Source organism: Bacillus rossius, chromosome 7, assembly GCF_032445375.1.
Source record: "Bacillus rossius redtenbacheri isolate Brsri chromosome 7, Brsri_v3, whole genome shotgun sequence".
Classification (NCBI taxonomy): Eukaryota; Metazoa; Arthropoda; class Insecta; order Phasmatodea; family Bacillidae; genus Bacillus; species Bacillus rossius.
The window spans coordinates 28,722,885-28,867,063 of record NC_086335.1 but is presented as its reverse complement, the minus strand read 5'-3'; the positions used below and the strand labels follow the sequence as shown (position 1 = coordinate 28,867,063).

The 144,179-nt window shown below is 38.7% G+C and overlaps 2 protein-coding genes across 6 annotated transcripts; one reads left to right on the top strand and one right to left on the bottom strand.

The window, feature by feature from the left end:
* The first annotated feature begins 36,159 nt into the window (after positions 1-36,159).
* LOC134533769 (receptor-binding cancer antigen expressed on SiSo cells) lies at positions 36,160-65,939 on the top strand. Of its 3 annotated transcripts, XM_063371413.1 has the most exons (4): positions 36,160-36,622; positions 46,685-46,846; positions 53,070-53,195; positions 56,365-65,939. In XM_063371413.1, the coding sequence occupies exons 1-4, from the start codon at positions 36,449-36,451 to the stop codon at positions 56,560-56,562; spliced, it is 660 nt and encodes a 219-aa protein (XP_063227483.1). In that variant the 5' UTR covers positions 36,160-36,448; the 3' UTR covers positions 56,563-65,939. The 3 variants fall into 2 exon arrangements, 1 of the variants encoding a protein (XP_063227483.1); XR_010075390.1 differs by lacking the exons at positions 36,160-36,622; positions 53,070-53,195; positions 56,365-65,939 and adding an exon at positions 36,644-44,910 and having other exon boundaries at positions 46,685-46,771.
* A 3,129-nt stretch (positions 65,940-69,068) lies between these two features.
* LOC134533771 (platelet-activating factor acetylhydrolase-like) lies at positions 69,069-101,446 on the bottom strand. 3 transcript variants are annotated; one of them, XM_063371416.1, is made up of 10 exons: positions 100,129-101,446; positions 89,001-89,105; positions 88,434-88,535; positions 82,595-82,760; positions 77,263-77,389; positions 76,344-76,454; positions 73,743-73,834; positions 73,470-73,646; positions 72,862-73,001; positions 69,069-69,424 (listed from the first exon to the last, which is right to left on the bottom strand). In XM_063371416.1, exons 1-10 carry the CDS (start codon positions 100,130-100,132, stop codon positions 69,345-69,347), a joined length of 1,104 nt encoding a protein of 367 aa, XP_063227486.1. In that variant the 5' UTR covers positions 100,133-101,446; the 3' UTR covers positions 69,069-69,344. The 3 variants fall into 3 exon arrangements, with proteins under 3 accessions (XP_063227486.1, XP_063227484.1, XP_063227485.1); XM_063371414.1 differs by lacking the exon at positions 100,129-101,446 and adding an exon at positions 91,951-92,023; XM_063371415.1 differs by lacking the exon at positions 100,129-101,446 and adding an exon at positions 91,786-91,966.
* Between the last annotated feature and the right edge of the window lie 42,733 nt (positions 101,447-144,179).

Genomic DNA, 144,179 nt, shown 5'->3' with positions numbered 1-144,179 from the left:
CATATATATCGTCACCTAGTATGACGTCACGTCCACCATCTTGAAATTTGGACGCCATCTTGAAAATCTTTATTTATTATCCGAATTTAATGAAAAAAATTCCAAAATTCATCAAAAAATTAACGTATTTAAATTCTGTTTGATTATATCGATGTACGTCCTTGGTTCGATTCCCGGCGAGAGTAAACGGTCGAACCTTCCTCCATGAAAGCTACCTAGACTGATCTAACACCAACAATACCAAGGTATATATCGTCAACTGGTATGACATCATGTCCGCCATCTTGTCTCCGTCCGCTGGAGACCACCATCTTGTTTTCGTCTGCTAGAGTGTGCCGATACCATGTAGTATAATTATCTGGTCACCATACTTTTGTCCTCAACTGTTGACATTGAACATTGACCTTGACCTTAAACCTTGACCTTGAACTTTGACCTTGACCTTGAACTTTGACCTTGACCTTGAAATTTGACCTTGACCTTGAAATTTGACCTTGACCCTGAAATTTGACCTTGACCTTGAAATTTGACTTTGTCCTTGAAATTTGACTTTGTCATTGAAATTTGACTTTGTCCTTGAAATTTGACTTTGTCCTTGAAATTTGACTTTGTCCTTGTCAACCCTCATGGATCCGACATTTTATGTTCAGTACATGCTACCAGGAGCTACCACCTGCTGGAGTACGCCATCTTGTGTGTGTGAACTTGTATTATAGAGTACATTTCCATCTGGATAATTTTATTCTAACCCGCTACAGTGCAGTAATCAGTTATTATGGAGGTGCCCCCCACCATCTTGAAATTCGGCCGCCATCTTGAAATCATATAATAATGTAGCTAAAAAAGCGGGAAAAAATCCAAAATTCATTAAATAAATTTGTAATCCATATAATGATTGATTGGGTCGACTAAGGTCCTTGGTTCGATCCCTGGCCGATACAAAACAACTTTAATTTAAAAAAACTAAAAAGTGTTATGTTTGAGATAGTAAAAACACCACAAATTATTTTAATAAAATTTTATTACATAAATTCAATACACTACTACAAGTACAAAAAAACACTGACAGATTACCAAAGCCTTTTGGATTCCACGATTCAAACAGTCTTCTTATTGTACTGACTAAGCCTTTTACATGACTTTAAATGTCTATCCGATCCGTTCATCACCACAGCCAGAGACGGACTGAAGTTCATATCACTTATATAGTCTCATTAGCCCGGCACAACACATGAGTCAAATCAATAACCATGTTCATTATACGTCTCGGAGCATTTTTTATAATGACGATGTAAACTATCGAGACGTGAAATTAGTTTATTGCACTTATTGCACTGAAATTGTATTCTTTTAACATTATTAGAACAACCGCTTCTTTCATGTCTGCGAGCATTTGAGGTGATAGTAAATGATGCACCACAGTATTTGCACTGATGCGAAGTACGCTCTTCATTAATTGAAGTATTCAATGCTGATGAAACTTCAGCTTATGGTGGAACAGCACATATCGAAGTCTCCTCCAGTGTTGTCAGAGGCGTTGCCAACAGGATCTCCTCCAACATCGTCGGCGCCGACGTCATGGTTCCCGTAGTCGATGGTACATCCTCCATCGAGTACGACGTTAAAGTCGGTAAAGATGCCATCGAAGTCTCAAGAACAGCCAATTACACGTCTTATGCACCAGAAGAAGAAACAGACTAGGTGATCCGTACACCGTCGACGGCAGTAACAAACTGAGCGCCCTGCTGTCTAGGACTCGTTTATATACATTAACCGGTTTGAATAATACTCTAGTCAAATCAAGAACAATTTACTAAAATACTAGAGTCAAAACAACATTAAAAAAATAGAAGCACCATCAACAAAAAAGGAAGCACATTTGGAAGCACCTTCAAAAAAGGAAGCAAATTTGGAAGCACCGTCATCGAAAAGGCAGCATATTTGGAAGCACCGACTACGAAAAGGCAGCACATTTGGAAGCACCGACTACGAAAAGGCAGCACATTTGGAAGCACCGACTACGAAAAGGCAGCACATTTGGCAGCACCGACAACGAAAAGGCAGCACATTTGGAAGCACCGAATACGAAAAGGCAGCACATTTGTCAGCACCGACAACGAAAAGGCAGCACATTTGGAAGCACCGACAACGAAAAGGCAGCACATTTGGAAGCACCGACTACGAAAAGGCGGCACATTTGACAGCACCGACAACGAAAAGGCAGCACATTTGGAAGCACCGACAACGAAAAGGCAGCACATTTGGAAGCACCGACTATGAAAAGGCAGCACATTTGGAAGCACCGACTACGAAAAGGCAGCACATTTGGAAGCACCGAATACGAAAAGGCAGCACATTTGTCAGCACCAACAACGAAAAGGCAGCACATTTGGAAACACTGACAACGAAAAGGCAGCACATTTGGAAGCACCGACAACGAAAAAGCAGCACATTTGGAAGCACCGACAACGAAAAGGCAGCACATTTGGAAGCACCGACAACGAAAAGGCAGCACATTTGGAAGCACCGACTACGAAAAGGCAGCACATTTGACAGCACCGACAACGAAAAGGCAGCACATTTGGAAGCACCGACAACGAAAAGGCAGCACATTTGGAAGCACCGACTATGAAAAGGCAGCACATTTGGAAGCACCGACTACGAAAAGGCAGCACATTTGGAAGCACCGACAACGAAAAGGCAGCACATTTGGAAGCACTGACAACGAAAAGGCAGCACATTTGGCAGCACCGACAACGAAAAGGCAGCACATTTGGAAGCTCCATCAACAAAAAAAGAAGGCAAAAAGGAAGCACAAGTTACGAGATCTAAGTCTTAGTTAGAAATCAGAATACAAGAAATAAAAACATTAAATTCTTATAATTTAAATTATTTATTTTATTGCTTTACATTATACAAATGCAAGTAAAACAAGCCATTATTGTATGTAGCCAGCATTCCTCAGTTCCTTGAGTATGAAGGATATTTCTTTGATTCACGAATAGTTTCCTGCACAAAGCGAACCATGTAGAAGTCTTAGCCGGTCAAACAATATGTTTGGATCTTTCCATGATGTGTAATCAATCTCTTCTACCACCATCTATCTTGCACCTTTATAAATATTATGATCTCTGGTGTCTTCCGTTTTACCACCAACCTCAGGGTAACTTTCATGTTTGAGACGGTGATCATCACAAGCTTGATCAGATTTATTTAATATATCACGTCGTTTCCACCGTTTCGGTCTCCGGACACCGCCACATTCTTCGATCTTGACAGCTTTAGGTGCTTCATCATAGTCTATGTCTTTGTCAACAGCCTCAGAGTCACTGTAACAATCACCGTAGAAGGAATCGTTTTCACCCAATTTACCGTAATAATTCGATGTTGATGATGTTGAAGTGTCTTCATCGTCTTCATGCTTCCTTTTTAGGAGTCCATCATTTTTACAAAGTAGGAAAGATCTACTTGAATTCGGCTTGAATATATTCTCACTTTTCACGTTGAGGATTCTTCCATTGTCTTCATTCTTCCGTAAATCATCAACCTCCTTCAATTTAAGTTCTTTGTCAAGATCGGAAGAGCCAAGAAAATTATTGTCGTAATGCATATCACTCTTCCTTAGGATGGTAGATTCATCGTTGTCCTCTAGCTTGTACGCAGGCTTGGCGCTAAAAGTTCTGCCATGTCTTTTTAGGCTCTCTCTCCGCGTAAACGACTTGCTACATCGAACACAACTTATCATATTGCGCAGTGGATTTTTAACACAGTCATTCTTCTCGTGTTGTCTTTTATTCTTTCGCAAGATAAACTCTTTACTGCAAAACTTACACCTATGTTCTTTCGATACAGCGTCAGATCCTAAATCAGAATTCATATTAGTTACTGAGACTAATGCCAGATACAAATTGAGTGTTTTAAATTAGATCCAATACTTAAATAGAAATTTTTTCATATTTCATCAGCGAGAATTAATATATCTCATGCAAAAGTACTTTATGCATGTAGTTCTGCTTTTCAACAACAGATGTCGCCACATGTTGCTTGCAGGTAAATAATATTTAGTTCTTTTATGCGGGATGCGGGATGCTCACTAACGATCGCAAAAGAAGGATGGCTTCGCTAGACTCCAAGGAAAAGGAAGTTCGTCTTGAATGTTGGTGCTCCACAGATGTCTCATGGCATAATATTAATTTGACTGTGTAATTATATGTGTTAATTCCACCTTATAAAAATATTGCAAGTTTTGATTTAGTAGCAGAAATTATCGAATTAAATGTAACTCCAAATAAAATGACATGTCTCATTAGACAAAAAAAAATCCATGCAGAGAGCGGTTTCTCAGAATAGTCAGAAACACTTGAAGAAACCACAGGAATGATTGCAAGAACACGGAAAAACCCATCAAAATATTGACAAGAATAATCAGGAGCACACGGAGAAAACCATCAAAATATTGACAAGAATATTCAGGAACACTCGGAGAAATCCATCAGATGTCTAGTTAGGTATAATCAGAAGCACCCGGAGAAAACTACCATAATATTGTCAAGAATAATCAGGAACACTCGGTTAAATCCATCAGATGTCTAGTTAGGTATAATCAGAAGCACCCGGAGAAAACCACCTTAATATTGTCAAGAATAATCAGGAGCACATGGAGAAAACCATCAAAATATTGACAAGAATAATCAGGAGCACCCGGAGAAAACCACCATAATATTGACAAGAATATTCAGGAACACTCGGAGAAATCCATCAGATGTCTAGTTAGGTATAATCAGAAGCACCCGGAGAAAACCACCATAATATTGTCAAGAATAATCAGGAGCACACGGAGAAAACCACCATAATATTGACAAGAATAATCAGGAACACACGGAGAAAAACACCATAATATTAACAATAATAATCGGAAGCACACGGAGAAAACCACTATAATATCGACATGAATAATCGGAAGCACACAGAGAAAACCACCACAAGTTTTCTTTGATATCATAAAAATACAGAAAAAAAAATATTTAAAAATAAAAATAAATTAATAAAAAATTTTAAATGACAAAAAAAAATTAAAAAAATAAATATAATTCTGGCTTGTACTAGAACTATATCTTTGCTCAACAATGAGAAGTTCACAAGCTAGCAGAATCTGTTTATTTTTTTAATTTTTTTTGTCATTTAAAATTTTTTATTAATTTATTTTTATTTTTAAATATTTTTTTCCTGTATTTTTATGATATCAAAGAAAACTTGTGGTGGTTTTCTCTGTGTGCTTCCGATTATTCTTGTCGATATTATGGTGGTTTTCTCCGTGTGCTTCCGATTATTATTGTTAATATTATGGTGGTTTTCTCCGTGTGTTCCTGATTATTCTTGTCAATATTATGGTGGTTTTCTCCGTGTGCTCCTGATTATTCTTGACAATATTATGGTGGTTTTCTCCGGGTGCTTCTGATTATACCTAACTAGACATCTGATGGATTTCTCCGAGTGTTCCTGAATATTCTTGTCAATATTTTGATGGTTTTCTCCGTGTGCTCCTGATTATTCTTGTCAATATTTTGATGGTTTTCTCCGTGTGCTCCTGATTATTCTTGTCAATATTTTGATGGGTTTTTCCGTGTTCTTGCAATCATTCCTGTGGTTTCTTCAAGTGTTTCTGACTATTCTGAGAAACCGCTCTCTGCATGGATTTTTTTTTGTCTAATGAGACATGTCATTTTATTTGGAGTTACATTTAATTCGATAATTTCTGCTACTAAATCAAAACTTGCAATATTTTTATAAGGTGGAATTAACACATATAATTACACAGTCAAATTAATATTATGCCATGAGACATCTGTGGAGCACCAACATTCAAGACGAACTTCCTTTTCCTTGGAGTCTAGCGAAGCCATCCTTCTTTTGCGATCGTTAGTGAGCATCCCACATCCCGCATAAAAGAACTAAATATTATTTACCTGCAAGCAACATGTGGCGACGTCTGTTGTTGAAAAGAAGAACTACATGCATAAAGTACTTTTGCATGAGATATATTAATTCTCGCTGATGAAATATGAAAAAATTTCTATTTAAGTATTGGATCTAATTTAAAACACTCAATTGGTATCTGGCATTAGTCTCCGTAACTAATATGAATTCTGATTTAGGATCTGACGCTGTATCGAAAGAACATAGGTGTAAGTTTTGCAGTAAAGAGTTTATCTTGAGAAAGAATAAAAGACAACACGAGAAGAATGACTGTGTTAAAAATCCACTGCGCAATATGATAAGTTGTGTTCGATGTAGCAAGTCGTTTACGCGGAGAGAGAGCCTAAAAAGACATGGCAGAACTTGTAGCGCCAAGCCTGCGTACAAGCTAGAGGACAACGAAGAATCTACCATCCTAAGGAAGAGTGATCTGCATTACGACAATAATTTTCTTGGCTCTTCCGATCTCGACAAAGAACTTAAATTGAAGGAGGTTGATGATTTACGGAAGAATCAAGACAATGGAAGAATCCTCAACGTGAAAAGTGAGAATATATTCAAGCCGAATTCAAGTAGATCTTTCCTACTTTGTAAAAATGATGGACTCCTAAAAAGGAAGCATGAAGACGATGAAGACACTTCAACATCATCAACATCGAATTATTACGGTAAATTGGGTGAAGACGATTCCTTCTACGGTGATTGTTACAGTGACTCTGAGGCTGTTGACAAAGACATAGACTATGATGAAGCACCTAAAGCTGTCAAGATCGAAGAATGTGGCGGTGTCCTGAGACCGAAACGGTGGAAACGACGTGATATATTAAATAAATCTGATCAAGCTTGTGATGATCACCGTCTCAAACATGAAAGTTACCCTGAGGTTGGTGGTAAAACGGAAGACACCAGAGATCATAATATTTATAAAGGTGCAAGGAAGATGGTGGTAGAAGAGATTGATTACACATCATGGAAAGATCCAAACATATTGTTTGACCGGCTAAGACTTCTACATGGTTCGCTTTGTGCAGGAAAATATTCGTGCATCAAAGAAATATCCTTCATACTCAAGGAACTGAGGAATGCTGGCTACATACAATAATGGCTTGTTTTACTTGCATTTGTATAATGTAAAGCAATAAAATAAATAATTTAAATTATAAGAATTTAATGTTTTTATTTCTTGTATTCTGATTTCTAACTAAGACTTAGATCTCGTAACTTGTGCTTCCTTTTTGCCTTTTTTTTTGTTGATGGAGCTTCCAAATGTGCTGCCTTTTCGTTGTCGGTGCTGCCAAATGTGCTGCCTTTTCGTTGTCAGTGCTTCCAAATGTGCTGCCTTTTCGTTGTCGGTGCTTCCAAATGTGCTGCCTTTTCGTAGTCGGTGCTTCCAAATGTGCTGCCTTTTCATAGTCGGTGCTTCCAAATGTGCTGCCTTTTCGTTGTCGGTGCTTCCAAATGTGCTGCCTTTTCGTTGTCGGTGCTGTCAAATGTGCTGCCTTTTCGTAGTCGGTGCTTCCAAATGTGCTGCCTTTTCGTTGTCGGTGCTTCCAAATGTGCTGCCTTTTCGTTGTCGGTGCTTCCAAATGTGCTGCCTTTTCGTTGTCGGTGCTGACAAATGTGCTGCCTTTTCGTATTCGGTGCTTCCAAATGTGCTGCCTTTTTGTAGTCGGTGCTTCCAAATGTGCTGCCTTTTCATAGTCGGTGCTTCCAAATGTGCTGCCTTTTCGTTGTCGGTGCTGTCAAATGTGCCGCCTTTTCGTAGTCGGTGCTTCCAAATGTGCTGCCTTTTCGTTGTCGGTGCTTCCAAATGTGCTGCCTTTTCGTTGTCGGTGCTGACAAATGTGCTGCCTTTTCGTATTCGGTGCTTCCAAATGTGCTGCCTTTTCGTTGTCGGTGCTGCCAAATGTGCTGCCTTTTCGTAGTCGGTGCTTCCAAATGTGCTGCCTTTTCGTAGTCGGTGCTTCCAAATGTGCTGCCTTTTCGTAGTCGGTGCTTCCAAATGTGCTGCCTTTTCATAGTCGGTGCTTCCAAATGTGCTGCCTTTTCGTTGTCGGTGCTGTCAAATGTGCCGCCTTTTCGTAGTCGGTGCTTCCAAATGTGCTGCCTTTTCGTTGTCGGTGCTTCCAAATGTGCTGCCTTTTCGTTGTCGGTGCTTCCAAATGTGCTGCCTTTTCATAGTCGGTGCTTCCAAATGTGCTGCCTTTTCGTAGTTGGTGCTTCCAAATATGCTGCCTTTTCTATGACGGTGCTTCCAAATGTGCTTCCTTTTTTGAAGGTGCTTCCAAATGTGCTTCCTTTTTTGTTGATGGTGCTTCTATTTTTTTAATGTTGTTTTGACTCTAGTATTTTAGTAAATTGTTCTTGATTTGACTAGAGTATTATTCAAACCGGTTAATGTATATAAACGAGTCCTAGACAGCAGGGCGCTCAGTTTGTTACTGCCGTCGACGGTGTACGGATCACCTAGTCTGTTTCTTCTTCTGGTGCATAAGACGTGTAATTGGCTGTTCTTGAGACTTCGATGGCATCTTTACCGACTTTAACGTCGTACTCGATGGAGGATGTACCATCGACTACGGGAACCATGACGTCGGCGCCGACGATGTTGGAGGAGATCCTGTTGGCAACGCCTCTGACAACACTGGAGGAGACTTCGATATGTGCTGTTCCACCATAAGCTGAAGTTTCATCAGCATTGAATACTTCAATTAATGAAGAGCGTACTTCGCATCAGTGCAAATACTGTGGTGCATCATTTACTATCACCTCAAATGCTCGCAGACATGAAAGAAGCGGTTGTTCTAATAATGTTCAAAGAATACAATTTCAGTGCAATAAGTGCAATAAACTAATTTCACGTCTCGATAGCTTACATCGTCATTATAAAAAATGCTCCGAGACGTATAATGAACATGGTTATTGATTTGACTCATGTGTTGTGCCGGGCTAATGAGACTATATAAGTGATATGAACTTCAGTCCGTCTCTGGCTGTGGTGATGAACGGATCGGATAGACATTTAAAGTCATGTAAAAGGCTTAGTCAGTACAATAGGAAGACTGTTTGAATCGTGGAATCCAAAAGGCTTTGGTAATCTGTCAGTGTTTTTTTGTACTTGTAGTAGTGTATTGAATTTATGTAATAAAATTTTATTAAAATAATTTGTGGTGTTTTTACTATCTCAAACATAACACTTTTTAGTTTTTTTTAATTAAAGTTGTTTTGTATCGGCCAGGGATCGAACCAAGGACCTTAGTCGACCCAATCAATCATTATATGGATTACAAATTTATTTAATGAATTTTGGATTTTTTCCCGCTTTTTTAGCTACATTATTACATGATTTCAAGATGGCGGCCGAATTTCAAGATGGTGGGGGGCACCTCCATAATAACTGATTACTGCACTGTAGCGGGTTAGAATAAAATTATCCAGATGGAAATGTACTCTATAATACAAGTACACACACACAAGATGGCGTACTCCAGCAGGTGGTAGCTCCTGGTAGCATGTACTGAACATAAAATGTCGGATCCATGAGGGTTGACAAGGACAAAGTCAAATTTCAAGGACAAAGTCAAATTTCAAGGACAAAGTCAAATTTCAATGACAAAGTCAAATTTCAAGGACAAAGTCAAATTTCAAGGTCAAGGTCAAATTTCAGGGTCAAGGTCAAATTTCAAGGTCAAGGTCAAATTTCAAGGTCAAGGTCAAAGTTCAAGGTCAAGGTCAAAGTTCAAGGTCAAGGTTTAAGGTCAAGGTCAATGTTCAATGTCAACAGTTGAGGACAAAAGTATGGTGACCAGATAATTATACTACATGGTATCGGCACACTCTAGCAGACGAAAACAAGATGGTGGTCTCCAGCGGACGGAGACAAGATGGCGGACATGATGTCATACCAGTTGACGATATATACCTTGGTATTGTTGGTGTTAGATCAGTCTAGGTAGCTTTCATGGAGGAAGGTTCGACCGTTTACTCTCGCCGGGAATCGAACCAAGGACGTACATCGATATAATCAAACAGAATTTAAATACGTTAATTTTTTGATGAATTTTGGAATTTTTTTCATTAAATTCGGATAATAAATAAAGATTTTCAAGATGGCGTCCAAATTTCAAGATGGTGGACGTGACGTCATACTAGGTGACGATATATATGCTTTGAAAAAAGTGGTGGGAGTCAGTCTGCCTGCAACCACCATTGAGGAAGGAGCCTGTCGCCATTTTTAATTTTTTTTGCATTCGTCGGGTTCGAACCGAGGACTCCGAACTCCTTGTCGTAAAAGTATATTTTTTATAATTATTTTATTAAAATTTTATTATTTGAATTTTTTTATAAGTTTTAAAAAAAATTTCATTAAAATCGGATAATAAATAAAAAAGTTAAAGATGGCAGCCGTAACGGAAATTGCAACGGTGACGTCATCATCTAATATGGCGGAAAACACATCACCGGAATTTTCGAGAACACAATGACGTCATCCAAAATGGCGGATCCAAGATGGCGGATCCAAAATGGCCGTCGGGGTCAAGGTCAAGGTCAAAGGTCAAGGTCACGACCATCCAAGATGGCCGCCGTGACGTCACAATCCAATATGGCGGACCGACAATCCCACTCCTCAATCCTCAGCCTGAAGCCTGCGCCAGTTCCGGCCAAACTATACTACTGTTATATTAAGATGGCATCCTAGAAAATTTATAGTAAGGAAGGTAACCACTATCAGACAAATTCTACCAAAAATGAACATACCTATTTATGTATGTATATATATTATATAGGCCTATGTGGAAAAAACCTATTGTAAATACAATAAAAACATTTTTTTTTCCATTTAGACTACATCGGAACCTTTCGGTCCGGACACCCCCAGTCTCCCCTCCACTTTTAATTGAACATTTCCTTTTAATTACGAGACGCGGCTCCTCCGCGGTCACTTCGCGTCGCGATTGCAGACGGACTGTTTGAGATTATCGGCTGATCAACGAAACGCACTACGAGACTTCCACCCGACCGCAATCGACAATATAGTCGATTAGACAAGGGATGCGATCCCTGTAAATTTCTTTAAGTAATTTAGTCCGTCTGTACAGTAATCAACATAATATTATTTTCTTTTAAATAATTTATTTTTGAAATAATGGTAACGTCCGCGCCTGCCGCGTATTCGCGAGCTCCAGATCCGGATTGGCGACGCATCAGAAACTAGAAGCCAACTTCCCTGTCTGACAGGGTCCAAGAGCCGGACGCCGAATTGGCATTTTCACCACCCTTCCTCAACAACAAACAGGCGCCCTGGCATGATGTTCACTACTGATCTCCGGGAAGCGAAGCACCGACCTCCGGTGCTACCGTATTTATAAACCTTTCTTTTTTTAACTTTCTTTAAATTACGACGTTCTAAGAAGTTAATCATATAAACATCTGCTTTGGACTTTGAGAATATAAACTGGGATGTTTAGAACATAGACTATTTGTATTTTTTTATTGGTTTATGTATTTTAATGAAACCTTTTTACAATCTTATTTAGGACCGGCCCATATATTTTAATATATCTGGGAGCTATTTAATTATGTAATTGAAATTGTATGTTAATACCTTTTATATCTGTTATAAATTTCCCTTAAATAAATTTGGCGTAATTATATTCAGACAGAATCCCACATTGTTTCTGTTAATTTCTCATATCCTTGTGAAACCTAAAGATCCCCAGCTCAAAACACTCCCATTCGTTTCCTAATTTTCCTATCATCGTCCTATCCTTAACAGAATAACACAGATTGGAAGAAGTTAAATAGCAAACATGTATACAAGTTATAGTTAAAATAATCTCTTCGTTATGTAATAAACATATTTGAATTAATGAGTGCAAATAAAAGTAAATTTATCAATTCAATTGTAGAATTCATTTCACTCCTTTGTATCCATACAAAATACTGATAATTCAATAAAATTATTCAATTTTATTCATAAAAGTATGCAATCATTTCATCAATGTTTTGTTATAACGTTGTCACGTTAAACTATCGTCCGTAAACCGACTTTACAGACAACCAATTTCAAGGTATTACAAGCACCCAATCCTCAGTTTACCCTATATATATATATATATATATATATATATATATATATATATATATATAAAGGTTCACGTTTCATAGAACATTGGCGCTAGGACTTATCTTGAAAACAAACAAAAAATTATGTAAATATTAAATAAAACTTTTTCCTTTAAACTCCTTTGGATTGCATAAGGCCTTAGTTGTCTCTGAGGTCTGCGTGTATGATTAGGCAATCCTAGTACACTACAAATGGTGGATAAAATAAAAACGAATGCGCCATCAAGGCAAGGCTATTACCAAATACGATTTCCAGATTGTTAGAACATTTATTATTAAACTACATCACTACAATATAGAAGGATTTCATTCTTATGCACAACAATGTAGGAATACAAAAAAAAATCAATAAAATTCTGTAACCCAATAAAGGAAACCCATGATAATTCAAATATTTTTTTCTTTCCTGCAGATTTTTTCCATGAATAAACAAACAAGTCTTCTTGGGAACGCACGATACATATTTCACATTTTACTTACATAGAGCATAAAATCTGCAGATGAGTCTGATAATGTCTGCATATCTAAATAATTTAACAATTTTACTACACAGTAAAATAATAATGATAATATTAATAAAATAAATAAATTCTGAGTATTTACACTCTTCGCAATAGTCATTCATAAAATATTCTTTACTTAATTAACTTGCTTTATCACTTATATACTAAACAGAAAACTTGTATCCATCTAAATTTTTAATTCTCTGGTGACTAACAAATAAACTAATTTTATCAAATATGGAGTTCTATCATCTACAACTTATTACGCTGAAAAAATTCTCACAAGTTTTATCATTACTAATAAGGGAGCACACTATTTACACACATCTCCAGCAAACTTTGGAATGTAATACATGCAAAATTTGCCTTAAACTTATCATTACATTCAGACTATATTGCTCAATATATTAGGATTAAATAATATTTTATAATTCATATAATAATAGTTTTTAGTCTCTCAGTTAATTATCATATGGATACATTGTCATGTCTAAAAAATGCACCTTTTTAATAATCCGAATGACGATTGGTATCTATTAATAGTAAGGTTACCACATTGCAAGGCTAAACTTTTCTTACATTACAACTGACTTTACATTACGTGTGATACATTTTTTAATATATTTAGAAGAGTTTTCTTTGAGTTTCATTTTTTTTTTTGGTTTTGCCGCCTTTGTTTATTTTGTTGGGTGTATATAGGCTATACCTATAACAGGAAATAAATAAATATAAAAATAATTTATAGTAATGTTGCGTTATCTATATCATCTCAGACTACCGAAAGGGAAAAAAAGAAAGTTTGATACCAATATTCCCTCTAAAGATTAATTGAATTAAATTTTTGAAAGTGAAACAGTTTTAGGTGCGGAAGAGAATAAACTAAAGCAATATTTTTATTTCTACTGGGACAAATACACCTCAATGAGCTTATACACTGGTGTCAAATTATTAAAACAATTTGAAAGTTTTTTATGTAAGTTAGGAATAAATTTTCGATAAAATAATGTCAGAAATACTGGCTGTCACAAAAGTATCATATAGGCTATGCCTAATTAATTGGATTCAAAAATTGTTAATAATTAGTTATGAATACCTCAATGCAAATGCAACAAAATATGAAAATTTTCCATTTATGGCGGTCATATTTTCTTTCGAGTTTTTAAATGAACTTATTTTTTTTCGTGCATTTAAATTTTATACTACATCTTGTGTCATTTTCATCAGTTCATAAACTTATCGGTTGGTTGGCTGTAGTACTTACTCCAAATATGTCGTATCAGTGTCATTTCCTTCAGTTCCACATAGCTACTTTCCGCAATGAAATTTTGTCAAAAATAGGTGTATGATATTTCAAAAGTTGAAACGGGGGTACGCAGTACCAAAACTGACGAGCCCCCATTTTATAACTATCTTAACTGAAAGGAAAATAGGCAAACAGATATTTATGCTACACTTTCTCGAAAAGCTAACGTTTACACGACAAATATAAGTAAAGACTCGTACATTCTGGGGTTATCGACTTTTCAAATATGCACAAGAATTACTGTGTTTAGCGCAGAAATCTCAAAAAAACTATCTTCTAAGTTAATACGACTAAAATCGTGAATGAAACTGATACGAACCGCGTAGGCCTAACAATAAGTTAATTATACTATAATTTGAGTAGATGAATGCCAATTTAAGATACCTATACCTAATCAAATTAAAGCTATGATACTCGTGTACCAAGTTTTGAAGTAATTATTACTAAAGATCTGGTTTAAAATAGGCATAAATAGCCTCTATTTTATGTATTTTACACTAATTATCATAAAACTTTTATTTTCAGAGCAGAATTATAGCTTGAGAGAAAAGATTTTTGTCCACCCCTTTTTTACCCTTTCGCGTTAAGAGAATGGCTTGTACCAACAAAAGATTAGTTTCAATATGGCAAAACAAATGTTTTATTTTGAAAATCGTAAGCCAAGCCCGCAGAGTTGTCGAGTTTCGTTTGTATGAAAAGTTAACAATTGTGACTTATGCAGTATGCAATTATTATTATTACAATGGGAATCGTATGCAACAGAGTATGCAATTAAGGTTGTTTCGTGCTTAGCTGAAAACGACAATGAAATGAGTTTCTGAAGTAAAAAAAAAAACGTAATTTCACTCCACGTACGTTTCACTATACATGCTAGCCGATTTCATTGCAATGGTAAAATTATAAGCATTGAAAGGTAGCATGGTGGTGAACTCATTAAACTAAATAGGCATAGTTAATGTACATAATGTATTAACGTGATTTCATGGAATTATGACACAGTGCTCTTTTAAAGATAAATAGTTACTTCGGTCCCAACAGCCTAAGTGTGTCGCTTATTTATTTACATTGCAAATAGCAAGACTATCTAAAACATATACCCTCACTTTAGCAGTGCTTCAAAATTATAGTTTCAAAAATACTTGTTATTAACCATATTACATTTTATTGGGCTGTACAATAATCTTAACAAATAAAAATGCACGTCATGTCAAAAACATTGACCATAGCTATTTATGAAAAACCAAAACCGAAGGTTTTAAATTAGGTGCTATATTTTAGACCAGCGCTATTTATAGGCCCTAAATAAATATGTATCGCCCCAAACAGCATGGAAGGAAAACAATGCCGTAAATGACTATCCGGATTTGTAGGTACCTAACTCCGTGCGAGTATCAGAATACATAATGAAGGGATAAGCAAACTTTATTTGATTAAAGATAGTAATATCATTTCACTTTTATATTGGGGGTGTATACTAAACCGTTGATATGTGCATCTGGATATTTTATTCACGCGACCAAGAAAAGGAGTTATAATTTTTTTTTTTAAATTAATTTAACAATCAGTTACTTGTCACTGTTAAGTTGTGTGTTGCGTACAGAGTAAAGGGCTGATAACTGATAGCCCTAACGCTTTGTAGATGAGGGAATGAAATTCAAAGTGATACAATATTATCTACTTGTCTGAAATTAAAGTCTGGAATTCAGAATTAGTGGTACTTTGTAAATATCCAAGCGATAAAGAAGCAAATAAGAACAATTTTTAAAATTTGATTTTATTTATTTGTATCTTTTTTTTAAGAAAATTATCCTCTACGACACGTTAATTTTATTTTTTTTGAACAATTATTATCAGCTGCAAAATGGCCGCAGGAATATATATTCTAGATGTAAATATCGTTATTCTCGGAATCAAAAGTAGGCTAATTGCTTGAAAACTATTTCAGTACAAAACGTAATGATTAATTTTCCTACGCCTTACGTCTACGACAGTTAAAATGTTATGCTTATTTTTATAAACTTCACTCACTACGTACTTTTGTGTGATGTGTCCAGCACGGCCAGTTGACGTCATGGCCATATGACGCACACAGCAACCGTCCGGGACTATACTCAGGTAGCCCGCGTGTTTCCCGACCATTTATTCGACTTAGGCCTTTTTACTTCTGTATTCATCGTCCTTTCTGTTTAGAGGCAGCCCTCGATCTGTCATTTCCATTGGTCGAAAACAGCAAGAACCAGTTCCTCCCTAATCCCTGTGAAGTGTCCACGGTATTCGCCCCGAGGAAACAATGTGGTGGGAGGTGCTAACCTGTGGTTGGCCGGAGTTTCTACCTGAGGTGTGGTTTAAAAGAGTACGGTCGCTTGTCGCTACGGTCACTTGTCGTACCACCTCTCTGAGCGACCTGTCTCTTCTAACTGCTGACGCCTCCGTCGAGTGCTCTTTGCCCGGTGGGGGGGAGTAACAAGTAAACAGAGATTCCACTCCCAGGTTAAACATAATGCCTTAGTTTTTTCTCTGAAATCGGTCACTAATGATTCTTACACTACCAACCCCACTGCAAAAAAAATCAAATAAATTGAGTTTTTTCCCGAATAATAATTGGATTTATGTTATTGTTTGAATTATTCGGGTTCAATCTAGTTCTCTTTAATACATTTTAATAAAATATCGTTTAATTTGTATTTTAGTGTACTGGTATTAATGACATAAAAATTAAGAATTTTTAAAAGATTTTATTAGAGACGGAAGGTGGTGTTCGTTGGTGTTCCAGAAAATTTTTAGGTTAATCAAGTTGTTTCAGATTAAATAATCATTGTTGGATCGTAAATTTCGATGTTAATTTACATAATTACCCATCTAATGCGATCCTCACAAATTTTTTACATCTGAAGTTGTAGCTACAAACTCCACAAATACACAAATAAGAATGTACCATTAACTTTAACTAGTGCCTTCAAGAATCAACTGATACATTCTCACATATGGTCACGTAAAATTTAACATAAATGTTGGTATTTAAACATAAACGTTTACCGAAGTTCCCGATTCCTTTAAAAGAAGGCGCTACGCGATATTTAATTTGTGCATCGTATTTATTATGTTTAATATTCGTATTAGACGGGCATATTCAAATTACAACGATCTTTTAACGAGCGCGATTTAAGAAAACAAGGATTCGAACCTGACGGTGTAACATTTGTTGATTCACACCTTTGTTTAAAATCATTTTTGAAGTGCTTTCCTCGACACTAAAATTTTGTACGAGTTCAAATAATTATATCAAGAAAGTATAATCACAGATTTATTCCCAACTTAACTTAAAGCTATGAGTGTCCGGGAGAGGTCTGGGTAGGGAAGACTCTAAGTGCGTCTCAGGCCGAAGCCTATACGCTCTAATCATGCAGGTTGTTAACCATGCAGGAGAGATAGCATGCATCATGTGCTAGGAGGGGACTGGCCAGCCATGGCTGCGATTGGCGCCATGACTAACTCCCCTCACTGACTATCCTAGACTAAATCTAGATAAGTCGGGCCCAGGTAAAACCTGCATAGACACAGGGAAAACCCTGGGCTCATTCATGCGGGGTGCAAAATTCATGCTTTATGCGTGCAATTTGGTTACGGGAAACAGGAGGATGGACCTGGATGAAGAGTTGGACAGAGTAGAAAAGAGTCTACTACCATGCGGGGGGTTGGGTACTTGGCTATTTCTGTCCGAATCTGGTTGTTTTGGGGGCGACTTTCGTCGTTTTCCGCCAGGCTGCCAGCCAGTTTACAGTTTATTTATAAAGTCACGTATTAAAAATTATTTATAATTCAGCTGTGAACGTGAATGACATCCTGATGTTACGGACGGGATCCTTAGTGTACTACGAGCGCATCGTATGTCCTGTCTAGTGACGGCCCCCTGGTGGGGGACTAGCTGCCGTCACGTCGAAGGTAATCACGCTGAACGGTTTCTACTAGCTCGCGCTTGCTGGAACGTGTGCTGTGGAGAAGCCTAAGATGTACATCAAGCTCTGTCCCTGCCCGAACACACCCGAATATTCACCTTCGGCCAACCTCGGGATTTGTTTTATTTTTGCGCAGGAAAAATGAATTCAAATATTAAAAGTGGTCGGTTAGGTTAGCTACTACACGCCCAAGCCAACTGTGGTCCTGGGAAAAATGTGAACTACACAAGGTCAGACGGACCCCTCCCTCCGTCGTCATCCCTTCCACCACACTGTCCCCTCCTTTCCCTAGTCCGCCTCAAGGCTCGGAGCGAATCATGTCGCGGGTAGGACGGCAAGTAGAGTTGTTACCATACCCCTCCTCATTCCCCACCCCTCTCTCACTGCGACACTAGCGCTCCCGTCACTCCCCTCCTCGGGATCACAGTTGGCTTGGGCGTGTAGTACATTAAAACACTTTAAAACACTATGGACGGTTAGTTATATTAGTATAGCTACATTAAAATAAACAGATAAATATAAATATATATTAATAAACCCGAGGTTGGCCGAAGGTGAATATTCGGGCGTGTTCGGGCAGGGACAGAACTTGATGTACATCTTAGGCTTCCCGTGTGCTGTGGTGTCGCCGTCTTGACGCACGCTGTGAAAGCGCGCTGGCAGCACCGGGGTGACACCTGCCGGCAACCAAGGCAACCAGCAGCGCGTGGCATGCGCCACGGGTAAACACGACGTTTTCCACTTGTAGTTGCACATTTTCCGCGAGGTTCTATCCTCGCTTGCATGAAACTTAGGAGTCTTGCGAGATCGGACGAATCATTTAAAAACATCCAATTTATTATTTTGTGTTTCAAGTGTAGTCCAATACTTCAGTCGAAATGTAAATTTAAAAAAAAAATAGTAATATACAATTAGTTAAATATATACGTGTTATGATGATTAATAATAAGGTACATTAAAAATAATTATCGCCAACGTTTGGAAATAACCGTAATAATACAAGGAAGTTATGAGGATGGCGAGAAAATGAATCATAATATACAATATAGCGATAAAAAATAGCTAGATTTAAAAAGATTTCTTCGTGAGGGATATCGCAACGGCCTTATTTTCTGAGGAATACTCGTTAAAACAGGCGGCAGTAGCTGTGGTAAAGCCCCTTGCAAGTAAAAGAACCATTAAATCGTTAAAAAAAAAATAAAAAAAATAAAAACTTCCACGAACAAAGCCAAAGCCAAAGCTGTGGAGGAAAAAAAATAAAGAGGGGATGCTGTGATGGCGAAGTCTGCGGCGATGTATTGCTCGGAAACTAATATCTCATCCTCCTCCACTTTGTCCTTTCTCGTTCCTCCAGCAAGCGAGCGAGCGATCTGCTCGAAGTGTTCTGGTCGCGGGGTTGCCACGGCAACTGTCAACACTTCCGTGCACTACACGCGGACTCCGGCGATGCAGAGTTGGAGCCCGCTTCGCCACAAACATCTTTCACTCGTGACGAGTATCTACACTGTTAAAAACCTTCACCTTCAATTCAAGACGAATGCTGGTTACAAATTATTCAGAGAACTACGTAAATTTAAGGCCATCTTTGTAAATTTACCTACACTTAGATCACTTAGTTTGAACATGAAACCAAAAGAATATATATTTTTTTGGTATATTAATAAAACATTCAAAAACTGGTCAAGTCTACAGCCAAAAAAAAAAATTCTTGTTTTGTCCACGTTTGTGTTTAGCTTTGTTTAGAACGGAAACATAAAACTCGAAAGTCGAAATACGAGCATTTTGTTAATTATATTACGAAGAACTCTTTACTTGTTTGATTTTTAATTCTTCGTTGAGAAGTCCACAAATTTTCTGTAATTTTTGACAGTGTATTCTTTGCATGAGCGGATGCGAAATGGTATGAGATCCATCGAGATGTTCTTTTTTTTAAACACGCGTGGTGCCATTTTTAACGTCATTCGCGCATGTAGTACATTGAGGCCGAGCGCAATATTTTTTTTTTAATAAGCTCTGGAAGAAAGGTTACGTTGCATTGCTGCGAATGAATAAACAAATGCATAGTGAAAACTTCGGCTGGAAGTCCATCACGAAAAAATAAGTTGCTAACATATCTGAAGACTTATACTTTAAAGTTGTTCCCATGGCTGGTACAGGCAACGCCTTCAAAGTTGGAGCTGAACTTATTTTTCGTTTAAAATAATAGATATTTATTTAAAAGGGGAATACTGAGCGTCTGGATAATGTTAATTTGAACTAATTTATACATCAACCACAAAATGTTGTCGCTATCGTAAAATAAGTTCTTTGAAATAGGCTATTAGGGGTTAAAACACGTAAGGTAAATGTGCGGGAAATAAAAGTGTTACCCCCAATTATCTCAATGAAATCAGTTTATGACAGCGCCATTTTATTTTTTGTTGTGGTTATCAAAATTTGTTGGGTTAAACATTATCCAAACTCTCAGTGCTCGGCTCTTAACTTTAATGCGTATACCAGTCTCGCAAAACACTTTACTCCGTTAGTCTTATACGGCGTAAGTCTTAATTCTACCAACAAACCTCAGCTTCAGGTTCATCAAGACAAAAATATTTTTAAAAAAATATATATATATCTATATGGTCTAAAGTGCTTTCCAAGGCTGGTATACGTATTTAAAGTTGAAGCTGAACAAGCTTTTTTTTTATTTTAAATAATATAGAAAGTATTTCAACATCAACTGAAGTTTGTAGGTCAAATTCAGACTCACTCTGCATATGTATAGGTACTACTTGGTTCACACACAGTTTAGTTGGCAACATGGCAAAAAATTTAATTCCATTATTTAAATCATCACGTTCTATTTGGTGATTGCTGAAACATTTTTTATTCTTATGAACACACGTATAATTTAAAATGGCTTTTAATTATCGCATATGTGTGGTTAAAACAGTTCCTCATTTTATCTTGATTTTTGAAGAGCTAAAAAACATACATACGTCTACGTTAGTTTAGAGATGAGGCAGAAAAAAACCAACAAAAAATAAGGCAGTAGATTTTAGGCCAGGGTACAAATAATGTTCAATTAAAGATGAACTAAGTGAACTCGTGGGTTTCCTGCGATAGAAATGCTTAATCCATAATGCTTTAATAACTCGTAGTTAACACGCAGTTTTGAAAGTTCTGCACTGTTTCTTAGTTCTGTACAAAACTACAATCAGCCAAGAAGCCAAGAGATTAACAAGAGCCGGGCCAAGAACGCTTCCGATAAGGATTCGCATTTCTGGCCTTTTTCCGGTGTGTTTCCACAGCGTGTCAAAATTAACATCGTCACAGACCTAGTGAAGTGCATTCGCGCCACACAGAGGTCACAATCCGCGACACATAAGCACATAACGGTCTCACAAAAGTGAGAATTTGTTTGCCCTCTATGATCATACTGACATATTGAGGCAACAATTTAAAACTTAAGGCGGTCGTCTGGTCGGCCCGCCGAACATCGTACAAAGATCCAGGCGATCACGCGCCATTTACAAATCAATAAAGTTTTCTTTAAAGTGTCTGATTACGAATAGCATTTTTAAGAACCGGTGCAGTTGCCTGCACACGTTTCGTTTCATGGTTTAGTCTTTAGCATGTATTTTTTGGCCAGTGAATAGGGCTAAAACAGGTGTTTTCACGGGCGTTGTTAGGTATGAAAAATGCTTAACACATCATTGAAAGTTATATGTTAAACTGCAGGGAGAATTTGTCTTTAATACTCCAGCGAAAAATTATTCGGTCACAGCTTAGTCACATAGAGGCGTTACCGACGTGAATACTACACTCCAGTTTAGCTGCCTGACCCATAGCGTCGAAGAGACGGCGTGTGATGTGATGCCGCAGCTATTGGTGCCCTTAAGAGACTGTGCGCTTTAATAGCTCGTGCGCCCACGTACAGAATTTCCCCTTATATGTGTCGTGAAAAAAAAATGAGAGAACAGTTTCTATTTTCGTAGCACACCTAATCGTATTAACACTGGCGTGACTGTGCTTCACAGCACCCACGTATGTGAAAGTGAGTTAGAATCGAACGTCAAGCCACTTATTCTCGCCCCTGGTGTGACTGGGGAGAAGCAGACGGACGCGCTGTTGCCACATGAGCAGTAAACACTGGGCTACAATCTATACAAACATGTACACATGGAAACTTATAGCAACACGCACTAAAAAAAGCGCAACGATCTGGCTACGATAGACCCCAAGGTCAACAACATTTCTTTGTTTATTTTGTTTGTGTACAACCTGCAACAGACGCATTTTGTTATTTGTTAAATGGTTTTCTCCGCATGAAAACTTAATGGCACATTCAGAGCTTCATAATGGCCGAAACACTTTGATAGAAATTACACAGTATTAAGCAAGAAAATAAACATATAGCGAAATCTACTTAATACTTTGCACCGGTCCGCATGTAACGTTTCGAGAAATTATTTATTTCCCTGCGGCAGTTCAAGTTGTTGCAGGAAAGACGCAGCGTGTAGACGAACTGTGCAGTGCTGTGAAAAGACAAAACTTAAAAACAATATAAAGTTTGTGGTTTTGTTTTTATTCACTGTTTTTGTCACAATTTGTCCAAAAAAACATAAAATTAAAAAAATTAATGTAATTATAGTTTCGGGATGGTGAGGCAAGGGTCCCGGCCTTATTTCCCGGCAGGGTGAGATATTCATTTGTGAAAAATTTTGCTTCCCGGATCCAGGACTGGGAGCTGTGTTCTCGCTTCACCTTCATGCTGCGGAAAGCATTGGAGAAACATTGCAATATAATTTCAACCAGTCCGCCCCAGCCACGCCATGGTCATCACCCCTTGGAGCCGGTTTGGAGAAGGAGGGAGAGGTGGCAAACCAGCCCCTGTGCTAGTCACCCTATCTGCATGTAACTACAGAGGGGAAAAGTAGCAGACCTTTTTACTTTAGGAAGGAATTATTTTTTCTTAGATTTACATCATGTCGAAGTAACTAACAGAATCAAGGAGCTTCAAAGAAGTAGCCATGGTCTATATTAAGGGACTATTCCAGCATTTTCCTGGAGTGACTTCAGAAAACTATTCAGGATGGTTAAACTTCGATCTCCCGAATGTGAATTCAATGTTTTACCGCGAGACTTTTTGCTCTGTAGAGGAAGTAACGTTATTTCGAGTAAGATATAATGAATATTTTTGCGCAGTATTTACCTACCTGTAAGAAAGTACATCAATCGTTTAATGCAAGCCTTTTCAATTACGTTTCATACAAAAATACATTTCCTATATTTTTAAAGCTTCAGAAATCACGATTCACCATCCATAACAGAATTGGCCTTCTACCGATACTGAAACATTGAAACAACCAGCAAGAATCAAGCTCCATATTTCACTTCATGAATATTCGCGAATGATGAAACGTGCATGTCAGTAAATGGGTTTGTCTGGACTTTGACCGAGTAGGTTTGTGCCAGTACGTGGCCTGCACTCACCCAGCACGATCCACATGACGATGGCGTTGCCCCCGGTGGCGACGACCAGCATCACTGCGAACGCCGTCGCCCAGGACAGCTTCTGCCACAGGGGCAGGTCGAAGGGCCTCTGCGAGGGGAACAGGCACTGGGACAGCATCTCCTTGGCCAGGTCCCTGGCGGGCGCGGCCACGTCCTCGCCGTACACCACCGCGTTCAGGAAGTCCAGCAGCTGCGAGCGGTTCAGCGTCATCACCGAGGTCACGTTCCACAGCGGGCCGAGCAGCTGCAGCAGCTGGGCGCTGCAGTTGTACAGCAGGTCCTGAGGGATGTCCTCCTCCATGGCGAGCCACCTCCTAGCGACCTTGCCTCCTGGTGCCTCGGGTGGCCGTCGAGGACTCGCGCACTGCTGGCGGCAGTGTTGTGCCCTGGTCACCCGCTTGCTCTGGAAAGGTTCTTCAGCTGTCCTCCTGGTACACTTATGTTCTCCTGATACACTTATGTTCTCCTGATACACTTATGTTCTCCTGATACACTTATGTTCTGATACACTTATGTTTTCCTGATACCCTTATGTACTGCCTGATCCCCTTATGTTCTCCTGATACCCTTATGTTCTCCTGATACCCTTATGTTCTCCTGATACCCTTACGTTCTCCTGATACCCTTATGTTCTCCTGATACCCTCTATGTTCTCCTGATACACTTACGTTCTCCTGATAACCTTATGTTCTCCTGATACCCTTATGTTCTCCTGATACCCTTACGTTCTCCTGATACTCTTATGTTCTCCTGATATCCCTATGTTCTGCCTGATACCCTTATCCTGGTATTCTGATATTCTTCTGATATCTTAAGATTGTTCTAGTTCCCGAACTTCCTCCTGGTAAACCTACCAACGTCTGTCTGACACTCAACCTTCACTCCCGATACACAAGCGTTCTCTTGACTCACAAACTTCCTCCTGGTCACGAGCTTCTTCCAAGTGCTGTTTCTTTCTCGACTTCCTTCTGATTTCCTTACTTTCCCTGGATACGATGAGCTACTAATGAACATGTTCAAGAACTGGTAGATTGCTACAATGCCACCCCTCTATGGCAATATCTCGCAAATTCACCTCCTGGCAAAATTTTATTTTTCAACTTAGTACACTGTGCAGAATTGCGGAAGCAACTTAACATGTGGTGACACTTTTCCATTATCATTCTGATTTAAAATAATACAATGTATGATAATATCCTCACTTCGTTTGTCATGCCGAAGTTCAGGTACTGTATTTGTCGTGTTACACATATATTGTCTGCTGGTTTGTTGTAGCTTTGTAAAAGTTAATAAATTGCATTTAAGTGATAGTATCCGTAGTGCTTTAAGAAGAAAATAACTAAGGATATTCGTACAGTAGAACTTGCTAAGACGTCACTCAAATACGATTATTCCCAGGTCATTTCTTATCTCCGTCTCCATATTCTGAGGTAATAATATTACAGTGCAGAACTTCAGAAGGGTTACAATCCATTTGAACCTATAAAATGTGCGTGTGTTAAAAACCTCAACAATAACCATTAAACTATTTCCTCAATAAACTTAGTAAGGATCATGGTCATTGTCGTGGAACTTCGTATTAGTAATTCAAAACTATTTCTGAATAACCAAGAAAAATTATATTTTTTATGTATACAAATTAACGATTTTGATAAATTTTTAATTAAGTGCATCGAATTTTCAGACTTTTATGTACATAGTACTAAATGAACGAGACTTTGTTATAAAAAAAAGTAATCTGTATTGTGTTAATGAAGAACAAATACAAATTTTTTTTCGATCATGTTATTATGAACATAGCTTTTTTTTGTTGACAAACTGATCACTTCACCGTAGGAACCTTTCACGGTTTTTCGCAATGTGTTAATAAATTTTTGTCATGTTATTGAACACTTCAAATTTCTCATTTTTATCGGACATTTAGAATATGTGTGATAAAATCTTCCACTGTTTCGCAAAACGTTTTTTTAATTTATGAAATGATTAATAAAATTTCAATTTTCACTTGTTGTGACTTGTAAAACTAAAAGCGGAGGAAACAATGACACGAAAAGTACGAGAAGGATGGTATGACGGTTTGATAAGTGTGTGTAGTACACGAGGGTATGCCGCGGAACTACCGGAACTCTCCCCGCTGCACGACACTCCGCGCACACGGCGACGGCGACGGCGACGGCGACGGCGACGGCGGCGCGGCCTGCCGGAGGAGCTCCAGGACCGACGCGCGCGAGCGTCCCCGGTCGCACTGGCGCGCTGCGCCCCGAGCGCGCCCCATTTGACTCCCGGCTCGGCGCCCGCGCATGCGCGCCGCGGGGGCCCGCCACGCCGCCATTCATGCGGAGCCCGAGCTGCGCAGCGCAGCGGCTCCGAGGCTGGCATCTAGCGGCCCGTGCCGCAACCACAATAGCGCGGCGGACGCGGATATTTTTTTTTTTACGGCCAATCACGTGCGACACATACTTGGCGTAATAAACGGCCGGATGCGACAGACTTCCCGATTAGAAATGTGGTTTGTCTATTTCCATCACGTCGCGGACACTGAAATAAATGATCGTCGGACTTTTCTTTTTGAAGGATGGTGCGTTGTTATTACTTACAATATTATTATTTGCGTATTTCTAAAGTTTTTGTTTACTTAATTAATTTGTGAAATCTCTGAAATGAGTTTACTCGCGGTGGTTTTTTTTTTTTCATTCGAATATTAAATTTTAATTAAACACGTTTCTCTTAAAACATTCATTCTGCTTTAGTAAATGGACCAAAATTTTCCCGAAGGAGTCTGATCCAATGAAAAACCCTCGACAAAGTGTAATTACAAGCATCCCGGTTTACAGGTGTCATGAGTTAATAGCCAATAAGTAGATCCTAGAGGTCATTGAAAACCACAAATTTTTCCGGTCCTAATTATCATTAGTATATATTTAGTAAAAAATATATATTTTTTTTACGACAGAGGCTACATACGATGAGTTAATTCAAAAATATACCACACGATTACATTTCTCGAGTTTATACTACAGTTGAAATTAAATCGGCTATCATAAAAATCGTTAAATTTAAATACTAATTACATTATTAAAAATATTTTATAAACAATTATCTATAGTTATGTTAAGAATTTATTTAAAATCATGAAAAATCTCTAAAAGAGATACAACACTTTTTACGTAAGGTAAGGTGGTTCACTGAAAGTTTCTGTCAGCGTGTTGAAATTTCCTCGTTAGTTACGCCTGTAAGAATTAAACGGTAAAACAACTCTATTGGTTATCGTGCGTTTGTTATGTGAAGTAATAAAGCCAATATAGTTTATCTAAATATAAAATCATTCAAGTATTTTGTTTTCCATGTAAATTAATTGATTCTGTTCTTAATTAGGCTTAAGTTTCAGACTGAAATTCATGTAAATAAATATTTTCTGTCAAAAGTTTCATGTCAGTTTAAGTGAGATTTGATTATTCTTTTTTAATATTAGTTATACTGGAATAACTGTAATGACTGTACTTGAGACATTACTAAAAAATTTTGTGCAAAAGTTTTTTCTATATCTTAGTCTTTCGTGACCAGTGTCGCAAACTACTGCTTGGTTTCTGGACTTAGGCCTCGACCATGCAAATAAATAATTTGTTTGTATAAACTTACTATAGCTGAAGTAACCGCCGTTGTTTGGGCTAGGCACATCAAAATATCACTCCCGAGTTTCAAGTTTGTATGACAAACTTGAAAAACGGGGAATTTTGATTTTAAAGTCACAATGATTTCACAATCTCGGTGCATCACTGATACGCATCAGCAAAACCGGGACGCCAATCTTCAGGCAGGTATCCCCTAGGCAATATGTGACGGACGCACCAAAAGATAGCGCGTTACAAATTCAAGGCAAATGCCATCTATTGACGAGGTTGAAAACTAAACTGTTATTGGCGCCTTCAGTTTGCTAGCAGCCGCGAGCTTCACCAAGGAGATGTATAGGAAGTTGCCAGACCTTACTATATGACTGTGTGGCGGACATAGATAAATTACACATCCTATGATTTTCGACTATAAAACTGAATTTATAAATTTATTTACTCCCTGAGGGATGAAATTTAATACTTATATGTGGTCTATTTCACTCTTCGGCTCATAAACTATCTACTGTATATGCAAAAAAAAATCATGTCGATCCGTTGTTCCGTTGCTGTGTGAAAGGGCAAACCGACACACTTTCGCCTTTATAATATTAGTAGAGATACTTGTAGTATACTCATTAAAAATGTAATCATGTGGTATGATTTTGAATTAACCATTCGTATGTAGCCTCTGTTCGTAAATATCTTTTATTTTGTTACCATATCTATTCAAACACTAAAACTGTTCGAGATAATAATTCTGTACATTGGTTGAAATGATCGTAAAAAAATCTATTGGAGATGGTTACTAACATTATTCAGAACTCAAAAATATAGTTTTTTTAGGATGTTTGTCAGTCTGTTTGTTCCGGCGTCAACCAAAAACTACTTGACGGATTTTCATGAAACCTTTTCTTCATTAGCAAGGTCTTGGCCTAACTTAAACACTAAGCTGTATGTAGTTAAAGCATTTCATCCCTCATAAACTGACGGCCCGACAGCTGACTGTGCGCATGCTGTGCGCTGTCACCTGGCCGAGCGATTCTGGCAACGGTGAGTCGGGTGAGTGGAGTCGGTTGATTGGTCTGCACGTTCAACGGCTGTAGAATACAGAGTTAAAATTAATTATACCTAGGGACACATGTATTTTGCGATTTCATTTCATGTCAAGGTATTTCACAAAACACTGTAGCTTTTTTCTAAGAGTCGTGGCAAATGGTGAGGGTGCATCAGTACGGTGACCACATTCTCATTGGCCCCGTCAAGAGCGGGACGACACCTCTCACCGACCTCAGCCAATAACCACAGGAGAAAAGCTACAGTATTTTGTGAAATACCTTGACACGAAATGTATTCGCGAAATACAGGTGTCCCTAATTATACCCTATTAGTATGTTAGCAGTTATGTGAAGTATGATTTTAAAACTCACAAAATTTCCTTCCTTCTACTTTTCTCCCACAGAAATGGAATGAAACATTACTTTTTTTTCATTTTTTAACGTAAAATGTTTAGGGGCCATGTGAAAATTCAGAACTACACATTGAGTAAATACACCAAACTAACCCCCGTTTTTACCACCTTTTATGTGAAATCCAAAATCATTCTTATAAATTCACATTTATATAAAATTTTAATTTATACTTTCTAAATAATGTATCAGCTGGCTATAAATGAGTAAATATGATTTTTATTACAAACTTTACATTTCCTTAGGGCTATAATTCCAGAAAGTTATAAAAAAGAACTAGTAGATTTTGTATTTTCATAAATCATACCGAAACCTCCCACTTATTATAGCTTTAGAGATATTGTTCATTATAATAAAACCTTACTTAGCCCCATTTTCATCCCCTTTGCGGTTATATTAAAAAAAAAACTCTACGTAACTTATTATGTTAATTACTCGTACCCAATATCTTGCCTTAATGTTCATTAGCTTCGTAAATATAAATTTTAATAACAAAACCTAACTTACCCCTTAACTTAAGTTTTCCAAAGTGTAAAACTATAGTACATACCTCTGTATGCATGTTTTTCATTATGTTCCTTACCTCCTGCTCTAGTAGATTACGAGGTATTAATTTTTCTAAAATAGTATATTATTGGCAGGATATGATTTTAGAAATCAATATATAAATATCAAAATTAATGTACCTGTAATTATTAGTGGCTCGGTATTCCTTTCTTAGATTTGTTAATAGGTGCAATATTACGCGTCAGCATCATGAGAATGATCACTATGGACTCTTTGGTCGAATATGATAAGTGAGTAATCATATTTTCTGTAATTTTCTGTAATTTATAATGTGCAAGGCTGCTATACCCCTTATAGTAATCGTCAAGTACATCACGGTACGCCCGTTCTGTAGTCTGGCAGCTCGGACACTCTTGTCTTGTCTGCTTTATTTATCCGTAAGCGTAAAGTATGTTGAGTAAACCCGCACAGCAGGCGTTGTGGTTCACATATGTTATTCTATATACTTGTAGTTGGCACACTAATAGACTTAAGGTGCACAGAATACAGTATCCGTGGAAGGCATAGCCGGGGTAGTTGGTTTTTATAGATTCCTTGATAGTAGTGCTCGTTGAAAGGTAATAGAAAAAATTATTTTTTTAATAATGATTTTTTAAGCTGACTGTTGAACTTACCTGGAACTGAACCAAGGACCGTAATCGATCGAATCAATATATAGTAATAGGCTAATTTTTTATCTTTTTTTATTTTATTCCAAACCTTTTGAGTGAAAATTACGTATTTTTAGTATGGCGAAGACCGATAAGATGGCGGAAGCAACGATATTGGTGAGTGTATTAGTGTGCTTTAGCGGGTACCTAATTATCAAACCAATATGATTGTAGCTCACTCTAGTAGAAGAAAACAAGATGGTGGCATTCAAGATGTATGCAATGATGTCATAATGGTGAAATAATATATGCCTTTGAAGTAGCAGAAGGGGGGGGGGGGGGAGAGAGAGAGAGAGAAGGTGATTCCGATTGTGCTTCCTTTTTGTTGATTGTGCTTTCGATTGTGCTTCTTTTTTTAATGTTGTTTTGACTAGTGTATTATTGTAAATGATCCTTGTTGAGACTAGCATATTATTTGACCGGTTGCATGTATATAAGCGAGACTCAGGCGAAAGGACTTTGAGTTTGTTACTGGCTGCGGCGGTGTAAGGATCACCTAGTTTGTCTCATCTGGCGCATAAGTCATGATATTACCCGTTCTTGTGATCTTGATGAAATCTTTACCGTTTTTAACGTCGAACTCGATGGAAGTTAAACCATCGACTAAGGAAAACCCTGACGTCAGAGACGACTATGATGGCGCAGATCCCGTTGGCAACATCGACATCAACCCTGGAGGAGACTTCAACAGTCGTAGTACACCAGCAGAAGAGAGCTTAATGACTTCAGTGCTGGCTGCACAGGTTCCGGTACCACAATGAACGACGTATCGCCCTCGATGGAGACTTCAACAACTAACAACAACTAACGCGCATCGATGCCGTTACTGCGACAAGATTTCCTCAAACAACAGCAATGCTCGACGACGCGAGAACAGAGAGAATGTGCTCAGAATCTTTCTCGTAAAATGTTTGGTTGTGAAAAGTGTCGCAAGCAATTTACAAGAAATGATAATTTGAAACATCACTTTAAGACATGCAACGGTCCTGTTGCGCGGCAGAAAGTAAAGGTTTCGGTACAACAGCGAATTATTGATGTGCATAAGAGAATGCCTGGAAATTGTACAACTTCAGTAATATCGGCATCTGGTTCGGGTTCGTCGTCATCAACTAGGCATCCTGTGGCTACTGCGATATGACATTTGCATTTGCTCATGATGTACGAAGACACGAGAAGAGTAAATGTACGAAGAATCCTTCTCACATGAAGTTTCGCTGCGATGAGTGCCATGTTTGGTTTACTCGAATTGATAATTTGCAACGACATGCGAGAAATTGTAAAGGTGAAGTCCGTGTGCCTACTGTTGAACTACCAGCAGACTTTTCAACTCCTCGGTTTAAATTTAAGACTCGTAAGCGTACAAGCAAAAAAAAACAGATGTGCAGCAACCGATTGCTATGACGTCTGGACATGAAACTAAACCCAAGACTGTGTTCGGTGCATTACAGGTGAATGATAACGGGTTCTACTTGGCGCAGTCTGCATTTCATGGAACATTGAAAGACTACTATTATCTAAATACATTTAGTGAGTCGAAAGACATTTGTACTTTTCTTGATGATATAGGCATAACATAATCAATCAGCTTACTGATGACATAGCAACAAACGGTCCTTTGAAATATAACTTGTGATTGGACTGTGTATATGGTAAGCCGTATCAGTTCGAGGACAAAGTGAATATGTGTGCTTTCAAGACATCGGCTGCTGTAATTTACAGTTCTGACGATGTGAAACATTTTGTTAAACATGTTGTCCAGAAACTCTGTCAAGAAGAGGAACACTATGTCAGTAAAGAATCTGGCTGGTCTCGATCTAGTATAAACCGATTGGAGCTGAGAATTAGTAATTTTAAATCGATGTAGAACTAAATTTTTATTAGATTGTTAACTTTCGCAAGTGTTTCTGTGGTAGAGTAGAATTTATGTAATAGATTTTATGTTTGAACTTGTTTTATTTCTAGAACCTGTTACTTTTGTGATATTTTTAATTATTTTTTTTTTGCATTGAGCAAGTATCGAACCTAGTATCGAATCAATGAGAAAATTAATTGCAAATTTATTTAATGAATTTTGTAATTTTCCTCGAATTTTTAGGTCAATAATTACACATTTCCAAGATGGTGCCTAAATTTCAAGATGGCAGGCCCCTCGGAAATAATAAATGAAGATTGCAATCTTACAGTTGAAAACATGATGGCGGCCTCCAGTGGACGAAAACAAGATGGCGGACATGACACCATACTAGCTGGCGATATATACCTGGCATTAGTGGTGGGAGGTCAGTCTATTGGTGGCTTCTGTGGAGGAAGGATCTGTCGACATTTTTTTTTATTTTTGCTCTCACTTACATATTAAATCTGGCCTGGGGCTGCAAAATATATTAAGGCATTTGTAAAACCAGGTACTCATAAGGGGTCACATGCATCCTTAACAATGCGCTTTCTTTTGTGAATATTATGACTTAACATAAATTCTTATGGGAATTAAATACATTGGTACGCATACAGGTGCATAACACATGCCATGGAGCACTTAGTTATGGACACAATAATTAACTTGACTCGTGCGGATGTGATGCAAGGGTGCATTCCACCAGCAGGGACTGGTACCTGGGTGTGGAGACCGGGCTTTAATATCAAAGGAAGTATGATGTCAATACTACTTTCTATAGCGAGTATCGGAATCAACATAGTCGGGATTACGAAAAGTCTCTATGTAAGTGTGGCAACATTGCTTTTAGTGTTGATGTAATTGGTAGAAGGCCAGTTACAGTGAGGAAAGCAGTGTTTCTCATGGAAAGAGTGTTGTTATTCCTTTTTATTCATCTCTGTAATTTATTTTACTGTTTACGAAACATTTTTTTTTCTGTTATTCATTTCTGTCTCTTTTTGATGGATGTAAGGAAGTAATCTTTATGATTATATAAGTAATAATTTAAAATGATTTGTAAAGTTATGCCCAAGAAACGAATATTTTATGACATATAGTACAAAAAATGAATTTTTTAGGCAGGGAAAAATATTGCGTAATGCAAATGTCAACTTTATTTCTTGATGGCAAAAGTACTACAACACAATATTAACGAAAATCTTTACAGAATCTTTCTTTTTTAAGTTAAAAATTATTATCTCTTAAGACACCTAATTAAGTTTAGCGTTTCTGACAAATTGGCTCCAACTCCTATCATATTTTCGTGTATATTTTGAGGTGAAAATAAATTGTACTTAATGTTTCTTTATTAAGCTAACCATAATTTTATAAACACTGAAAGTAATTATAAAAATATTAACTTTTATGGATAATTCGGTGGCACTGATATTGGGGAGAATTTTTTGTAATTGTTTGGAGTAGATGCTTCTTTGAAACAATCTATGTAATTATCAGAAAATCTTTCAGCAATTATATTTTTTTCTGTCATTATTTATTTAATAATACATGTGTGGGTTTTTATTGGTGTGTGTTTTCAACGATATTTTCTACATGTGTGTAACTGCATGGTAGAAATGTTGGCTAGGTTTGCAAGAGGTAGGGGTTAAAAGGATAACCTTTATTTCTAAATTCAGGGGTGCCCACAAGGGGGAGTAACGACGCAGACTGCGTCATTAAAATTTCAGGGGGGGGGGTGGTTAAAAGACGAGAAAAGTGTATATATTATTTACATAATTATAGCTCCTAATGTGAAAATACGTTTCTGGTGCTTTGATAATTGAAAGGGATCTTGTAAATCAAATTGACAACCCCGCACTTTCCTCAACAAAAGCAGTTTGGCATCTGTCGGTTCAGGATGGAAATATTACCTGATATGACCAAAATTATTATTAGAAAATCAGTTTTAATTAAAGCAAAATGTTATAGAATATAATACTAAAAAAGTATAATATTATAAAATAATTGAGTAGATAATTGAGAAAATAGCATTAAAAATTTCGGGGGGGGGGGGGGGGGGTGCGCATCATTAGGTTGGGGGGGTGAGTCATTGTGTTTGGGGGGGGGTGGGCACCTCTGCTAAATTAAATTGTAACTGAGCGAAATAAATGTATAAATGGATTCATTGCATGTGCATTTCAATTCCGGAATAGATGTACTTTTTTTACTAATAAAATCAAGCCTAGCCTATATAAAGCTGCCCACCCCTCTAGTTCTGATCCAATCAAAACATGACACATTTTTCGCAATATTTAGTGTGAAAAACAAATTGTGTATGCGGAAACTATGTAATAGTACCTATCACAAAAAACAAATTCATATCAAATTTTTACACAGCGAAAATTTCCAATTGTGTTGTGTACTGACGTCGTCCGGCCGAAGGCCACCCCCAAAGCCCAACCTGCAAACGCCAGTATCCGACCCCGCTAATGGAACGCACCCCTAGCAATGGCCCACCCGAGTCAGGCGAGCCCCTGAGGACCAGGTAGAATGAAGGGCCATGCCCTAATTAATCAGCCACCTCGACCACAGTTCATTAGAACTCAGACACAAATTAATAGTAACGCCACTTTTTATTAAAAACCCAGTCCAAGGAAAGTGCTACGTAGGAGTGCCCGGGTCACTCACGTGTGAAATTAAGTTAATACGTTTGTGAGTGTCTCCCTTGCAGCCTTCAGCCTAAATTAATTAGTGTATTGTGTAACGTAATTATGACCCCGTTTTTTGTGTATAACTCGCCACTGGAGCAGTCGACAAGTGACGAACAGTATCTGGTGTGACTCGTATTATTTAAACTTAATTTATGTAAACATGTTAAATCTAATTCTTAGAGAGTATCTGCAAATTAGGTTAATCCTTATTATTTAATGTACGAATTTAGAGCCACTTTCAACCCCTTGTTATTTAAATAATTTCCGAATAACGGAACTGTAGCAACTTTGGCGCGAGAGAACGATGAGGCCTCCCTTCGCGCCAAGGGCAAACGCCAGTACCGAGCGACTTGCGGACCGGGGCGGACTTGCATCCCACGGGAAGTCATAATCCTTTGTATCCACTGAAATTCACTACTGGTAACTATAGTGTCATTAATTCAAATCCTTTTCGTTGCTTAAACTCCCCGTGCGTACCCGGTACTTTTTACGGTGTAGGGCCTAACCCAGCCGCTTAAATATAAACTCCCCGCACGAAGCATTACGCGGGGCAGTTTCAGCATACGGCACGGGCCGACTCCCACCACCAATGACTTTTTGATAATCGTCGAGTGCACAGGCACCGGCAACAACGACGCATAGGACTTGTAACTAATTTAACTGTGAGCCGCGGTCCACACAGGTGGACCCGGGTACTGCCGCTATCGCAATTTTCGGGATTGGCCGCCTCCAATCGACCTCCCCCTTAACCTCGACTGACGTGAGGATTTAAGATTAGTGATGGCGCATCAGAGCACCCAGTGTTAATTTAATGTGATTTTGTAGGGTAATTCAATGTGCATCGTGTAAATGTAAACTGTAATTGTAACTGTTCGAACCAATTAAACGTCCACTCCACACACTTCATGCGCGACGTGTCACCGACAGTACAAAACCGAATCCGTATGTGTTGTGTGAATCTCCCTAACCCAGCCAGGAATCAGCATGTTATGCTGCACAGGGCCGGTAACGTGTTAATAGCCAGGGATTCCTACAACCGCAACCACCGCCGACGGTCCTAGCGGACCACTCAGGGGCATTCGTACCCAACGACCCAACTTTTGGTTAGACACAGAGCTAACCTGGTGCCCTCCCGGATACACTTTAATTAAAAACCAGCCTCCCCGCTAGGATCCACGCCCGGTTTCGAACACGAGAACCCTGACGATGGCAGTAGGATGTAAAATGTTAAATAACGAACTATTGTAAATATATATTTTGTTAATATTTATGAAACTGCGACATTGCCGATCACAGATACAAATGTAATATTCTTAGACTTTATTAAAATTGTAGTTCCATTACAAGATATTTCTCTCGAACACCCGATTTTTAAAGTTTGAGATGGCACTCGTGTTGCAACTTTTAAATGCAGTAAATTGGACATATTCTTTAACCCATTGCATATGAGTTTATATAATGTTTTGGTTTTCTTTAGGAATAAATTAAATTTCAATCAAATAACCTACGAAATGGTGATAGGCGTACCTACAATACGTCGCGTATTTTTATCCGAATATACATCACAAAATTAACGATGTGATAAAGTTATTGCTGGTTTTGAATGTTGCTAACCTAATATAACTAGCCATCCGCAATATTTATAAAATTTAAATTTAGCTAACCTTATTTAAACAACCATCTGCGCGATTTTTAAGTATTTCAGAACTAAAGAGAACGTCAATCTTTATCAAATCGAAGTTCCAAACAACAAACTCTCAAATATTTATCGGAATTGTGATTCCCCGGGCAAAGGAGGTGGGTAAATCTCTGTCGGAATTAAGAAATTCCGCTAACAGAACTATTCTGACAGCGTCAATAATAGAACCACTGATAGTTCTTAAATCATTTTAACTTTGACGAGAAAAACGTGAGGCTCCCGTAATGTTTCTAGTAAATAAAACGTAAAAGAGCACCATGAGAGTTGAAAGGTTATAAAGAGGAGGCGAGTGAAACAAATGCCGTGAACTTTAATCTTTGTAAATAAACTGTTGGTGAGAGCAATGGTCTGCTGGTTGTATCTGTGTAATTATGTTCAGTTGCGTTTAAGGAATTGTGTAGAAATAACAAGGGACTGTTTTCTTAAAGTGGTAGAATCGAATCATTTAAATCGTGAAGATAGTTCCAAGTGATTGATCGTGGAAAATTTCGTGTGAGCTGGATTCTATGCGCAGGTTATGGCATATTCATTTGTAATAAATCGGCTTAAAGCTATGTTTATGTTTCTTTTTGGAATAATAAAAACAGCACTGTGTTGTTTTCGTCGACGAAGAAAGCAATCTTTCGATGCCATACCGTTGACCACTGTCGGCGTGGTCCCTAATAGTGCAACGGCAAATGGGGACTCTTCTGTAAGTGCACTTTTAATTTATTGCAAGAAAGTAGGGTTACTGTTGAAAGTTTTAAATATGGTAATTCTAAGAGCAACTTAAAAAAAGTAATAAAATGCCTTAATATTAGATTTTTGAACATGTTATGGAATCATTCCCTAAGGGGTGTTGTGGTACTTCAAGAGTTTACCATTTTAACGCGTGGTTTGGTTAGCTCCATTACAAATACTTACTGTGATATGAGTATGGTTGTTTGGGTTACGTTACATACATTTAAAACACTGTTAAAAACTTTTTTTTTTTTTGCTAAAACAGGTTATTTGGGGTGATACTCTGACAGAGCTGTTTTTTATAACGGAAAGAAAAAATCAGAAAACGTGGTTTACGCACACTACACACATCCCTAAGTTTACTCTGAAGGGATGGTTTCGTAATTTCTACTAGTTTGTGAAAAAATTAAATTTTTATATCTTGCATTACAATACCTGTGCTTTTACACTGCCACCGTCATTCATTGTTTACCCGTGAAAAATAGGAATATATGTTTACAGTATACTTTAGGTGTTCCTGAATTAACCCTGATAGAAATGTTTCTTAATTCATACTGGTTTGTGAAAAATAACAGTTTACAGCTTACATTACAATACCTACGTATTCACACAATCACCAAAATTCATTGTTTACCCATGTGGATTTTTTAAAAAAATTTATTTAGAGAACTTTAGTCAATGCAGGTGTTGTAATAATTAAATTTGTTTAAATAACGAATGTATTGCAATCGTAAGGAATTTTTAATTCTTATATTTCATGTTTGTTGTTTTATTAGAATAAGTAATTCTATTACAAAATGTTTGTTTTGTTACATTGCATTGAAAGTACATACTATTTTGAGTAATTTTGTAACGGACAAGTCTAATGGAAGGCAAAAATTTGAATAGAATTATTAACATCATTCATTTTCTTTGAGGAATATATACTGTGCACTTAAATGATTGTACATTGAATTTTGCAGTCTTTCCAAGGAATTCTTTGATTACAGCCGTCATACCACATCCTGTGTTTTATATGGCTGGTGTTTCATGTATCCCAGTTTATTCCTGGATCCTCCTGATGGCATGATCCTGTTGTACATGATGCTTGCTGTTTTAGTTAAGTACATTGAAAGATCCTGATGACTTGATCCTGTGGTACATAATGCTTGCTTCAGTACATCGGAACAATCTGCACGTGAAGAAATTGTGAAATAATTAAGAATTATAATTGTAGGTTGAAAAAATTCCTTTTTTTTGTCTTACGATAATAATTCATTACATGACAATATTTTTCTTATGTGTAGGATCTTCCGACATACTGAAATAAAACAGCAAGCATCATGTACCATAGGATCAAGCCTTAGGATCCATGGATAAATGTATGAAACAAATGAATTAGCATGTTTTTTATTCTCCATAGTTGGCTACAGTTGTGCTAAAGGAAGAGATACATGATTGCGGGTAAACAATGAATGGCGACGGCAGTGTGAAAACACAGGAATGGTTATGTGCACTTTAAACTGTTATTTTTCACGAACCAGTAGAAATAAAGAAACAATGTTTTCAGAGTAAATTTTTGGGACATCTCTAACATTGAAAAACAGATTTTCCTTTCTTATATATACTTTTTTTTCCCACGAAGAAGTGACGTTGATGCTGGTATTGACGTCGTCCAGGGCTACGCCCATCTGAGCCCGATGTGCCACCACCTCCCTCCCTTCCTGTTAATCCTCCCGGCTGACGTGTTTTAAATAGCGCGCCGCCGCAAGAGGGCGCTGTAGAATCAGTGCTTCGCTCCCCAAGATATAATAATACTGTGCAATCTTTTGTTTTGTTCCCCAAGTGCCATATGTTTTTATATTAAAATTTATTGTAATTTTTATGCATTTTAACCACGTCCGCGGCACGACGGGAGACAGGGTAACTGTTCAGGGCGCTTGGCGCCAAACACCACCCCCCCCCCCCTCTTCACCACGCTACCTCTGCGGCCATTGCTCGCGCAGTCGCTTCCCGTCGCCAGCTGAAGAGAGACGCTCCGTTCCGGCTCTCCGAGGAAGGCGTTTTCATAGAGACATTGTGTTTGCGTGCTTCGAGTGTTGTTTGTCGGCGTGTGGGGCGCCCTGAGATCCCACTGCGTGGTTAAGGTAATTGCGAAAGGGGGAAACGAGTCACGCCGCCACACGGGCTACGTCACGCCTGAGACAGAGTCTTCTCGCCGGGTCCGTGCCCCCTAGACACGGTGGCGCCCACTAAAAGTACGTTATAAATACTACCGAATCCCCCGACCTTGTCAATTGGCTCCCAAGAGCGTGGGGCGTGACAAAAAGCTGCCTTAACCACCAAGACCGGATGCGCGGGAGTTGTGCGATTGTTAACCGGAGTGCGCGGAGCCGAGCAACCATTGTCCGTGCAGCGCGCCTAACGGTACTCCGTCGGAGCCGAGCAGCCATTGTCCGTGCAGCGCGCCTAACGGTACTCCGTCGCGACCGATCCAGTGACCACTAGCGCGCTTCCAGGAATCCAGGCGCAGCAGAGGCATTCCGCATCCCGGTAGCGGTAATTTTGTTGCAGTGCTTATGTGAGTTGAACTAATGCGAGCATGGCAGACGATAGACGACCGGCAGCTGGAGTGGGCTTAATTAAACCAGAGCTCGTGTTTAACATAAACAGTATGTATTGCGTCACGTGCGCACGTCCGAGGCACGTGGGGGGCGTCACGGGGGCCTCGTGGATGGACACATGCGTGTGTCTGGAACGCTGCGAACCACGCCTGGACGGTTTTGCGGGGCGAATGAATTCAGTCGGGATAGAACGTTTGAAGTGTACTGTGACAACCTGTACTGGAGAGGCGGGCAAGGACGCTTGGTGCCGAAACTGCCGGGCCTTCAAACACGTGCGGTGTATGGACCAGACCGAGCAGGCTTCTTCACGCAACAGTTGGTACGACTGCACCGAATGTCGGGAGGTGAAGTTCGCAACACGCGGGGCGGCGTTCGCCACGGGGACGCGAGTCTATGTCGAGCCAACAAATGCGTGCGCGCGACCTACGCCTGTGGGTCACATCGAGCTGCCCGAATTTTCTGGACGGACGTGTGACGACCCGGGGAAGTTCGTGCGAGTGTGTCATGAGAGACTGAATCGGTACGGCGTGCCGGACGTGGAGTGGGCAGAGCGCGTGGGAGGCGCGCTAAGAGGGGAGGCGAAGACGTGGTGGAGCATCGTCAGTGAATTCGACATGCCCTGGTCGGAGTTCACACGGCGATTCGAGGCGCGGTTCGCGGACGTGAAAGCGGAGATGAAGGTCAGGACGGAGTTGTACTGTCTGGAACAGAGTCTGAATGAATCGGCGGAGGCGTTCATTGTCAAGAAGCTCCGGCTACATAGACGGCTGTTCCCGGCGAGCGGCCCGGAGGGATTGTTGGAGCGCATCGTCGAGCTGATGCGTCCGGAGCTACGCCCGCATCTACGACATGCAACCCGCCAGACGGCCGAGGAGTTCACGCAACACGCGCGCGCCGTTGAGTATGACCTGAAGTCGGTACGGTCATCCAAATCGACAGTACGAGCAGAGACCGTGACAGCCGCTGACGCAACGGCTGTGGTGCCGTACTTCCCATCCGCCAACAACAGTCGGCAAGAACGCCCGCCACCGGCGTGGCGTAGACGCGAGATTGGCGTGGGGCCGCCACCGCAATGCCACTCGTGCCCGAGTGGCACCTTCCACTGGCATGAGGACTGCCCAGTGCGCAACCGATATCGACCAGCAGCCCAACGGAACGATCCGTCGGGAAACGGGCAGCCGGGGGCGACGCGCTAACACGGCCCGCCACCCCCGCGCAACCGGCTATCACAACAACAACAGCTGGACCAAGCCTGGGGCACGTGAGCGTGGCGGAGTGCGTGCTACTTCGCATCCCGGTCGTGGTCAACGGGCGGGCAGTCAGTGCCCTCATTGACACCGCCGCCAGCCACAACTGTGTGTCATCGCAGTTCGCCGAAGGGACGCCCTTCGAGGCCTGGCCGGGCCAACTCCAGCTGGCGACCACTGGGAACGCCTGCCACACCAGGGGCGTCGTAACGCTGCACGTGGACGTGCGCGACCAACGTTCGAGCACCACGGCGTTGGTGGTCGACGACCTCCGAGACGACGTTATCCTGGGACATCCGTGGCTGTACGACCAAGGTGCCATGATCGAGGTACGCGATGGGTGCGTACATGTCGGCAACCAGGGCCGCCGTACAGTGTATGGCCTCGGACGCTCACCGCCACCAACCAAACACCAGGTCAGTCTCGCTACTTTCAAGCATGGGGTGCCCTGTGAGCACCAGGCAGCTATCCAGAGTGTAATTGTACCCCGCAGTGACGTGTTCGCGACTGCCGATCCGCTGAGACGTACGACGGTCGCAGAGCACTCTGTTCCTACTCACCCCCACACCCCTATGTTCATCCCTCCTGGCAGCTACGGGCACACGGGGAAACAGACCATCCTGAATCAAGTGAGGGAAATGTTGCGAGATGGCATTATCGAGCCCAGCGAGAGCCCATACAACTTCCAGGTCGTGCTAGCGGAAAAAAAAGATGGCACTTTACGTTTCTGCGTTAATTTTAAACCAATTAACAAGGTAACAGTAAACGCACCACCTCCACTGTTGAACATCGCAGATACAATCGCGGGGTTGGGTAATGCAAAGATTTTTTCCTCGTTAGATCTAAAAGCGGGTTACTGGCAAGTACCCATACGCCCAGAGGACCGCCCTAAAACCGCTTTTACGACTCCGGACGGCAGACGGTTTCAGTTTTGCGCCATGCCCTTTGGATTGCAGGATGCACCCGCCACGTTCCAGAACATGATGACGCGTGTATTAGGGGACTACGCGGGCAAGTTCGCGGCCGCATATCTTGATGACATTATCATTTGGTCACAGACATGGAACGAACACGCGCACCACCTCGCGTTGATCCTAGAGCGACTAGCCGCCCACGGGCTTACATGTAACCCCGAGAAATGTCACGTAGGTACAACGGAACTAGATTTTTTGGGCCTGGTCGTGAATGCGGAGGGGAATCGGCCAACGTCACAACAACTGTCTGTCATTGTAAACAAGCCTATCCCAAACACTCGTAAGCAGCTGCAACGGTTCATCGGACTGGCCAATTGGCTACGTGCGTTCATACCAGAGTTCTCTGTCATCGCCGCACCACTAACGGAACAGCTGTCACCAAAAAAGTCCTACCGGTGGACCACGGAAATGCAAGCAGCTTTCGAGGAATTGAAACAGCGTTTCCGGCAATGTCACTTGCTGGCCCGACTAGATCCAGGGAAGCAGATAATTGTACAAACGGACGCAAGCCAACAGGGAATAGGAGCCATATTGTTACAGCTTGGAGATGCTGGCGAGCCTCGCATAATTGAGTATGCGAGCGCCAAGTTCGGGGCAGTAGAGCAACGCTACAGTGTGAATGAGAGGGAGTGTTTGGGCGTGGTGTGGGCCCTGAGGAGGTACAGGCCACACCTAGAGGGCCAGCATTTCATACTGCGGACAGACAGCCAGTGCCTGAAATGGCTTGCCACTATGCAGGGGCGGCGGTCAAAATTGACGCGGTGGGCTATGGTCCTGCAAGCACTCGACTTTACTGTGGAACACGTCGCTGGCAAACAGAACGAGCTGGCCGACGAGCTTTCGCGTAACCCAGACGACACGGTAGAGGCGCGGGACGACGCGGACTGGGACGAGCTCCTCCCACCCACGAGCGGCACACCGACACCTAGGCCACACACACTTAGTCAGGCGGCGGCGCTGTGTGCGATCACAGATGTAAACAATACCCCCACCCTACCGCCAGGGGCGGAACTAGACGATCTAGACGCATTCGTGCGCGCGGCACAACGCAGAGACGAACACACGCAAGGGCTAATACGTCAGTGCGGGGAGGCTGCGTGCGAGGGGTACCGTGTGCTCGAGGGATTGTTACAGGCACGCACCGCAGGCACTCAACAACCATGGCGGACATTTGCACCCGCAGTGACGCGACGCGAAATATTCACAATGTTACATGTGAACAGACTAGCCGGACACCCGGGTACGGATCAGACTGTACGTGCAGTACGAGACCTCTTCTTTTGGCCCGGGGTTAACAAGTATGTGAGGGACGGCGTGCGAGGATGCCGACACTGCCAACGGCGAAAGGTGCGGCGAGCCGATGGGCGAGAACAACAAAGACCCCGGCGACCATCCGAGCCATTTCACACGGTCGCTCTGGATTTGATGGGGCCGTACCCAAGGTCAGCACGCGGGAAGAGATTCCTGTTGGTTGTGACGGATTGCTTCACGCGCTGGGTCGAGGCCTTTCCGCTGTCAAACTGCCGCGCTGGCACCATTGCACGCACCATGGACACAGAATTTTTCCCGCGCTGGGGCTACCCACGCGTTGTGTTGACGGATAATGCGTCACAGTTCTCGGGACGGAAGTGGAGGGAGCTATGCGAGGCGTGGCGAGTCACGACGCATACCACGCCATTGTACCACCCCCGCGCTAACCCCACCGAGAGGCGCAACCAGGAGATAAAGGCGCAGCTGAGACTCCGGCTGGCTGAAGACCACACCCTGTGGGACACGCACATCCCGGAAATCACTTATTGCCTGCGGCGCCGTGTGAACACAGTTACCGGCGAATCTCCAGCCACACTCGTGCAAGGACGTAACCTACCCCTGCCCGGCCAGTACCGGGTGCAAGAGAGATGCGCGGAGGACAGGGAAGAATCCCCAGAGGAGCGCGGGCGGAACATCGCTATGACGCATGAAGAGGCTCGTCGCAGGCAGGCGGCCTACCAGGCGCAACACACACCCGTCACCACACGACCACCGCCGCCACTGACACCTGGGCAGATGGTGTACGCGCGTCTACATCCACTCTCAGCTGGAAACAAAAACTTCTGTGCGGGGCTTGCACCCAAGTGGATCGGCCCCATAGCAGTGTTGCGCATACCAGGTCCCACCGCGGTCGTAGTCACACTTCCGAGTGGTCGTGCCGCGAAGTACCATCGGGATGATGTACGAATCGCGCACGGAGGCAGGGAAGGAGGCCCTGAGGGAGAGGGAAGCGAACCCGTGACCCCCACAGTTACCGAGGACCAACATCACGCCAATGCTGCGACATCAACCCCTATGGAGGACGAGGGCGCAGGATTCCACGGGTTTCCAGGAGTGGAAGTGGAGTCGCCAGTTCCAGCCCCACGCAGAACGGGCCTGACAAGACAGCTGTTCACAGAGACAGACGGAGAGGACTCTCCCTTCCGCGGGTTCGCGGAAACAGACGAACTGTCGACGAGAGGAGACGGTATGCCCTTGCCTCTGATATGGACGCCAGACGAAGCGGACGAACGACCAGAGTCGCCGGACAGCCATGAGATGATGTGGCCATTCCACTATTCCATAGAGGACTCAGACTTTCGGGTCTTCGTGGAAGAACCCGCAGAATCCGAGGCAGGTGAAGGAGAGAGAGAAGCACCCGAGCCCGCTCCAAGGTACAACCTACGACCCAGGAGACATCCAAGGGCACGGAGCTGCTGCTCAGCTGGCGAAATGTAAACATTGCCACAGGGAGCGCGAGGTAAACAATGCCACGCCCACTCAAGGTCGGGAGATGTCATCACATCGGCCTACTTTAGGAGGGGGCAATTGACGTCGTCCAGGGCTACGCCCATCTGAGCCCGATGTGCCACCACCTCCCTCCCTTCCTGTTAATCCTCCCGGCTGACGTGTTTTAAATAGCGCGCCGCCGCAAGAGGGCGCTGTAGAATCAGTGCTTCGCTCCCCAAGATATAATAATACTGTGCAATCTTTTGTTTTGTTCCCCAAGTGCCATATGTTTTTATATTAAAATTTATTGTAATTTTTATGCATTTTAACCACGTCCGCGGCACGACGGGAGACAGGGTAACTGTTCAGGGCGCTTGGCGCCAAACACACACCCCCCCCCCCCCCCTCTGCACCACGCTACCTCTGCGGCCATTGCTCGCGCAGTCGCTTCCCGTCGCCAGCTGAAGAGAGACGCTCCGTTCCGGCTCTCCGAGGAAGGCGTTTTCATAGAGACATTGTGTTTGCGTGCTTCGAGTGTTGTTTGTCGGCGTGTGGGGCGCCCTGAGATCCCACTGCGTGGTTAAGGTAATTGCGAAAGGGGGAAACGAGTCACGCCGCCACACGGGCTACGTCACGCCTGAGACAGAGTCTTCTCGCCGGGTCCGTGCCCCCTAGACACGGTGGCGCCCACTAAAAGTACGTTATAAATACTACCGAATCCCCCGACCTTGTCAGTATAGTAAAGTAAGCTATAAACTATTATTTTTTACAAACTACTACCATTCCTTCAGGGTAAATTCATTAAAGTGTGTAGTGTGTGAAAACCACATTTTCTGTTGTAAAAAGCTGCTCTGTCTGAGTATTATTTGTTTTTGTTTAAATCCAGGTTTTTTTTTATTGCATAAGTTATTTTAGTTCTCAACATGTTCAAATCAAAACCATACAACATCCCACTTTCTGCTACTTATGTTGAACCAGAAAAGTTATAACATCAAAGAACTGAAGTCCAGCAAATCTGCACATCTGACTGAGACCACCTCAGAAAGGTATTTCCTCACAGGAGGAGGATTCTCTGTAGAAGGGTGTTTCCTACAGAAAGGTCATTTACAGTACATTCAAAACTTATTTAGATAATTTAATGATAAGATCTTGATTAGTATAAAATTGTGGGTTCCCATAGATCATAATATTAGTTAATGAACAAACTGTAACTATGTAGAGTAGCGGTATTTGCGGGAGAAAAAAATGTTAAAAATCCAAAAACACTTTTATTATATGCTCTTTCACTTCCTCTTTTCATTAAACCCAGCAGAGATAAGAAATTCCAAATACTTTAGGAGATATTGAATTTTTTAATTTTCATCACAATACCTGTGCATTTATGCGGCGTTGACCATTGTTTCTTGTTTACGAATTAATTTTCTACATTGTGAGTTTGTATTTGTTACCCTATGTTTGATCACGCAGGTAAAAAGAATTTAGATTAAGAAAAGCGATTTATCTCTTCATGTCTATAATTTTGATTTATTCAGTTTAAAAATCTATACCAGTGAACATGTACTGCCATCTGTTGGCCAGAGGTGACAATACCCTCGGGCTTTCTCACAAAAAAATGTGAGCTGCCCGTAATTTATATTTGCTAGAAGTGTGAAAGGGAGTAGTCACCCCTTTCAGTTGTGATCGACATTGTGGAAAATTTATAAGTTGATATGTGTCACAAATGAATATACAGTTTAGTAACAATATGATATGTAAATCCGGTGCTCACACTCATTCAGTATTACTTACAGCATCTCCTTAAAGCAGGGCGCACATTTGTTCGACTCGGCTCGGCAACATACGCACACTTTGATTGTCTTTACTCAGTCTGTTCCTTCAGTCCATTCCTTCAGTCACAACAACTGCCAAGTAAACATTGATTGAATTTGATGTAAAATAAAACTATTTTTATAATATTATGTATTCATATTCAAATGGAGAGGGATTTAAACATGAAATAAACATGTGGTCAAAATCAAATAATTAAATTTAATGGAATTATTATAATTTAAGTATTAAATATTCATATTTAAATGGAGGATAGGACAATGTGTAATTTGGTATTTTTAATTAAATTGAGGTTTTAAGAATATAAAGTAAGTGATTCCATGTGCAAATAACTGTTAAAACTGTGGTTTGATTTTGGTGATTTGTGGCTGACGTGAAAATTAGGTAATGTGAATGTTGATTACGCCCTTTCATGTAGCAGTTAACCACCATGTTTTTGACCCCAAGGCTTGTGTTTTTAAAGATAATGGTTAAAATAGCTACTTGATTAACTTGAAACTTTCTGTGTTTTTAAGAGGAAGGTTTCGCTTGCAAGTCTTCAGCGCAGCCAGCCAGAGTCGTAAAGGTGTGCGTGAGACCCGTGGGTGACGGTGTGAGCCACCGAGCGGCTCCGCGGCTCAGCGGTCCGTGTGTGTGTGTACAGGGCGCGGAGCTGCACAGCTGGAACTCGTGGGGGGACAACCCCGCGGCCGTCGTGTCCCAGAAGGACCCCATCCAGCAGCAGATAGAGCAGTACCGCCAGCAGGCCGCCAGGAGCAACTCTACCGGCAACGACGAGGAGGCAGTCCAGCCGAATTTCTTTGAGGTAGCGTGCTTCATTTACCAATTTGTCAACATTTGTATGCACTGTGATCGTGTGCCTGCATTTTGTACCAAACTTTCCCGGCGTGTAAGATCTGCAGGTTTTGAGATTTTAAAATCTGCTACTTGTCTTACACGGCAGGTTGTTCTCTCTGATGGTTCTTGTATTCAGCGTGGCTAACACCAGGGAAAACAGGCAAGCCATTTTCAGCAACAGTAAAGTCAGTAATTTCTTAAGTAGTTGGGGAATTTTTTTTAATGATGCTCCTGAAATATTGAAATAGAGCAGAAACTTATTCTGATTTAATATAATTTCACGTACACATAATTTCTTCTTCCTTTCCAATCCGTATCCGAGTAGTACAAAACAAAAAGTTTTCTTTCCGGTCCTTGTAACTCGCAAGTATATCAGCACTTCGACATGCGCATCGACTTCAGTGCTATCGACAGTAGAGCGATAAAATAATTGAGTTTTCCTTTTGCAGTAGTGAAGTGTGGTGTGCTTACAATTCATGATTTTTAGTTCCAATCTACTGGAAACTAATATCAGTGTACAGGGATATTATTTTTTTCCCCAAACCGAGAGAAGTCTGAATTTTTTATCACAGGCTTGCTAGCGACCGTGATATTGCTATTGTGTGGAGTCCGCACAGCTGGCGGTACTTTGCACGGCAAAGAGTTAGGAAGAGCTAATTTAAAGATGAATTGACGCGCCTGATTGAGTTTTTTTACTTCTGTATCCACATTTGCAACCTGCACCAAGTTGGTGTTCGGGACCTGTCACACTGGGATCTGGTCCCTTTTATCCACCAGGATATCGGCAGGTCACAAAGTCACGAAAAAGTCCCAAAATAAACAGTAACTGTGCTGAAAATTACAAAATTTATTCCCAACAGCTTTTTACTAATCATTTATTTTAGTCGTACATTAAGTATAAATAGTTGGAGACTATCCCTTAAATCATCTAGAAAGTATCTCTGAAAATGGTTTTAGCATTCTAATTAAAAATCAGTACTTCCGACAATTAGTAGATCTATTTTGTATTATAGTTGATCATGATTATTTTGCTTATAATATATATAAATCATCCTGTGATATGAGAAAGTTGCAAGAAAATTTTATTTTAAGGTCTTGAAAAAGTTATTAAATTGGTTCACACAGTATGTGTAGACACATTGTCTGTGCTTCCAGGATCAAGAACAAGGTCATTAAAACTACTGCTTTTCCTCCTTTCTTTATGAAACTTTATTTATGTTGAAGTATAAAAGTTGTTTGCCAATGCTTGTTAAGGCCCAGTGACTCAGTAAAAGTATATACTAGTTTAGTAGTTATTGATGATCTCTGTCTATCAATATCTCAAGTCTTAAAACTTTTCCAGAAACCACAAATATCTAGTAAGTAACCAGTTCTGTAAAAGCTAGAATGTTTTGTTTTTGTAAATTTCCTTTGTTTAAATTAAAAATATGTTATCTTAAACAATTAATAATTTAACATTTAATTAAAAAAATTTTTTTTACAAATTAGTGTAATGCTTACAACAAAATATTTTCAACTTACAATATCCCATCAAATTTTTTTCCTTGGGCTAAGTCAGACACAAAAGGTTTTGGGTTTAAAAGTATCACACAGCAACATAGTTGTTAGGATATTTTATTAAAAGATTAGCATAGTTTTTTTGCTGCTGTTTTTGTTGTAATAGTTTTTATCACATTTTATTTTTTTAAAAGCCTGCTTGTGCAATACATTCAGTTAATTTGTAGAGTCTTCTATTCAGTGCATATAAAATGAGCAGACTTTGTTATGAAAATTCCTTGGTTTCATAAAAAAAAAATTAAGTCAGTGTTCCTACACACTTACTCTAGACAGTTTTCCCTCAGTTTTTTCAACCAAACATTCTTCTCTCAATTAGGGTTCGTACACCTCCTTAATGTGCTTAAAAAGTCCTCAATTCATCTTCAATTGAATAAGGGCCCTTAAAATTCCTTAAAATCACCAAGAAACCTTAAAAATGACGTAACAAAGACTGGTAATGTGCAAGTAATGAATAAATGCAGTTAATTTTCCTTTGTTTTTGACTTGGCAGCAAACAATGCTTTACGTATGTGCAATATAATTAACAAATTTAGGGCCATGGGATTAAATTTAAAATTTTAAATTTTTTTTGTATGTTGGGGTTTACCCTTTAAATTAAAAAGGTGTGTTTTACTGAATTACTTTGAACTTATAAAATAAATATAAGTAATTAGTGATAAAATTAATTGTTACGGCTATAAATTTCAGATGGACACTATGCTTGGTTAGATACATGTTCCAGGGATAATTCTAGTTAATAGTGGCTTATCTGTAAGAATTGAACTAACCCATGACTAAGTTTTTTGTTCATTAACTATTTAACATTGTTATTTTCTTCAGGTATTTTGTGATATTACACATAGTTTTCTATTGCTTCATAGTGGTGAAGACAATGAAGTAAAGGTGCCCTTTAAAACTCCTTAATTTTTGATTGTACAGGAGGGTACTGACCACGTCAATCAATCTTGCAGAAATAACATAAATATATTAAAATAAAAACAGTTTGCATCAGTGCTGACGTCATCAAGGGCTATGCCCTCCCTTAACCCTGATGTGCCTCGCCACTTCAGACCCCTTCTCCTCCCACCATCACCCTCGGTTCCAAACTGCCGCCATCCGTGTGCATGTGTTGCGGGCGAGTGTTAAAATAGCACGCCACAGACTCCCGCAATACTCCCCTTAAGTAATCATTAGTTATATTGTAAATCCTTAATTTTTGTCCCAAGGGTTTTGTGTCTTGGCGGATCGGCCGGGAGGGTTTTTTTTATTAATTAATTTTTATATATAGTTCCGCTCACCATAAAAGACCTTCGTTAACTCTTCGCACGAAATCGTGATAACGTAACGGTAATCTCGTTGGACGCAAAAGACGCCATGTTGCACGCGGAGAGCTCTCGCTCACCCCAGTCCGTCGTCACCACGGGCCGAGCGCAGATGCGCCAGCACCCCGGGAACATCATGCACTGATAAGTAGCTTCCGTTTATTAATTAAGTCTTTTAAATCATTTACGTTTATTTTTAGGGCTACTCTCAGCCGGCGGACTGTTTAAATAATTACTTTATCAACTCTTAACGAGTCTTTGATCACCGGTCACGTAATGTATCTGTGTGGCCACCCGCAACTTAAAGAATATGTGTACGGAAATGTGTAAATTCTAAATAAATCTGGACATGCGAGTTAAATTGTGTCCTTGTTTTTTATTGTCTACGTGCGTAACACCTACGGCACGGTGGCACACCCTAAGAGCCCACTGTATTCATTACTACAGCGTGCCCGATGCTGTGAGTGAGCCAGGTCTTGGCAAGTAGTACTTGTATCCAAGAGGGTCAGAATCTCGCTCCCACGTGGGCTATGTCTCAGCCAGGTCCGTGTGCCCTTTCCACACAGTCCGCCCAATTTCAGTACGAAACCGCCCTACGAGCAGACCCTCACTTGTCTTTCCCACAGTGGGACTAATTAATGACAATTTGCCCCAGGCCAAGCTTGCATCAGTGCTATGTAACCAACGCTGCCCGTATGTAATATAAAGTAACTATATTCAATCAAACTGTGAAACTATACAGTATTGATTGTGACCAGGCGAATGTCTTATCAATATTTGTTGGTGTTGATTTATTGATTCCCTGATTCTCTCAAGTTTATTTAATAATAAAAACAGATGGGTTTCAACTACATATTAATTTGTGATTAAAATACAGACTGGTTTTCGGACATTAATGAATCATACTAGTATTATAAAATAACTACACAACATTTAATAGTTTTATTCTTTGTCCAATTTCATTTTTAAAACAGAGGATTTCAGTGTCAACATTAAAAGAATACTTTTTTTATGACTTGAATTAAGTTTTTGTTAAACATTACTTAATTCCATGATAAAACTTGCATTTCGGTGCTATATTTATGGTGTATCAACTTGCATTTCAGTTTCACATGTTTTTTTGACATGCTTTTTGATGTTATTTCTGTTTTATCACAATTCACCATATAAACTTGTCCCTGAAAATTACTTTGTCAGTTTGAATGTTTTTTCCAGGTTTTGGAAGACAACATTTTAATTCCCCTAGTTTTCTAGATTTTGCCTGTCTGTGGAAACCCTGATAGTCTGATTTTATTAAAACAAATTTGAGAGCGAGTCTTAGAGTGCTCCACAAGTGATGTGTAAACTTCTAGCTCGGTAACGAGCAAATTCATGTGTTGTACTCATGTTGCGAATTATAAACAAACTTATAATATGAAACTAGGACACCAAATCTAACGTAGAATTCTTTAAAACAATGCAGAGCATGATAAACATATGAAAAGTATTCCTTTTATGGACTAACAGAAAAAATTATTTTCTTTGTAAAACCCAACTATAATTCTGTTTAACAAGATGGTACTATTATTTTTGAGGTTAAACTTTAGGCTCATTGAGGGTGTAATTTTAGTCTGCATCAGAAATACAATGAAATAAGCATGCATTACACTATGAAAATCTGACAGGTTGAAAGTCTAATACTCATGCATGTAGACGGGGGATGTACTAAGCGTATTGGTATGTCAAAGTAAACTCTTTGGTAGTGCAACTTTAAACTGAAAGTTGCAGCCCAATAGATTCACGCTAGGACTTGATTTTCGACAAGGATTTATATTAAAATACTGCCCATCTTGTTAAAATTCACTAAACAGTTAATACTTTAAATTTTTCGCACCAAACTGTTAACCTGAAAGGTTTACATGTAACACTAAGTATATGTTTATTTGTTTTTGCTGAAACAATTGAAATCAGCCGGTAAATAATACTTCCTAGAAATTAACCTTAACCTTATTGAGCTGATTCAATATTATTATTATATAATATTATTCTATTCTATTATGTTGTTAGAAAGAAAGAAAAATTTATGTTGATGTGATTTGAACCTCGTAAATCGTGTTCACAAAGCACACACTTTAAACGCCATGCCACCAAGACCATTAGGAAACAGTAAGGATAATATGTATATTAATCATTATAAAGCACGTTATTTTGAGGTAATTTAAAACTTGGGATTACTTTTTACTATGACTACCGTGTTTTATTGCATAATCGTCGCACATTTTATTCTAAAATCAAGTTTGAAAAGTAGGGGTGCAACGATTATGTGAAAAAAGCATTTTTTGTTAGGTAAAGTTATTCATAAAAACAAAACTTATTCAAGGAAAGTACGTTCATTTAAAAAGTAGAGTATACAAAAGCACGCCAAACAATTTAAATTAATAAGTCATCCAACTAAAACATTTTGTTCAACATTAAATAGAAAAACCAAAACTGTAATGCAAACATGAGTCGGAACGCATAACTATCGTAGTACACACCACGAGAAAGCATGGGCTATCAAATGTAGTTAACTCTGCACCAGACAGAGCACGTGCGTTGCATGCAATCGATGAGCTACCTGTATCGATATCCGACTACGTTCGCGCGCTCTATACGGGAATCAACAAATCAAACATGAATGATGCCAACTAGTGCTGGCTACATTTTTATAAGCGGTACACAGCTGCAACGAAGACAAAAAGATAAAAGTTATAATGTTTGAAAATGTCTTTAAAAGACAACTTTGTATTTCTGTTAATTAAATAAGTAAGCGGTTACATCCAAATGAATATTAGATTTCAACTTTAAAATACATTTGTTTTATACTGGAAAACTACCTACACAAAACGCTCGGAATCTAAAAACATCATGCAACGTTATGCGAGAAATTTTTTTCTCCAAATTTTTATGTCCAAAAAAAACGGTGCTACAATTATGCGATAAAACACGGTATTTTAGTTTACCAAATATATTCCAGGGTAGTATACTATCATAAAGTTTCATTTGACACACCAGTTCTTTTGGTATATACCCTGATATTTACCAAAGTGACTGTATACGGGTTTATGTTGCTACATGTGGGTCCACTTTTTTTTTTTTTTTTTTTTTTTTTTTTTGAGATTTCTGGACTTCTACACAGATACAGCACCGTGGTGTTGCATTTCCGTTCCATCTTCACGAAATTACTCCTACCGAATACTGTATACAGAGTGCTAAGATGTTTACACATACACAACCAACCAATGTGTATTATTCTCTCTGTAAATTTGATTATTTCTTGTTGTTGCTTAAAACTGCTTCTCTTTTGTCTCACAGGACATGACTCCTCAAATCACGAAACAGACAAAGATTTTGCTGCGCACAAACGATGCAAAACCTGCTGGCTGGGGAGAGACGGTTTCTTCTCGGCTGACTCTGGCCGTTGACCCCGTCTTGTGCAGTGTAAGTTTCCTTTGCTGATCAGCTTGCTCGAGTACTTATTGTAGCATTTCTCAGTTTTTTCCTGCGACCCTTTGCATTATTAATGCCCAGCTGCATCTGTGAGAGACAGTTGTCAAAATTATTTATTGTGCTGCCCTAAATCCATTAAGCGATGCTGTAACACCTCACCTCTTGCAATAGTAATAAAAATAATGAACGCAATTTGAAATGATGCTAAATGTGCAGTTTATTTAGTTATTTTGCAATATTCTTAATTAATATGATTATTCATCTTAATCTATGCTGTTTTACAAGGCAATCATTAAAAAAAGCCAGTACTTTTTATAAATAAATTCTGCAATTTGATGTCCAATTACTTGAATATGAATTCAGTCACAAGCTGCATTACTCTTATAGTCTTGAGTTTTTATATAAAAAAATCTTACCCCTGATTTTTTTTTTTCATTTTTACGTTGTACGTTTAAGTACAGTACCTAAGAGATTTCTCTGTAAAACATGAATTTTATATAATAGGAAATGTGCATTAATCTCAATTCTGTGTAATAAAAATATACTGTTATAATGTGAAACTTTTTCACATTATTCCCCTATTGTGACCAAGAAAAAAGTAGAGTTATCATTTGAATACAAACACATTGCACACTTTTCTGACATACTGTATGTGCATGGAATTGCTATTTGCTTGACACATTTATGACTAGCTATCAGAAGTATGGTAATAAACTTTGATATCTATATTCTCTCCGTATGCCCGGGTCGAAGGGAGCTTTTGAGTAAGCAAGCTGGAGCTTGCTCTGACGCGACCGGTCAGGTAGTTTATTGTTTGTCACTGCCTGGCAGGCTTTGTACAGACTGTACCAGTTATATCGCCAACTTTAAATCATGGGATGTTGATTATTGACATGGTAATTGCCTGGCATGTCTGAAATTAACAGAAATGTCTCCCAACTATGGTAATGCCAGTGATCATGAGCCCTTTATTTTAATGTGAACATTGACTCAATGCTAGGGGTCTGCTTGTATTAAAAAATATATTACCTAGATATTTGTGAATAATTTGATATTCAATTCAAAATTTTAAATAGAATTTGTTCTAATTATTTATTACCAACAGATACACAGAGTGGGATTCATTCACAAATTTACAATTTAATTGGGAAAAAAGGTAGTGTTTAAGCTATGATGATTTATTGAAAAAAAATTAGATTTATTTTTCAGTATTGTGACAGATTAGAGAGGACTAGCTGAACACAGGGTGATATATTGTCCGCGAGTTAAAGCAAAATTGATAACGTTATATGACAGTCTGGTGGACATAGAGAAATGACACACAATTGCTGTTTGTATGTGTATGACCTATGATTTTTTGTTTACCAATGGCGATCGGTTGAACGGTTTAGAAGTTGATGCACTGCAGAGCCATGTAGTGGCGAGTAACAAAAAATGGATAGCTTAAAAACCTTCTCCGTGGAAAAACATTTGATGTGCCAACTTTCATGGTGATAGGGCAAACCGTGTCGGAGTTTATCAACGTCATACATACCAACCTCCTGTTTTATATATAAACTTATAGTTTAAAAAACTAAAAACCCACTTTTATCATTGAATGAACTGAAAATTAAAAAAAATAATTAAAATTTAATTAAGTTTTTTTTGTCCAACAGCCAAATAATGCTCCACAACTCTGTATAACTAAAAGCGTGGGGTTCTCTTTCTTTCATTTTCGTAATGACTATATCCTAAAATTAGGGATAGAAAATCTATTACATATCATATTGTTTTTACTAATAGAAATTTTAAGAAAATATATCAAGCACCCCACGCTTTTAGTTGTGCAGAGTTTTGGATCATTATTTGGCTGTTGAACAAAAGACTTAATTTTTTCCTTCTAATTTTTAGTTCATTCAACAATAAAACAGGTTTTTTTTAGACTATAAGTTTATTTTATTCCTTTTATCCTCAAAATATTGCATATAATTGAAACAAATTAAAAATACTAAATATGAGAGGTAAAAGTATTTATTTGTTACATTAAACTTTAAATTAGTCATTAATGTTCAAGTAATGTAGTCATTTCAGCCAATGTTTACATTTAATTAATTTAAGAATTTTATCGGAAGTAATTCTACTGGACGAACAAAACTACATTCAAAACAATTGTTTACATTTAGGAGGAACAGAAGAGATATAAACATTTTTCATTCCAGTGTTCGGAAATTCAGTGCTGCCAACTGTCTTTCCAAAATATTTTTAATATGGTAAAATAAACAATGCCAAACATGCATGAAGATTCCATATTTACAGGAATTTGGTACATTGCTTTAAAACTTATTTTTATGAGGGTACAGTAATATACTGTTTGTTTATGTAAAACCCAGTTTTACAACTTTATTTTCATGCATAATACATTAAAGTTTGAAGGGGATAGATATCAAAATTTACTTAATTTTCATGTTCGCGTAACTAAAGTTTTGGTTCATGGCCGAACGATTTACTGCGGCATGGCACTAAAAAATGTAAGTTTACAATGGCAAATTAAGTTGCCATGACCACATGTACATGCAGTTACATATAAGAAATAAACTTTACACTATTCTTTCAACATTTATTGTGGAAAATTCTTTCGCTTAAAACTAAGAAGAAGTGCATTAATACTATAGGAAAGAATTACATAAAGTGCTATGTAGCGTATTCATGCGAATGTAAGATGAGGATTTTTTCCAAGCTTAAAGCATATAAATTCTAAATTCAAATTCCTCCTGCATTGGGGTATGAAGACTACATTCTTATTGTTGACATTATTTTCCTGCATGCCGCTTTAAGTTAATGCTAAGCTGCATCACAGACCATTTATAAACAATAACTGCAGTGCAATTAAATGTAGTTTAAACTTACTGTGTGTTTGAAAACAAATACGTGGTCGTGGAATGTTAACAGTACACGCAATCTGTATCGGCTGCAGCGTTTGTTTTATCAGGTTCCCATAGTGTATACCTTTGAAAATTATTATCTCTGATGAAATAGGAAAATGTGTGCCTCGTCTTGCATTCGGATGAATACAGTACTTGAAAGAATATTTCTGTTCTGTAAGTATTTTTTCGTGAACTCAGTAGAAAAGTTTGGGAGAATGTCGGGAGGGAGTGCGGTGGACCGAGGTGGCAATGTGCAGTCGCCGGACCTGGGCACGTGGGAGGACTCGCCCGGCTGGGAGGACCAGACGCAGGAGGACTGGGACCCGGATGCCATCCTGAGGGAGAAGAGGCGTCTGGAGCGCCAGCGCCGGCTCACCGCCCAGCAGCAGAAGAAGCAGGAGAAGGAGCTGTCCAAGGTCGGCCGGGCGCCTGCGCTGGGGGCCCGCATCAGCTGATACCAGCCCCGCCGCGAGGAGCTGGGCATCCCCCAACACTCCGGACTCTGTCTCGGGAAGTAACCCCCCGGGTAACAGTCCAGGGAATTCATTTGGGAGCGACGTGGCACCATGCGATAGTTTGTATTTTCACTAGAGGCTCACAGTTACGACAGTGTCGGGCACAATTGGAGGCAGCCCTCTGCTATTTTGTGCAACAAGTTCTTGACAAGCATTGGACCTTATTTTTTCTGTTCGTAAATTAAGGTCCAATACCAGAGAGCTGAGAAAGTATTGCGACTCTCCCGATTCAAACAGTCCTTGTTGGCCTTGATCGCTAACACAACAGTCGCGAAGCACAGGTTTGCAAGTTAGAATCTAAATTCCATCATGAATCAAATTTTTGAGCACTGAGTCAGTACTCCCCTTTGGTTCGGAAACCACACTGCAAAGATGTAAAAAGTACAATACAACTATGCACATCGATTAGTAAGCTAAACAGTTGGAATGCAGTATACTTTGATATTGAGTCAAGTAGTGAAAAAAAAAAAAGAGAATTTTTGAGACTAGTAGCCAGGACAATCATTTTTACATTTTTCTGTCAAGATGAACTTAAAAATCTCAAATGGTGATACAGTTGCACTTCCTGTGCATATTTCACTATATTTTTTTTTTAAAAGCTGGTTGTGAACCTGATTTTTTGGGGGCCAGAAATTACTTTTTACAATTTACAGATTTTATAACGGTAGTATACATGTTAAGGTGTCAAAATTGTTTTTAACAAACTATTTTCAAAGAAAGCACTGCACTTTACCTAAGTCAGTACATGCACGGAATCAAAAATTCACCATTTTTAGCAGTTCCAATTCAAAACTATTAACAGTGATGTATGAACATTCACGTACACAATTGTAAACAAGCATTTTATTAGCATTTGAAATAATTCAACAAAAAATCAGTTACAGTGAAAGTCAGTTGTAGCGAATACGGTCTATAACGTAAAGTCCCCTACAACGATAATTGCCATCGGCACCGTCAGTTTTGCATATGCTGCGTAGGATAAAAATTTCGGAAATAACGAATGCAGCGTGGGCTTATTTTCGCTTTAGCGATAGATTGCACACCTGTAATTTTACTCTAAAACAATGAGAAAACATCTACAATTTCCTTAATAAATAAAAAACAGCTTTGCACAATTCCACGCGTCTGGCAAATGAAACAACGCGCATGATGTGGCTGTCTTGGCAACACCGCACAAGGTGGGGCCCCACAGCGAGCATAGCTTGCCTCGCGGCGACGAAAGCAAGACAGGGCCCTGCTGCTAGCATTATTTATTTAGAATCACGCTGACTGTAGCCCGTAAATGAGCATAACTCGTCTCACACTTGCATCGTAAGCGTGCGGGTAGTTGACGAACACGGAACTTGTCGAGCTCGTCTCTTCTAATCAAAACGAAGCGGCGTCTGAAGATGATGACAATAATGACGACGAACCAAGTGACGTATCTGTTCCGTCGAAAACGTCAATGATGGAGGCACTTGACACACTCAGTCATTTTTATCAGCATACAAATGCTTCGACAAATGATTTGATGAACTTCCAAGATGTCTAGTCGTTTATTTTGTCCAAAAGTCTAGTGAAATCAAGGCAAACGAAAATTGATTCGTTTTTTTTTTTTTAAATTTAATTTTGTGTTATTTTCCAAGGGTCTGTATGAGTGATTATTTTTGTGTTACTGACCTATTGTCGGAAAAATTATTTTATATTATTTGTATGATTGTCCAACGTAATTAGAGATTTTTAAAAATTTTTTTTTGTATTCAAAACTCCGCAAATATGCACCCTATATCATCAGCTTAGCGACATGTCTCCAGCAAACCAGCTGCGGTCAAAGCGACAGAAAGCGGCCGGCATGACCTTGCGTGACCCCGCCCGCCCGTCTCCATGTAAACAAACAGCTGTGCGCTTAGCCACGATGTGCGTGACGGCCTTATCACGGCCACGCGGTCACATATTTCGTAGTCGGCAAGTGCTGATATAGCTTAAAAATGTTATTTTAGTAAGTTTTATGTATATTTTCTTTACTTTTGTTGTGAATTTCCATAGTAAAAACAAGCGAGAAAATAATATATATTTAAAAATGCTACAAAAATAAGATTTTTTTTAAATTTTGGCTATAATGAAAATTTGCTATAACATAAACTTTTGGCGCCGTTATAAATTTACGTTATAACGGACTTTCACTGTATTTCACTAGTCATGAAATTGTTGCAGATCCAACACTGACTATTTAACATGCTAAACTTGTAAAATAAGAAACAATTATGTATTAAACATTAATATAAAAATTATTTTATCAGAAAATTTTCAGTTTAATTAACACTATTTTTTTAAGTAAAGTAGTAAACAAGAAAAAATAGGTTAGTCTACTTTCAATTTGATCTATTATTTGTGTAAATAGTCAAAATTAAACTGTAATAGTATACCATTGAAACTGGGACATTCTTTTACGGAACTCTGTATAGTGTTATCATTCATATAAGTGTGATTGAGTGTAAGAATTAGCCCACTGAAAATTTGCGGCCATTAACTAACTTCAACAAAAAAAAAATCTGACATTTTAGTTCCCGAGATGAGTCACACTTGAATCGAAGGGCACCTGGTGTGCAGCCTTGTGAATGAACTCATCATCATGTGCAATGGTTGTCCTTCACCTTCCAGTGAATTCTACTACAAAGTTGTGAGCTCACAAAGTAGTTGTGTATGTGACTCGTGGTGACTAAACAACTAAACATAAATTGACTGATTATTCATCTGAAATAACAATGACAACCTTCATGACAATTTGAAAAATACGTTGTTATGGACTAATATTTAATTAGCTAGTTACATTGTTTTCTTCATTGTTTTGGCAAATTATTTAGCATCAACATTCATATTTTACAATAATTACAAACCAGATTTCTGAGATCATTCCAAGTTTTTATCAACGAGGTTTCATCGGTGTTTTATTTCTCCTGGGCTAGACAGTAAACTACTCAAAATACTCCAACTTCAAAATCAGGAGCAAGTCAAGTACTTAAAACACGACTCAAAATTTAGAGTATTTGTGCACCCTCTACTAACAGCTTGATAAGACTGATTATTGGATTGCATGGTAAGTTCCTAGTTGGCTAATGAATCAAAGTGCAAATTCATTTATTGAATGACGAGAGTACTGATGTGAGGGACAGGACATGACTAAGGTAATAATTTAGTAGAAGACTGCTTGTTTACATTAAATGCAGTACTTACCTTTTCTCCACATTGCAAAAAAGTTGGACCTGATTCTAGTGATGCAAAAACAGATATAATTGAACTTTCAAATGCACTCTCTTTTTGCTCTTACAGTAGACTCCTGATTATGAGCCAACGTTTATATTCCGCATTCCACCATCCATTATGTCAGCACTCATCAGCAGCTCTGGAGAGAAATGCTAGAAGCTTTCAGGGCTAGTTTACCTCATGCCCACTAGGATGCGGTAGAAAAAGCGTTACATGGATTTTTAAATTTAATTTTATGTTTTTTAATCTCAAAAATTTATTCAACATTTATTTAAATGTATTTAGACATATATTGGTCCTGCAAATCAATTTTAATGAAAGTAGTGTCTGTAGTCAGCAAGCACACTTAATCTCATTGGAAAATTAATTATTTTCATTAACATAATGTCTTATGTAAAAAAAAAGTATTTGGTTAGTGCTGTTTTAATAAGAGCTTAATTTTCCTGGAATGAATTAGGGTGTTACTTCGAGGGGCGTCTGTAACAGTGTGTCTAGATAGTCGGGATAGATAAAATTTTAAGTTTTTTTTTACATTGCTTTAATTGTGTTTTTTAGTTATCGGTGGACCACTTGCCATTCATTACCCCAGATAATCGGGAGTATACTGAATTTTTTTTTTTTAAATCATACTTAATTTTTGAATGCAAAATCATTATTCATTACATATTATTGTTTTTAGTTTGAACTTCAGGTTGTAAGTCATAAATAAAAAAAAAATGCCATTCTACACAAACATTGTAGACATTTAACAAACTGAGCATAATCTGTAAAAAATAATAAAATGTAGTAATTGTGGTAGTTTTCTGTCTGCATGTTTACGTACCACATTTACAGCTGTCTACTGTCGCAACATGGTTAGAAGTGAAATAAATAGGCCTGTATGAATATTCAAATACGGATAATAAACTATTCAATTTGATTCTACCTCAAATACTAACACTTCAAAATAACGAATATTTGTTTGCTTTCGAATAGCAAGTGAAATTAGCAGAAATGGTTTATAATATTGCTGAACTAAAATAGTTTACCTGGCTGCAGATACCACTGAAAACGTGTGAATAACTAGACTTTAAATCTGTAAATATTAAAATTTAATCACTACTTTGAAAATACAGCATTATAAAAAAATTTTCACATTTTTCGTGAAATGGATTACATTGTATTTCACTGTATTTTGTGGTTCACGAAAATTTTCTGGCTCAATATGAAGAGTGGCAGGTTCTGGAAAATAAGGCGAATTGGAACTGAAATGTAAGGTTGGTTAGTTAGGTTAGCTGCATAATTAAAAACAATATATTTTATTTCACAATTAAATTATTTTAACAAACATTTTACGTATAATTACTGTAGCTGAACCTTTCTCTTTATTTGTCTAATTTTCCAGACAGACTACATTTACTTCTTTCCCTCTGTATTTGTTACATGTTGTGAAAAAAAATGTTTTAGTGGTATTCTAATTCTCATTCATACTATTTGAATTTGAGAATAATTTGGTATTCGTGTTTGATTCGGATTAAAAAACTGATATTCGCACAGGCCTAGAAATAAATGTTTGTTACTGAAATTTGTTGAAAAGTTATATAAAATGTGTTAAAGTAAAAATTTGGAAAATGACATTGCATATCTATGTTGTATATCGTAGAAGAAACAGGATTTGACTTGCAAATGCAAGAAAAGCCTACGATTAAGGACGAAACCTAAAAAAGCTGAAAAATATTGACAGAAAAAGTATCCTAATGGGCAAAAAGTGAGACTAGTAACGTTTACAGATATAAATTAATTCTCTGTTCACTCTTACCCCAGTTTTAAAGTCAACAAATAAATGTGAGGAACAGGTACTAATAGTACTCAAGATTCTTGGCAAGAAATTGATCCTTGTTCGCTGCTCTTACTAAACGATAGACATGCAATGTAATATGGTACTGTAATCGAATTTTCCTGTTATTTTTATAGTATAATTTAGAAGGTGGTTTAAGTTTTGTATAGTTTGATGTTGTATATAATATGTATGTATTCCAGTCTGACAATCTTTGGGAGGTGATTTTTTTTATAAGAAAAAATGGTTTAACTTTATTCCTTTACGTGTGAAAGTTTATCTGACAAATAAATTTACAATGAAACCTCTATATGACAAAACTAAAGGGACTGACTTTTTTTTTGTAGAGGAGTCCTTCATAATTTTAGTAAGTCTACAATTTTTGATTTTCGGTTCTTCCTGGATTAAACACGTATAATTTTAAGTGAGATAGTCACAAAAACTGTAGTACATTTGTTATAGAAGTTGGTTTCCAGAAGAAATTTTTTTTTTTTGTTGTGTTCCACTTATGTTAATACTAGTTGTATCTAATTCCCAGATGTCATGAAATTGAGTCTACCAGAAGATAATATGTAGTAGGGAAAAAAGTTTTCTTAAAGTAAGTCAAACAAAAAAACCTAACAAACATAAATACATTTATCACTTATTTAAGTCTACAATAAAGGAGAATTTTTTTTTTCTTTACATCTTACTATTACTTAATTTGCACCCTTCAGGACTTTCTCATAGTTTTGCAGTGTTCTATTGCAGCTTTTTGTTTTTCCATGAGTATTTAAAAATTATAATTTTAACATACACTTTATTGCCTTAAATATTTAAAAACTTTTCTTCAGTTTTGAGCATTACATATTAACCATTTATAATATATTATATGAATCGATACTATTGTCTTTGTTATAAAGGAGTTTTCATTCAAAAGAGAAAAATTGTATAGAGGTGAACTAAATCAACAGTTTGTAAACAGGTCAATATAGAGGTTTTACTGTAATTGCAATAACCTTGAACATCTGTCAGTATTCAGCTTTCACACATGTAGACATGCAAGTACTGAGCAAGCAGTGAGTATCATCAACCTCCATCAGGGAGAAAATAATGGGTCACACCAAAATGTATGCTGTTGATTGTTGATTGCAGTCATCTCGCACCCCAGAGATGTAGTTTGCAAGAAGTTGCTTCAGTGAGAGTACGTTTATCTTTCGTATGTAATATTACATTTTTAAAGGTAGTTGTAGTTTTCATTTTAAATTTAACTGCATCAGCGACAGTTTTCAAAATCATGCATCTCTAAATAGCAAATAATGTGCGACTTTGGGCAATCCTTCAAAACTCAGCGGCCACGTGGTCTATATACAGATACATACATGATAATATAGTGTGTGGTGTCTGGTTTTTATGCACTGAATCATATGTTTTTGTGCATTTTTTTTTCTTCCAAAAAATTGGAAAAACTTGTGTGTTTTGCGTCTTTTATTGGGCTATAGTAGTTACAAAATTCAGTAAAAGAACATAACGACTAAACCAATAACAAGACATAAAACTGAACAGTCTTGACTACAACATATTCTTACAAGAACAGCCGCCAATAAGCTAATGTAAGTTTTAAAAAAAGTGAACAAGTGAATGTCCCATGACTAGAGCATGGAGTTCTAAAATTTAAAGAGTAATACAAAATAAGTTACAGCTGATACTTTACCATACTAATTAGTGTGTTAATCACTTTTTTCCTTCTTTGATGCAGTTGATGTTAGTTACTGCTTGTTCATTACTTCCGTGTGTTCATGCATGAAAGCTGAATGTAGACAAAGTTCCAATTACATTTTACTAAGGCCATTATGCATTTAAACATTTTTCATTTTTTGTAAAATATCCTGCCCCAAAGTTGTTTGAATTCCAATACAATCTCAAGTGATGTATAATACACCATCCACTTTATTTGTTGTTAAATGCACTTATTGTTTGTACAGTGGATAGTTTATTGTAATTATAATGCTGTGCAAAGATAAAATGTTAAAGTTTATTAGATTCAAAGAAAATATTAGAAGTATTCCTGAAATAAAATTAAATCAAAAGATCAAATTATATCCGCTTGTACATTTGTGAAACATTCCTAGCAATTTAATTTTTACTTTCATTCATATAAGGAATTTATGGACAAATATGAAAGTTGATATGGTTTATAAGCATTTTTTTAATAGTAAAATAATAAAATCCAATCATGCAGAGGTAAAAAAAAATTAAATACTGAGGGTTTCAGATTAAAAATATTTTCAATGATTATTGAAATTCTGTGGTGCTTTCCCTCCAAATCTTTCATTATATCTAAAATTTTAATTTTTCCAAAACCTGTGACAATGCCAAATGTGAAATAAAATAGTACTTGATTATTTTTCCATCTGGAAGGGAGAATATCAGTATTTTTAAGGGTTATAAAGTGAAAAGTTTTTAAATTCTACTTTATAAAGAGAGAAAATGAGAAAACACTAATACAGAAAAAAAAACTGATTTCACATGGGTGGTCAGAGACCCTTTCCACCCCCTTCCTTTGGCTTATCCTCCTGATCCTTCTGCCACAGATAATGATAGCTTGGTGCTTGCTATGTCTTCCCAGCATTCGGCAGTCTACCATTGTGTTATTGCTTGCTATTGGACATGCTGTTTTCTTCGGTTTCTACAAAATTGTTGGCACCCATACGTTTTTTTGGACCCCCTTTTTTTAAAAATATAATATACTAAGTTCTGATTCGTAGATGATGATTTGAAAGTAATCCAGTTTGTTCCCTCATTAAAAAGTACAATATTATTCAGGAAGTGGATGAAAACAAGTTGTCGAAGATGGAGAATGCTCAGCAGCACGGCATCCCGGAGTCAACTCTCTTCAATGTTTTCAAAATGAGAAGAAATTGTTAATGCAGTGCAATATGCAATTAAAAAATCAAAGGAACACAATGCAAACAGATCTAGAGGAAACTATGCTGGAATGGTTCAACCAGCTCAGAGCACTAAATTTGCCAGTAAGCAGACAAAGCTGCAAAGAAAGGCCGACAAACTTGCCTTGAAGTTAGGCATTCACAACTTCAAAAGCTTGAATGGGTGGCTGGATCGTTTTCAAAGCATGCCAGGAAACAGCCAGCCACAAAATCATCTGCAAAAGTTCATTGGTCGACTCCACATGGTGAGTGAGTGGTTGTCCTAGCCTCCAAAACCTCAGGCTCTACCAGCTCGAGATGAGTACAATGCTGACGAGCTGTGTGCAAGGTGCAAAGAGGAGAAACCCTAACTGCCCTTCTATGCAACATGTATGGCAGTGACAAGATGAAGCCCCTGGGTTTCGGAGGCTACTTAATTCCATGTCCTAACGATTTTAATAAAAGAGCCTGGATGACCTCAGCAGTGTTCACAAGGTGGCTTTGTCACAAATATGGATACTGCAAACAGAAAGGTCATCCGTCCTCTTCATTGACAATTGCCCCACAGATCATACATCCTACTCTCAACAACCTCAGAAATATTGATCTAATGTTCCTGCTGCTTCAGCCACTAGACCAGGGGATATCCAACAGTTAAAGCTGAAGTTCCAAGAGATGCTTGTGTAGAGCATGATTTTAAAGACTCAGCCTAGCAAAGAAATGAAGAAGTGGGACACGTTCAGGGTAATGGAAGCAATCGTTGCTAGTTGTATGGCAGTGAAACAAATGACCATTGCCAACTGCTTCCAACACACCCACTTCCTCACACCAGTCGACGGAGAGGCTGCCTTCAACCATGACGAGCCGGATGACCCACCGACAGTGGATGCTGAGCCCCAAACAGGCTCCTCAATATAGCCACTGTTGGACATCTCAAATAAAACCTCCACTTGCTCTCCTGACTTAACTCTGCCATGACCTGGACTGCATGCTCAACAGTGTTGCAGTTGGGGTACCTTGGTTGATGTCAGTCACGTCCAGGATCAGCAAGAGTCGAGCGATGTTGAAGAGGAGCTCGAAGAACAACACTACAATGAGAGACATTCTTAAGGCTGGTCAAGTATATCTGCCAATGTTATAGCATATGGTGCAAGTGAATACTCAGAGATGTTATGGTTGTTTTTTTTTTCTTCATCTGAAAGAGTTTGTGGAGAAAGTTAAGACCACCATTAAGGACTTATTCAAGAAGTGCGGGATTAAATTTCACGTACCATATGTATTATGTATGAGAAATTTTCTTTAGTTGTTTTTTGTATGTGTGTATATAAATAAATGATCAGCCACAACTGTCATATTCTTGGTTTATATCTGGTGAGTTTACTATTTATTTAGTACTTAAAATTTCTGATTCTTTGTTTTATTATTTTCTTATATGAGTGGTACTGTAACCATCACAAGTTATAGTAGAACCTTCAGTTAACTCATGCGTACTAATGGCTGTCAGCTAATGACTGCTATCAATAGTAGGGCCACTTCATGTTACAGCAGTCTGGACCATCCCTAGATAGCCTCAGCAAGGCTTTGATCTTCAATTACTTATTTTCTCGGATTCATCTCTCATACAAGAGGATGGAAAAAGTGTTGAAATTAAGTATGTACATTTGGGTGAACACATGTCTCACAGTTTTTTTGACTTGTTTTATAGTTATACCACTGCATGAGCTCAGCAAAGGAATGGACAAGTAAAGATATTTAGCTGCATATTTGGTGCAAGCTGTGAAATACATGCTTTGCAGCAGAGCATGGAAACAAAGTTGAGCTTGAATGGTGAAACACAAAGTAACAGAGGCAACATTACACGCAAGTCCCTATCTATACCTACCTCTCCCCTGCTTATGATATGAGCGACTGTCATCAGTGACAAATATTTATCTTGCCCACCCCTTCCTGCTCAACTTTTGAGGATGTGCAAAAGGGGAGAGAGGTGTGAACGAGCGCTGCACATCTCGTTTAGTTACTGAAGTGTTGCTGGGGATCAGTGGCTCTGCTTGATTGCCACATATGCCTCAAGCTGTCTAGTCACCAGCTGCTGCCTGATGCAAACTGGGTAGTTTGTTGATACGTACAATTTTTTGTGGGAAACTTGTGCCTTCTGTGATAGATTCAGCCCACTAATTGGCATACCCTCAGACCTTTTCTGTTGAATCCATTCAGACATGCATCCATGCTGCTGAAGCTAGTCTTTTAATGTCTTCCATTTTGTAAGTTCATTTGAACTGTCTGCTGACAAATATTCGAGGATTTTTTCAAAGTCTTTAATCATGCCACACATGGAGTGTCACTGACTTCATATCAACTCGCAAATTTCTCCCTGCTCAAAACTTTCTGTAATTTTAATTTACAATCAATTGTTAAAACCACTAATCCAATGTTGTATTGAACAAACTTAACTTTACAACAAACATGGCTTGACTTGCTGCACAAAATTCCGTATTAATGTACATAAGCCCCCGAAAATTCCTAAACTGGGCTGCAGTGAGTAGGGAAGTGAAACTATCAGGCCGCACAAACACGATTATAAAACAAATGGTGGGAGGGGTATTTGGGGACATATAGATAGCATGTATATTTTCCTAATACATTATAATTGGCGAATGATAGACCACCTGTGCGCTTAAAAAGTACACAATGCCAATAATGCAAAATTGCAACCCAAACCTCTAGTTTGCACTGTATTTTGAAAGTGTGTGTTAAGCAAGTACCTATTGTAGAAAACATTTAAGTTTCTTAAAACCTTTCAGAATTTAAACTTTACTGTACTTAATTCAAAGTCTCATATTCTTTGGAAAGCTCTAGAAGAGATGCCATGCATTTTGAATGTATTTTCCATTTTTAAAGATACAACTATTCTGTTCTCTACAACATCATACATTCATAAATAAAGCTATTTATTGTTACAGTTAAAAACATATTCCAACTATTTTTTTTTTTTCAAAACAAAGTTTACCATTTTATAGTATAGTGAATGTAAATCAAGTAATCAACAAAATTATGGGGTAAAAGGTAGTAAAATTTGGTGAAACAAATTGTAATTACCTTCTCCAAGTATTAAAATCCCCAAAATCAAATTGAAAACTTAAGATAGTATCACACAAAAAAAATTTCAAAACTTTTTTAATGAACAGTAAAATAAATCTTTCTAATGGTAATGGGTGCATCCTATAATTCACTACTTAATACAGTGAAACCTCTATTTAACAAATCTCAAGGGACCAAAATTTGTAGTGTTTGTTGTAAAGGGGTTTGTTAAATGGAGGTTTCGCACGATATATTTCTAGTCACCATAAAGCTTCACATAAATGGCTAGAACTGTCTTTCTGACTGTTTAATACGATATGAGGAATTAAACATGAAAAAGTACATAGAATACACTTGTTTAATGGCCAACCATTGCTTATAAATTATCAATTCCCATCCCCAGTGCTTCCTGGCATGCCTTTGTTGATGTTTGATGCCCTAGCCTCCATTAACAAGTCAAAAAGTATCTTGTCCAAATCATCAATTTTACATACTTTCACACGTTTTCGATTTGTCCCTACCAGAGAAGCGTTGTTTTCGATCTGTTCCCGGTTGGATAATATGGTCGAAAGTGTAGACGCCGGGATGTCGAAACGTTTAGCTATATCACTTTTTTTTCCACTTTCATCAACTGCATTTAAAATTTCTAATTTTATTTTAACGTTAATCTGTCGCCGCGTTTTAGGATTAGAATTCATTTTACAGTAGTAACGTGTTGTTTTCCGTAACTACGTGTGGAAATAAATAAACAACAGTGAAAACTGAAAAAACGGAAATTGTACTACACCATAGTTAAAAATATTTGTGTGTGTGCATCTTTAACCATAGAAACGCAAAATACACTAGTTGTTCGTCTTGCCAGAACGATGGTACGAGAGGTTTCCGCCACTAGCGCTAAATGTACCCGCCATTTTGAACAAAGTGTGGCATGTATACACGACGTGTGTTATCCATGATGCTTTGTTTATTTATTGCCTTCCGCGATGTTGCTTATTATTTTAAGGTTATACACACGTATTTTTAAGCAGTGAATGCAAAAAAATTAGTGGATGTCTTGTAGGAGATGTTTATTTTTGCGTGTTTTTTCAATAGCGGCAGTTCGTTGTAAAGGGAATTTCACTATTTCGGAACAAATAAAATTCGGTATTTAGAGGTTAAAACAGCATTGATCTTATGGCGGTTCGGCGGGACCAAAATTTTATTTCGTTGTATGGGGTTTTTCGTTAAATAGAATATTCGTTAATGGAGGTTTTACTGTAGCCAGATACCCGTATAATAATGATAACATGAATATGAGTGAATATGAGACTGGCATGAACCTAGCTCTTAAGCACCTGCAAAATTTTCTCTCAAATGTTTTTTGTTCCAATATTAATCCAATATTAATCCAATATTAGCACTTATGACTTAATACCTTATTCTTTAATTTTACAATAGTTTACAAATTTGCATTAGATGTGTTTTAAAATGTATTTGAAAAGGGAAAGGCTAATTTGACGTGGTGCTTATTTCTTTTACATTGTTCTTGCACTCATAAGTAAATTCAAAATATGGTAAGCAGCACTCCCATTATTTACACAAATGCCCAACATGTCATAAACCATCAACATGTTTTGATTACAATTGTTTGCTGGCTTGGTATGCATCACAATACATTTTCTTGCTGCAAAATTATGTTCTTACCGGAGCAAAAAGTTTTCCACTATGTTTGGTGCTTGAGACTCCAAGAATGAATCTTTTGCACTCCAGTGGGGCAAGCCTAAAAAAAGTGAGAAAAAAAAGGGGGCATTAATACAGCACATGTTTCAAAAACTTATCTTAATCTACAGTTTTTCTTAAATAAAAACCATTAGGGGATGCATACCAGCTTCTAAATCTCCTCAGAAATGTGATGTCATACATTAATAAAACTTTTAACCTTGAGCACAAAATTTTCCTGAACACAATGTTCTGTTCCTTCAAGAACAGTAAAACCTTTACTTACAAACAGCATGTTATGTTATGTGCAATTTTCAAAAACTGCTTTTCAAATGTTAAAAAAAGTTATACTTTTAACAAATTTCAAATGATTAGACCCCAAACACAAAAACAGAGTCTAGATTCCTCATTTTTTTTTTTAATACAGTAAAACACCACTGTTCCGACCCCCTCTTCATTACAACCCCTTTTTGAGGAACCGCAAAACATTTATTTTAAAAAGTAAAAAAATTTGAAGGGTATCTGCTGAAAATTAGTTGGAAGTGTGTTTGAAGTTTCTCTTGGCAAGCACTGTACTGAACGTAGCCAGTAGACATCCCCTCCTTGTCTGATCCTCTCCTCCCTTCTCCCCAGGTAACAGTTCTGTGGTGTCGGCATGTCTGTGCTAGCCACCAGCCAACCACTCCTGGACACGTTGCCCCCACTGTTTACTTCTGTTATTACTCGACACTTAAAAATTTTACGATTGATTGTGATAAACTCGAAAAATAACACAATTTGTAATTACCGTATATACCCGAATCTAAGACAACCCCCAAACTACAGCCTCAGGGAAAAAATTTTTTATTGTATTAAACACATGCCAACAAATTAGATACAAAAATGAAAATATGAATGTTACAAAGGATTTCAACCACCACTTTGTACATTAACTGTTAACAGTTTATGTACAAACAGAAATAAATAACTATATGGCTGGTACTGTAATTGTTGGAAACTGATGCTGATGCATCATCTTCATTGTTATCATCTTCACTTCTGTTGACTTCAGCTTCAATTGCATCATCTTCCCACATGACACTATTTTCACTGCCATCCAATGCATTTGAAATGGAACATTTCTTGCGGCAATTTTTGGCAGAGTTGTTGTTTCCACCGCCGCACATTAACTTCTGAAATGCTGTATTTCCTTGCAGCAGAGCAATTGTTTGTACTTGCAGCGTACTTTATTACCATCATCTTGAAGTTTTTGTCATAGCATTCTCTTTCCTTTTTAGTAAAACGGCTTGCAGACGTACCTCTAGTTTCCAGGTGGTCGGCCATTTTCACACAATAATTTGTGTTTAAAATGTAAATCACATAACTCGCGTAACCGTTCGTCCAACTGAAAAAAATAATCACAGCTAGGAAGTACTGTATAACCTACATTAATGTTTTTGTACAAGAAACTAGTCGATAAGATGGGCGCCATCTTGTGCTATAGAACATTCCAAAAACATCAGTTGTAACATGTGCAGCTAGTAACTACTGCAAACCCGAAAACATTGACCCAAAATAAGTATGTTTACCTAAAAATCAGTGTATCTGAATCTGAGGCGACCCCTTTGTTTTGAATTATAAATTATGGTAAAAAAATGTCGTCTTAGATTCAGGTATATACGGTATTAGACATAGATATGTAATTTTCCTTTTCTTTTTTTCTTCCCATCTTTAATACAAATCCATAAGAAAAATAGGCTCTCGTTTTACGAATTATGTTTCCACAACTTTCTTGCTAAGGTATCTTGAAAATGGTTAATCGTAGAGAAAAAATTCATAGAATAAAACTTGTTGCTGACAGTTCTAATATATTTTTAACTCTTTCCAGTAAAAATTAAGTAACCCACTGACGTGGTCATTTCTGATCAAACATGATAAGTCAGTCTTTTTCTGCATTAGTTTGCTCACAATACATCACTAAAGGTAGTGGAAAGTAAAAACACTCAACATGATTAACCTTAAAAATATCCTGAAAATTTTAGAATTTTTTTTTTTTATTCCTGCCTGACAGGGAAATATAATCTTAGAGATCCCAAAAATTTTCCTGAATCTCAGGATCCCGCAGAGCCCTATTATTTTTATATGAATATCCAGCTGCTAAAGTCTAAATGTTCGCTGAAGCACCTGCCAAAAATGTCTCAAATCGTCTTGAACATGCTGTAGTAAAAGCTTTGCATTTTTTCCCCCTTCGATGCCTGTGTTCTCGCACAAGGCGCTGACATTACTTTTATTTATTTCTCCCTGTTTTTGATAGGTAGGCAGAGAACATAAACATAAACATTGCCAGCAGCAGTTACAACGCTAGGGGGATAAGGTAACTGGTCGCCACACCGAAAATCCTGCTGACAAATCTAATCCATTTATAAAAATTTGACTGGTTCTCTTGCCTGTAAAAACGCAGCAAGCCAGACACGTGGATGTTAAATGTGTATTGTAGTGGCTTCTAAGAAATAAGATACATATATAATACTTAAGTAAAAGGTTGGTTAGGTTACATCAATTACAATTATTAGACAAAATTTTAATAAACCATTTTAAATTTTGAAACAAAAATATCATGTTTTTAATCATACAGCTGACCTAACTTAACCTAACCAACATTTCATTTCAGTTCCTATTCTATTTATTTTCTAAAACCTACTACTCTACATATTGATCCAGAAAATTTATGTAAACCGCAAAATACAGTGAAACCCAATCCACTTCACGAAAAATGTGAATTATGACAAATTCACCAGTGAATGTTGGTATATGACAAACTTACGAGGTCTGCTAAGTAAAATATCAGTAAGCAAAAGAATAGTTGTTATTTCTCAGTGTTAGTATTTGAGGTTGAATCAAATACGAATAATAAATTGTGGCTAACTGCTTATTTGTGCAGCTGATATTTGCTTCACATATTTTATATTTTAGTCTGGATCTGCCTCTGAAGTTTTACTTAAGAACTGAGCCTTAAATTTTTACATTTTCATAAAAACCACAACAGTTTGAACTTCAAACACCCCCTTACCCACCCACAAGCCCTAAGATGTATGTTTTTAATATTACGAAGGACATTTCAGGAAGTAACTTGATTCTATAGAATAGTTAGCCCTGTATTTCACTAGAATTTTGTCCCAATTCCGTGCAGGTTCGTGTAGGAAAAATTCTTTCCAGACCGAAAATTTCTCAAATTGGAAAATCCATTCCTGCACAGCCCTAATAAATACATGCAATCCTACCCTTTTAATAAAATTAACTCATTTATAAGTCTTAATTTTGAATTACTTTGAGAAAATTCTTAACATGGATTTACTGCAATTTAGTTTGCCAATAATTGATGACATATTTACAGACTAAGCCATAAACTACATATATAGCAACTATGATTATTTATTCAAAACAAGTATCTCCACACCATACAAAATGTTATAATCAAAGTATCCAAACTGAAACTACCACACCCCACATCATACGTACCAATGTGCTTGTGTAGGAACGCTAAAATGAGGTGATTGTTGATTCTGTGCGTAGTCACGGGATCAAGTTTCTCCATGAACCAGTTCAGCCACAGCCCTACAAAATGCGGTGTGTCTGTTTGGTGCTCGTGGGTCGTCTTTCTGAAAAAGAAACAGGCTTTAATAGTGGGGGGAAAAAACACATGAACCAGTCTTTTAGTACTTGCCAGAGATGTGTAACATCTAACCTGGCTAATGAACAAATTCATGTTCTCATGTTGCAAATACAAATTTAATGTAGAATATTTCAGAGTAATGCTGAACATGATAAATATACGCATATTATGTTTTAAACTACATTTATTGACGCGAATCACACAGTTACCAAACCCGCCGCTAGAATGCACTGACTGAAACGGCTCCGATAAAAGCGAAAAAGGCTTGAATAGATACTAACTAAACATTGGCTTTGTACTTCTACAAGGAACTTTATTATAATACTGGCCATTTTGTTAAAATTCACTAAACAGTTAATAAAGTTAGAACAAATCTCCCGGGTAAAGTCACTTGTAAGCCCACATAATGAATATCTTTGATATCAAGACAGCAGTTTTGTACTGAGAACCTCACCGCATGGTGTACAGTTGTCGCTCTGCTGAGCTCTCCAAGAAGGACTTCATGGCGGCCACGTTGCTCGGGATGTGGAACGTGTGAGTGTTCACGAACAGCAGCGGCTGCTTCACGCGCGCCGGCAGGTCTGCGTCGCCCTTCAGCGGGAACATCCAGCCGTCCATGACGACGCCCAGCCTGTCGCATCACCCCCGCTGACTGTGCACCCACGATCCTCACGCGCCCGCGCAAAACACAGCGTAACAGCTACGCACTGCAGTGCACTCAACTCACTTGAATCGAGGCTCGTTGCCTAGAGTCAGCAATGCCGTGGCTGCTCCGAAGGAGTGTCCCATCATCACAGCATTGGAAATATCTAACCGACCCTGGAGGAAAAAAAAAATATCAACACATTAAAATCAATGCTTTCCAGTCCTTCCATTAAATGGGAAGAAAATTATAATGTATGGCATTCAAACCATTAGTTATTTAGTAAAACTATACTGCATAAGGTGTACAAAGGATTATAATTGGGGAACCCAAAAAATGGTGAATCATGAATTAGGGAAAAACAGCTGTTTCACAAGTTGATCGGAAAACAAATTTCAATAACATAGTAGTAGTTCAATGTCTCGAACTTAGTCTTTTTTTTCTACTATATCACCAATCCATATTATTTTTAAATGCCTCAAATGTGATACTTTGGTCTTACTCCAAGCTATTTGTGCTGTACATACAAAACAACATTAAATACCCATGGTTATTTAGTTTAAAAGCAGGATGGCTTTGTTAACATTAGTGCTGGTTTTTCAAGTGGGGGAAAAACTTTTTTTGCCGGATGTTTGTTTACAATTTATGTTTTCATAATTTTATAGTTTAGGCCAAGAAATAATTGTTAACTGTATGAGGAAGCATGTTACAATGTGTTTCATGTACTTTTAGCCCCGTCCCTTTGTTTAAGTTTACTTAAGCTGTTAATATAACATCTAAAAATGCACACATTGTGTAGGTTCTGCCAAACTGCTAAATAATGGGAGTTGGTGTATTGGTTTTACATCCAAGGAAAACACAACGCTATTTAAAACCGCTCTACAGAATACTTTTTTTCCATAAGGGGTATGTTAATCAAAATAATTTAATTTCCAATCAGGTAAGTTAGCTTGCTGATAACTATTTTAATCTAATCGAGACAAAACTCTCATTAAAATCAATTTACAGTACTAATATGTCTAAAAACATTTTAATAACATTGAGATTCAACATTATATAAATTACAATGTAAAAAAATTCACACAGCATTTTATCCATACCCGTGCCTAAATATTGACTCAATACTTGGCCGAAGGAAATATTTCTACATAATATAAACCACTGAACTATATTAAATGGACTAAAGAAAATACGCAATGAAGGAAGCAAATGAAGGAAAGAGCAAAATATTGTGTTTTTTTTTTAATTTGGCACATAATTAATTTGTATTTAATGCCACAAAAGTGCCAAAGTGCGGGCACAGAAATAAAAATTCACATAAATGAAATAAAGTGCTGCTTAAAATCTATAACCATGCTACTTCAATCACGCCATAATTGAATGGTCGTAATGGTGGTGTTGTGGTTTTTTTTTTATTTGCATTTGAACACTATTCGATTTTTACCTAAATCAATTCCCAATCAGATGGCACATAAAGATTTACATAAATACTGTATTTACTCGCATATAGGTCGCAGCAATTTTACCAGATTTTTTGATTTGGGGGGGGGGGGGGGGGGGATGAAGTGCAACCTATATGTGAAGAAATTTTTTTTTTAAATTTTTGAGGAATTTTTTTTGCAATACAGTAGAATCCCGCCGATGCTACCCCCCTCTGATGCGTCCATCCGTTTATACGACCGTGAAAAATTTGAGCAGAGAAAGTCGAAAATTTGAGTAAAATCGGCTGAAAAACAAGTCTGTTACACTTTGTTGGGCGCTATGTGTTCACGTTTATCTTGGCGAGAGTTTTACTGTAAGCAGGCAGGCATACAAAAGACGGCTAAAAATAGATACCACCCCTCTAGACTGTCCACGCGGAAGTGTCTAGCCGACCTCGGCGCGTCCACTATCGCACGAAAAGCCGTCTCAGCTGTCATGTTATCTTACCCGCCCGCACGAAAAGCCGCTGTGGTAACTTCTGCGAGCGCGTAAGAAACTTGTCCGGCCATGCGTCATACGTGACGTGACACTTACCTCTCCCATCCCCTGCTAATTCTTCAAGAGCCACAAGCCATTTAAAAACACCCCCCCCCCCTCCTTTCCCGCTAACATTTCAACACATTCCATCCCGTATTTCAACCTTCTGCGTGAGAAACTGTCAGCATCCTCCTCCCCTCCCACACCGCGTGTGGCAAAAGCCAGGTTGTATAGTCCATTGTCGGTAAAATAAATATTTTTATGGGCTTATACGACTGTCCTTCGCCATTAATAAGTGTTTTTTTGGTTTTTTTTTATGCTGTGAAGGGTCGTGGAAAAGATAATTGCTTGAGCTGTCAAAATAAACATCGCTGACGACAAGGGCGGGAGCGCATCCTGTCGGTCTGTAGCTGTGATTATCTACTCCAAAAACTAACTTGACTTCAATTATCTATATTCGGTTATTACGAGTACTTATTGTTACAACAATTTATCACGCCATTATCAGCTCTCGTAGTAGCGGAGTTTTACAGTACCCGTTAACTCTTTCGTGCACGGCGCGCCGGCCGTTCGCGTCATTAAATTACCGGTGCGACCTATATGGGGGGAATCTTAAATACCAAATTCAAGACCTAAAATTATGGGTGCGACCTATATGCGATGGCGACCTATATGCGAGTAAATAGGGTAACTAAATAACTAGGCAGGTTTGATGACAATAAGTACCTTGAACTGGTCCAGCTGGAAAGTGGTGGCTAGGACATTACTGGCAGTCCCTGCATTCATGTCTTCCAGAAGATCCAACACATTCTTGCACTCAACTGCACGTCTTTCCACCTTCAATACAGAAATGTAGGCTAATAACCACATGCTTGCGAATTATGAAATAAAGAATGGCATATTTGCAGTAATACTGCTGTAATAGGATTTCTGATCATATTTAAAGTTTAGAAGGAGAAAAAAATATTAAAAACATGCCCAAACAAAAACTTCTCAAGTTAAATGAATTTCAAGAGGATAAGAATACAACTAGTACAAACAAGTTCAAGTGATTATTTAGTACAGTATGTCTAATGACATTTTTATTGAGGTTCTTTCATTGCGTTTTAAGTGAACAATTAAATATTTATTGCTAACACTGCTGTTCACACATAGTATTTGTGTATAAATCAGTATCCGGAGTGAGTGAAAGATTATTAGTACAACTGAAACCACGGAGGTAAAAAATCAGTGGGTAAAATGTGTGCAATCTTTGTCATCTTGAAGGTGCGGTTAAGGTTGTTTTGAAATATTTCTCTTATTGCCTAGATCACTGTTAATATATTCGTTAGGGAAAATAAGATGGTTGCCTTTCTATTCTTAATGACCTCCAATGGTGTAACAAGGAATCGTTTCCTGCGGTACGCCGTGGTGGAACCAGCTGCCATCATAGTGAACACAAGTTGAACAGTCGGTGAAGCGACTTACTTACAGCTATTGTTGCGCCGCGCACACACGCCAACCCACCAACCTGACCAATTACTATCCTGACTGACTTCACCATTTACATCTACACTCGCTCCATGGACCAATGTCTCCATGACTGGAACACGAATGCAGACCAAATGCCAGTAACAACTCAAAAGAGCTGCGACATGCACAATACCTGTGTCTTGCGGGCAGACAAGTGTCCCGGCCCCTGGTCCACCTTGCGGTAGGGCGTCAGCGTGGGCTCGTTCCGGGCTGCGTGCTCCGGTGACCGGTAGTGGTAGGTCGCACACGCAGAGCCATCTCTGGAAGAACAGCGCCTTCATCAGAGACGTCAGTTTTCCCGAAGAGTAGTTTTGGCAAAACATTTTGGTAATTTACCAGAAAATTTTGAAGCGAGTCATGCTTTCACAGAAACAAATAAATTTTCCAACTTTTTTTTTATACAAACAGAACCAAATCAAATATACATTTTGCCTATCTTTATCACCTAATGGCTCACTCAACATTTGAAGAGTTATCTAGCACCCATACTACATACATCCTATTACTATAGGAACAAACAAAATGTTATTGAAACAGTATCTAACAAATTGCAGAAAAGAAATTATTGTATTATTGGTATCAATGTCTTCAATTATGTAAAGCTATGTTGGTAATAAAAAAAATTCATAAAAATGTTATATTTTTTCAGAAATTTTCTATCTCACATGTCTAACCTATCTTTCCTCACCCTAACTTCTCCACTCCATACACACAAATTCCTCTAATTTGAGATTTATCACAATCAAAGTTTTTTTTAATTAAATTGTACAAAGATTAAAAGATGGAAAATAATAATAATATGCTACTTAACTGAAAAGCACATTTCCTCACTGTGCTATCTAGTCCTAACCTACTATCACATTTATAACTTTCAAGAGTCATAATTCAATACAAGTACCTGTGTCCTGTACTAGGCATTCAAAAACAGAAATGAAGAACAAAGAAAGTATGTAATTTAAAAACTGAACAAACTATAAGCATTATAGTAGTGTAACTGCTTGAATTCTTAGAATTAATATTAATGATGAAAAATAATTTTTTTTCCATGCCTCTCTATTCATTTATTATTTATTATTATTTATTATTTATTATTTATTAAAATTTGTGACATGCACACCAACAGCCGAAGCTTTAGAGGTGTGCACAGAACAAGTAATACAAACACGACACATACAAACGAATAAATACAACATAAACAGGATAATAAAAGACGACACATACAAGCGAATAAATACAACCTACACAGGAAAATAAAGGACGACACAATAACAAACAAAACAAAACAAAACAGCAACTGAGATAATTTTAACTAATTGATCTAAAATTGGAAGAATAAACAGGATTATAAAATTACTCAGAATATTAGGGTAATCATAAAAATTAAAATTTGAAGTTTTTAATAAAATTTTCATATTTATTGAAATTTGAGATAAGTCTGTAAATTAAATCATTATTATTGTGTAAGGAACATAATAGGGATCGAAGGCGGCTTTTGAACTGCGGGACTCGAATACCAGAGTTATCAAGTAAGTATAAGCAATTAATTTTTGAACTATAGCACTTAAACACAAACAGGGCATCCAGATGGATGCGACGATTTGAAAGAGATTCTAATTTGGGTAATTGATGGTGTCTAGAACTAATTATTTTGAAAAATTTATTTTGTATGGATTCAATTTTGTCACTGTCGGTGGTGTTAATACTGTTCCAGATAACTGAGCAATATTCGAGTTTACTTCTAACTAAGGACAAATAAAGAGTAAGAATGGATTCAGTATCAGATGCATAGTAAGTTATATAATTTATTAAATATAAGGTTCTACGGGAAAAGGATACTAAAGAATTAACATGTTGATGAAAGAATAGTTTGGAATCAAGAATAACACCAAGATCTTTTATACTAAGAGATTTGGAAATTTTTGAGTTGTCAAGAAAATAATCATATTTAACTGGATGAATTTTCCTTGTGAAAGAAATAATTTTTGTTTTATCTTTGTTAAGTGAAACTAAATTCATTTTGCACCAATTATCAATTTCAGTAATATCAGATTGAAGAAGCAGACAGTCATTTAAGGAGGAAATTTCTCTGGATATTTTAAGATCATCAGCAAACAGAAAACCAGTAGTATGATGAAGAACTTTAAAAATATCATTGATATAAATATTGAATAATAAGGGAGATAAAGTACCCCCTTGAGGCACACCAGAAGTAGCATGATATAAAGTAGAAGTTTTTTTATTAAGTGAAACAAAGAAACATCTATCTTTAAGGTAACTAGTAAACCAGGTTATATAATTATTACAGAGACCGAAGTTAGAAAGTTTAGCTAGTAAAATGGAGTGATTGACAGTATCAAAGGCTTTAGCCAGATCAAAATAACATGCATCAACCTGCCCCCTTGTTGTAACTTTATTGTATATAGGATTAATAAATGAGAGAAGATTAGTAGAAGTTGTCATACTATTTCTAAAGCCATGCTGATTAGGAGCTAATCTGTTGTTTATTGGAAAGTTAATATGTTTAAATATTATTTTTTCAAAGATTTTAGTAAAGCCATTTAATAATGATATAGGCCTATAATTAAATACACTGAGTTTACTACCCTTTTTATGTATGGGAATAACCTTAGCTATTTTCCATTTAGTGGGAAATACTTGTGATTTTAGACTTGTATTAAATAGATGCAACAATAGAGGCATTAGAATAAAAGAGCAGCCTTTAATAATGAAATTTGGTATACCGTCAGGACCAGTAGACATAGTTGGTTTTAATGATTTAATTCCCCATAAGACCTGGCTTTCTGATAAGAATGATACAGGAATTGAATCGTGAATAATATCGGGATCAATGATACGAGGGTGGTTGGTGGATGGTACATATACACTAGCAAAGTACTTAGCAAAGACATTAGAAAGAATACCAGGATCATTACAGATATCACCATTGACATTAAGAGAATGGGATTCACTATAACCATTTTTCATAACATTGACATATCTCCAGAATTTTTTAGGGTTATTCTTAACCTTATTATTGATACTACGATTCCAATTAGTTTTATCACGCTTAATAAGATTTTTAACTATTGCTCTATATTTAGAGAAAAGAAGGTAATACTGAGTATTATTGTTTCTTTTATAGAGTTTATGAAAGTGTTTTTTAGATTTTAAGGCATGAATTAATTCACCAGAGAACCAATAAGGATGTTTAGAGGCCTTACGTGTGGATAATGGAATGTGAGTATTGATTTTATCACAGATACAAGATGTAAGTTGATCTACAAGAGCATCTACATCAGTGGTGTTATAATATTCATCCCAATTGTGGGTTTTTAGAGAGTTATAAAGGCTTAAGTAATCACCAGCTTTGTAGTTTCTGAAAATAGAATCTGGAGTAAAATTGTGTGAGGTCGCCTCAATAAGTAGTTTAATAAGTAGGGTAGGATGATAGATATCCTCTTTGACCAGAGATTCAACAGCTTTTTCAACCACACAATGGGATAGATTAGAAATACAAAGATCTAGAAGATTATTGGAAGATTGTATTAGGTTGTGCTGAAATAAATCCAAATTAGATATGAAATCAAGCAGGCACTGAGCCTTGGATCTGACATGTGCACGGGCAATATTGAAATAGTGATTTCCTTTCCAATCTATCCCAGGTACATTGAAGTCACCTAAGATAATCACATTATCATGAGAATTAACGAGTTTTTGTTCAAGAGCTTCAAAATACAATGTAAATAGATTAGGTGATGTAGTTGGAGGAAGATAAATATTACCCAATGTTAAGTACTTATTAAAGGCAATTTTAATATTAATCCATACGGCTTCTACTCCACGATAGTCATATAATTGAATTAGCTGAACAGAAGGGAATTTATGTTTGTTCACTGCGATCAACACTCCGCCACCACGTTCCATTGATGAGAGTAGCGGATCCCTATCAGTTCTAAAAATAGAATAATTATCGGTGAAATAATGAGCATTGATACATCTTTCGTTGAACCAAGTTTCTGTTAGACAGATTATGTCATACTGAGTATTAATAAGATTATCAAAGAATTCAACTGATTTTGTTCTAAGTCCTCTAACATTCTGATATGCAATTTCCCATTCATTAAGATTGGGCATTCACTGGGAAGTGAGTAGGAAGCACTCCTCCAGGCCCTGGCATAGAAGTTGCTGGCATAAAAGGTGACGATGTACTGCAGGAACTTGGAGGTAATTGGGTAGAATTACCGAGAGCTTCAGGAGATGAATTAGTATTAACAATTTGGTCTTGATGCAGTTTTCCAAAGAAAGGACTGATTAAACAGCCACTGGGCCAAAAAACAATATTATTAATTCTACTAAAATCTTCTTCCAGAACAGATACATGGAAGGAGGCGTAAGAATTATGCTTTGTCCGGAGCTTGGCCACTTTGACTTGCTTGAGATTTAGTTCGTTGGAAATATAATCTACGACTTCTTGTTCCGTGACAGACGGCTCAAAACGCGTGACAAAGAGAGCTTTTGTTTTTTTGTAAATAGGTTTAGCAATTGTTTTTAATGTGGAAACATTCCTGATGCCAATTTGCAAGGGATTTTTCTTACGATCCGTGTTAGATAATTTTCTATCGGAGTTTTCATTATTCGTGGACTTGCGTGAATGTTGTACTACGGTGAAGCCGTCTTCGTCGACGAGCTGTTTACCGTTTTTCCTGATGACGTCGTTGGAGACACGCTGAGTTGTAAGTGGGTCACTGGTGCGCGCACTGTTGCCAGATACACCGGATGACTCGACACAAGCAGGTTTCTTGTTTGAGGAGACTTTTTTAACTACTTGACTGTATGAATTAACAGAATCAGTCTTAGAAGATAAGATCTGTTTAATCTGTTGCAGTTCATTTTTTATCTCTGCAGTTTCACTACGAGAGTCGATAAGAAGGGTTTTTAACACCATATTCTCGCTTTTTAACTCGTCAAATTTCATACTGAGGGATTTCACGGCCGAGATTAAGTCTTCCATGGTGGGATCCAGAAGTTTTACCGTCCAAGCTTCACTAGAAGATTTTTGCTTCGATGAACTTTCACTTGCTTTTTCAGATATTCCCGGCGAATTAGAAATCACTTTTTTAGTAGGCGATCTGAACATTTTAGTAACCGTGTCTGGAACTAATTCAATGATCGAATCATTATTATCGGGTAATGAAAACCCATGAAAGTCGGAAAGATTAAGCAGCGATGAATCAATTATGAGTCGAACTTAACGATAGTGAAGAAATAATAGCACATTAAAGCCGGGGAGCGCGCGCGCACGTCCGTCGGCTATGAACGCTCAGCCGTCACTGAACGCTCAGCCGTCACTGAACGTGTACTATTATGTTTATGTTCAAACTTATGAATGATAAAATAGTCAGTAAACTAAAATTCACTTAGAATCAACATATCTTAATTCAACTTCAAATTGGCAAGCAAGTTACCTGTGCTCCACAACTGCTACCACAAAGCCCTGAGAGGCCAATTCCGCGCATAGTGCCGAGTAGAGAAACCTGGCTGCTCCCAGACCATGTGAAAGCACAACCACTGGCATCCTGGCACTGCCCGTGAGCACTGGCGCCTCCCACATCATGGGGACTTTGAATTCATCTGCAGCAAAGACCAGGCCGTCAAACATAAGGGTAGGCCTACACTTCACACAAAGCACAACTTTGGGTTGGGAAGTACACAACATATCAATTTACAAAAACTCTAACCAGTTGTACTTATTACAGACATCCCTTCCGTAAACATAAAGTCTCAAAATGCAGGAAAAAATATTTGTTTACGTATACTACACATTAATTAGATACAGCTTAATGAAATCAATGAAGGAAAAAAATTATCAAAAACTTTGTAACAGATAAACATCTTGCCACAATAAAATTAAATATATCTATCGTTGCATTCTCAAACCTCTTAAACTATCAGTAATTTTCTTTCTTGTACACCACACAATTTACTATAGATACCAGAAGTCTTGCAAGCTGAGTTACATAGTTCTGTCAACACAAGTTGGTCAAATAACCAGCAGCATAACCACACGTGCCTTATCTGCTGCACGTTTCTCCCCCCCCCCCCCCTTCACCCCCGCCACGGACCACGGACGGCCGGGTCAGCAAACAACCTCTGCCAGCCGCCTCCGAGCGTGATAAAATACGACAACACAGACAACACTCCCCCCCCCCCCCCTATTGCCTAACACCTCTGAGGACATTAACCTTCACATACCATGCGAGCATAGATAAATTAAAAGTTTTCCTCTGACAGTGAGCTCAGAGCGTCTATTGTTTACATTCGGTTACGGTGTCTTGTTGGGCACCTTCGACATGCTTTTTAGTTCCGTTATCTTTTTCCCTTGCAGACAACGTCGTGCGTCAGTCAGCGCCAACGTGCTGCTATTCCTACGTTCATGACAGGGCTGCCAAACTGGCGGATCCCCCCCTTCCCCTCCTGTATTCTCCTCCCACATGGCCTGCCCATGTGTCTCATGTTTGTAAACAAAGCACCCATGCATTCACATCTACTAATGATATTTATTTGGCACAAAACACACACAATGCATTATTCCTCCTGCATTAAATTTCAGAGCAGATTAATTTCTCAATTTAGGGGAACTTATAATAGAACACAAATATTCTTCGGAAGCCCATGTGAAGTTACGGCTATTGTTTCCGTATTCTAAGCATATTATACATAATTTTAATTTTTATAATTCATAAAATGTAAATTTAAACGGGGTCTGGACATCTACTACTATTGTAAATGAAAAAAAAAATACTCCCAAATAAAATACAGTAGTACTCTTAATTCAAACTCCTTCATTTACAAGAAATGTAAACATGATTATATCTTTCATTTGTGTTACCACACACATTCAAAATAATCCCCCATCAATGTGCCTAGCTTTTGTTTTGACAGTTTTCATGAACACCCAATGAGGTGTAGTCACTCTTGCCTTCGACGAAAGGTTCCCTAAATTAAATTGTCCTTGTGTTGGTTGAATTTCCCACACATTTCCTATGCTAGCTCTGAGATGATTAATTTTTTTTAAGATAGAGTACTCTTTACTTACATCTACTTACATCGACTTTTCTGTCAGCAACTAAGCTATATATTTAAAACCTCCTTACTTTCACACTAATGTAATAAAATAATACATGATGACATACCATGTTATCTCAACAATTTTCAAAGTAAATGAATAATATTTTTTTATGGTTTCTGTTGCAAAGTATTATCATGCAATTTTAAAGTAAACAATTTAAATTGTGTTTTTATCAAATTTGGTCAGTTATAATTTTTGAAGACGTGATGTACAGCCGCCTACACAAAACTGAGCACTGTAGCTTGTACATCTAGACAAACAAAATTTCAAAATTTAACATTTTTCTTTTGCACTCTCCCCAAAGTTAGTAGTTTATTTTGCATCATTATAATGACGTTATTTTATATTGTTTGGAGTCTTGGACTTCCAGACAGCAAATGGTTATATATTTTTTTGTGTTTCCTAAAGTAGGAACTTAGGTCAAGCAGCGCTAAAGTAATGGTCCTCTGAGCCAACGAGCCACAACCAGGTCCTCTGAGTGAAAAATCTCACGACCATTTTTCGGGTGTTTCCTGGGTTAGATCCCCAGCACTCATCTTTGGACGACCTATGTTCAACCCCCCCCCCCCCCCTCTCAGGCAGTGTGAACATTCTTGCCTGCCATAGAAGATCTGACTACAAAATTAAAATCAATTTAAAGTTAATTGTGTTTATTAGGACCATAATTTATTATGTATACTTTTTTGTATTAATTAAATTTGAGTGTGAGGATAAATAAATTAATATTAAATTATAATTTAAAAAAAAACAATAATAGAATAGCTTCATTTTTCTTAAGTTTGAATTTTTTTTTTACATATTATGTGTTTGCTATACACTTCATCTAAATTCATCTAAATTCGTTGATCTTTCGGGGTTTCGAACCGAACTAGCTCAGGGGTAAAATTCCCTCTTAGGTATCCTTGCTTCAGTCTGTTGGTCTGATCCACCTTCAGAGCTTGAATAGCCTGATCCTAGGCGAGTTAATAAAGGTAGATATCCGGGACTGAGGTGTACTTCGCTTTCCAAGCAAGTATTATATTTATATCTTTCGTGTGATTCGTCAGAGTGTGCAGAGCTTTGACTCATGCCTTTGACTTCTTGTGGATAGACAAAGAAAACAGTACAGGAATTTATAATCCCATTTAGTTCGTAAGTTACAGGGTTACCATACCCATATACAGGGGTTACAGTCCCCATTCGTCACTGAGTTTCCCAGGACACAGTTCATTCTCCTCAGTGCTTTTCAGCCTCCCGCACAGCGCCAACTTTGTGAATCTACATGATGTCCAACATCTGAGATCAACGTGATGAAATCTAACTTCATTAATACAGCACCGATTAAATATCTATAATAAATTTTCTTTAAATTTAAGATTTTTGTAATAAGAAAAAGAGTCTTAAGTGACCCCATTTTGTGATTAAGATGATTTATAACTTATCACCGCCAATGTAAGTCAGCGAGCTCATCATTTATTGTGAGTAGTTTACCTTAGTCAATTCTGGTACAGGGTAAGTCTGCCAGTTCTTATACTTCTCAGGCTCAGTGTTGGTTGCTTACCCTGGCTCCGCCTTTCAGTGGAGGAGTATGTGCTGCCAATTAGCATTTTTTGCCACAATTGTAAATTTGAATTTTTAAATTATTATTTTAGCAGTAATTTTGTAGCTAAAACTTAAACTCTTTCCACTTACTGCACACTCCCACTTAATCTTTGTCAGGCTAGTTCCCCAATTTGTTCCCAGCGACATATCTGATTTTTGCCAACCATCTAACAACCCAGCAGTCAGGCTCGTCTTATTCTCGCTTTGCTGCATGTCTGGGCATGGTAACAGAGCCCTGTCACCGTGACCAAGACCTCTTGTTCCTGCAGTCTCCCAAGACACCACTTTTCTCGGACCCCGCCTGACGCAAGCACTCCAAGACGTGATCACGAGTCTTTTACCAAACCCTCAGTCACGTCTCTGGGTTCTGTAGAGCTAGTTTCCCACCGTTATTGCAGTTTCCGCATCCCCCCTCCCTTCTTCTTTAGTCCTCAGTACACTGACCGGCCACTAACCCAAGTCTAAGTCAAGGCTAGCCATAGATCTTAAAAAGTACCGCCTCTGACCTCTAGCGGTGGAGGTAGCATCTGCTGTGAGTCTCGGGCAAACTCAGCCTGCCTCTTGGCGACTCACGCCACAAGCAGTGCCCTGTAATTCTCTCCCAAGCCACCAGAGCACTCCACAAGTCTCCTCCATAATCCCCATGCTTTTGAAATAGCCTCGTGCAAGATATGTACGAATTGACTTCTCGGTTCGGCCACTCCTCAGTAGGTCGCGCTGCGGGCGGGCACCAGAAGAAACGTCGAGATATCAAAGTCAGTATTTCTCTACCACCCCTTCGGAAATCTTCGGAACCTTTCGGCCCTGAAGCCGAATCATCCCTTATTCCTTTCTAAATCAAGCGCCTGTTTTTTATTATGCGTCACTTCGCTCTACGAGGGACTTCTTGGCACGACGTCAGACTGACTACTTCGCTTCTCGGCCAGCCCTCAGCAAGATTCCACTTCTGTCATCGTACGAGAATGTAATCGTCTTGTCAAGGGATGTTTCCCTAAGTTAGATAGTAGTTAGTCAGTCTGTGTGTTCAATTAAGAAATTTTTACATTTTTGGTTAAATTTTAATAATTCTAAATTATAAGTGCTTCCGCATTAACTGCGCTTGTTCGGTACTGTCTTCGCTCACATCCCGGCGGGCCCACTTCCTGAGTGCTAGGAGCAACACCCTGTTTTGTTGAGTTTCCACAACCTTTCTCTTCCCCGACCATCACCGTTTTTGTGGGCATTTTTGCTCGTTTAATGACTGTCTGTGAAGCAGGTCTAATTCTTTTGAATTTGGCTTGTTCACAGACAGGGTCCAAGAGCCTGGAGCCGGCATGGCGTCCACAAGCTCTTCCTCGTCCTCGGTGACCAAGGACTGCTACGGCGCCCTGGTATCCCATTTATAGTATAGATCATCATTGTCAGCCAGCTAGTTTCAAACATCATACCTCCAAATTCTCCGCGATACCTGTAGCTAGCCAGTTAGGCTACTACTACGACGATCCTGAGATATTGAAAATTATATAACTACAGAACTTTAATGATGCTATGTTCCAAGAATTAAAATTCTGGGACTGTTTATTTTTATTTTTTTTACTATGGCCAAAAAAACAGCTTAATAATATTTTGATTAGGGCCGGTCCATATAGCAAATCTTATAGTATGCATATATTAGTCCCATTATGTATTTGAACTTCTTTACCAAACCCAGGTATTGTTATTAAGATGTTTTTTTTACTCATGTTCCATCATCTATAAAAGGAAAATAAGTAGAGGCACAGATACGGACAAAACTGCACTTGTTATTTATGCATTTGAAACTTAATGACCCACAAACTCCCAACATGATCCCAGGAAGTGTATGAACACTTATTTTCAAACCAAACATGTACACTAGTAATGTCTCCATCTAACTCACTATTACAACTTATGCAAGATGGTAACTGATGTTTTTGTGCAAACAAATTTAATTAAATGTAATTATATTTCAAGTATTTAACATTGTTGCAATTTAATTGTTATGGGTACTTAGTCTGAAGTTAGCTAAATTAATTTTTATTTCTGTATGCTAGAAAGTTACCAAGTGAAAATCTGGTATAATTTTTTTTTTACTCTTTAAAAATAGTCATAGATTAAATAGATTTAAAATATATGTGTATATATTTTTTTTGCTATTCTTTTGTTGCATGCTAAAACAAGGACAGCTCTATTGGAAAGAGCGAGTAAATGCTCATTACACTGCACATTGCAACCTAAAAATGAGAAGCACTATAGGAGCTTGCGCTCAGCTAGCCATTGTTTTTTCGCACTAATGGGCAGCATCTTTTGAATGAACATAGTACACGGAGGGAAAGTGCTGCTCCCCAAAGATACAAATTCCCTTCCCTTACCTTCCTCCATACCCCTCATGCACTTCACCCACACACTTGACAGCTCGCAAGACTTCTGGCCAGGGAAGCATCTGGATCCTACACTTTTCCCAAAATGCTTTTGTATAGTCGTCTCTCCCCAAATAATAAATTTCAAGCATAGCTTCAGGTTCTGTAAAAAACATAATTGTAGTAAAAATGTGCCTAAAACTTTATGTAATTACATTAAAAATAACTTGTGCTTACTCCCATAGTATGAAAGTATAAATTTCAGAGCTAGCTTCCACGTTCGCAGTACACGGGCAAATCCTTCCAGATACAGGTCACTTGGAATCCACGAAATCCAGCCTTCCTGTAAATGAGGAAGGTATTTATTTATTTATTTATTTTTTATTTATTTTATTTATTTATTTTTGTTCCTTGCCCACCAACAGTCAAGGACTTTTTTTGGTGGGCACAATACATACAACAAAGACAAACGAGGACAAATGAGATCACTGCTGGTACGTGGACACTTCCCCCATGTCGGCATCAAGAGCAGGCAGCTCCACCTGAAGGTGCCATCTGCAATTGGCCAACATACGTAAGCAGTGTACCACATACCAGCAGAGACCAGGACAGACATTAACAAACACAGTGACAGGACATATAACAACTAAGACAATGATAAACATAAAAAGCTACAAGAAAACATTAATAGATACAATAAAAAGTTATATGTTAATAAAAAACTAATATAGGTACTACTAATAAAACATTACAATATGATTACAGATTACATGCATAAATATGAAAGTTAAAATAATAATGCACCTGCCTTTGAATTATGGGCTGCAGATGAAGGGTAGAAGAGTCTAACGAAACACCCATCACACGTGTAGCCGGTCATGACATCCACAGCTCCAGGCACATAAGGACCTGCAAGTAAAAAAAATAGAACATGTACAATGCAAACTGCTGGCACCTGTCCTCTGGACTCGGCTAAGCAGTCTAGGCTGGAGTGCCTGACCATCAACACGACTGATCTGACCAGATGCCCTCACGTAAAAATAAGTGGCTTCCCTCCTCAGGTTTAAAACGTTATTTTGGACATACACCACACCATTGCAAGTTTACACTGCATGTCACAGAGAAAACCCGAAGTATGGACAAAAAAAAAGATGAATACACACACAGAAAACCAGCCAAATAAACTGGTGTTAAATGCATAGCCAGCACGTAATATTCTGTGGAAAGAATTACAACAATACCTAACTTTTATTGATGGATTTGATGCGCATTAATGTGTTGTCCAGATTATCTGTTTAGTATCATCACCGAGTTCCTCCGTCTCTGTGGCCGCGATGCCCAAGCTGGTTGTTTGTCTGTATTTACTTTCTGTGGCTGCGATGCCCAAGGTAGTTGGTTGTTTGTCTGTACTTACTTTTTTTGTTGCCACTGTCTCATCCTTGTCAGTCCACTGGGTTCATCTGTGCTGTGATAATTTTTCTTCCTAAATCCTTACATGTGATTGTGTACAAGAGGCATGTGACATCATGGTATGTATTAAATCTCGGTATCGTACTTCTTGTGCTTTCTGCTTCTGCTCACGTTTTACCGGTTACTGCAGGCCGGCGTGGATGCCTTCAGAGCCCGCTGTATCAACAACTATAGCATGCCTGATGCAGAGAGCAGGCCAGGTAATCTGCGCTAAGGGGGATATGAGTCACGCTTCCACGTGGGCGACATCACGCCCAGGGGTTAGAGTCTCCGCCGGGTCTGTGCCATGAGTTCGCTTAAACATCCGATGACAGTGGTGGATACAGGATTTTGGTTTGGGAGGGGCTTGACCCAGCTGAGGCTAGGCTTTATCAAGGCAAACACTAAAACAATAGTGGACCCAGATGCTTTTGGAGGGGGCTTGAGCCCCTTAGCCCCCCCTCTGGATCCGCTACTGTCCAATGATGAATAATTATTTGCAATTTATGGTACTTCACTATTCATTTTAAAATTAATTAACTGGAAGAAAGAAAAAGTTTGCAATTAAAATGGTGCCCATGACAAAATTATAAAATTATTTTAGTAACAACCTAATCACTAAGTAATACCTATATATGTTGATGCAATTTTCACATTGATGCAGATAATTAAATCTAACTTGTTTAAGTTTACCAACTCTGGTCAAACAATTCAGCTCCATGCGACTGCACGATCATTAAATGACACGCTGCAGATCACATGAATGAATCAAATGCGGGTAAACTGTAAGGGTCATGTAACTTTTCCATAAAAAGAAATTTAATATATATATATATATATATATTTGAACACTACCGATGTTCTTCTATTTACCCTAATAACAGTGTTTACAAATTCATCTGGTTCCTAAGCATTACTTCTTTTTAATGGCAATATTACTTAAGGTAAGAAAATTTATTAAGTATAACATGAACTAAGTAGGTACGTACTAAGTATAAGTACCTATAGGTAATGGAGATAAATAACAATAATTTTGTTTGCAGTTTTTATTCTGACATAGCGGACAAAGTTTCATTCATTCCAATTATTTGGAAGCAGTTTATACGTGAATTGTTGTTATAATGTCATTATATCATTATCACCATATTAACTATGTGTGTGTATCTGTTTAGGTACTTACAACTACCTAGTTTAAAGAGTGGTATTTTATTAAGAATTAGTTATATTACTGGTGGTTGAGTTTTTGTAACTGTAAAAAGAAATTAATTTTAAAAATTTTCATTTTATGTTATTTTGAAATTTTTATTGTTTTCTAATATGATTGATTTGTAATGTTTGTATTTAAAGCACTATTTTGATACATTCTGTGATGAATGATTTGGATGGAGGGCAAAATTATCAAATTGAATTTGTGTTGTGTTCATCAGCTGTTGGTTTTGTGAAAGCATTTACTTAGTCACTATGACGTGAAAATTTGTAGGCATTGTACAGGATTTGTCAGATTTGATCCGTTGTTTTTTCTGTAATTTGAAAGGCTGGTGTTCTGGGAGTGTGTATGACGTTGTGAATTGTCTACATGGTGGGTGTTACTTGAACGTTTTCGAATTTGCAGGTTTAGTGGATACATGGAATTTATTGTTATGAATTTTTATAAATCATAGGGTGTCATGAGGTTAAGAGTGACAAATGTAGGTGGTTATTGATCTGGCAAAGGAATTCATGTTCCGTCAACGGTATCCAAACGAACGACAATGTCCACCTCACTGCAAGGAAAATGTACCCACCCCTTACCTAGGTGACAGTTCTTTCTTTCTTGAAGTTTCATTATCATATTGTCATTATCCTTTTTTATGTTTGCCTGTGCTTTAAATTGCATAGCCAAAACTAACTTTTTTTCGTCAAGAGATTGGCCTGATTGTTGTCACTGCACTAATGTTTACTTGATATCATCCTGTGGTTCTCCAGATATATAAGATTAAGTACGAGTTTGAGTGATACGGGGTACACTGACGCGAGCTAATATTGAGGCAACAAAGTCAATAATCTGGAGGCACAATGAAGTTAACCTGGGATTCGGTTGTACCTGATTGTCCATGCAGTAATTTAAAAAACAAACAAAAAAACGTGTTCATAGACATACCTTCAGGTAAAGGCAGAGTTAAAGAATTCCAAGTCAGCCACCCCATAGCTGGCACTTAAAACGTCTCTAATATCAGTAACTAAAGACCCTGCCGTCTTTATCAGAAATTTCATGACACAGCAAATTATTCAGTGCCCAGTGAGTTTTCTACTGACTTCTACGTACCGGAGTCAAAATTATGCATTTGAACAGCAACAGCAACAGACGCACACATACATTGCGGCCATGACAGTTTTCGCGTTTCAAAAACATTTACCCAAACATAAAATAGACAAAATGTAAGCCAAAATACAACTACGAAGTCATAAAGGCAAAACTTAAGGCTAGTTAATAATATTAAAAAAAAGTGAATTTTTATACGTAATGTTAAAATTATTTAAAAGTCAAATATGATATATATTTCAAAATATGGTATTATATTATAACAACTCCAGGACTCATACCAAGTATTGGCCGAATATCAGCCATGTACCAAATGAAAGCTGTAACATTTCTTAACAAATAATAGTTTTCAGAATTTTTGTCTGGGCCGACACTTTTAATGCCGACGGACAGCAACAGGATCGCGCGCCCAGTTTTCCTTGCAGGCAATAGATTTACCCGCCCAATACAGGCCCTGAAAAAAACCATTTTATTTCTCCATTTAAAACTGAAATATATAAATCTAACTACAAAGTCATAAACCCAAGATATGACGCTTTGTGTTTAACAAAAAAATAGTATTTATTAATAGTATTCTTAAAATTATTTAAATTCAAAAAAAGTACATACATATTTCAAAAACTTGCATTATATTAGAACGACTCCAGGACTCATACTAAGTATTGGCCGAACATCAGCCATGTACCAAATGAAAGCTGTAACATTTCTTAACAAAATATACTTTTCAGAATTTTTGTCTGGGCCGACACTTTTAATGCCGACGGACAGCAACAAGATCTCGCGCCCTGTTTTACTTGCAGGCAATAGCTTCACCCGCCCATTAAAGGACCTGAAAAAACCATTTTATTTCTCAGTTTAAAACTGAAATATAAAAATCCAACTACAAGGTCCTAAACGCAAGATATGACGCTTTGTATTTAACAAAAAAAATAGTATTTATTAATAGTATTCTTTAAATTATTTAAATTCAAATAAAGTACATATTTCAAAAACTTGCATTATATTAAAACGACTCCAGGACTCATACCAAGTATTGGCCGAACATCAGCCATGTACCAAATGAAAGCTGTAACATTTCTTAACAAAATATACTAATCATAATTTTTGTCTGGGCCGACACTTTTAATGCCGACGGACAGCAACAAGATCGCGCGCCCAGTTTTCTTTGCAGGCAATAGATTTACCCGCCCATTACAGGCCCTGAAAAAACCATTTTATTTCTCCGTTTAAAACTGAAATATAAAAATACAACTACAAGGTCCTAAACGCAAGACATGACGCTTTGTATTAAACTAAAAAAAGAATATTTATTAATAGTATTCTAAAAATTATATAAGGTCAAAAAAGGTACATATTTAAAAAACTTGCATTTTATAAAAACGACTCCAGGACTCATACCAAGTATTGGCCGAACATAAGCCATGTACCAAATGAAAACTGTAACATTTCTTAACAAAATATACTAATCATAATTTTTGTCTGGGCCGACACTTTTAATGCCGACGGACAGCAACAAGATCGCTCGCCCAGTTTTCCTTGTAGGCAATAGATTTACCCGCCCATTACAGGCCCTGAAAAAACCATTTTATTTCTTCGATTAAACCTGAAGTATAAAAATCCAACTACAAGGTCCTAAACGCAAGATATGACGCTTTGTATTTAACTAAAAAAAATAGTATTTATTAATAGTATTCTTTAAATTAAATAAGGTCAAAAAATATACATATTTCAAAAACGTGCATTATATTAAAACGACTCCAGGACTCATACCAAGTATTGGCCGAACATCAGTCATGTACCAAATGAAAGCTGTAACATTTCTTAACAAAGTAGACTTTTCAGAATTTTATTCTGGGCCGACACATTTAATGCCGACGGTCAGCAACAAGATCGCGCGCCCAGTTTTCCTTGCAGCCAATAGATTTACCCGCCCATTACAGGCCCTGAAAAAACCATTTTATTTCTCCGTTTAAAACTGAAATATAAAAATACAACTACAAGGTCTTAAACGCAAGATATGACGGTTTGTATTTAACTAAAAAAATTGTATTATTTAATAGTATTCTTTAAATTATATAAGGTCAAAAAAGGTACATATTTCAAAAACTTGCATTTTATAAAAACGACTCCAGGACTCATACCAAGTATTGGCCGAACATCAGCCATGAACCAAATGAAAGCTGTAACATTTCTTAACAAAATATACATTTCAGAATTTTTTTCTGGGCCAACACATTTAATGCCGACGGACAGCAACAAGATCGCGCGCCCAGTTTTCCTTGCAGCCAATAGATTTACCCGCCCATTACAGGCCCTGAAAAAACCATTTTATTTCTCCGTTTAAAACTGAAATATAAAAATCCAACTAAAAGGTCCTAAACGCAAGATATGACGCTTTGTATTTAACTAAATAAATATTATTTATTAATAGTATTCTTTAAATTATTTAAGGTCAAAGAAGGTACATATTTCAAAAACTTGCATTTTATAAAAACGACTCCAGGACTCATACCAAGTATTGGCCGAACATCAGGCATGTACCAAATGAAAGCTGTAACATTTCTTAACACATTATACTTTTCAGAATTTTATTCTGGGCCGACACTTTTAATGCCGACGGACAGCAACAAGATCGCGCGCCCTGTTTTCCTTGCAGGCAATAGCTTCACCCGCCCATTACAGGACCTGAAAAAACCATTTTATTTCTCCGTTAAAAACTGAAATATAAAAATACAACTACAAGGTCTTAAACGCAAGTTATGACGTTTTGTATTTAACTTAAAAAAATTGTATTATTTAATAGTATTCTTTAAATTATATAAGGTCAAATAAGGTACATATTTCAAAAACTTGCATTTTATAAAAACGACTCCAGGACTCATACCAAGTATTGGCCGAATATCAGCCATGTACCAAATAAAACCTGTAACATTTCTTAACAAAATATACTAATCATAATTTTTGTCTGGGCCGACACTTTTAATGCCGACGGACAGCAACAAGATCGCGCGCCCAGTTTTCCTTGTAGGCAATAGATTTACCCGCCCATTACAGGCCCTGAAAAAACCATTTTATTTCTTCGATTAAAACTGAAATATAAAAATCCAACTACAAGGTCCTAAACGCAAGATATGATGCTTTGTATTTAACTAAATAAATATTATTTATTAATAGTATTCTTTAAATTAAATAAGGTCAAAAAATATACATATTTCAAAAACGTGCATTATATTAAAACGACTCCAGGACTCATACCAAGTATTGGCCGAATATCAGCCATGTACCAAATGAAAGCTGTAACGTTTCTTAACAAAATATACTGTTCAGAATTTTTGTCTGGGCCGACACTTTTAATGCCGACGGACAGCAACAAGATCGCGCGCCCTGTTTTCCTTGCTAGCAATAGCTTCACCCGCCCATTACAGGACCTGAAAAACATTTTATTTCTCCGTTTAAAACTTAAATCCAACTACAAGGTCCTAAACGCAAGATATGACGCTTTGTACTAAACTAAAAAAAGAATATTTATTAATAGTATTCTATAAATTATATAAGGTCAAAAAAGGTACATATTTCAAAAACTTGCATTTTATAAAAACGACTCCAGGACTCATACCAAGTACTGGCCGAACATCAGCCATGTACCACATGAAACCTGTAACATTTCTTAACAAAATATACTTTTCAGAATTTATGTCTGGGCCGACACTTTTAATGCCGACGGACAGCAACAAGATCGCGCGCCCTGTTTTCCTTGCAGGCAATAGCTTCACCCGGCCATTACAGGACCTAAAAAAACAATTTTATTTCTCAGTTAATATAAAAATCCAACTGCAAGGTCCTAAACGCAAGATATGACGCTTTGTATTTAACAAAAAAAATAGTATTTATTAATAGTATTTTTTAAATTATTTAAATTTAAAAAAAGTACATATTTCAAAAACATGCATTATATTTAAACGACTCCAGGACTCATACCAAGTATTGGCCGAACATCAGCCATGTACCAAATGAAAGCTGTAACATTTCTTAACAAAATATACTTTTCAGAATTTTTGTCTGGGCCGACACTTTTAATGCCGACGGACAGCAACAAGATCTCGCGCCCTGTTTTACTTGCAGGCAATAGCTTCACCCGCCCATTACAGGACCTGAAAAAACCATTTTATTTCTCAGTTTAAAACTGAAATATGAAAATCCAACTACAAGGTCCTAAACGCAAGATATGATGCTTTGTAATTAACTAAAAAAATTGTATTTTTTAATAGTATTCCTTAAATTATATAAGGTCAAGAAGGTACATATTTCAAAATCTTGCATTTTATAAAAACGACTCCAGGACTCATACCAAGTATTGGCCGAACATCAGCCATGTACCAAATGAAAGCTGTAACATTTCTTAACAAAATATACTAATCATAATTTTTGTCTGGGCCGACACTTTTAATGCCGACGGACAGCAACAAGATCGCGCGCCCAGTTTTCTTTGCAGGCAATAGATTTACCCGCCCATTACAGGCCCTGAAAAAACCATTTTATTTCTCCGTTTAAAACTGAAATATAAAAATACAACTACAAGGTCCTAAACGCAAGACATGACGCTTTGTATTAAACTAAAAAAAGAATATTTATTAATAGTATTCTAAAAATTATATAAGGTCAAAAAAGGTACATATTTAAAAAACTTGCATTTTATAAAAACGACTCCAGGACTCATACCAAGTATTGGCCGAACATAAGCCATGTACCAAATGAAAACTGTAACATTTCTTAACAAAATATACTAATCATAATTTTTGTCTGGGCCGACACTTTTAATGCCGACGGACAGCAACAAGATCGCGCGCCCAGTTTTCCTTGTAGGCAATAGATTTACCCGCCCATTACAGGCCCTGAAAAAACCATTTTATTTCTTCGATTAAACCTGAAGTATAAAAATCCAACTACAAGGTCCTAAACGCAAGATATGACGCTTTGTATTTATCTAAATAAATATTATTTATTAATAGTATTCTTTAAATTAAATAAGGTCAAAAAATATACATATTTCAAAAACGTGCATTATATTAAAACGACTCCAGGACTCATACCAAGTATTGGCCGAATATCAACCATGTACCAAATGAAAGCTGTAACGTTTCTTAACTAAATATACGTTTCAGAATTATGGTCTAGGCCGACACTTTTAATGCCGACGGACAGCAACAAGATCGCGTGCCCTGTTTTCCTTGCAGGCAATAGCTTTACCCGCCCATTACAGGACCTAAAAAAACCATTTTATTTCTCCGTTTAAAACTGAAATATAAAAATCCAACTACAAGGTCCTAAACGCAAGATATGACGCTTTGTATTTAACTAAAAAAAATAGTATTTATTAATAGTATTCTTTAAAATATATAAGGTCAAAGAAGGTACATATTTCAAAAACTTGCATTTTATAAAAACGACTCCAGGACTCATACCAAGTATTGGCCGAATATCAGCCATGTACCAAATGAAAGCTGTAATTTTTCCTAACAAAATATACTTTTCAGAATTTTTGTCTGGGCCGACACTTTTAATGCCGACGGACAGCAACAAGATCGCGTGCCCTGTTTTCCTTGCAGGCAATAGCTTCACCCGCCCATTTCAGGACCTGAAAAAACCATTTTATTTCTCCGTTTAAAACTGAAATATAAAAATCCAACTACAAGGTCCTAAACGCAAGATATGACGATTTGTATTTAACTTAAATAATTGGTATTTATTCTAGTGTATAGGGTTTGCCCTGAGACACGCCTAGGTCCTACCTTAAACTGGCCCCTTTCCCACACACTTTAGCTTAGTTTAATTTAAGTTAGGAAAACATTTCAATTGTCATTCGAGTCAGGCTTTTCAGGGGGATTTCTCCACGCTTCTGGCTGGCTTTAGACACACGTAGAAAAGGGATGATAGTCGAAGTTCTGTCATTTATACTCGATCCTAAAACCGGACGATTCGACGGCCGGCCTGGAAATAACTTCTCATACACTCCAGAGTTCACACATTTTTTAAGCATATTACCATGGTGTTCGCAATAATTGGGGTTAATTGTTTCAAAATAAAACAATAATATACCATGTCATGCACTTTTTTAATACACAGTATTTGAATAAATTTTCCCTAACACATAAACCATACACGCTGACGTCATGAGTTTCTCAAGGTAACCTAATTTGGTACGTCTCTGGAGTTATACTTAATTTATAACCCATTTGCAAGAAGTCAAATGAATCGGAAACACATTGTCGAATAAAATTAGTAAGTATTAATTATTATATCTGTGACATCTTAATTATGTTACTTAGATACAGTGTGCTATCTGTACAAGAGTAAAATTTAACATTAGAGGTATGACAATTCATAATATTGTAAGTTTAATTGTACTTTTTTAATAACTACCAAAATACATACAAATTATGCAGATTTTCCTAGTTATATCCACTAAGAACACGGATATTTAATCATATAGGTAATTCATTTATTATTTATGGGGGAGACATTGAAGCAAACATTTTCTTTCAATTATTATACATATATGTGTAAGTATGCATGTGTGTATATATATAAAGTCCACATTCGGCATTATCAATATGTATGTAATTGGGAAATTCATACATTGGAAGAATTTTTATAACTTGCAGGGTTATGCGGGATTGTGTAAAAAAATATGTACCTAACAATGAAAGGTGAGTATGTTAACATTTTCTAAATGAGGCTCAAAGATAAAGTTACGACACATTTTAAATTTACCTTTTTTGATTCAGGACCGTAGCTTATCAACTGTTCTGGTTCAGAAACTATCTTAATTATTACAAAGTACATCAGAATCCAGTGACGACCGGTGTATGAGCTGCAGCAGGGGAGTCAGTTTGCAAGCGCACTGACATTCACGACAAGCTTGATTCACCAATGCCCACAATGTCACAGAGGAGCCAGCGATTATCAACCAGTCGCAGCCACGCAGTGCGACGCTGCGTCTACTGGAAACAATTCTGAAGAGTTGGAATCTGCTGCATTCATTCGCTAGTCACCACAATAACAATACATTAGAATAATGTTGTTTATATACTATTGAGACCTTGCATGTGATGGTAACGGGCCAGCATCTCGTTACCTGTATTTAAGGGGCGAGAACATATCAATTAGTTCTGGAAAAAAAATTCCCAAGAATTATTAAAATAAAGTACATGAAAGATACTGTTAATTGTACACCATACAAAGTACATGCTGCATTTCAACAAATGTGCTTGCATGGTTAACGCAACGTTATATCAATGAGTAAATAGAAAATTTTATTCGAAATTTAGTCATTAGCCAACCCCAAGTGTGAAAGATATTCAAGCAATTATTTGCAATGTTGCAAATATGTTTTAAAATGGTGCAATTTATGGCTTACTTTTTCAATTTTTCTTTGTAATGAAACAAGAAACAACTTGCAACGTCACAAAAGGCTCGCTCAGGAAGGAGGGTGCAACCTCTCTTTGGAACGATCCTCTTGTTCAATGTCAAATGAGCTACTTGTCACTTGCATTTGTTATTTTCCTAGTGTTAACTAAGAGGTTTCTTATATTTCAATGGTGGTATACACCACAACACTTTATATTTGTTCGGTACATTCGTATAAGGGAAACTGTAATTACATAATCCAGAGAACATAACATCACTTGGAAACCACACGTACTAAATGTAAGGTTCTATCATATAGTTAAACAAGTTTGGCTGGCAACAAACACAACAAATTATAATCGGCATTAAACGCAACATTCCCAGTCCATTGACCATAGTTCGAGTGCTTATAGAAGTTCTATATGAAACCAAATAAAAATAATTCTGTAATACTACTGTTATTATTCTCAGATGTATAGAAATATGGTTGTTCCTTCTTGTAATGGTACAGAACACAAAGGTTTACAGAAATATTGTGTCACTTAACAAACATTTGTATTTTTACATATGAACCCCTAATTCGGTTCCAATTACAATTTATCTTAATCTGTTTTAGCACAATATTGAGCTTAAAATTTCTTATCCTAATTACACTTCTCAACTACCTATGCGGAAATCGGATCAAATTGTTTTCTAATAAATAAAAAATCGAATAAATAGATACTTCAGCCTACATAACACCATACAGTTTCTGCGAGAATATTTATTACGTACTCATAACACTTAAGAAAATGTTACACAAATCATTGCTTGATATTCATTCGTTCTTCTGTTCTGTCAACTGTGAACATAACGGGTGAATCATCGTGAAGTTATATATGTATCCTTTTGCGCACCTTTCTCTTTCACTGGCTAGCAATTTGTGACGTCACTCTGGAGATATTTTGCTAAAGTAGGCTATGCATACGGAAATATACGTTAATCTGAGTTTTACATTTTGTTAGAACGGCGGTTATCAACAAATGATGATTCTAATGGCAAATTTATTTCCATTCAAGTAAATAAATTAAGAAATTAGATACCTATAACTAATTTTATTGCCTCATTTATTACAAAATAAGTTTTTTTCTGTATTTTGTTTTGTCTCCGCCCAATTTAGGTTTCGAATGGACGAAAGCTACGATATCATTTAATTTTGACAATCTTTTTTTATATAGCCTGAAGTGATTTTATTATTTATTTCAGTGTAATACATTCACAACACAAGTTTGGCTAAATAATGTTAAACTTTTGTAGCAGTGACACCAGTTAACTGTTGTTTGCCACAACCGTAATAAATTATTTTGTGCACTATATATTGTGTACTATATATTGTACTAACAAAATACTAGGCAGGAAAATAATAACGCGGTAGTTTAGATACGGAAATAAAATCATTTCGCTGGTTAGTACAACCTCATCCGAAAAAAAAAGCATTTATTTCAAAAATCAAGATTATATAATTAAAAATATGTCACTCTTGTAATATTAATATTGATTATTTAAAAATGTTGCATGGTTATTAATCGTTTCACAAAGCTTAAATATTTAAATTTTTCAAAAATTCGTACTTTTTATTCTGCAGTTTTAAATGCAAAATCTGCCACTCCTCTTCCCGGAACTTACCTAACACAATCTTTACTTCTCTACCTGCAGATTGTTATCCCTATTTCAAGTAATGCTAATTTTCTAGAGAAGGTTCTCCATTAAGAACATTTAATGGTTTTTTGAATAACACCTATCCCGAAGAACGCCGTTAAGTATTTTTAATGTGGCTAACGTAACTTACCCAAACATTTACACCAATATACAGTATTTTAAATGAATATTGTATACAACCAATCATTCAAATAATTGAACAGTGTTCGAAATTAAATTACCTTATCCCTCCAGCCATTCACACGATTAAACAATGTTTTAAATTAAGCTAACAAAACTTAACCAACCATCCAAATGACTTAAAAGTATTTTAAAAGTAGCTAACGTAATACAAAATACAAAACCAATGGTAAAATACCGGTAATCTACCTCAATTATCTCAACAACTATTAGCATAATCATCACACATAATTAAAGAATCTCAAAAAACATTTATAAGAATTTTATGTAAATATTTTCATAAGTGCTTAAACTATGAAAAATTGCCAAAATAAATAGCCAAACAATAAAGCACGAATATCAAAAATTTGAATTTATATTTCGCCGTTTTTTGTTAGTTCTATCAACATAACATGACATCAATTAATAATATAATTAAATGAAAATATTTGGTTTGCGTTTACAACCGAAAATTTGGGACACGTTACAATTGTTCCGAAGTTAATGCAAGTTATTTTAATAACGCAAGTAAGCGTATCAGATATATTAATTCATGTAACAATATGAGCTAAATTTATTTTCTAAATGAAACGTATAAACATTAATACTAATAGTTCAGTTTATAATAAACTTGCATCTGTATGTATCCTACATAAAAATTTGTGACAAGGTTATAATTCAGAAATTCATTAAAAAATAAAACACTTATTGAAATGCTGTGCCTTTGTTTAAATAATCTTTACTCAGCTGTCAAAGTTGAGGCCTACACAAACAAAAAAATCATTTTCTCAAGATCAGTTGCTATAAAAACTTATTTTGACCATTCATATAACCCTACCTCCCTTACTTCGTGCAATAATCTTTGCTAAAATTAGTCTTTGTTTGCACAATAACACTCAGTTCTGACACGTTATAGTTTTAAAAGAGATGGTTATTTATTATTTAATTCATTTTTGTTGTTTTAGTGTTATTTGGGTAACTATATTACACACAGTCTAGAAGTTTGTCAATTCATATCATCAAACTACCATTCAAACCCGCGCTCGTCGGCAGTATCACCAACGAAAAGTATGCGCGCAGACCGTGGTCAAGTAAATGCGCTGGACAGCAACAGCAAAACATGGCGCCATACTGTATGGGAGGGAATTCTACTACACACGCTGAAAACATCACTTTTTTAACATAATTTAACGAAAATAAAAGCATATAAAAAAAAGAAAAATGTATTAAATATACAACATAACAACATATATGTACCATAATATTAACAAAAAAAGTTTTAAACAATAAAAAAATTAAATTGTTGAAATATCAAGATAAACACAGCCCATATATTTTACAAATTTCTTTATATATAAACGTCTCCAGGACTCACACCATGTATTGGCCGAACATCAGCCATGTACCAAATGAAAGCTGTCACCTTACTTAACAAAATATACTCATCAGAATTTTAGTCTGGGCCGACACTTTTAATGCCGACGGACAGCAACAAGATCGCGCGCCCAGTTTTACTTGCAGGCAATAGCTTCACCCGCCCATTACAGGCCTTGAAAAAACCATTTTACTTCTCCGTTAAAAAGTGAAATATGAAAATTCAACAACGAGGTCCTAAGCACAAGATATAAGGCTTTTTATTTAAACTAAAAAATTTGTAATTTAAAAACATTTTTTAAAATTATTTAAGGTCAAACAAAGTTCATATTTCAGAAAATGGCATTATATTATAACGACTCCAGGACTCATACCATGTATTGGCCGAACATCAGCCATATACCAACTGAAAGCTGTCACCTTACTTAACAAAATATACTGTTCAGAATTTTTGTCTGGGCCGACACTTTTAATGCCGACGGACAGCAACAAGATCGCGCGCCCAGTTTTACTTGCAGGCAATAGCTTCACCCGCCCATTACAGGCCTTGAAAAAACCATTTTACTTCTCTGTTAAAATGTGAAAAATGAAAATCCAACAACGAGGTCCTAAACACAAGATGTGAGGCTTTTTATTTAAACTAAAAAAATTGTATTTTTAAAAACATTATTTAAAGTTATTTAAGGTAAAACAAAGTACATATTTCAAAAACTTGCATTATATTAAAACGACTCCAGGACTCATACCAAGTATTGGCCGAACATCAGCCATATACCAAATGAAAGCTGTCACCTTACTTAACAAAATATACTGTTCAGAATTTTTGTCTGGGCCGACACTTTTAATGCCGACGGACAGCAACAAGATCGCGCGCCCAGTTTCACTTGCAGGCAATAGCTTCACCCGCCCATTACAGGCCTTGAAAAAACCATTTTACTTCTCCGTTAAAAAGTGAAATATGAAAATTCAACAACGAGGTCCTAAACACAAGATATAAGGCTTTTTATTTTACCTAAAAAATTTGTAATTTAAAAACATTTTTTAAAATTATTTAAGGTCAAACAAAGTTCATATTTCAGAAAATGGCATTATATTATAACGACTCCAGGACTCATTCCATGTATTGGCCGAACATCAGCCATATACCAACTGAAAGCTGTCACCCTACTTAACATAATATACTGTTCAGAATTTTTGTCTGGGCCGACACTTTTAATGCAGACGGACAGCAACAAGATCGCGCGCCCAGTTTTACTTGCAGGCAATAGCTTCACGCGCCCATTGCAGGACCTGAAAAAACCATTTTATTTCTCTGTTTTAAATTGATATATAAAAATCCACCTACAAACCCTAAACGCAAGATATGGCGCTTTGTATTTAATTTAAAAACTAAGTATTTGTTAATAGTATTATTAAAATTATTTAAGGTAAAAAAAGGTACATATTTCAAAAACTTGCATTATATTAAAACTACTCCAGTACTCATACCAAGTATTGGCCGAACATCAGCCATATACCAAATGAAAGCTGTCACCTTACTTAACAAAATATACTGTTCAGAATTTTTGTCTGGGCCGACAGTTTTAATGCCGACGGACAGCAACAAGATCGCGCGCCCAGTTTTACTTGCAGGCAATAGCTTCACTCGCCCATTACAGGACCTGAAAAAACCATTTTATTTCTCCGTTCAGAAACTGAAATAAAAAATTCCAACTACGGGATCCTAAACTAAATGTGTAAGGCTTGTTATTTAATTAATTAAATTAGTATTCTTAAAAGTATTTTTATATATATTTAAGGTCTAACAAGGTACATATTTCAAAAACTGGCATTATATGTTAACGAGTCTAGGACTGATAGCAAGTATTGGTCGAACATCAGCCATGTATCAAATGAATGCTGAAATCTTTCTTAACAAAATATTCATATCATAATTTTTTACTGGGCCGACACTTTTAATGCCGACGGTCCTCAACAAGTTCTTACGCCCTGTTTTCCTTGCAGGCAATAGCTTCACCCGACAAATATGTTGATATTTTTATTTATTTCATTATATTTGAACCACTATTATAGATTTTATTATTTATTGCATACTTAATTATTGTATATAAGTTTTTGATATGTCTTACTAATACTGCAAGGGGTGGAAAATTTTCAATCTGCGCTGCCATCGGAAGAGGACGTGTTGTGGAGCTGCTCCAAGGGTTTATGACGAGCGCAAGGACCCGACCTTTCAAAGTATAAAGAAAGGTTTCCTTTCTGCTAAGACGCTCAGGCTATAAAAGTGTCAACTCATCTATAAACTTATAGTCACCCGACTTGGCTACACCCGGGAAGCTAACATCCCTATAGCCTTCTTGTCGTCGGGCGTACATTCGCTAGCTCCGCTCGCGCGTGCTGTCGGCCGGGAGTGCCCTGCGTCCTTTGGGAATCACCTGAGGCGGGCAGTTCACCGAAGGGGAGTTGATGCGGGAACCGTAGCGTTTACTCACGGCATGCGCGGGGTGTGTCGCCCTGCCCAGGCCCTTGTCTAGGAAATACAAAAAGAATCACAAATCTGTGAAAAATTTGTCCATAGCTGAATTTCTGCCAATTGTTAGAGTTGACTATGCTTAATAACATACCTGAAGTTTACCGTTGTAGACCTTATGCGTATCACCGAAAACGTGCAGTTAAGTCCTAGAAGTTAGAGTCTTACAGCAGTCCATTAAAATGATTCCCGTTTACGCAGTTAATAACGTAGACTCTCTGTAAGTGCATAAAAATAATCCAGAAACACTATTCAACACGATCACGTTAAAAAAAAATTCAATGTTGAATAAAAAGTTGAAACAAAGTCGATAACGTTATTGATTATGTTTTTTTTTTAAACATTCATTGAAATAAAAGTATGATTTACATACAAAACAAGGGTCGGCGTGTGTGCCGTCCTGCGGCGGTGCTTTGGTCGCAGCAAGCCGGCGCGACGAGCGTTGCACGCGACCTTCATGGCCATGTTTCAAAGTTCCGAAGATTTAGTTTAGGGATTGCTGCAGATATGTTACGTTTATTCGATTTAACAAAAAATCAGTTAAATTATCGCAAATAAGACAATAATCTAATATTTTTTCTTAAGTTATGATGGCTCCATAAAGTTGCAATAAACAATTTTGTTAGAACTTGTCAACAGGAACACCCAAAAATACCAAGTTTAACAATTATGTATACAAATATCTAAAAAAAATTGGGAAAGCTTTCCTTCTCATAAAGAACGATTTAAGCTTTTATTTTTTATTTGACTAAATCTGTTTGAAATGGGAAAATCGAAACACTAATGAACTTTAAAGTAATAACTCTAGGCATCGGACGCATGACGTCACATTGGAGATGAGGCACAATATCAATATTTGAGAGCATGTTTTCAGTTCGTAAACTTAAAAAAAAAATGCTTTAGTAAAGACTGAAAAACCAGATTAGAAAAACTAAGTAAAGAATTTAAAATTAATACCAATACTAATCAACAAATAAATATATGATAGTTATTGTCTTATTCTATTACTTCAGTAACGTAATCTATTTTTTATCCAGGCTTCATGGTCTATTAGAAACAAAACATTTACAGTTTTCATAGCGCCCATAAAGGTTTGTGGTTTTTATCTTAGGTAAATATTTTCATTCTGATGTATTGTAATAAAATCAAATAAACTTTTGCATCTACTTACATTAGTTAATTGGAGGAATTTACTAGCGATTTTTATCTTTATTTTTAATATCTTTGTTGCCTGTGACTAAAACACTCCAACACAAACGACTTTAGCATGAAGCCTAGAGCAGTACACATTGCGACGCTCTAACGGCTCTAGCGACCCAATAGGTTATTGTAGACAACTAAATATATACCATTTAAAAACTAATAAATATCAAGAAACTTAATTTAAAAGACTTTCAAGTTCCTGTAGTTTATATATATACCTATATATTAATTCCTGCGATTTTGTAAAAAAAAAACATTTCGCAAAATTTTGTTGATACAACTTTCTTATTTTGCATTATATATATATTAATTCCTGCGATTTTGTAAAAAATATAATGCAAAATAAGAAAGTTGTATCAACAAAATTTTGCGAAATGTTTTTTTTTACAAAATCGCAGGAATATATATATATATATATATATATATATATATATATATATATATATATATATATATATATATACACACACACTTCTAAACTTTCAAAAGTATAAAAGATTTTGAAAACTAATTTTATTTGATAACTGAGAAGATACAATAATAAAAACGTTTGTAGAATTCATATTTGTAGAGCGCAACAAGGAGCTAAGATTTAGGACATAACCGCTAGTTTTCTGAGTGATGCACAAGGTATGGGGCGATAAACTGTTGATATGTTACTACAGAACGTTGATTCTAACTCTACTAAATAAATTCAGCGTTTATGTTTTTTTTATATTAAAAGTGTTAGTTTCCTAAGAGCTAAATTCACCGCAGCCCAAGTGACTTCAGCACCTCCCGCAGTAGAATAGGCCTACACATTACGCCGCTCGGAACGCTTCAGCGCCAGCGGGCAGATCAATGGAGTCACACTCTTAAGCAATATACCATTTGTTAAAGCTTAAAAAATATGCAACTTCGTTGGTTTAAATGAATTTTACGTGGGGCCTTTCATGTTTATGTAATTGTATTTTTATTTTCTTAAATTAAAAAAAAAAATTGGTTGTCTGTAAAGTCGGTTTATGGACGATAGTTTAACGTGACGTCATAACAAAATATTGATGAAATGATTGCATACTTTTATGAATAAAATTGAATCAATTTTATTGAATTATCACTATTTTGTATTGATACAAAGAAGGAGTGAAATGAAATCTACTACCTATTTAATGAAAATATATTTAATCTTTATAAATGTGTTTGTTTTTAACAATTGAAGTTAAGTTCCTAGAACATTTTGGGCTTCATTATGAGATTATACTATAGAAATTGCATTTACAAAATTTATTTTTGTGGGTCAATGCAAGAAATTGTAACTTAGGCCTCAACTGCACGATTTTGGTACAACGCACAGGGTTTGCAGCGGTAAACTTTTGATATGTTACTAAGAAATATTGATACTGCTGCTGTACAAAATTTCAGGTTTTATGTAATTTTCCATATGTTAAAAAACTTTGTTTCCTAAGACCAAATTTTGTTCCAACCCGAGCGACTTAAGTACCCACACGGTAGGATACACACTACGACGCTCGGAACCTTTCAGAGGCCCGGTCAATTGAGTCAGAGAATTAACCAATATACCATTTTAAAGCTTTAAAAATATGCAACAACGTTTGTAAAAGTGATTATTACGGCGGACCATATATCTTTATGTTAATCGTGTTTTTAATTCTTTCGTTGTGAATAAAAGACACTTCTTATTACTTCATCGATTAATATCGTACCTTTAGTATTAACATTTTGAAAATGTTTTAACATAAATGTGTAAAATGGTGTTTCTAGATTATTTGGATGCATTTACGGAGAGTCTACGTTAATAACTGCGTATACGCGAATCATTTTAATGAACTGCTGTAAGTCGCTGCCATCTAGGACTTAACTGCACGTTTTCGGTGATACGTACAAGGTCTACAGCAGTAAACTTTCGGTATGTTATTAAGCATAGTAGGCTCTACCACTGTGCAAAAATTCAGCTTTGGGCAAATTTTTCACAGATTGAAAGCTTTGTTTCGTGGACGACTCGGGGTGCTCGCCTCGCAACAAGAACCGGGGGCGACAGCTGCAGGCACTCTGGAGCCGGGGCGCCCGCCCGGGCTGTGTGCCTGCGGGGAGGGCGTAGAGGCAGTCAGTCACGCCCTGGAGGTTTCCAATACAGGAGCTCTTTGTTGGGAATATAGTGAATACCAACTCGCGGACAATTCGGCGGAAGTCGCTGTTGTATCGTCGGCCCTGAGAAGATCAGTGGAAGCCGATTTTTCAAGTCGATAATGGGAAAGGAACGAGAATATTATAATAATACAAATTTGACAAAAAGTTGCGTGTAAAACGTTACACTACCAAAGCGTTGTGCTCTTATTTATGACAACTTGGTATTGTTCCACGTGGTGAGAACAAAACATGCAACACGCTTTGTTGCTGGTAAGACGAGAGTCGTAGCGCAAGGTGCCATCCTTAAGGACGCGGTTCAGGTGTATAAAACATTTTCTGCCATTGCAATACTTCACTGTTATTCTATTTGAAAACGGGAAAACTTCTATTTCTGCCTATTCGAAGACTTAACTTTGCTATTGCAATTAAAGCTAACGATAATTAGATAAAATAACTTTTAACTCTAAAAATAGGAGCTAGAGTATGAGTCAAAATGCTGTCAATCAGTGTTGTTATGTAACAGATACCTAACATTTTATTCATACATGATAATCAAAATATGTAGTTTCATTGTTTTTTCTAAAGTATTATCCCTAAAGTCTCCTACAGATACAATTGGATCATAGTGCTCCATTAATGAGGAAATAATTATTTTCTTTATTTTGGTGAATACATGTGATGGCAAAATTAAAATTTTTAAGTGAAATAAGTATAAATACTGCTAAGAGTAAAAGAAGTTTTATGGATTACTTAGATGCTTTGTGCGTTTCCTTTTTTTTCTTAACCTAACTAAAACCAAATGTATTTGGGAGGGTCTGGGTTAGGGAGAGACCTAGGTCCGTCTCAGGCCGAAACCTATACGCTCTAATCATGCAGGGGTTAGCCATGCAGGAGAGGTCGCATGCATCATGTGCTAGGAGGGAATTGGTCAGCCATGGCCACCATTAGTGCCATGACAAACTCCCCTCACTGACTACTCTAGACTAACACTAGATAAGGTGGGCCCAGGTGAAGCCTCTATTGACAGAGGGAAAACCCTGGGCTCATTCATGCTGGATGCAAAATTAATGTATTAATTAACAAGCAGGTTGGTTACGGGAACAGAAGGGTTGTTCTGGAAGAAGAGTTGGACAGAGTAAAAAAGCACTACTAAGCGAAGGTGGTGAGCTTGGACTGTTTGGTCCGTGTTCCCGCCATGATGCCAGCCAGCACACATTCTTAAACTAGAAATATCAGTATGAATGTGTACATGTGTATGGGATTATTCTTGGGCGCTTCGCCATTCAAGGTCTCAGGAGACCAAAAAAGTGGAAAATCAGACGATAATTCGAGCCCTGCTGGGCCGAAACACGACAGTATTTTTCGCCTACACGGAAGGACCTACAGGGAGGGCTGCGTCGGTGTTGGGCGTTGTATGTCAATTAGAACCATATTATACTTAATAATACTTAATACTATGAGCTGCCAGCTTAGGATTGCAAGAACTGTGCTTTTTCGCTCCGCGCGCATTGGCCGGCAGTCTGCGCGGCCAATCACGCGCGACTATGGCGGCCGGTGGGCAAGGAGCGATTTCGGCCGCTTATATTTTTGTCTTACGTCCGGATCAAAATTTCCGAGCGATAAAACATGTGGGTTTTAACTATTTACGCATTTATCGTAAAATGTTTCTGGGGTTCGAATGTAAAAGTCTTGCAAAGTTTCCGTGTCCGTTTCACAATGCAAGGCTTCTGTAGGGTAATACATTGGAGCGTCTGTAGCTATTCGAATACATTTATTCTGAATTCGCTGCAGCTTTAATAAATGTGTTTTCGCAGTGGTTGCCCAGACTGGGGCTGCGTACGTAATAATAGGGTGAATCAGTGTTTTGTAGAGCACAGTAAACCGTTCGTTACTGTGCCTCCACATCGCCTGCTCATTACTGGATATAGTGAGCTTAGTCTAACCTCAGTTTGAATTCTCTAGGCATCTATATGATGGTGCCAGAGAAGCTTCCTGTCCATGTGGATGCCTAGATATTTTACGACGTCCTTGTGTGGGATTTGTTCGCCAAACAAACGTATTTATGGCCTGTGTTCTACAGGTGGAAGATTTCCGCGAGTAAACACAATAGCTTCGGACATCGTTGTGTTCACTTTGCTAAGCCAGGTCGTACACCATTGCTAGCACACAGCTAATGCATCCGTTTTTTTCCTAGCCTAATTTAATCTAAGCTAATGCAGTCTGGTAGTGGCTAGGTGAAGTGTGTATGATCTGCTATACAGAAACGTGTCGTTTGCATAGCACATAGCAGCCTAACTTCACTAGGCGGTGTTCGGGGCGTGGCAAATCTCTAGAAGGCTATATATGTTAAATAGAACAGGGCCTAGAATACTGCCCTGTGGTACGCCTGCTCTTATTTGTTTGATGTCAGACATAGTTCTTTAAGTTGATACTGTAAACGTTCTGTCTTCTAGGTAGGACGCGACTAGCTTGGTATAGCAGACCAGGAAATTAGTTTGATATAGTTTGTATAGATTAGCCCCGCGTGATAAACTCTGTCGAAGGCTTTTTCTACGTCTAAAAACGTCGCAACTACATAATCTTTTACGTTGAAGGCGCTTGTTATCTCTTCAGTGAGGCGTATGAGTTGGTGCACTGTCGAGTGATTACTGCGAAAAATCGAATGGCCTAAGTGTACAGGCCTGCCCGATCCGCGGACGAATATTTTCACGTTCTGCGCGCAACCGGAGTCAAAATTATGCATTTGGACAGCAACAGCAACAGACGCACACATACATTGCGGCCATGACAGTTTTCGCGTTTCAAAAACATTTACCCAAACATAAAATAGACAAAATGTAAGCCAAAATACAACTACGAAGTCATAAAGGCAAAACGTAAGGCTAGTTAATAATATTAAAAAAAAGTGAATTTTTATACGTAATGTTAAAATTATTTAAAAGTCAAATATGATATATATTTCAAAAAATGGTATTATATTATAACAACTCCAGGACTCATACCAAGTATTGGCCGAATATCAGCCATGTACCAAATGAAAGCTGTAACATTTCTTAACAGATAATAGTTTTCAGAATTTTTGTCTGGGCCGACACTTTTAATGCCGACGGACAGCAACAGGATCGCGCGCCCAGTTTTCCTTGCAGGCAATAGATTTACCCGCCCATTACAGGCCCTGAAAAAAACAATTTTATTTCTCCATTTAAAACTGAAATATATAAATCTAACTACAAAGTCCTAAACCCAAGATATGACGCTTTGTATTTAACAAAAAAATAGTATTTATTAATAGTATTCTTAAAATTATTTAAATTCAAAAAAAGTACATATTTCAAAAACTTGCATTATATTAAAACGACTCCAGGAATCATACTAAGTATTGGCCGAACATCAGCCATGTACCAAATGAAAGCTGTAACATTTCTTAACAAAATATACTTTTCAGAATTTTTGTCTGGGCCGACACTTTTAATGCCGACGGACAGCAACAAGATCTCGCGCCCTGTTTTACTTGCAGGCAATAGCTTCACCCGCCCATTAAAGGACCTGAAAAAACCATTTTATTTCTCAGTTTAAAACTGAAATATAAAAATCCAACTACAAGGTCCTAAACGCAAGATATGACGCTTTGTATTTAACAAAAAAAATAGTATTTATTAATAGTATTCTTTAAATAATTTAAATACAAAAAAAGTACATATTTCAAAAACTTGCATTATATTAAAACGACTCCAGGACTCATACCAAGTATTGGCCGAACATCAGCCATGTACCAAATGAAAGCTGTAATATTTCTTAACAAAATATACTTTTCAGAATTTTTGTCTGGGCCGACACTTTCAATGCCGACGGACAGCAACAAGATCTCGCGCCCTGTTTTACTTGCAGGCAATAGCTTCACCCGCCCATTACAGGACCTGAAAAAACCATTTTATTTCTCAGTTTAAAACTGAAATATAAAAATCCAAATACAAGGTCCTAAACGCAAGATATGACGCTTTGTAATTAACTAAAAAAATAGTATTTATTAATAGTATTCCTTAAATTATATAAGGTCAAGAAGGTACATATTTCAAAAACTTGCATTTTATAAAAACGACTCCAGGACTCATACCAAGTATTGGCCGAATATCAGCCATGTACCAAATGAAAGCTATAACATTTCTTAACAAAATATACTAATCATAATTTTTGTCTGGGCCGACACTTTTAATGCCGACGGACAGCAACAAGATCGCGCGCCCTGTTTTCCTTGCAGGCAATAGCTTCACCCGGCCATTACAGGACCTAAAAAAACCATTTTATTTCTCCGTTTAAAACTGAAATATAAAAATCCAACTACAAGGTCCTAAACGCAAGATATGACGCTTTGTATTTAACTAAAAAAAATAGTATTTATTAATAGTATTCTTTAAATTATTTAAATTCAAAAAAAGTACATATTTCAAAAACTTGCATTATATTAAAACGACTCCAGTACTCATACCAAGTATTGGCCGAACATCAGCCATATACCAAATGAAAGCTGTCACCTTACTTAACAAAATATACTGTTCAGAATTTTTGTCTGGGCCGACACTTTTAATGCCGACGGACAGCAACAAGATCTTGCGCCCTGTTTTACTTGCAGGCAATAGCTTCACCCGCCCATTACAGGACCTGAAAAAACCATTTTATTTCTCAGTTTAAAACTGAAATATAAAAATCCAACTACAAGGTCCTAAACGCAAGATATGATGCTTTGTAATTAACTAAAAAAATTGTATTTATTAATAGTATTCCTTAAATTATATAAGGTCAAGAAGGTACATATTTCAAAATCTTGCATTTTATAAAAACGACTCCAGGACTCATACCAAGTATTGGCCGAATATCGGCCATGTACCAAATGAAAGCTGTAACATTTCTTAACAAAATATACTAATCATAATTTTTGTCTGGGCCGACACTTTTAATGCCGACGGACAGCAACAAGATCGCGCGCCCAGTTTTCTTTGCAGGCAATAGATTTACCCGCCCATTACAGGCCCTGAAAAAAACATTTTATTTCTCCGTTTAAAACTGAAATATAAAAATACAACTACAAGGTCCTAAACGCAAGACATGACGCTTTGTATTAAACTAAAAAAAGAATATTTATTAATAGTATTCTAAAAATTATATAAGGTCAAAAAAGGTACATATTTAAAAAACTTGCATTTTATAAAAACGACTCCAGGACTCATACCAAGTATTGGCCGAACATAAGCCATGTAACAAATGAAAGCTGTAAAATTTCTTAACAAAATATACTAATCATAATTTTTGTCTGGGCCGACACTTTTAATGCCGACGGACAGCAACAAGATCGCGCGCCTAGTTTTCCTTGTAGGCAATAGATTTACCCGCCCATTACAGGCCCTGAAGAAACCTTTTTATTTCTTCGATTAAAACTGAAATATAAAAATCCGACTACAAAACCCTAAACGCAAGATATGACGCTTTGTATTTAACTAAATAAATATTATTTATTAATAGTATTCTTTAAATTAAATAAGGTCAAAAAATATACATATTTCAAAAACGTGCATTATATTAAAACGACTCCAGGACTCATACCAAGTATTGGCCGAATACCAGCCATGTACCAAATGAAAGCTGTAACATTTCTTAACAAAATATACTAATCATAATTTTTGTCTGGGCCGACACTTTTAATGCCGACGGACAGCAACAAGATCGCGCGCCCTGTTTTCCTTGCAGGCAATAGCTTCACCCGGCCATTACAGGACCTAAAAAAAACATTTTATTTCTCCGTTTAAAACTGAAATATAAAAATCCAACTACAAGGTCCTAAACGCAAGATATGACGCTTTGTATTTAACTATAAAAATAGTATTTATTAATAGTATTCTTTAAATTATTTAAATTCCAAAAAAGTACATATTTCAAAAACTTGCATTATATTAAAACGACTCCAGTACTCATACCAAGTATTGGCCGAACATCAGCCATATACCAAATGAAAGCTGTCACCTTACTTAACAAAATATACGGTTCAGAATTTTTGTCTGGGCCGACACTTTTAATGCCGACGGACAGCAACAAGATCTTGCGCCCTGTTTTACTTGCAGGCAATAGTTTCACCCGCCCATTACAGGACCTGAAAAAACCATTTTATTTCTCAGTTTAAAACTGAAATATAAAAATCCAACTACAAGGTCCTAAACGCAAGATATGATGCTTTGTAATTAACTAAAAAAATTGTATTTATTAATAGTATTCCTTAAATTATATAAGGTCAAGAAGGTACATATTTCAAAATCTTGCATTTTATAAAAACGACTCCAGGACTCATACCAAGTATTGGCCGAATATCGGCCATGTACCAAATGAAAGCTGTAACATTTCTTAACAAAATATACTAATCATAATTTTTGTCTGGGCCGACACTTTTAATGCCGACGGACAGCAACAAGATCGCGCGCCCAGTTTTCTTTGCAGGCAATAGATTTACCCGCCCATTACAGGCCCTGAAAAAACCATTTTATTTCTCCGTTTAAAACTGAAATATAAAAATACAACTACAAGGTCCTAAACGCAAGACATGACGCTTTGTATTAAACTAAAAAAAGAATATTTATTAATAGTATTCTAAAAATTATATAAGGTCAAAAAAGGTACATATTTAAAAAACTTGCATTTTATAAAAACGACTCCAGGATTCATACCAAGTATTGGCCGAACATAAGCCATGTAACAAATGAAAGCTGTAAAATTTCTTAACAAAATATACTAATCATAATTTTTGTCTGGGCCGACACTTTTAATGCCGACGGACAGCAACAAGATCGCGCGCCTAGTTTTCCTTGTAGGCAATAGATTTACCCGCCCATTACAGGCCCTGAAAAAACCTTTTTATTTCTTCGATTAAAACTGAAATATAAAAATCCGACTACAAAACCCTAAACGCAAGATATGACGCTTTGTATTTAACTAAATAAATATTATTTATTAATAGTATTCTTTAAATTAAATAAGGTCAAAAAATATACATATTTCAAAAACGTGCATTATATTAAAACGACTCCAGGACTCATACCAAGTATTGGCCGAATACCAGCCATGTACCAAATGAAAGCTGTAACATTTCTTAACAAAATATACTAATCATAATTTTTGTCTGGGCTGACACTTTTAATGCCGACGGACAGCAACAAGATCGCGCGCCCTGTTTTCCTTGCAGGCAATAGCTTCACCCGGCCATTACAGGACCTAAAAAAACCATTTTATTTCTCCGTTTAAAACTGAAATATAAAAATCCAACTACAAGGTCCTAAACGCAAGATATGACGCTTTGTATTTAACTAAAAAAATAGTATTTATTAATAGTATTCTTTAAATTATTTAAATTCCAAAAAAGTACATATTTCAAAAACTTGCATTATATTAAAACGACTCCAGTACTCATACCAAGTATTGGCTGAACATCAGCCATATACCAAATGAAAGCTGTCACCTTACTTAACAAAATATACGGTTCAGAATTTTTGTCTGGGCCGACACTTTTAATGCCGACGGACAGCAACAAGATCGCGCGCCCTGTTTTCCTTGCAGGCAATAGCTTCACCCGGCCATTACAGGACCTAGAAAAACCATTTTATTTCTCCGTTTAAAACTGAAATATAAAAATCCAACTACAAGGTCCTAAACGCAAGATATGACGCTTTGTATTTAACTAAAAAAATAGTATTTATTAATAGTATTCTTTAAATTATTTAAATTCAAAGAAAGTACATATTTCAAAAACTTGCATTATATTAAAACGACTCCAGTACTCATACCAAGTATTGGCCGAACATCAGCCATATACCAAATGAAAGCTGTCACCTTACTTAACAAAATATACTGTTCAGAATTTTTGTCTGGGCCGACACTTTTAATGCCGACGGACAGCAACAAGATCGCGCGCCCTGTTTTCCTTGCAGGCAATAGCTTTACCCGCCCATTACAGGACCTAAAAAAACCATTTTATTTCTCCGTTTAAAACTGAAATATAAAAATCCAACTACAAGGTCCTAAACGCAAGATATTACGCTTTGTATTTAACTAAAAAAGATAGTATTTATTAATAGTATTCTTTAAAATATATAAGGTCAAAGAAGGTACATATTTCAAAAACTTGCATTTTATAAAAACGACTCCAGGACTCATACCAAGTATTGGCCGAATATCAGCCATGTACCAAATGAAAGCTGTAACGTTTCTTAACAAAATATACTTTTCAGAATTTTTGTCTGGGCCGACACTTTTAATGCCGACGGACAGCAACAAGATCTCGCGCCCTGTTTTACTTGCAGGCAATAGCTTCACCCGCCCATTACAGGACCTGAAAAAACCATTTTATTTCTCCGTTTAAAACTGAAATATAAAAATCCAACTACAAGGTCCTAAACGCAAGATATGGCGCTTTGTATTTAACTTAAATAATTGGTATTTATTCTAGTGTATAGGGTTTGCCCTGAGACACGCCTAGGTCCTACCTTAAACTGGCCCCTTTCCCACACACTTTAGCTTAGTTTAATTTAAGTTAGGAAAACATTTCAATTGTCATTCGAGTCAGGCTTTTCAGGGGGGTTTCTCCACGCTCCTGGCTGGTTTTAGACACACGTAGAAAAGGGATGATAGTCGAAGTTCTGTCATTTATACTCGATCCTAAAACCGGACGATTCGACGGCCGGCCTGGAAATAACTTCTCATACACTCCAGAGTTCACACATTTTTTAAGCATATTACCATGGTGTTCGCAATAATTGGGGTTAATTGTTTCAAAATAAAACAATAATATACCATGTCATGCACTTTTTTAATACACAGTATTTGAATAAATTTTCCCTAACACATAAACCATACACGCTGACGTCATGAGTTTCTCAAGGTAACCTAATTTGGTACGTCTCTGGAGTTATACTTAATTTATAACCCATTTGCAAGAAGTCAAATGAATCGGAAACACATTGTCGAATAAAATTAGTAAGTATTAATTATTATATCTGTGACATCTTAATTATGTTACTTAGATACAGTGTGCTATCTGTACAAGAGTAAAATTTAACATTAGAGGTATGACAATTCATAATATATAAGTTTAATTGTACTTTTTTAATAACTACCAAAATACATACAAATTATGCAGATTTTCCTAGTTATATCCACTAAGAACACGGATATTTAATCATATAGGTAATTCATTTATTATTTATAGGGGAGACATTGAAGCAAACATTTTCTTTCAATTATTATACATATATGTGTAAGTATGCATGTGTGTATATATATAAAGTCCACATTCGGCATTATCAATATGTATGTAATTGGGAAATTCATACATTGGAAGAATTTTTATAACTTGCAGGGTTATGCGGGATTGTGTAAAAAAATATGTACCTAACAATGAAAGGTGAGTATGTTAACATTTTCTAAATGAGGCTCAAAGATAAAGTTACGACACATTTTAAATTTACCTTTTTTGATTCAGGACCGTAGCTTATCAACTGTTCTGGTTCAGAAACTATCTTAATTATTACAAAGTACATCAGAATCCAGTGACGACCGGTGTATGAGCTGCAGCAGGGGAGTCAGTTTGCAAGCGCACTGACATTCACGACAAGCTTGATTCACCAATGCCCACAATGTCACAGAGGAGCCAGCAATTATCAACCAGTCTCAGCCACGCAGTGCGACGCTGCGTCTACTGGAAACAATTCTGAAGAGTTGGAATCTGCTGCATTCATTCGCTAGTCACCACAATAACAATACATTAGAATAATGTTGTTTAAATACTATTGAGACCTTGCATGTGATGGTAACGGGCCAGCATCTCGTTACCTGTATTTAAGGGGCGAGAACATATTAATTAGTTCTGGAAAAAAAATTCCCAAGAATTATTAAAATAAAGTACATGAAAGATGCTGTTAATTGTACACCATACAAAGTACATGCTGCATTTCAACAAATGTGCTTGTATGGTTAACGTAACGTTATATCAATGAGTAAATAGAAAATTTTATTCGAAATTTAGTCATTAGCCAACCCCAAGTGTGAAAGATATTCAAGCAATTGTTTGCAATGTTGCAAATATGTTTTAAAATGGTGCAATTTATGGCTTACTTTTTCAATTTTTCTTTGTAATGCAACAAGAAACAACTTGCTACGTCACAAAAGGCTCGCTCAGGAAGGAGGGTGCAACCTCTCTTTGGAACGATCCTCTTGTTCAATGTCAAATGAGCTACTTGTCACTTGCATTTGTTATTTTCCTAGTGTTAACTAAGAGGTTTCTTATATTTCCATGGTGGTATACACCACAACACTTTATATTTGTTCGGTACATTTGTATAAGGGAAACTGTAATTACATAATCCAGAGAACATAACATCACTTGGAAACCACACGTACTAAGTGTAAGGTTCTATCATATAGTTAAACAAGTTTGGCTGGCAACAAACACAACACATTATAATCGGCATTAAACGCAACATTCCCAGTCCATTGACCATAGTTCGAGTGCTTATAGAAGTTCTATATGAAACCAAATAAAAATAATTCTGTAATACTACTGTTATTATTCTCAAATGTATAGAAATATGATTGTTCCTTCTTGTAATGGTACAGAACACAAAGGTTTACAGAAATATTGTGTCACTTAACAAACATTTGTATTTTTACATATAGACCCCTAATTCGGTTCCAATTACAATTTATCTTAATCTGTTTTAGCACAATATTGAGCTTAAAATTTCTTATCCTAATTACACTTCTCAACTACCTATGCGGAAATCGGATCAAATTGTTTTCTAATAAATAAAAAATCGAATAAATAGATACTTCAGCCTACATAACACCATACAGTTTCTGCGAGAATATTTATTACGTACTCATAACACTTAAGAAAATGTTACACAAATCATTGCTTGATATTCATTCGTTCTTCTGTTCTGTCAACTGTGAACATAACGGGTGAATAATCGTGAAGTTATATATGTATCGTTTTGCGCACCTTTCTCTTTCACTGGCTAGCAATTTGTGACGTCACTCTGGAGATATTTTGCTAAAGTAGGCTATGTATACGGAAATATACGTTAATCTGAGTTTTACATTTTGTTAGAACGGCGGTTATCAACAAATGATGATTCTAATGGCAAATTTATTTCCATTCAAGTAAATAAATTAAGAAATTAGATACCTATAACTAATTTTATTGCCTCATTTATTACAAAATAAGTTTTTTTCTGTATTTTGTTTTGTCTCCGCCCAATTTAGGTTTCGAATGGACGAAAGCTACGATATCATTTAATTTTGACAATCTTTTTTTATATAGCCTGAAGTGATTTTATTATTTATTTCAGTGTAATACATTCACAACACAAGTTTGGCTAAATAATGTTAAACTTTTGTAGCAGTGACACCAGTTAACTGTTGTTTGCCACAACCGTAATAAATTATTTTGTGCACTATATATTGTGTACTATATATTGTACTAACAAAATACTAGGCAGGAAAATAATAACGCGGTAGTTTAGATACGGAAAAAAAATCATTTCGCTGGTTAGTACAACCTCATCCGAAAAAAAAGCATTTATTTCAAAAATCAAGATTATATAATTAAAAATATGTCACTCTTGTAATATTAATATTGATTATTTAAAAATGTTGCATGGTTATTAATCGTTTCACAAAGCTTAAATATTTAAATTTTTCAAAAATTCGTACTTTTTATTCTGCAGTTTTAAATGCAAAATCTGCCACTCCTCTTCCCGGAACTTACCTAACACAATCTTTACTTCTCTACCTGCAGATTGTTATCCCTATTTCAAGTAATGCTAATTTTCTAGAGAAGGTTCTCCATTAAGAACATTTAATGGTTTTTTGAATAACACCTATCCCGAAGAACGCCGTTAAGTATTTTTAATGTGGCTAACGTAACTTACCCAAACATTTACACCAATATACAGTATTTTAAATGAATATTGTATACAACCAATCATTCAAATAATTGAACAGTGTTCGAAATTAAATTACCTTATCCCTCCAGCCATTCACACGATTAAACAATGTTTTAAATTAAGCTAACAAAACTTAACCAACCATCCAAATGACTTAAAAGTATTTTAAAAGTAGCTAACGTAATACAAAATACAAAACCAATGGTAAAATACCGGTAATCTACCTCAGTTATCTCAACAACTATTAGCAGAATCATCACACATAATTAAAGAATCTCAAAAAACATTTATAAGAATTTTATGTAAATATTTTCATAAGTGCTTAAACTATGAAAAATTGCCAAAATAAATAGCCAAACAATAAAGCACGAATATAAAAAATTTGAATTTATATTTCGCCGTTTTTTGTTAGTTCTATCAACATAACATGACATCAATTAATAATATAATTAAATGAAAATATTTGGTTTGCGTTTACAACCGAAAATTTGGGACACGTTACAATTGTTCCGAAGTTAATGCAAGTTATTTTAATAACGCAAGTAAGCGTATCAGATATATTAATTCATGTAACAATATGAACTAAATTTATTTTCTAAATGAAACGTATAAACATTAATACTAATAGTTCAGTTTATAATAAACTTGCATCTGTATGTATCCTACATAAAAATTTGTGACAAGGTTATAATTCAGAAATTCATTAAAAAATAAAACACTTATTGAAATGCTGTGCCTTTGTTTAAATAAACTTTACTCAGCTGTCAAAGTTGAGGCCTACACAAACAAAAAAATCATTTTCTCAAGATCAGTTGCTATAAAAACTTATTTTGACCATTCATATAACCCTACCTCCCTTACTTCGTGCAAAAATCTTTGCTAAAATTAGTCTTTGTTTGCACAATAACACTCAGTTCTGACACGTTATAGTTTTAAAAGAGATGGTTATTTATTATTTAATTCATTTTTGTTGTTTTAGTGTTATTTGGGTAACTATATTACACACAGTCTAGCAGTTTGTCAATTCATATCATCAAACTACCATTAAAACCCGCGCTCGTCGGCAGTATCACCAACGAAAAGTATGCGCGCAGAACGTGAAAATATTCGTCCGCGGATCGGGCAGGCCTGTACACTTAGGCCATTCGATTTTTCGCAGTAATCACTCGACAGTGCACCAACTCATACGCCTCACTGAAGAGATAACAAGCGCCTTCAACGTAAAAGATTATGTAGTTGCGACGTTTTTAGACGTAGAAAAAGCCTTCGACAGAGTTTATCACGCGGGGCTAATCTATACAAACTATATCAAACTAATTTCCTGGTCTGCTATACCAAGCTAGTCGCGTCCTACCTAGAAGACAGAACGTTTACAGTATCAACTTAAAGAACTATGTCTGACATCAAACAAATAAGAGCAGGCGTACCACAGGGCAGTATTCTAGGCCCTGTTCTATTTAACATATATAGCCTTCTAGAGATTTGCCACGCCCCGAACACCGCCTAGTGAAGTTAGGCTGCTATGTGCTATGCAAACGACACGTTTCTGTATAGCAGATCATACACACTTCACCTAGCCACTACCAGACTGCATTAGCTTAGATTAAATTAGGCTAGGAAAAAAAACGGATGCATTAGCTGTGTGCTAGCAATGGTGTACGACCTGGCTTAGCAAAGTGAACACAACGATGTCCGAAGCTATTGTGTTTACTCGCGGAAATATTCCACCTGTAGAACACAGGCCATAAATACGTTTGTTTGGCGAACAAATCCCACACAAGGACGTCGTAAAATATCTAGGCGTCCACATGGACAGGAAGCTTCTCTGGCACCATCATATAGATAATAGATGCCTAGAGAATTCAAGCTGAGGTTAGACTAAGCTCACTATATCCAGTAATGAGCAGGCGATGTGGAGGCACAGTAACGAACGGTTTACTGTGCTCTACAAAACACTGATTCACCCTATTATTACGTACGCAGCCCCAGTCTGGGCAACCACTGCGAAAACACATTTATTAAAGCTGCAGCGAATTCAGAATAAATGTATTCGAATAGCTACAGACGCTCCAATGTATTACCCTACAGAAGCCTTGCATTGTGAAACGGACACGGAAACTTTGCAAGACTTTTACATTCGAACCCCAGAAACATTTTACGATAAATGCGTAAATAGTTAAAACCCACATGTTTTATCGCTCGGAAATTTTGATCCGGACGTAAGACAAAAATATAAGCGGCCGAAATCGCTCCTTGCCCACCGGCCGCCATAGTCGCGCGTGATTGGCCGCGCAGACTGCCGGCCAATGCGCGCGGAGCGAAAAAGCACAGTTCTTGCAATCCTAAGCTGGCAGCTCATAGTATTAAGTATTATTAAGTATAATATGGTTCTAATTGACATACAACGCCCAACACCGACGCAGCCCTCCCTGTAGGTCCTTCCGTGTAGGCGAAAAATACTGTCGTGTTTCGGCCCAGCAGGGCTCGAATTATCGTCTGATTTTCCACTTTTTTGGTCTCCTGAGACCTTGAATGGCGAAGCGCCCAAGAATAATCCCATACACATGTACACATTCATACTGATATTTCTAGTTTAAGAATGTGTGCTGGCTGGCATCATGGCGGGAACACGGACCAAACAGTCCAAGCTCACCACCTTCGCTTAGTAGTGCTTTTTTACTCTGTCCAACTCTTCTTCCAGAACAACCCTTCTGTTCCCGTAACCAACCTGCTTGTTAATTAATACATTAATTTTGCATCCAGCATGAATGAGCCCAGGGTTTTCCCTCTGTCAATAGAGGCTTCACCTGGGCCCACCTTATCTAGTGTTAGTCTAGAGTAGTCAGTGAGGGGAGTTTGTCATGGCACTAATGGTGGCCATGGCTGACCAATTCCCTCCTAGCACATGATGCATGCGACCTCTCCTGCATGGCTAACCCCTGCATGATTAGAGCGTATAGGCTTCGGCCTGAGACGGACATAGGTCTCTCCCTAACCCAGACCCTCCCAAATACATTTGGTTTTAGTTAGGTTAAGAAAAAAAAGGAAACGCACAAAGCATCTAAGTAATCCATAAAACTTCTTTTACTCTTAGCAGTATTTATACTTATTTCACTTAAAAATTTTAATTTTGCCATCACATGTATTCACCAAAATAAAGAAAATAATTATTTCCTCATTAATGGAGCACTATGATCCAATTGTATCTGCAGGAGACTTTAGGGATAATACTTTAGAAAAACAATGAAACTACATATTTTGATTATCATGTATGAATAAAATGTTAGGTATCTGTTACATAACAACACTGATTGACAGCATTTTGACTCATACTCTAGCTCCTATTTTTAGAGTTAAAAGTTATTTTATCTAATTATCGTTAGCTTTAATTGCAAAGTTATTTTATCTAATTATCGTTAGCTTTAATAGCAAAGTTAAGTCTTCGAATAGGCAGCAATAGAAGTTTTCCCGTTTTCAAATAGAATAACAGTCAAGTATCGCAATGGCAGAAAATGTATTATACACCTGAACCACGTCCTTAAGGATGGCACCTTGGCGCTACGACTCTCGTCTTACCAGCAACAAAGCGTGTTGCATGTTTTGTTCTCACTACGTGGAACAATACCAAGTTGTCATAAATAAGAGCACAACGCTTTGGTAGTGTAACGTTTTACACGCAACGTTTTGTCAAATTTGTATTATTATAATATTCTCGTTCCTTTCCCATTATCGACTTGAAAAATCGGCTTCCACTGATCTTCTCAGGGCCGACGATACAACAGCGACTTCCGCCGAATTGTCCGCGAGTTGGTATTCACTATATTCCCAACAAAGAGCTCCTGTATTGGAAACCTCCAGGGCGTGACTGACTGCCTCTACGCCCTCCCCGCAGGCACACAGCCCGGGCGGGCGCCCCGGCTCCAGAGTGCCTGCAGCTGTCGCCCCCGGTTCTTGTTGCGAGGCGAGCACCCCGAGTCGTCCACGAAACAAAGCTTTCAATCTGTGAAAAATTTGCCCAAAGCTGAATTTTTGCACAGTGGTAGAGCCTACTATGCTTAATAACATACCGAAAGTTTACTGCTGTAGACCTTGTACGTATCACCGAAAACGTGCAGTTAAGTCCTAGATGGCAGCGACTTACAGCAGTTCATTAAAATGATTCGCGTATACGCAGTTATTAACGTAGACTCTCCGTAAATGCATCCAAATAATCTAGAAACACCATTTTACACATTTATGTTAAAACATTTTCAAAATGTTAATACTAAAGGTACGATATTAATCGATGAAGTAATAAGAAGTGTCTTTTATTCACAACGAAAGAATTAAAAACACGATTAACATAAAGATATATGGTCCGCCGTAATAATCCCTTTTACAAACGTTGTTGCATATTTTTAAAGCTTTAAAATGGTATATTGGTTAATTCTCTGACTCAATTGACCGGGCCTCTGAAAGGTTCCGAGCGTCGTAGTGTGTATCCTACCGTGTGGGTACTTAAGTCGCTCGGGTTGGAACAAATTTTGGTCTTAGGAAACAAAGTTTTTTAACATATGGAAAATTACATAAAACCTGAAATTTTGTACAGCAGCAGTATCAATATTTCTTAGTAACATATCAAAAGTTTACCGCTGCAAACCCTGTGCGTTGTACCAAAATCGTGCAGTTAAGGCCTATGTTACAATTTCTTGCATTGACCCACAAAAATAAATTTTGTAAATGCAATTTCTATAGTATAATCTCATAATGAAGCCCAAAATGTTCTAGGAACTTAACTTCAATTGTTAAAAACAAACACATTTATAAAGATTAAATATATTTTCATTAAATAGGTAGTAGATTTCATTTCACTCCTTCTTTGTATCAATACAAAATAGTGATAATTCAATAAAATTGATTCAATTTTATTCATAAAAGTATGCAATCATTTCATCAATATTTTGTTATGACGTCACGTTAAACTATCGTCCATAAACCGACTTTACAGACAACCAATTTTTTTTTTAATTTAAGAAAATAAAAATACAATTACATAAACATGAAAGGCCCCACGTAAAATTCATTTAAACCAACGAAGTTGCATATTTTTTAAGCTTTAACAAATGGTATATTGCTTAAGAGTGTGACTCCATTGATCTGCCCGCTGGCGCTGAAGCGTTCCGAGCGGCGTAATGTGTAGGCCTATTCTACTGCGGGAGGTGCTGAAGTCACTTGGGCTGCGGTGAATTTAGCTCTTAGGAAACTAACACTTTTAATATAAAAAAAACATAAACGCTGAATTTATTTAGTAGAGTTAGAATCAACGTTCTGTAGTAACATATCAACAGTTTATCGCCCCATACCTTGTGCATCACTCAGAAAACTAGCGGTTATGTCCTAAATCTTAGCTCCTTGTTGCGCTCTACAAATATGAATTCTACAAACGTTTTTATTATTGTATCTTCTCAGTTATCAAATAAAATTAGTTTTCAAAATCTTTTATACTTTTGAAAGTTTAGAAGTGTGTGTGTGTGTGTGTGTATATATTGACGTCCCTCGGCTTCAGGTCCCCGTTTTCCCGTTGAAATAAATGTCCTGTTATGCCCGTACTGCCCTCGTCGGAGAGGTGTGGGTCCAGGCCAACGTGGCCGGGACCGGGAAAGGCGGGACCTGGAGGGAGAGTGAAGTGATTGCGAGGAATGTTGGTAGGTTGTCGCAAGCAGAACACGGCATTAACGAATTTCACGAGCCGTCTTTTATTAACGCTTATAAAGTCCTGCCGCAGCCTGGCGGAACCGTCGCGGAACAAGTGCCCTACCACGGCGACACGGACTCCCTGATGACGGGGCGGTTCTCAAATACGTTTCGGCGCGAATCGTAAAGTTTATTAATGCTAGGCTGACCCAGTGAGAAAGGGCCCGAAGACGGAACGCTGTACATACGCGGCCCGTTACGTAATGTTCCGTGGACGGCGAAAAGTTCAGAGACTCGTAGCACCACGTTCGCGTTGTAGAAACTGCCCGCTAGACACGTCTCCCGATGACTCGTAAGTTAACAATGCTAAGCTGGTTCGCGGTGGCAGCTCAGCTGCCGTGACCGACTGCGGACTGAGCGAACGTTCAATCCCGAGCGCAACGTGCGCGGCTCGCGGAGCAACGAACACGTCTGTCTCCGCTCGAGACCAGGACGCGACTGCCTCTCCCCGCTCGCCCGCGGGCCGGCGCCCGCGGGTGGCGGGGAGGGAGGGGAAAATCGGCCGGCGTGGGAGAGAGCTCCGTCCCGCGGCGCGCCAGGCTGCAATTACATACTACGGCGAAACACTTCAGAAAAAGTTATTGAATTATTTACAAAGACATACACGAGACATTAATTACACAGCGAACTTGCACTATGAATAATAAATAAAATAAGTTAATTACACACATTCAAATCCCTTAATCGTTTACAAATATATACACACTGAAATAAAAGATAAAGTCACATAGAAAAAACACTCGTTGGCATGCTAGGGCGCACGCGGGTGCGTCCCTGGCCGTCGCACACACTGGGGTTCACTGGGGGGGGAAACAGGCCCCCTCAGGCCCGCGTCGGTGGCCAGGTACGGCCTCTGTATCTGGGAGGGTACGACGACTGTCGTCATATGCCCCCCCTCTCCCGAGGCCGTCCTGGCCCCCGACGCCGACCTAGACCGGCAGCCGCGTCCGCGTCCGGCCACTTGTCTGGTCGTCGGAGCTCGTCACGTCATTCCGTCCGGGTCGGGCAAACTGGGGCAGGAGCTGCATCACGCTGCAGCGTAACCCCCCGTCGGTCGTTTGTCTTACGTCGCGGGGTTTGCGCTGACTCCCCCACTCGTAGTCCCGGAGGTAGTGGGGGGCCGTCTTCTCACGCGTGGACCGGCGCAACGCCGGTCCCCTCCCCGCGTGAGCGGTCATCCTCGGCTCCCCGGAAGGCAAGTCCAGGACCACCTGCTGGGCCCTGTCGACATCGCCCTCCCCACTGAGGAGCCGGACCGTTACCCCGTCTGTCACGTCCTTGCTCACGTCCGTCCCCGTCACCCGCCGTTCCCAGGAGTGGACGTACCTCCGTCCACGTCTCTGGGTAGGCTCCGGCAACGTCACCACTGGTTCACTCAGGTCGACCAGGTCGCCCTGAGCAGTGTTGTCATGTGTTACGTCCTCGATGAGCGGTCCATCAGTGTCGTTGGCGTAGGCGCTGACGTCATCAGGCGGGAGCACCCGGTCCACAAAGCGCTCCAGCTCTGCCATGCTTGCGCCACGCGGACCCCTTCCGCCCCTTCTGACGGGCGTCCGTTCCCCGCCCCCTCTTGCCAGTTGCCAACCACCGTTCCCCTTTTGCTGTCCCCCCGTAGGAGGCTGAGTCGGTGTCGTCGTGGGGGCCCGTCCATGTGTCGTGCCCCAGGTGTCGTCGTCCCTGTCAACGTTCCTGCCAACCCCCCGCAGTGACTTGGGGTGGGCGTGTCCTCGTCGACGTCCCTGATCCGGCTCCGGTGGCGTCACCACGGGGTCACCGAGGTCGACCAGGACTCCTACTGCGACGTTGTCATCGGTCCTGTCCCGTGTGTCGTCGTCCCTGTCAACGTTCCTGCCCACCCCCCGCAGTGACCTGGGGTGGGCGTGTCCTCGTCGACGTCCCTGATCCGGCTCCGGTGGCGTCACCACGGGGTCACCGAGGTCGACCAGGACTCCTACTGCGACGTTGTCATCGGTCCTGTCCCGTGTGTCGTCGTCCCTGTCAACGTTCCTGCCCACCCCCCGCAGTGACCTGGGGTGGGCGTGTCCCCGTCGACGTCCCTGATCCGGCTCCGGTGGCGTCACCACGGGGTCACCGAGGTCGACCAGGACCCCTACTGCGACGTTGTCATCGGTCCCGTCCCGTGTGTCGTCGTCCCTGTCAACGTTCCTGCCAACCCCCCGCAGTGACCTGGGGTGGGCGTGTCCCCGTCGACGTCCCAGGTCCGGCTCCGGCGGTACCACCACAGGGGCGCCGAGGTCGGCCAGTACACCTTCGGTGACGTCATCCTCGGCCTCGTCACCGTCCACTGGTCCGCTGTCGTCGTGGTCGTACTCGTCGTGCGGGTCGCCTATCAGTCGAATGTCGTCCCTGTGCACCTTAGTTGTCCGTCCGTCGGCGCGACGCACGAGGTACGAGGTGGTGCCCAGTCTGTCTACGATCTCCTGTGGCCCCGCCCACTTAGGAGCCAGACTGGCGCAAAAGCCCCGCTCGCCAGCCGACAGGTGATGACACTTAACAAACACCTGCTGGCCAGGCTCTAGTCGTGCTGGGGGCTGGTGCGTCTGCGGCGTACGTCTAGTCAGGTAGTCAGCTTGGCGACGTCGGGCGTCTTCGCGCAGATCGTCCGTGGTCATGTTGTGCAAGTCGGGGGTTGCGCGCGCTTCCCCGGGCAGGGCGAGGTTCCGGCCCTGCACCAGTTCAGCGGGGGAATGGCCCGTGACCGCGTTCGTCCGACGGCGCAGGCAAAACAGCAGCGTCGGCAGGTGCAGGTCCCACTTGGTGTGGTCCTCGTCCAACCGGATGCGCAGCTGAGTTTTAATGTCCTGATTCCGCCTTTCGGTCGGATTCGCGCGCGGATGGTAGGTGGGCGTCGTGTGATGCTCCACCCCCCAACCCGCGCAGGACACTCGCCAGCTTCTCCCCGTGAACTGCACCCCGTTGTCCGTCAGCAGGACCGCGGGGTACCCGTATCGCGGGAAGAACTCGCGCTCGAGCAGGGCAATCACGGTGCCGGCCTTCACGTTTGGTACTGCGAACGCCTCCGCCCAGCGGGTGAAGACATCCGTGACCACAACAATGAATCGCCGACCACGGGACGTGCGAGGATACGGCCCCATAATATCCACCGCCACAGTGTGGAAGGGATTCCGGGGCCGTCGTGGGACCTGCTGCTCCTTGCCGTCGGGTCGCCTGGACTTCCGCTCCTGGCAACGCAGGCAGGCCCGCACGTAGCGTCTTACTTCTGCCGCGTCGCCAGGCCAGCGGAACGTCCGTCTGACCTCACGCAGCGTCTGCTCCGCGCCCGGGTGTCCCGCCAGGGGGTGGTCATGCAGGTAGCTCAGGACCCAGCGCCTGGCCTCGGGCGGCACGTGGGTCCGCCACCCGCTCGACCTGTGAGCCCCCCTGGTCTGGAGCACCCCGTTCAGGCTCCGGCAGCCCGGTATCACCCCCTCCCCACACTCTGTCAGTCGGGTCCGGGTGTCGGGGTCCCGGAGTTGCGCCGCGTGGACCCACGCCAGCAGGTCAGTCATAGTCTCGGGTCGCGCGTCAGGTGCAGGAGCAGTGGGGCTTGTCAGCGCGTACAACGCGCACGGTCGCGGCACCGAGTCCTCTACCCCGCGCTCACGCTCAGGGAGGAGCACTTCCTCCCAGCCCTGGTCGTCGTGGAACTCATTCTCAGGGTCCGGATTCCGGGACAACTCGTCGGCCAACTGATTTTCACGTCCAGGAATGTGCTCGACCGTGAACGAGAATTCCTGGATCAGCATGGCCCACCGAGTGAACTTAGACTTCCGGCCCTGAGCGGAGTCCAACCAGCGGAGGCATTGGCTGTCGGTTCTCAGCGTGAATGAGCGGCCCTCGACGTGGTGACGGTACCTCTGTAGGGCCCAGACCACCGCAAGGCACTCTTGCTCATTCACGTGATACTTCCGCTCAGCCTGCCCAAACTTGGCGCTGGCGTACTCGATCACGCGCCTCTCGCCCCGGTCATCCATCTGGTACAACACCGCCCCCATCCCCTCCTGACTCGCATCCGTCTGGATGAAGATGGGGCGGCTGGGCACCAGGCGTGAGAGCGTGTGACAGTTCCTGAACCGGCGCTTCACCTGTCGCAAGGCCTCGTCCGCGGCGGGGGTCCACCGGAACTTAGTCTTCGGCGACAGTAGGTCCGTCATCGGGGCCGTCACCGTGGCGAAGTCGGGGACGAAGGACCGCAGCCAGTTGAGCAGCCCCAGCAGCTTCTGGAGCTGCTTCCTGGTCTTCGGTGCCCCCTTTCCCTCTATTAGCTCCAACTGCTCAGGTCGGGGGCGGCACCCCTCCGCCGTCACTATGTGTCCTAGGAACTCTATTTCCGTGGCCCCAATGTGGCATTTCTTTGGGGCGCACGTCAGTCCGTGTCTGGCCATACGTTCTAGCACCAATGCCAGATGGTGCGCGTGTTCCTCCCACGTCCTGGACCAGATGATAACGTCGTCCAGATAGGCACTGGCGAACTCACCAATGTACCCATCCAGAACACGTACCATCAGGGCCTGGAACGTGGCAGGGGCATCCATGAGACCAAACGGCATGGCGCAGAACTGGTAACGTCGACCGTCTGGTGCCGTAAATGCCGTCTTAGGGCGGTCCTCCAGACATACCGGCACCTGCCAGTAGCCTGATTTTAAGTCTAGTGTCGTGAAAATAGTGGCGTCCCCCAGTCCTGCCAGTGCGTCTGTGATATTGATCTGCGGGGGCGGGGCGGGAATGGTCAGTTTGTTTATCGCCTTGAAGTTTACGCAAAAGCGTAGACTTCCGTCTTTCTTGGTGGCCAGCACCACCCGTGAGTTATACGGGGAGGTGCTGGGTTCCACTACCCCGTCACGTAACATCTCGTCAATTTGAGTCTGTATGGCCTCCCGTTCCCGGATGCCAAATCCGTATACCTTCTCAAAGGGAGGGCGGTGCGGTACCATCGGTATCCGGTGCTCCGTCACGTTTGTCCGTCGTAGCCGGTCCGAGGCCGCAAATACCTGTGCCTGAGAGGTGAGGACATGGTTGATGACATCGACGTACTCCTCTGGAACACCGTGCTGAAGGTCTTCTAGGCGAATGACTGACTGAGGGGGACTGGGGGGAACCTGGTGCACGCCGTACACCGTCCAGCGCCCCTGGGTGCCGAAGTGCATCCGGCCAGCTCGTACTTCCACGGTGGCGTCGACCTCGTGCAGCCATGGGACCCCCAGAATCAGCCCCTCGCGGAGCTCGGGGACCACCCAAGCCTCGACGTGGCTAACGTGACCAACGATGCTCATTGTTACCTGAGTGATGCCCCCTGCTGCAACGACGGCATCCCTGGTGGCCAGCTGCACCAGCTCCCTCCGCGGTGTCACTGCCTCCGCTCCCACCAGGTGGGCCGCGATGTAGGTTCGGCTGGCGGCGGTGTCCACCAGGGCCAGCATCTCCCGCCCGTTAGCGCGGACAGGAATTCGCAGCAGCTCCGGCTCCTCGGGGCCGACCTGCCCCAGCTGTGCAGTCGTCTGTCCCCCACCGCCCCCGGCCACCTGGCCGTCCGGGCGTGGGGAACTCGCGGCGAGGTCCGCGGCTCGCTCCGGCGCCGACGTGTTGACGTTCCGGTGGTCCACCTCGTCGACGACAGGTCGACGAGGCGGCTGGTCCGGCCCTGGTATAACCGGCCTCAGGGCCGCGGCGGTGGCGCCGGCAGTCAGCTGTCCCTGCACGGAGATGGCCGGCGGGATGCCTGCGCTGATGCTCTGGTTGTCCGCCCCGTCGACGGCGTATCGACGAGGCGGCTGGTCCGGCCCTGGTATACCCGGCCTCAGGGCCGCGGTGGTGGCGCCGGCAGTCAGCTGTCCCTGCCCGGAGATGGTCGGCGGGATGCCTGCGCTGATGCTCTGATTGTCCACCCCGTCGACGGCGTGTCGACGAGGCGGCTGGTCCGGCCCTGGTACACCCGGCCTCAGGGCCGCGGTGGTGGCGCCGGCAGTCAGCTGTCCCTGCCCGGAGATGGCCGGCGGGACGCCTGCGCTGATGCTCTGATTGTCCACCCCGTCGACGGCGTGTCGACGAGGCGGCTGGTCCGACCCTGGTATAACCGGCCTCAGGGCCGCGGTGGTGGCGCCGGCAGTCAGCTGTCCCTGCACGGAGATGGCCGGCGGGATGCCTGCGCTGACGCTCTGGTTGTCCACCCCGTCGACGGCGTGTCGACGAGGCGGCTGGTCCGGCCCTGGTATACCCGGCCTCAGGGCCGCGGTGGTGGCGCCGGCAGTCAGCTGTCCCCGCAGTTGCCTCGGCATGGGGACAGCTGATGAGGAGTAGTCCCGTTGTCCCCTGCTTCCCGGCGGCATACAGGACGTTAGTGCGGTAGGCGCCGGTGGTGGTCGACGTGTTCTGTCAGTTACTGGGACTGCCGGTGGCTGGCGGGCCGGGGAGCGGCACCCAGTTGTCCCTCCGCCCCCGGTCCTGCGTTTCCCGCCTGCGACGTGTTGCCTTCGCGCGCCTCCTCCCACGCGGCTCTGGTGGGGCAGAGGCGATGCCAATGGTACGCGTCCGGGCAAAAACGGCATCGCGGCGGACGTTCGTCCCTCTCTCTCGTATCTGTCCGCTCGTGACGTCCTCCTCCTGTCGCAGCTGGTTCCGGGCGTTCCCTGGTGCCACCGCGGTCTGTTGTCCTGCGCGGTCCCGCGCCGCCGGCGTAGCTCACCACGGTCAAGTCACTGTCCGTGACCTCTGTGACGGTGACCCCTCGCGGCCCCGAGCGAGCACGGGGAGCTCTCGCGCCCCTGAGTGCCGTCCTCCACTGCGACATGTCACGTTCGATCACGCGGGCGAGGGCCACGAACTCCTCCGTGTCACGACCAGCAGCCGTCCTCATGAAGGGGCGAAACTCTGGCAGCAATTGTTCGACAATGGTTGGCAACGCCGCACTCACGTCCCCACTTGTCCCCAATCGGCGGAACATGCGTAACTTCTCGTAAATGAACTGCTCTGCACTCTCGTCCTCCTCCTGGTTTCGGCAATAAAATGTCCGCAAACACATTGCCCGCGCCTGATCGTTATCAAACCTAGTTTTGACTTGGCGTACAAAATGTCCCCACTCGGTATCAAAACTCCCGGCCATTGACCACCAGTTCCTTGCCTCGCCGCGGAGCTGTCCCGCCACTCGCGGCGTCCACTCCGCCCGTCGCACTTCGTACAGTTTTAGGAGGTGTTCACACTCCCGCAAAAACTCCCGCGGGTCCTCGTTGTCTCTCCCCGCAAACTCTGGCAACTCAAACTGCGTGCTCACGTACCGCACTACCGGCCCATCTGCGTCCGCGTGCCTGTCCCCCTGTTCCCGTTTACTGTCCTCAACTGTGCTGTCCGTGCTGTTTGCGCCCTCGGCCGCGCCGCCGGACCCGCAAACCTCGTTTTTTACGTCCATTTTCGCGGAGTCTCCCTCCTCACACAAGTCCGTTTCGAAACTGATTAGATCGTATCTTTCTTGTCCCGCCTGTTTCCACGCCATCCTGTCCTCCTGTGCTACTGATCCGCGGATCGTGAACACAATCTCCCCCAGTAATACAATACGATCCTCCCCAGCGCGTTATCTTCAGTCCGGGATACCGCTGCACCGCCGTCTTGTATTTCTGTCCCCCACGACGCGCTATCTCTCGCCGAAACGTCTCGTGTTCGCGCCGTTCCCGCGCTGCGTTATCTCCCGCCGGCGCGCCGGCGCGACGTCTCGAATTCGAGCCGCTCCCACGCCGCGCAGCCGCACCTGCTTCCGTTCTGTCCTGCACCTGCGCGCTTGCGTGCGCTTGCGTGCGCTTGCGTGCGCTTGCGTATGCTTACGGCCACACTAGTTGGGCGCCAAATGACGTCCCTCGGCTTCAGGTCCCCGTTTTCCCGTTGAAATAAATGTCCTGTTATGCCCGTACTGCCCTCGTCGGAGAGGTGTGGGTCCAGGCCAACGTTGCCGGGACCGGGAAAGGCGGGACCTGGAGGGAGAGTGAAGTGATTGCGAGGAATGTTGGTAGGTTGTCGCAAGCAGAACACGGCATTAACGAATTTCACGAGCCGTCTTTTATTAACGCTTATAAAGTCCTGCCGCAGCCTGGCGGAACCGTCGCGGAACAAGTGCCCTACCACGGCGACACGGACTCCCTGATGACGGGGCGGTTCTCAAATACGTTTCGGCGCGAATCGTAAAGTTTATTAATGCTAGGCTGACCCAGTGAGAAAGGGCCCGAAGACGGAACGCTGTACATACGCGGCCCGTTACGTAATGTTCCGTGGACGGCGAAAAGTTCAGAGACTCGTAGCACCACGTTCGCGTTGTAGAAACTGCCCGCTAGACACGTCTCCCGATGACTCGTAAGTTAACAATGCTAAGCTGGTTCGCGGTGGCAGCTCAGCTGCCGTGACCGACTGCGGACTGAGCGAACGTTCAATCCCGAGCGCAACGTGCGCGGCTCGCGGAGCAACGAACACGTCTGTCTCCGCTCGAGACCAGGACGCGACTGCCTCTCCCCGCTCGCCCGCGGGCCGGCGCCCGCGGGTGGCGGGGAGGGAGGGGAAAATCGGCCGGCGTGGGAGAGAGCTCCGTCCCGCGGCGCGCCAGGCTGCAATTACATACTACGGCGAAACACTTCAGAAAAAGTTATTGAATTATTTACAAAGACATACACGAGACATTAATTACACAGCGAACTTGCACTATGAATAATAAATAAAATAAGTTAATTACACACATTCAAATCCCTTAATCGTTTACAAATATATACACACTGAAATAAAAGATAAAGTCACATAGAAAAAACACTCGTTGGCATGCTAGGGCGCACGCGGGTGCGTCCCTGGCCGTCGCACACACTGGGGTTCACTGGGGGGGAAAACAGGCCCCCTCAGGCCCGCGTCGGTGGCCAGGTACGGCCTCTGTATCTGGGAGGGTACGACGACTGTCGTCAATATATATATATATATATATATATATATATATATATATATTAATTCCTGCGATTTTGTAAAAAAAAACATTTCGAAAAATTTTGTTGATACAACTTTCTTATTTTGCATTATATTTTTTACAAAATCGCAGGAATTAATATATATATAATGCAAAATAAGAAAGTTGTATCAACAAAATTTTGCGAAATGTTTTTTTTTACAAAATCGCAGGAATTAATATATATATATATATATATATATATATATATATATATATATATATATATATATATATATATATATATATATATATATAAAAACTACAGGAACTTGAAAGTCTTTTAAATTAAGTTTCTTGATATTTATTAGTTTTTAAATGGTATATATTTAGTTGTCTACAATAACCTATTGGGTCGCTAGAGCCGTTAGAGCGTCGCAATGTGTACTGCTCTAGGCTTCATGCTAAAGTCGTTTGTGTTGGAGTGTTTTAGTCACAGGCAACAAAGATATTAAAAATAAAGATAAAAATCGCTAGTAAATTCCTCCAATTAACTAATGTAAGTAGATGCAAAAGTTTATTTGATTTTATTTCAATACATCAGAATGAAAATATTTACCTAAGATAAAAACCACAAACCTTTATGGGCGCTATGAAAACTGTAAATGTTTTGTTTCTAATAGACCATGAAGCCTGGATAAAAAATATATTACGTTACTGAAGTAATAGAATAAGACAATAACTATCATATATTTATTTGTTGATTAGTATTGGTATTAATTTTAAATTCTTTACTTAGTTTTTCTAATCTGGTTTTTCAGTCTTTACTAAAGCATTTTTTTTTAAGTTTACGAACTGAAAACATGCTCTCAAATATTGATATTGTGCCTCATCTCCAATGTGACGTCATGCGTCCGATGCCTAGAGTTATTACTTTAAAGTTCATTAGTGTTTCGATTTTCCCATTTCAAACAGATTTAGTCAAATAAAAAATAAAAGCTTAAATCGTTCTTTATGAGAAGGAAAGCTTTCCCAATTTTTTTTAGATATTTGTATGCATAATTGTTAAACTTGGTATTTTTGGGTGTTCCTGTTGACAAGTTCTAACAAAATTGTTTATTGCAACTTTATGGAGCCATCATAACTTAAGAAAAAATATTAGATTATTATCTTATTTGCGATAATTTAACTGATTTTTTGTTAAATCGAATAAACGTAACATATCTGCAGCAATCCCTAAACTAAATCTTCGGAACTTTGAAACATGGCCATGAAGGTCGCGTGCAACGCTCGTCGCGCCGGCTTGCTGCGACCAAAGCACCGCCGCAGGACGGCACACACGCCGACCCTTGTTTTGTATGTAAATCATACTTTTATTTCAATGAATGTTTAAAAAAAAACATAATCAATAACGTTATCGACTTTGTTTCAACTTTTTATTCAACATTGAATTTTTTTTAACGTGATCGTGTTGAATAGTGTTTCTGGATTATTTTTATGCACTTACAGAGAGTCTACGTTATTAACTGCGTAAACGGGAATCATTTTAATGGACTGCTGTAAGACTCTAACTTCTAGGACTTAACTGCACGTTTTCGGTGATACGCATAAGGTCTACAACGGTAAACTTCAGGTATGTTATTAAGCATAGTCAACTCTAACAATTGGCAGAAATTCAGCTATGGACAAATTTTTCACAGATTTGTGCTTCTTTTTGTATTTCCTAGACAAGGGCCTGGGCAGGGCGGCACACCCCGCGCATGCCGTGAGTAAACGCTACGGTTACTCATCAACTCCCCTTCGGTGAACTGCCCGCCTTAGGTGATTCCCAAAGGACGCAGGGCACTCCCGGCCGACAGCACGCGCGAGCGAAGCTAGCGAATGTACGCCCGACGACAAGAAGACAGAGGCTATAGGGATGTTAGCTTCCCGGGTGTAGCCAAGTCGGGTGACTATAAGTTTATAGATGAGTTGACACTTTTATAGCCTGAGCATCTTAGCAGAAAGGAAACCTTTCTTTATACTTTGAAAGGTCGGGTCGTTGCGCTCGTCATAAACCCTTGGAGCAGCTCCACAACACGTCCTCTTCCGATGGCAGCGCAGATTGAAAATTTTCCACCCCTTGCAGTATTAGTAAGACATATCAAAAACTTATATACAATAATTAAGTATGCAATAAATAATAAAATCTATAATAGTGGTTCAAATATAATGAAATAAATAAAAATATCAACATATTTGTCGGGTGAAGCTATTGCCTGCAAGGAAAACAGGGCGTAATAACTTGTTGAGGACCGTCGGCATTAAAAGTGTCGGCCCAGTAAAAAATTATGATAGGAATATTTTGTTAAGAAAGATTTCAGCATTCATTTGATACATGGCTGATGTTCGACCAATACTTGCTATCAGTCCTAGACTCGTTATCATATAATGCCAGTTTTTGAAATATGTACCTTGTTAGACCTTAAATATATAAAAAAAATACTTTTAAGAATACTAATTTAATTAGTTAAATAACAAGCCTTACACATTTAGTTTAGGATCCCGTAGTTGGAATTTTTTATTTCAGTTTCTGAACAGAGAAATAAAATGGTTTTTTCAGGTCCTGTAATGGGCGGGTGAAGCTATTGCCTGCAAGTAAAACTGGGCGCGCGATCTTGTTGCTGTCCGTCGGCATTAAAAGTGTCGGCCCAGAAAAAATTCTGAACAGAATATTTTGTTAAGTAAGGTGACAGCTTTCAGTTGGTATATGGCTGATGTTCGGCCAATACTTGGTATGAGTCCTGGAGTCGTTTTAATATAATGCAAGTTTTTGAAATATGTACTTTGTTTTACCTTAAATAACTTTAAATAATGTTTTTAAAAATACAAATTTTTTAGTTTAAATAAAGAGCCTCACATCTTGTGTTTAGGACCTCGTTGTTGGATTTTCATTTTTCACATTTTAACAGAGAAGTAAAATGGGTTTTTCAAGGCCTGTAATGGGCGGGTGAAGCTATTGCCTGCAAGTAAAACTGGGCGCGCGATCTTGTTGCTGTCCGTCGGCATTAAAAGTGTCGGCCCAGACAAAAATTCTGAAGAGTATATTTTGTTAAGTAAGGTGACAGCTTTCAGTTGGTATATGGCTGATGTTCGGCCAATACATGATATGAGTACTGGAGTAGTTTTAATATAATGCCATTTTCTGAAATATGAACTTTGTTTGACCTTAAATAATTTTAAAAAATGTTTTTAAATTACAAATTTTTTAGGTTAAATAAAAAGCCTTATATCTTGTGTTTAGGACCTCGTTGTTGAATTTTCATATTTCACTTTTTAACGGAGAAGTAAAATGGTTTTTTCAAGGCCTGTAATGGGCGGGTGAAGCTATTGCCTGCAAGTGAAACTGGGCGCGCGATCTTGTTGCTGTCCGTCGGCATTAAAAGTGTCGGCCCAGACTAAAATTCTGATGAGTATATTTTGTTAAGTAAGGTGACAGCTTTAATTTGGTATATGGCTGATGTTCGGCCAATACTTGGTATGAGTACGGGACTAGTTTTAATATAATGCAAGTTTTTTAAATATGTACCTTTTTTGACCTTAAATAATTTTAATAATACTATTAACAAATACTAAGTTTTTAAATTAAATACAAAGCGCCATATCTTGCGTTTAGGACCTTGTAGGTGGATTTTTATATTTCAGTTTAAAACAGAGAAATAAAATGGTTTTTTCAGGTCCTGTAATGGGCGCGTGAAGCTATTGCCTGCAAGTAAAACATGGCGCGCGATCTTGTTGCTGTCCGTCGGCATTAAAAGTGTCGGCCCAGACAAAAATTCTGAACAGTATATTTTGTTAAGTAAGGTGACAGCTTTCAGTTGGTATATGGCTGATGTTCGGCCAATACTTGGTATGAGTCCTGGAGTCGTTTTAATATAATGCAAGTTTTTGAAATATGTACTTTGTTTTACCTTAAATAACTTTAAATAATGTTTTTAAAAATACAAATTTTTTAGTTTAAATAAAAAGCCTCACATCTTGTGTTTAAGACCTCGTTGTTGGATTTTCATTTTTCACATTTTAACAGAGAAGTAAAATGGGTTTTTCAAGGCCTGTAATGGGCGGGTGAAGCTATTGCCTGCAAGTAAAACTGGGCGCGCGATCTTGTTGCTGTCCGTCGGCATTAAAAGTGTCGGCCCAGACAAAAATTCTGAACAGTATATTTTGTTAAGTAAGGTGACAGCTTTCAGTTGGTATATGGCTGATGTTCGGCCAATACATGATATGAGTACTGGAGTAGTTTTAATATAATGCCATTTTCTGAAATATGAACTTTGTTTGACCTTAAATAATTTTAAAAAATGTTTTTTAATTACAAATTTTTTAGGTTAAATAAAAATCCTTATATCTTGTGTTTAGGACCTCGTTGTTGAATTTTCATATTTCACTTTTTAACGGAGAAGTAAAATGGTTTTTTCAAGGCCTGTAATGGGCGGGTGAAGCTATTGCCTGCAAGTGAAACTGGGCGCGCGATCTTGTTGCTGTCCGTCGGCATTAAAAGTGTCGGCCCAGACAAAAATTCTGAACAGTATATTTTTTTAAGTAAGGTGACAGCTTTCATTTGGTATATGGCTGATGTTCGGCCAATACTTGGTATGAGTCCTGGAGTCGTTTTAATATAATGCAAGTTTTTGAAATATGTACTTTGTTTTACCTTAAATAACTTTAAATAATGTTTTAAAAATACAAATTTTTTAGTTTAAATAAAAAGCTTCACATCTTGTGTTTAGGACCTCGTTGTTGGATTTTCATTTTTCACATTTTAACAGAGAAGTAAAATGGTTTTTTCAAGGCCTGTAATGGGCGGGTGAAGCTATTGCCTGCAAGTGAAACTGGGCGCGCGATCTTGTTGCTGTCCGTCGGCATTAAAAGTGTCGGCCCAGACTAAAATTCTGATGAGTATATTTTGTTAAGTAAGGTGACAGCTTTCATTTGGTACATGGCTGATGTTCGGCCAATACATGGTATGAGTCCTGGAGACGTTTATATATAAAGAAATTTGTAAAATATATGGGCTGTGTTTATCTTGATATTTCAACAATTTAAGTTTTTTATTGTTTAAAACTTTTTTTGTTAATATTATGGTACATATATGTTGTTATGTTGTATATTTCATACATTTTTCTTTCTTTTATATGCTTTTATTTTCGTTAAATTATGTTAAAAAAGTGATGTTTCCAGCGTGTGTAGTAGAATTCCCTCCCATACAGTATGGCGCCATGTTTTGCTGTTGCTGTCCAGCGCATTTACTTGACCACGGTCACGAACTCGAGGTAGGAGAGTTCTCCATCTTGAGTTTTTCGCAAACGACTGTGTTGTGTAGAGCTGTAGCAAACCGTATGTATTCGTTACTGAGTAACGGGTGCGGCATCTAGTAACGAGTAACGAAACGTTACACACGAATGCATTTCGTTACTCGCATCTTTCGTATGTTTCACGCATGCGCGCGCGTATTCGTTACAAAGAACGATGTTTGTTTATTAATAAAAGCATGATTTGGAAATTCGTCGTCCAAGTTTTTTACTGTTTATTAAAGGTATTGTGTGTGTAGACAAAGTTTTAGATTTGAACAGAAACAACGTAAGAAAGTATTTTTTACAAATTATAAATATGTATGTTTTTGTTTTTTATAATCGCGTATTTTCACGTTTTATGTTCTTATCTTAAAATATATATTATAATAAAGCCGCTCTAATGAGAGTTAATTGTTTCTTGGTTAACAAAAGCTGTTAATTACAAATATTTTTAATTGTTTATATTCGATTTATTTTTATTTACGCGACGTCATACTGTACGCGTACGAAATACGACTCGATTCGATGCTGTTACATAACATAGCATGTGCCATGTCATGCGGTATCAGAAGTAACGAGTAACGATACGAAAGTAACGAGTACTAATTGTTATAGTAACGAATACATACGGGTACACATTTTTTCGTTACTTTTACACCTCTAGTGTTGTGTGTTTTTGTTTTCACTTTCAAGTATTTACCATACAACACTCAACAGCCAATCACAGGCTTATGTAGAAGAGATGTCGATCTGAACTACTTTGCCAACCTGTTTAATTTAGAGGTGGGTTGTTACAGCAATTTTCGGTATCTGTTCCAACCTGATACTGATACAGCATTGTATCATGGAACAAGTCTCTGATACTTCTGTATCAGACGGTCCCAGGAGGCAACAAAGCTCCGCGTACGCAGACCGTGCGACCGGAAGGAGAATCTGATACATTATTTATCACGCCTGGTAATTCTCTACCTCTGATACTCTCATGCCCGCCTGATACAACCAGTATCAATCAGTTCAACATTCACTGCAGTTCGTCCTGGCCGTGTATCACCATGTTGCGGGCTGTCATGCTTTGTAGTTAGTATCTTTATAGTGAAATAAGGAATGGATAAGTGCACGAAAAAGACTTCATTTGTGTGGAATTTTTTCACGGAAAATAATGAGTTTGCTAATTGTAATTTGTGTAAACAAAAACTGAGTTATAAATCATCGACTAATCTGAAGAAACATTTGAAACGTAAACATTGATATAGTATGCTCACTAATGTACCTATCTGTTTTTTTTATTTTTTATTTTTGATAAAATCGTGAATTTTTAATGTATAAAAACACTAGTTACTAATTGTTTTCGAAAAAAGAAAGTCCATATGTTGATTACATCTGTTATTAGTGTCAACTGAGAATTTATTTGCATTTTCATAGCTGTTAGGTGCACAAATATAAATATTATATCTTGTATTAATGTACTTTTTAATATTAAAATTGCATTAGTTTTATTATTGAACGAGACGGTGCACGCACTGCGCACTGAGCGTACTTTGAAGTAGGACAATAAACAAAACGACTTGTAACCAGGGCTGCCACTCTGATATTCATGAAAAACCTAGATAACCTACAAAAAAACCCAGACACATGGGTAAAAAATGCTATCGTTGAAAATGTTTGCGTACTAATTCAAAAATATAAACATAACTGGTTTTAATATAAAACAATTAATTACCTTACAAGACTGAAAACGGTTAAATACAACCAATACAAGAAAATTACACTGCAGCAAAATGGCTGTATAAGTAATTCTTGGACAAGCACATACCTATCATAAAAAAACCTACAAATATATACATGACAAAACAAACACCATCACTGCATTCTTTAAACCGGTAATTGTTTTTATAAAACTGCATCATGTACGTTAGTCTTTATTCAGAGTCTGATTCTACAAGATTGGTTTGAAGGTTAATTGTTGCATTGGTTTTGTGTTCTGCAAGCCTCTTTGAAGAATTTGTCTAATTTAATATTCGACTTAGCTTCTTGAAAACTAGTTTTGTGTTTATATGTATTTATGTGTGTGAAACACATAGACTTGTTTGCATTTATCAAACAGATATTGCAACAGATACAGTAGCTACTACCTTTATTATTGTTTTAGGTATAAAAATAATTAAAATTATAAAAAACCTAGAATTGTTGGAATTCATTATTTAAAAACCAGAAACCCAAACACCATTGGAAAAACCCAGATCTGGGTGGAAAAACCCATGAGTGGCAGCCCTGCTTGTAACAATATCGCTTTGCGCCTCTCCTTTTGTTATTCTTTTGTACATAGATTACTGTATTTATGTATTGCTGTGGGTTTATGTGTAAGCGCTGATCTTAAGGCCCTGTCACACTGTCAAATATATTGTATCCAATAAATTGGACAACAAAATTTGAAGGGTGATTTTGGATGAAATACGTCTTCAAATATATTGTATTCAATATTATTTGACGAGCAATGTAAAATATATTTGAAGTCATTTCACACTATCAATTTTCTTTGAGTGAGCTCGTTTTACCAAACATTCTGTAGAGAACTGTAAATGACAGTATTAAGAATCAAAAACAAATTTTGGGTCAAGGAACGCGGGCTTTTTTAAGTAGGTTATATTCCAATTGAGGTATATTGTGATCATACACAGTTTAAAATTTACGATTTCCAGGTGTTTGCAATGCCTGCATTAAGAGCATCAAAGTGTTTCAAAAGCTGTAGCTGTAATTGCAATTGTAGTAAGTCTCAGTAAACTAGAAGAGAAATCTAAGAAAAGGAAACGCAGATGGTGGACGAGACAGTGGATACTTTCCCGGCAAACAAATGGTGTTTTACCCCTTTTTGTCATGAACTTCGATACGAAGATGCCGATTCATTTCCGAACTATGTAATAATGGATTCTGAAAGTTTTGATCTTCTTTCAATTGTGGAGTCTCGCATTGCAAAGAAGGATACTCATTTGTGCCAGTCTATACCAGCAAAGCAGAGGCTGGCAGTTACATTAAGATTTTTGGCGACAGGGGAATCATTTAAGTCCCTTATGTTCTCTACAAGTATTCCACACAACACCATCTCAAAATTTTTACCTGAAATTTGTAGTGCAATTTATAGTGCTCTTCAAAAACAATATTTAAAGGTATGTTTAGTAAGAATAAAACATATAATTAAATGTAAATCTGCAAGTAGGCATATCCCTTCTCATTCCCGCTTATTTTCTCACCCAACTAGCTGCTGTTGTATGGACACTTTCACTTGTATTTCATTAAAATTGTTCCTATACTTTAAAGTGAATGTGTTAATTTTTGCTGTGTTTAGAAATTGGCAATTTTGTTTTATTTTGAATTAAGTGTATTTACTGTTACAAACCTCAACCTGAGCCTTTAAGCTAACTTCACCTCAGTCACATTATCTCTTTAAAATAATTTTTTAACAGATATTAGACCAGGTATGCTTGTTTCGTACAGCCTGGGAAGTATAGGCTTACTGACAAGGATCTGCTACACAAATATTTACATTCACGAAAAATGGTATTACTTTCAAAACTTAAATAATAATAATTGAACACGTAGGCAGAATTTTAATATTTCTAGGCCTTTCTTGCAAATCACCAGAGCTACTTGCTTACATAGAGATGCTGCTTTAACATAAGTCAGTACCATCTATTGTCAGGAAATTATGAGTCTGTATTCCAGAAAATTCCAGACAATACTTACAGAGTAGCAGCTATTGTGAA

What these genes read in the sequence shown, in the direction of transcription:
- LOC134533769 (XM_063371413.1), top strand. Translation starts at nt 36,449, where the DNA reads ATGGCATATTCATTTGTAATAAATCGGCTTAAAGCTATGTTTATGTTT. An exon ending in CGGCAAATGGGGACTCTTCT is followed by an intron (nt 36,623 to 46,684) that starts GTAAGTGCACTT and finishes GTGTGTGTACAG; the next exon opens with GGCGCGGAGCTGCACAGCTG. An exon ending in TCCAGCCGAATTTCTTTGAG is followed by an intron (nt 46,847 to 53,069) that starts GTAGCGTGCTTC and finishes TTTGTCTCACAG; the next exon opens with GACATGACTCCTCAAATCAC.
- LOC134533771 (XM_063371414.1), bottom strand. Translation starts at nt 91,999, where the DNA reads ATGTGTGCGTCTGTTGCTGTTGCTGTTCAAATGCATAATTTTGACTCC. An exon ending in AGCCCATAATTCAAAGGCAG is followed by an intron (nt 88,536 to 89,000) that starts GTGCATTATTAT and finishes ATTTACAGGAAG; the next exon opens with GCTGGATTTCGTGGATTCCA. An exon ending in GTTCCTACACAAGCACATTG is followed by an intron (nt 69,425 to 72,861) that starts GTACGTATGATG and finishes CACTTTTTTTAG; the next exon opens with GCTTGCCCCACTGGAGTGCA.